The following is a 113,611-nucleotide window of genomic DNA, read 5'->3' as shown; positions in this document are numbered from 1 at the left end:
GGGCTGGAGAGATGGGAGCCACGTAGCTTGTTCGGGCTGTGCCCGGCCGGGCTCCGTGGCAAACCCGGCCACCAGGCGCTCGCCGACGAGCCCGCCGTCTGGGCCTGGCTCCAGACGGGGGCCCCGGGCTTCCTCCGGGCAGGGTCACTCCATCTCTACCTTGCTTCTTCATTGGGGTTTTTGAACCATGCAATGGTTGTGCAAAAGAACAATAACAATGACATCAGACACAGCACGCTGTTGCACTAAAGTTAGGGATGTTATGGAGAAAGTCAGCATTTTTATTTTTTATTCAGCTTTTATTTATTTTTTTGCCGACATCACCTTTTTACATGAGTGACATTTGTGTCGCCTTCTTTGGACCCTTCCTTCCTATACTGTCCTTCTACTCTTTACAAGTTTCTCGCTTTTTTCTTCTTATGTCACTGTTTTTGAAGTTTTTGATACTATTTTGATCTATTCTTGCCTTCCTTCCTTCCTTCTTTCTACCATCTTTTTCCAAGTTTTTTTGTCTTTTTTACAGTTTTTGTCTCTTTGTCTTATCAGCATTTAAATGTTTTTTTTTTCAGTTACAAGGCTGTTGTTTAGTAAATCTATCATTGACAGCGCTGTACTGTTCCTGTTTATATACACTTTTTTTTCTACCGAAAATGATTGCCGCTGGTCAGGGGGTACTTGGCTTAAAGAAACTATTCAAAAGGGGTACATTATTGAAAAAGATTTGAGAACCACTGGCTTAGATTGAACTCCTTATATCTACGTAGGGAGAAAGTCCTCTTCCACAGAGCCCGCCATGTTACATCGGCATGTGTCTATAGTAGCCCAGAATGAACAAATGACAACAAACCAAACACTGGCTCTCGAGAGGGCCTTTTCCATTTTTACGTCACCTGAAGGCCACCGTAGATTCTTTTGCCAAAGAAGATTCTCTACCTTTCCACTAGGTGTCACTAAATCCTACACACTGGCCCTTCAACATGTTTTATATTTCACTTTCCATTAATGAAGATAAATCTATGCAGATTGTTGAAAGTGTAGGCCTACTTTAACCTAGAAGTCTCAGTTGACTTGCTAACTCCTCCCCCTGTCCAATTATAGCTTAGCAACTGTAACTAGGCACAGCATGTCTGTCAAGATTTGAATTTCCTCACATGCCAAAACAGTGTGCGTGGGGCCGGCCCAGTACAATACACGGCATTTAAAAAGGTCAGAGGGTTTTTTTGTGTGTGTTTTTGTGTTTATCTGCTTTAATGTAAACTGCAAATGTTAGCATGCCCAGCTAACAACTAGCTTACCGGCTACTAGCTGGCTTACTACATATAACATCATATTTCATCTAATTATCTTGTTATTTCATGTTATTGGACCATTCTCTTAATACAGCCATGTATTAGACAGAGTTTTCAGTTGTTAGTTTTTTGAGTTAGCATTATCTTATGCTAGCTAGTTACAGCTTATAAAATCAGTCAGTCAGTTGTCACCTCAACCAACAAAATCCATGGTTGTATGTAGGGCTGGGCGATATGGAGAAAATCAATTATCACGATATTTTTGACCAAATACCTCGATATCGATACCGCAACAATATTGTAGTGTTGATTATTGGTGCTTTGGCAAAATATTTAGACAATGAGATATTTGATAAATAATCATCAGTAATGTGGATATAATGACTAAGTGGGTAAAGGCAAATAATAGAACAGTTACAACAGTCTGGTAAGTTCAGAAAATGACATCACTTCACTGTAATGCAGCCTTTAAAACCAAGAAAAGACAACACTTATGCCATATTAAGATATTACAATATCCAAAATCTAAGACGATATCTAGTCTCATATCACGATATCGATATAACATTGATATATTGCCCAGCTCTAGTTGTATGCTACAAATGAAAACAATTACTGCTTAATGTGATATAGTTCCACTGTAATTATTGTTAACTGTCACTACACATGAAGCTTGTATCAATAATGTTTTACATATCAACACATTTTTCATGAAAATGGTCGAAATTCTTTACAAGAAGATGCGGGGCAGGGGTAACAGGCAGTGTGGAACTACTTAATTCATTCACCATGACCTGGAAAATACTAAAGACTCACTGAAATGGCCAAGCTATGAAGAAGAATGAAGACTGGTGGTAAGAGGACAACAGCATAACAGCTGACCTGCTTAGAGGTCTAATGAGAGGATGAGATGGGATGGATGGGTCAGTGCTTACTTATTGTAAATGTTAGTTATTGTCATGCATCCTTTGTTTATGCCAAGCTATTCATGAATGCATAACGTTTGCTTTAAAGGGAAGCATGGAAGTTAGCAAGAGTTACATTCTGTCAAAGCACAAAAGAAGATGACATTACCAGTCCATGAAGGTCAAGGCTGATAGGATGGGTGCCGAGTTAATCTGCGTGGGAGGGGGTGGGGGCAATCTGCAACTAAAGACTCAGAAGACAGGATGCACATTGACAATGGGCCAATGACTGTGGGACAGTGTGTCAGTCAAGGGCCGCTCTCAGGAGGGTAAACCTCTCCATGTTAACATCTGTTCCAAAGCACAACATAATCCCCTTGTACTTAAAATTCATAGTGTCCTCCCTCTGCACAAACAAATGTCCCCCAATTAGACTGTTTGCATTCTCTAGTATTCTGTGTTGTTTAACTTGAGCTGCAAATCTGCGGTGTTGAGTTAATTTTCATTAAATAAATTACTTTATCCTCTTTTAAGTGCTAAGTAGCATCTTCGAATGATGTAAATACAACTTTTTCTTATGTGGATCATTGTTCTGTGCTTTATAGGCCTATGTTTGTTTGCACTACATAATGGAATACTACATATATTTTATTTCTCAATATCACCCAATAATGCTATGCTGTCTTCGTATTATCATAATGAGAGTACAGGGGGGGCACTTGGTGCACACATGGCACCGGCGTGAGCCTAATCACAGGCTCGCAGAAATCCTCACAAATGGGGAGGGGGGGCTGTCCCTGGTGGGACTCATTTAGACTTTGAAGAAAGCATTTTGTTCTAGTAACACACCCAGCCTTTGCCTAGACATGAAGATTCATTTTTGTCCCCCTCCACCCCCCCCCCCCCCCTATTTTGTTGTAGAGCTGAGATAGCCGAGGAAACGTCACCTTGTAGCTGCCCTGACACTTGGTTCAACTGGTTTATAATAAACTGGACAGTTTTATTCCTCCCATTTCCCTGCTGCTGCTACTGCTGCTGGGGGTTTCTATGGATTACAGAGCTTTTCCATTGTCCAGCCTGTCATGAAGCCACAACAGTGTGGCACTCCTTTCCTTCCCCTTACTGTGTAGTCGCTGGAAAATCTACAATATATCTAAATGTTACACATAATATTCTAATAAATCAGTAATGCCTTTCTTGTTACTCACAATGAGTATGGCATTAAAAATGTAGCTTGTATAGGTACATTTTTAGATAGATAGATAGATGGATAGATGGATAGATAGAAAGATAGATAGACAGACAGACAGACAGACAGACAGATAGATAGATAGATACAGTAGATAGATAGATAGAAAGATAGATAGATAGATAGATAGATAGATAGATAGATAGATAGATAGAGCACAAACAAGATGCAGGATTGTCCTTGGCAATTAAAAATACATTATATTATATAAATTCTGATAACAACAGCTCTGTTTTTGGTCTCTACATACGCCTGAGGGAAATACCTGGCTGCTCTGTCATCAGTCTCTAACTGTGGCTGTTTGCTGCTGAGCAGGTAATGTATGCAGGGTTTTTTTTTGCTGCCTGCTCCTAGTGGAAATAACACAGATGAGAGCTGTGAGAGTGAGTCAAAACATTAAAGTTGCAGGCAGGAAAACCAAAACAATGACGCTAAAATGCTCTGTAGAGTTGAATCGGGTGATAATTCTCTGTGGGTTTGTCACTGGAAAGACCCCTTTTACATTACACACGGCCATTTAATCCATTGCTGATATAAAAATATGGATTGATGCGGCTTTAAGAATAAATCAGAGGTTGTATGGCTGCACCACCCTGAACTCTTTCAAACTGATATTTGTAATAGGCTACATTTGGCCATTCAATAAATGAACAATGGAAAACTAAGAATATTGTATTACACTGAGGAAAAAAAATAACCTACTGGTCTGGTCTGACTTCCGAAAATATTATTCCACAAAGGCATGTCATTCTTGTGTCAATGCATTGTGCAAAACATTAAATAATTGAGGGACAATATAAATAGATGGAGAAAGTCTACTGTACAGACGTGTGTAGCCTATATCACATTTGTGTGAAGCGACAAACTTCTTATATAATGAAATATAGCCTATGCAATATAGGTAAATAATATCGGCCACATAACATAGGCCTACAACTTAGGATCAGAAATGGTTGAATGTCCTTTATTTTATTTTATTTTGTTTGAGGGAAATCCATCTGTCCCATCCTGAATGTGCGGACGGCAGCGGAGAGGAGGAGGCGGGGAGTGTGTGGATGGATTGGATTCACTGGCTGTGTAGAGTGCGGGATACAAGGATGCCGAACAGGCAGCCGCTTATTCCCTTCCTGGACTTTACAGCCCGGTCTCTGATAAACTCTGCTGAACCAACTCTTCATCCATTGCGAGGCTTTTATTCCTCGTAGGTTTGTCTCATCTTTTTAAGGAGAGAGGTAGATTTATTTGACTGACCCGGTGCCGGGCTGAGACGCTCCGCGCACACACAGAACTGGGAGCGATCAGACCACAACAAAAGACACGAGGTGAGGAACGTTTCATTGTCATACAACTGAACCATTATTTATTTCTTCTTAAACAGTGATTTGTATCCTACCTGTAACAGCAGCCACACGGTTCGTTTTGTTATCTTGCATTTGCAGTAACTTGCACACGCTCTTATTTTGTAGCCTTCTTAAAAAGGACCTACTTGTATTTCGCATTATTTATAGCCTTTAAATACTTTATTTTATGTAGTAGGCCTATTTCTGTAAAGAAACACAAACACTTTTGTGCTTCACATGCCTCACTACATTAATCCAAAAACACTTGATGGATCCCACGCCTCATGTGAACTGGTATATAGCCTGCAGACTTGTCTTTTACCTGACTTCTGCTGCCTGAATGTCAGCTGGGTTGAATGTCAGCTGGGTGTTGAGCTGTTGACATGTAAACATAGTGCTTTGCTGTTCAGAAACTTAAATTTAGAGTTATTTGGACAGTTGAAACACATGAAACACATGAAAGGATTTGAAGAAATAAGAGCCTATACTTCTGTACTGTTTTTAAAGTATGACTTTTTTTTCTTTTTTGGCTCTGTGGTCAGCTGGTCGCCTCTCCTCTGTGTGAATATCCTGTTTCCTGGACAAAACAAACAATGGAGAGGCAAGCATGGCGGGCATATGATATCCTGTGTGTGTGTGTGTGTGTGTGTGTGTGTGTGTGGTGCTGGGTTGGCAAATAACAGGATTGATACTTTTAGACAGAGTTTTAAAAATATATATCATACATAACTTTGTATGTATGATATACAGTATATTGTGGTCTGACAGGCAGGTCTGGCATGAGGAAAGTCAGTGACACGAGTTAGTGTTAGTGATAGATACAGAACAAAGACACAGGGCTGGTTTGTATAGGTGACAATATTGAATTTGTGCCTCATACACACACTGAGGCAAACTGCAAAGGCAGCGCTGCTTTGTGTCGACTTTGGTCTGGGATGTTCAGCTGCTTTTAATGCGGTCAGCGCTTCCGATTCAATAAAGCTATTAACCGTCACAGTATTATAGTCCAACGCTGTTGCTCAGCTCAGGAACAGGCCCAAGTGATTGGCCAATCAGGGTCCATCAACAACCTTATACAAGGCAGCCTTTAAAAGAGTAAACAAGATTAAACACCACATCAGGTCAACCTGGGGGGTGTGACCTGAGCTGATGATGGGTTCCCACCTCTCCTCAAAGCACCTGTTTTGTGTTAAAAGTTGCTCATCAGCATTTTTCTATTTCTTTCCCACACATCTTTCTTATTACTCTCTTTACAGGGATTTGAATGAGAGCATTTGTCAGTTAGGTTATGTGATACTGTTGTCGTGCAGGTTCATAAACACCTCTGCTAGAAGAGAAGTTTCTGCCAGATTTGTTCTGACAACAGATTTCCTCAGAAAGATCAAACTCTTGATGGATTCTTGACATTATGTTTTTATATACAGGTAACAGTATTAGTTAATGTACATGTATATTTAAAAAAAAAAAATCAATCTTTATCAATATCATGAAAGCTTTGACATTTGGTGTGTGGAAGGTATTTCAAGGGAGAAAAGTCTGGCAGTTTGTTTAGAATCAAAACAGAGAAGAGACAGACATAAAAAAACATTACATAAAAACTTAAAGGGGTCCTTCATTGATTTAGTATTGCACATACATACATTTGAGGGACTCATAAGGGACAGATTAAAAAAAAGAATCATCAAAATTGAAGCAACAGAGGCCATGAAATCCTTACTTTTAGCCTTAGTGTGAGTTAAGCTCCAAAAATGCTAGATCCCATAGTTTTGCCTTTGTGACATCATCAGGGTAAAACTTTGGAGCGCTCCCTCACAGGAGACATTCAATTAGGTATAGGCCGATTATCGGGCCGTTTTTTGGCAGTTTGCAGATTACCTGTATCGGCGTTTAAATTGCCTGATAACCGATAAAGATAATTAATTTAAAAAGTGCGCTACTTTGGCTCCGCTACAGCTCTGTGTCTGTCCCTCTGCTACAACACTATCTGACTATCTTTTACTGGGTATTATGTTAAAGTTTCTAATTTCTTAAATCATTTCTTAAATCATTTAAAAAAAGTTTTGTGTTGGAGTTTGTAACATTCCAAAATCTTAATTTTATTGATTTTAATTTTCACTGTAAATGCATATCGGCTCCAAATATCTGTTATCGGTTTCATTAACTTTTAATAATCGGAATGGGTATCGGCTTTGAAAAAACAGTATCTGTCGATCGCTACATTCAACACTTTTCACCTGCTGTGTAAGACTTCTGAATAATGAGTAAACTCAACTTGATCTGTAAAATTTATGGTGCCAATTTAAAGCAAGTCTGGGTAACTTTTCCTGACCAGCGGCCAGTGCTAAGCCAGCTGAACAGTAGTTTAGTATTTAGCTAAAATACTGAGTTAATGTAACAAGTAATACAGATGAACTCAAATAAGGCTGCGTGTTTTAAACTGGGCAATGGCGTGTTTTATTGCTTATGAATGATACTTTTCATTTGTAAGAGAACAAATCTGTTATTTCCTTTCTCAAAATTAGCTCTTTAAGTCTCTTTAACTTACAGAAAATCCCCCCAAAAATGTGGCAAGTTACTCTTGTCTAAGTGCAAGGTAAAAAAAACAAAATAATTCAACAAATGCGTAGCTGTTGACAGAAAACATGGAGGTTGTGGATTGGCACTTTAATATATGTAAACAGGCTTTCTGCTTACGGGCTAATTCATGGTCAGCGCCAGGCACTGGAGTGTTTTCTAGATACTTTGTTTGTGGGTCAACAGTAATCAATTGGCATAGCAGTGGAAATCAATTCAGATCCAGTCCAGAGGGGCCATCTGAGTGAACAGGCTGGGGCCTCGCCTGCTGAGTATGTTTAGTAAAATGATTAGTTTTAACAGAAATGTCTCCTTGCTCCTCTGTTTCCTGTAAATGTCCTCAGTACTTCCAGTGCCCTCTGTAACATAATCACTCCAAACATGATTCACACTGAAAGTTGTGTCAACAGGAATCTGTTCCTCATTGGCTGTGAACAGACTCTGACGAGTACCGGCACTACATCTCTTTTCCTTGTGTAACGTCTGCTTTGTCCCCTCAGACAGGACATCCTGAGAAAAACAAAGAGTCTGGCCTTTAGTTTCGCGTTCCAAACACAGACATTGTGAAACATTCCGTGTTCACTGTGTGTTTCCAAATTTACGATTCTTGTATACAAGTAATACCACGTGCAGAGAGTTTTATGAGAATACAAAAATACAGTTGTCTTTTGTTTGATTTTGAGGGATGTTGTCCTTTTAATGTGGGGCTGTAGTGAATAATGATGTTCAGGTTTGGTTTATTCCCCTTCAGAATACAGCAAAAAAAAACACTAGCATTAGCCCTGGAGAGTGGCTCTCAGCTGCTTGCTAAATCCTCTGGGAGATGGTTTCCATATCATTTAGATGAAAGAGACTGCATTAAAACCAGCTCCAATCTGTTTAAGGACTTACACTTGCCAGTTTGTTGACAAATTCCCCTCAAAATGCAGCGCTCAAACCGACCTCCTTATGAATTATTTAAAGAATGGACACAAGGATGGATTTATAGATCACCCATGTGTATCAGTGGCTATTGACCCGAGCACTTCAGAGTAAAAGTCCCCTGTCCCAGGGGAAGGTTAGAGGGAAATTAATCACAATTCCAACAGTGCATGCTTTATGCCAGCACAACAACCTATACAAATTAGGTGAAACAGTAGTTTGGTTATACATCATCATTTACTGTTTTAATGAAAAAAACTGGACAGAAAGCAAATAGTTTACTTTGATTTATGCTTCACTCTTCAATTGAAATCTTTTATTTGTGAATTCTCATCAAGATTTGATAGCTACGTAATATGATTCTGTGTATTTGATTCAAGTGAACATCCTCAAACACATTACAAGATGAATCCAAGCCAAAAAGGTCATATCACAAATTTCAAATACAGCTGCCAAGAATAACCCTAGAATCTTCCAAATGGTTTTAGATGATAACTATACGTTGAAACTTATTTTAATTTGAAAACAAGGGGTGACCTCTAGCTCACCCAGTAAGAGCGTGCGCCTCATGTAGGCTGAGGCCTTTGCCGCGGCCTGTGTTCAAATCTGACCTGCGCCCCTTTGCTGCGTGTCATCCCCCATCTCCCTCTTACCTTTCCTGTCTAGCCACTGTCACTCTGAAATAAAGGGAAAAAAGTCTTTAATTTGAAAACAATATTTTAAACTGAAGATGGTAAAATCATTATTCATAAAGGACACTTGAAGGATCCTGCCTTTAAGCCTGTGCAATGCGTTGGCCTGTGTGACATCTCAATCCAGAGCCAAATTAAAACCAGAATGTCTGGGTTCTGTTCCAGAAGAATCCCTCAATCAAACTTCTTTTTTTTTTTAAACAATGTAATGTTGTTATTTATTTGATATTTCTGCTTTTACAGAGCAGAGATTACAATGAAAAGGTTGGCAAGGTTGGCAAAGAAAGTTATCAAAGATATAACCATGTCTCCTTGAAGTTATTTGAAGAACTATATTTCTTTTACAAAAAAAAAGAAACATAATGCATTGCAGACTGAATTGTGTTCTATTAATATAATGAGGAAATGTTAATTACAGGAAATTCGCCAAATGTTGATCAGTAAAATGTCCACTGACTGATTATCAGATTTCTATTCAGAATTGCTGTTGTGTCCCTCCTGATGATCACCATCTAGATTTCTAATTCAGTAATCTAAATATGGTGCGCTGCTGCACAGGGGGGGGGGGGGGGCAGGTGAGATATAGATCCCAGCAGGGGAGCACCTGCTTCCTGGTGGGTTCATCCACAACCTCAGGGCAGTGGAGGCAGCCTCGAACCACCCAACAGATCTCTGCAGCGCTACACTCCGGAGCAGAATATGTCTCTTTTTGTTTGTGTTCCCCTCCTCCACCTCCTCATGTGTCTCTCAGACTGGGATGTAATTGCGGTGAGGCTGTGAAAATGAAAATCCCAACAAAGCAAAGCCCTTTACCACCTTTTTTCACTGTCTGTGCTGCTGTTGCCTTGTTAGGCCTGTGAGGTTTTGGCTTCCCTGTAATTATGCTGCTTGTGTGCCTCTCTTCATCCATCTATCCATCCATCTCTCTCTTGTGATCACTCCATTCCTTCCTATTTTCACACACACACACACACACACACACACACACACACACACACACACACACACACACACACACTCACACACACACACACACACACACACACACACACACCAGGAGAGCTGTGTGGTGGTGATGTTGAGGGGATGTTAGAAAGCCTGAATGGTAATGACCGACCAGAATGAGCCTCCCTAGTTAAAGGAGGAGGGGGGGTGGATTGAAAGGGCCTCAGCGGCTATTATTACCCTCTCAGGCACAAACAGAGAGGTACGTGGTGTTGAGTCTGGAAAAAAATCAGGCAGACGTACCCCTCAGCCTCGGATCCACAGTGATCGATAGTGCTCAACGCTGTTTCACATGTTTAGTGCCAGAAGGTACGGAGGCATAAGGAGAAACACTTCTGTGAATATGTGATGCTCTGATTCCCACAACCAACCCCCCACACAAAGTCATCCTCGTAACCTTACATCGAAACGTTAGTCGCTGTTAAACGTGCGGTATACTCGCCGCAGCCGACCTGTCGTGCTCAAATGTGACGTCATGGGAGCGCCGTAGCTGTTTATACTGGCGCTGGGTGGTCGCGACACTAGGTGCAGTCTCCTCCTGAACAGAGGTGGCGCTAATGAGCAAAGGCTACCGACTTTTGCTATTTCTACGGACTAGAAGAAGAAGAAAAAGGTAAACGACGGCAGAACTGGCAGCAGCGTTGACGTCAATGTTTTGATTTGATGGGACGACCTACTTCGTCAGATCAAGCCTTTCATTCACCATAGAAGAACTCATCCTAACCCAGTTTACAAGAGAGACTTGCAGTCACTCTGAGAGTGCTGGCATCTGATTGTCCTTGAACTCGTCCATGCTTCCTCTTTCCGCTTTGTCACGCGCCGCTGAAAAAAATAGAGTGGTGCATGACCTCTGGTCATGCACTTAAAATCCTGGCTATGACATTTTGACATCACATTGGCGTGCGCCAGGTCAGCTGCGGCGACTGTAAAAAGGCCCTTATGCACCTTTAAAAAATTAAAATACTATAAAGTAGAGATGGCCTGATACCATGTCTTGCTTCCCGATACCGATTCCAATACCTGAACTTGCGTATCAGCCGATACCGAGTACCGATCCAGTGTGTTGTATATTTTATTATGTTTTAACAATTTTATACTACTATCCCTGTATGGATGTGAAATTATTTCTATCTTTGTTGTCTGTCTGGCTCAGGTTAAACTCTTTGTGAAACATGAACAACTACAAACAATGAATGCCACAGAACTTTCTTTTATTATCCAGTTTGACAGTCAGTTATAACAGAAAAAGAAAATTACTACTACTAAACTACTTTAACGTAGATTTTCTTTAGGGCTTTATTACGTGGTATTGGTGCATAAACTCCAGTACTTCCTAATACCGATACCAGTATTTTAGGCAGTATCGGAGCCGATACCGATACTGGTATCGGAACATCTCTACTATAAAGGAAGAAGACATCTGTGTTGCACCGGCAATTCTTTTTTACTCTTATTAAAATTGTGCGGTGTGGAAGACAATAGAAAAGGAGTATGTATAGGTGCTCACCCGCTAGAGCTTAACATTCATGACTAATGGAGTGTTATGTGAGCCTCCTCTGTTAATGGGTTAATAATACTAGAAACCAACACCCCCAACTAGACTGACTCTGTCTCACACAGAAAAACACTAGATCCCAGACACCGCTCACCCTCCAACTCATATCCCCCTGCAGTTTAGAAAGAAAGAAATCATCCAGCTGCAGTCACCTTCACCGCTGCAGCTTGGGATGAGGAGGAGAAGCAGGGAGGGGAGGGAAGTCATTATCACCTGCCCTGTGGACCGAAACCGAGCACCCTGCTGGGCCACGCAGAGAGGCCGCTCTGAGCTCTGTGACAGAAACAGAGGCGTGTGGAGAAAGGCTGCTTGTTAGCAGTCACATGGAGCAAAGATGTAGGTGTGTGACGATACAATGACGAGAAAACATGTCAGAGAAAGATTGTAATTCAATAGAAAAAAAACGCTGTCTTTGATCTCCTAAGAGGCTTGGCTGCTTCCTTTTGAAATATGTGGGTAACCTATATGAGTTTGTATACCCTTTCACCTACTGTACTGTACTATACTACTATTATAACAGCTGCACCTCCGCCTCATATTGCTAGACTGGTCACATTTACAGAAGCGTGCCCTCTCAACACAACAGCTCCACGTGTCTGTCAGCAACATAAGCCTCTCTGGTCATAGTCAATGTGCAAAAATGAATGATGTCTGGACATTGCTTGGTTGATAATGTAGACTGGACTCTTGATAGAAAGCTGATATGGAGGTGGTGTGCAGGGCACAGTTGTAACAGGTGTTAAGCACACTGGGATGAAAGATTATACTGTATCCCCAGGGGAAGGCGGTGCTTGGTTAGGCTGGAGAAAATGAATGGTGGTGTTAGCATATGTGCAGATACATTCACTTATGTCTTCTAATTCAGACTAGGTTTGAGCGTACCTGACAGTAGTGCTGAAACGATTAGTTAATTCATTGATGAGCCAATCGACTGAAAGTGCATCGAAATGTAAGGATTTGCTGCTTTTCTCAGTTTTATATCACAGTAAAAAATGTATATATATATATATTTGGTGTTTGGACTATTGGTTTAAATTGTATTATAAATAAAATAAAATACTATCCTATACTATACTATTAGTCGCAGCCCTACTTGAAAGATTGGATACATGGTTACATGTGTGAAAAGAATGATTCCCAATGCACCTTTTTCATATTTCTTACATTGCATAGGTGTTTAATAGATTATCACTTTAAAGTGACGGTTTAGTGATTTAGAGGTATTTAGGGTAATGCAGGAATCTTTCATAGGTATTTCAGTTGCAAAAATGTTTGTTGAAACTCTGATATGAAACCAGTTGAAGCAGTTAGGCATGTTTTGCTGCACTCTGGTTGACATTATGTGGCTTGTCCCATGATTAGCATGGACCCCCTGTCATTGATTGAACTGTCCAGATGACTGATGATTTGTGAGAATGGCTAAAATGAAAGTAGCCTATAAGGGCACCCTCTGGTAATAATTCTGCCCAGATTTCACTTTCACAGTGCATGTAGGAAACAATGATCTGCAAACAGTCTGTCTTAAACTACTGTAAGACTGCCACTGTTATCAGACAGCATCCGTAATTAGACAACACAAGACACACTATTCAATAAAATATTATAAGTCACTTTCAGTAGATGACAGAAGGTTTTGCTTTGCAGCTGGTACTACTTCTTTGTACATTCTTGAAAATGTGCTTTTGTATGTAGTGACAGCACTACACAGTTCATTGATATGACCTCATGCTGTAAAGGTAAAGCAGCATTAAATTGAATTAAACACAACAACTGCCATCAAACACAACACTTACATATTATGATAATAATATGATATCAGTATACAATATATATTTGAAATGGCAGACATGTTAGCAAACAGTTATTTACGCATCCAAGAGACACAAAGCAACGTTAGCATTCATTTGGCATTGTGATTTGTGTCCCCCTGAGGAAAGTTCTTAAAGGGGCTGTACTCGAAATTCAGAACATTAATATAGAGAGGGGATCGGTCATTCCAAGCAGTGGCTCCTAGGCTGTGCAATGACTTCCCTCTCTCGCTACGTTGTGTGGATTCTGTAGAATCTTTTAAAAAGCAGCTAAAGACTCTGCTTTTCAAGCAGGCTTTTACTTAGTCGATTTTTTTTTTTATGGTTGTGTGTTACATTTTCTATTTGTATTTCAATGTGCTCGTATTGTGACTTCTTGTGTTGAATTGCATTTCATTGTGAAGCACTTTGTGATTTTTATCTGTGAAAGGTGCTATACAAATACATTTTACTTACTTATTTACTTACTTATTGCAGCACACAACTATTTGCAATGTAAAGCTATAGTGTCTCTGTTCTTTGATTCAATTTCGTTTTCGGGAGTGCATTGTGCGTTGGTATCTGACGCCGTGAGCAAGCTGTCGGTATTTGGCGAGTTGGGGAATGCTCCGTGAGAGCTGGTGTTTTTTTATTTTGTTTTTTTTAAGTATTTCGAGTACAATATTCACTCAGTTCTATATGATCCTGATCTGGTGATACTTCTTACATTTGTAACATCATCTCTTACCCTTGACTCTTCCGTAGATCTTTGTCTATAAAAACTATATTCTTTGGCTTTGCCATTTGACTTCTTCTTTCTCCACGGCAACTCTTCCTCTGAGGATATTTGTACAGTTAAAAACCTAATTTGTTCACATGTGGTGTCTTTTCTTACCAATGAAATATTGAAAATCAACAAGACATGTTTTCCATCTGCAGTGTAGCAGCTGTGCAGCAGAATATGTGCTGGAATAGTAATTTTGTGAATTAGACCTTCTAGCAGCAGTAAAGCGGGAACAGATGCCCTGTTTTGAGACTCCTTCTTCTACTACAAGCTCTTATAAATCCCCATTTGACTCCTAGTGAACTCCCCCTCCCTTCAAATAATGGCACCTCTTGAAATCACTCTGACAGAGCTGGAATCTTTGAGAGCTTTCAGCCCACCGAGAGCTTTTGTGTTCATACAGCAGGACAAAAATAGAGGGTTTCTGCCACACTTTTTTTGTTTTATACAATATTGACATGACAGTGGCTAAGGACAAGGGGCTTTTACACTTTTTGTTTTACACTTTTTGTTGTAAAGTGATGTCTGCTCTTGCAACACAGGTTCTGCAGTGTGTCTATACCGAACATTGTAGAGTGCAGTTTTCAACATACAGTATCTGGATCAGTTGGGATTTCTCACACGAGTGTTGTCTGGCCAGATAATGTAACTTGATCTGATTATCAAGTTAGTAAATTGGATTGAGAGTATTAAGCCAAAGGGTATCGTTACCATCATCTAAATGCAGATATCTTGCAGCGGTAAAATGGATTTGGACATTTCAGTGTGTCTACACAGTATGCAAATGTATTGGTTAAATTGAAGGGAGTTATAACTCTTTCAAGTGTTCACAAACTACTATTGGCATGGCATAGGATTTGTAAATACGCTGCCGGGAACACCGCGCCTACCATAAACATAGCTTACAGTCTCACAGAGATGCTAGCATGGCTTTAGACATGCTTAGCCAAAAGTTGAGGTTCAGTTTTGGCTGTGTGGCTTTTAAAATAGCATATTAAGAAGCTCAATATGAACTGTGACCTGTTCCCGGTTCTCCACACACTCCCTTGGGCATCATTTACAATTCTGGATGGAAATTATACAGATTATGGTTATAGTTCACTAAATATTATTTCCCAGCACAGCTCTGAATGAAAACAGCTTTGTGTCGTTATTCACAGTGAAGAATAATTGAACTATGATGGTTTGTTGCATGACAGATTATTTATAAAAGTCAATGTCTTTCATTTAGACACAATATCAGTTTAATATTCTTCAGATCCAAATCATTTTAAATTATTCTTCATTTTTTTTCCTCCCTGCGATATTTTACCGCCTCAAGGCTCATTATAGCCCCTCACTGGTGGTGTCTCTTCCCCTCCCCCTCCTCTGCCTCATCTCTTGCTTTCTCTTTGTTTCATTTGGATGCCTGTGGAGATGTCCACAGTGGCCATTCATATTTTCCATCACTTGGCTATGATATTGAAAACTAATGACACAGGCTCTTTATGCTCTTTCTAAGAAATGTCTGAACAGATCTGAGCACCCACAGTCCCTCAGGGCAACATTTTTGTTGGAGCAGAGAGTGTGGGGCTGCTGGCTGACACCCCGGCCTCTGCCCCTCGCCCACATGCTTCCCCCGCTCTGACCTCCTCCTCCTTCTAGCATCTGGTTTATACACACACATGGTTTGTCATGGCCTGTGGTCTCCAGTGAGCCCCTGAGCGTCGTTCTGTATAGCAAGATGAGCTGGCCACAAATCCCCAGACACAACCGACAAGCCTATAGGTGGATGGTGGCAGCCCGAAGCTCCCGGGCCCTCGCCTCTTTCCCTGTCTTCTTTTTTTTTTTTTTACCCCCTGCTTGGCCACACAAAGCCAGACTTGACTGTACTGCCTAAACACTCAATAAGCTTTCCTATCTCACCGTTTTTTGGGGCCAAATGGAGCTTTATCACATAGTGTTAATTGGCTGCAATTAAGATGTCTTGTGGTTTTTTTTAAACAGATGCAGTGACAATTTCTGTCAAAACGCATAATGGCAATCTCTCACTTACTGGTACGGTTGTCAAAAAATCGGAAGACCTCAGGGTAGACACATTTTTTTAATTTGTAGTTCCTTTTGTGTTGATTTAATGCTATCAAAGCATGTGTCCAGGAGAGAATAGGCAATAGCAAAAACAGACCAGCCAGGATATTTTATTTTGTGAATACTCAGGCATGAGGCTCGCAGTAGCAAAGCCCATTAGGTGGGACATGCTCTATACATGACCAGAGATGACCCTGTTTCATGTTTTATGCCCTTAATCTATTCATCTATGATGTATGATTACAAATCATCCTCCTGTTGAGTTTCATGATTTCTGACAGCTGTGTCCACCTGCTCCATTTCTAACTACAAGTGACAGTCCGGAAGTTTGACAAGCGAGCAGGCAGGGTCCTGTAAGGCAAGCACATAATGACTTACAACAATCCCGCATGTGTGTGTTAAGGAGTGTGTCAGGCATACTGCACAGAAGGTTTTCTATTCAGCGTGTCAGCTGCAGTCTCAGTATGTGGCATAGCTCGTCAGCTGTAGGCCCGTGTGGATGACAGCTGTTTCACTGCCCTGCTCAGGCTCCGTTATGATCACTTGGAGGCCTTCCCCTTTTAGACAATTAATCTACCACTTACTGTACATGGTAATTGCCATCCCATGTTGTAATGAGCCCAGGGACAGGGAACTGTGATGATCTTGGCAGCGCTGCTGCCCCTGTCATGGCCTGCCTTGTATTCTCAACAGATTCAGGCCTATTAATACTGATCTTCTGGGACTGAAGAAAGCAGTGGGGCTAAATTGTAACAGCCTGTCTGTCTGTATTCCTATTAAACGTTCAATCCATGCAGGCATCACAAGCAAAGTGAGGCCCCTTATATTAGGAGAAAGGGCATGACATTGGCATAAAGATAATAGGAAACCCCTCCAGACAGCATAATTTACCAAACAATTTCCAGCACTAAATGTATTTCCCCTTTTAGTCCCTGAGGGTTGTGTGAGACACTCGATTTCCCCATCTGCTGGCTATAAAGGGGCATTGCTGCGTGAACACTACGTGTGTCAGCCACAACAATTGATTGTACTCCGCCTGACTCAACAGCTTGAAAAGAATGAGCCTTTAAGGGAGCACAGTCTTGGGTGCAGCACATGACTTGTGTAGAGACATGGAGTGACACTAGAGTGACTTCAGAGGGGGTGACGGACTGTGGTGTGAGATCATGGTGTTTACAGCAGCCGTGGTGCCAGGCTGGAGACAGGGAGAGGTGGGAGACAGCAGCCATGTATCCTGAGTTACACAGGCAATGGACACTGTCTGTGAAAAGCAAATTACTCAGAAGAGCACTTTACCCCCAAAGTTGCTGACACATTTCATTCATATTTTCAACAACGATTATTTATATAGCACTTTACAGCAACCAGCAGGTATTCAAAGTGCTTTACATGAAGTAACAACAATAAAACATAACGTACAGTCAAATCAGAAAAAGAATACATAAAAGCAGGATGAAAGGAACGCTAATATGTATTAAAAGCCATTCTAAGTGAATACGTTTTGAGGTTAGACTTAAAACATCTGTTATGGTGTGGATGTCAGGAGGTAACTTGTTCCAAAGTCTTGGGGCAGCAACTGAAAAATCACTCTACAGTTTGTACCTCCACCTTGGGACCTTGGGAACTAGTTGATTGGATGACCGCTATGACCTGTTGTTTTCGCGAACGGTTAATATCTCGGCCAGATACGTCGGTGCCAGGTTATAATGGCCTTGAAAACAAACATTAAAATCTTAAAATCGATTCTAAAAAGAACGTATTAATTTAAAAGCGAGCAGCAGCAGCATTTTGCACAAGTTGAAGGCGGGAAAGGGAATTTTGATTGTGGCCAACATAAAGTGCATTACAGTGATCCAGCCTTGAACTAACAAATACGTTATAGGCTCATATCTTGTCTTGTATTAATTTATTTAAAAAGAGAAAGAAATCAGGATGAAGCTTGCTCATATAGACAACTTCACCAAGGGACAGACGGCCAAAGTTAGCGACTGGCTAGTGAACACAGTGAAGACTAAAGACCCAGATACAGTATTTCCCCCAAGAGTTGGTAGAGAGACCAAACCAGAGCTAAAAGGAAAGTAAATATTAGACTTAGATTTCACTTAGGGACAGAAACACGACTGCAAATGAATGCTAATGTTGCTTTGTGTCTTTCGGATGAGTAATAGGCAACTAACACTTTTATAATCCTTTGATGTTTTGTAATTATGAATGTTATGGATGTACTGTATGTATTCCGGCTTATCTAATATTCTTATGTAATAATAGCGACCCCAGGAAAAGCAGCTTCTGTTTAAGACAGACAGAAGCTAATGGGGAGCTTCATTAACAAACAAAGAAACAAACACATCCACCATGAACTATTGGGTGATAATGAATCAGTTTTTGCACTTCCCCCATGTGGCCAAAAAATCAGTTAATGAGGATTTAATTATAAGGTATATGTGATAATGATGCGTATATATTATTAGTAAAATGTGCTAAAGATAGTACTGAGATGTGGTCACTTATCAACAGACAACTTGAGGATCAGATAGACTGCTTATTGTGCGTCTCTCAGAGTTAGCACAGACAGTTAATTCCCACTTTCCCCTGGGATGCCCTGTCTGAGACAGATTGATTCTAGCTGAGGTCGTTGCCTCTTCCTACATTTTCACCCCACCGGACCCCATAGAGCGTGGAAATCAACTGGGATTATCTGCCACCTGCAGGCATTTGGCATAAGTGTGTGTTTGTGTATGTGTGTGTGTTCATAAAAAAAATGTGCGTGGCTGTAGGGTCAATGCCTGCATGCCCTTACATTGAAATATAACCATTCTTTGTATTTTTTTTTTTATTTCACTACACTGCAAAAACTATATTTAACTCATTTAATATATTTTGTAGCCTTATAGTTTTTAATTTTAATTGAATAGTTGCATGTGTGTAAATGAAACTTTTCTTGATTCCATTTGAGTGATCGGACAAGTGGAATGTTGGCAGATATTTAAAGCATTTCTTTTCATGACTGCATGTGAGCTCAACTCAGAAATACTGTGCTGCCAGATGCATCAGAAACACTGTATTTATTAACGTTATGTGGACCAGAACACGTGGCGATCATATGTATGATCAACAGCGGCTTGTGCCCGCCATATGTTTGGCTGTCTCGCCCACTGTCGCTTCAGGCACATCTGTGGCTTCGCACATCTGTCCGTGTTTATCATGGTTAGCTGGTTATGTTGCATCTATACCTTCCAAATAGGTCTCTGGTGATGAATCCTGCTCTCCAGAAATAGATCCATCCAGTGCTTGCAGTGGTGGATTTCACATCAATAGTATTTAATTTAAATCCTGTTAGGACATTTTTTACACTCCAAAGGATGTTTCCCTAGGATGGTACAGTAACAACACATTTGCTGTGACAGTATTATTTCTGGTTTATATATAAAACTTTATTTCAGACCCAGGGGGATCCATATCACAATAAGAAACCACACAGAGTATAACATAAAATACAAAAAGTTCAGTGTCTGACATACAGACATGTTCGCCAAAGGTTCCACGGTCTGGAAGTAAATCTGACAGAACTGCGTACAGAGTCTCGTTTAAGTCATCAACCTGCTAGGGACTGCAGATGAAAATTAGCCGGTATGGCTAAATCTGGCACATTTACATGTTGGACATTGTACTCATGTTGATTTATGTGCACTGTCCCTTTTTAAATAAAGAAATCTTAAAAAAAAAAAAAAAGTTAGCCAAAACAGTAATCAAGTTATTTTCCCCTACACATAAATCTATACATCAGGTTACGGAAAACAGCAGAGCAGGTAGGTACCCCGACGCTGACAAACATATCATCTTGGCAAGAAAGCAAAAAAGCGTATAAAATCCTGAACTATATCTAGATTACAGCACAGTACATGGAGGCGATTGTGCCTGCGTGAATTTGAGAATTGCACATAATCCCATTTTCTTTTTCATAAAAGTCTAATGTCACAGCTGCCTGCCTGCATAGGCGTGGTAATTGATATGCTCATTTTCAACATGTGTGCTTCGGAGCGGATTTACAGTCCCATGCATTACTGCATGCAATGAAGCAATTAGATGCATGACTGATCGGGCGCTAAGCTTTTGTTTATTATTTGTTTGGGTGACTGAGCACATATGGAAAGTTCTGTAACTGGGAACTGACTAACTGTGTGCCAGTGTCTGAACAGCTCTACTGCCTCCTCAATAATAAACAATAACACATAACTCAATTACTTTCATGGCCATGTTTTCAGGAATTATGATTTAAAAACAGTACCATTTTGACTGTTGATACTTCAACGTTCTTAGAAATTGTGGTCATAAATAAACCGCAGGATATTGTTTCAGTTGAGAGCTATCCCATCTCTTCTTTTTTTTCTCCATTGTCTTTTTCTGACTTGTTTATCTGAGTGAAGTGTAGGGCTTGTGTGCAACATTTGCTTATTAATTGCAGCTGTACAGAGAAAGACTTCTGGTTGTGAGTCTACATTCTTACATCAAAGCCTTTTGTAAATGTTTTTCATTCAGTTATACCAAGATTGTAGAACTGACGGCGCAAAATTGCTCTTCCAAAACAGGACCACATATTTTTTTTTTCCTGCACAATATAATGGGTGGAGATGTCTGGTCTCCTCAGGAAATTGCTCCCACATCCCAGACAAAGTGAGAGACCATTCCCACACCCATTCTCAGACAATGAATTTGAAATGCATGCTACAATTAAACAATAAAATAAAAGATGAAGTCATACGCCTTAGCTGAGCAAAATTGAAAGAGCATATTGTGGTGCAACTTCATTTTGTGATCTTTATTTCACAGAAGAGAAAAATCGCAGACAAAACTAACCATTTCCACCATTATGTTACTGTGAGTTACAAAACAAAAGTGTTTATGGCTTAAGAGGTTGAGTGGCCAGCTGGAGTGGGTTTCCGTGTACGTTGTGTTTGTATACAAGTGTTTATGTGGAGGGGAGACGGAGCCTCTGCAGCAGGGGCCTCATAGTTCTGTCCTGCCCTCCCCTGCACTCTATGAGGCAGTGTTTTGGACCGGGGCCCAGGACCAAGCCGGAGGCACGCTGGTCTGCTCCAGCCTCTCCAGAGCGCCGACTCTCACTGACATTACATCAGCTGGGGAGACATAGTAGACTGTGTGTGTGCTAGAGTGTAGATGCTCCTTTCAGCTTGTTGCTCTGAAGCAAAACAAAGTGTGCTGCAGATCGTCTTTTTCTCCTGGTTCTGACACTGTGAAGTGTCATCAGTAGAGGCAGAAGCTTCCCATCAGGGAGAAAAGGCAGCTAACCATGGCTGTGCGCATCATAAATGGGATGGAAGACCTTGTGGCATCGGGCAGCCAGCTCGTCTGGAGTCTGGCGCATCAGACCCTGAGGAGGTGGTACAATCGTGGGCTGATGCCATGCAGACGCTTCCTAGAAGCCTGGTTCAGGATTGGAAAATGCTACCAGGTATGACAGCTCCTTGAGCAATGGCAGCATAAATAAAAACACTTTTTTAAAAGAAAGACGTTTAAATAAAGCAGGTTTTATTGATTGCTTTATTGGCAGCATATGGGATTAATTATTGTGCCTGATGGAGTTCTTTGACTAAACCCATTTCATTTGTATGGCTCTGATTACCTATAATCTCCCTTAACTTTCCTCAAAGTGATGTGAGTCAGTATGTTTTCCTCATCTGGCTCATTAGTGTATGCATGAGTTTATTTGTTTGAATGTGAAGAAGCATAGGCTGCCTCTTGTTGAGTCACAAAGCCTGTTTTTTAACAAGGGTCTCTCCGTCAGCACATATGGCAGTCATTAGAAAGCAGCATGGCCAGCCGTTTGAACTGGCTGATGAGGAGAGCTTTCAAAGTTGTCTTTGAAATGAATTGTTGCCGAAACACCTAAACACCGTGTGTGTGGTGAACAAATACTACTTGAATGCCCTTTGTAAACTTGAAAGTGTTCGGTATTTTGTTATTTGCTTTTCCCCAGCGCACTTCCATGTGAAAATTTAATTTGTATACGATGGCACTTGGGACTGTTTCATAGTTACTAATGTATAAAGGTAATAAAAGCTAGAAAAATTGACGATAAATACAATATTCAGATCAGTGGAAGTAGTAAAATCCTAATGTAAAAAGTAAGTTGTAACTGTAGCTCCTGAATAAATGTAGTGGAGTAGAAAGTACAACATGTCCTTCCAAAATGTAGCAGAGTAGAAGGATAAAGTAGTATAAAATGCAGTGTGAGCCCAGCTCAGCCTGATCAGGTCAGCGTGGCTGGAGGTCATGTGAAGAGAACACCATCGGGGCCCGTAATGACAGAGCTTAGGGGGGGCTGACCTCCCTGTCACAGTTGTGACCTTTTCTTTTTATCATCTGGGACCTTGCTCTGAAGCTCAGGCCCTCAGGCCCTCAGACTGAGGGCAGCCATCTCTGTCAGACTTTGAAAAAAAAATTGTCTTTGAAACGTAGCAGCTTTGCCAGTGCTACTTTGTTAATGCAATTGTGAATATTAGATCCATTTCCATTACACACAAAATCCTCATCTTGAGTGTTTTAAGGATTCATTTAATGTTTTAGGAATTCTTTGACACGTGGTTGAGCTTTAAGGACAAAAGGCTTGGATTTGGAGTAAAATGCACATATTTTGAAGATGAATCTAAAATTCAATGGCTGGCTGTGAGCTTGAAATCAGACTGTTAACTAAAGGCCTTTGTCCATTTATGTTTTGATGTCACTGCCCTGCAACAATGCAGCATTGATAGATGGGCAAGGATTGTGACCCTGGACAGCCACAACAACTCATGAAGGGGTTACTTTAGTGATTAATCCCAGAGTAAACTATGGAACACATCTAATACTGTAACTGCCACAATTATTTTCCCTATCAAGACAAATCAAATAAAGGTGTGGTGTTTTACTACTTCAAGACAGCGCTGCAACCAGGGACGTCACTAGGATTTAAAGACAGGGGGTGCTTAGCCCCCAGGGTATTTGTAACTTGCATTTGCACTCACATCTTTTATTACTGTATTAGAGCTACACTTATGTCAACACCCAGTCAAGAAACCAAGATGTTAACAAGTAAAAAGTGGCAGACATATCCTCTTCTTCCATTTCTACTCTGTTCAATAAAAGTGACTGTAATGTTAGCTTTTAGACACATCAAAGCTGCATGGGGGGATGTACTTAGGCCAGACTTTGCTCCTGATGAGTTCTTCTGTAAGTTATGACTTAAATGCTATCTGTCTGCTCATGTAAATGTGTGATAAAGTAATAGCATACTATATCTAATTACTCCCTCCATAAGATAAGTTGTCCAAAGAATGCTATTTAATGACACTAACTACTGTAACTGCGCTGTGGATTGGTTCAATCAGAGTGTCATTTCGCTGTGTAGCTTGGCTTGCATAGAGTACAACCCAAGAACCAGAATTTTAAGGCCTACATTTAGGCAACATCTATGTAGTTATTTAATTTATCACAGCCAATGAATGTAGAAAGTTAAGTTGGTCAGAATATGGCTAGCATATATAATAAATATAATGAAATAATTTAGTTTAGGCTATGCCTTAGTGCCTAGACCTGCCAACAAATGCTTGTTGTTAGAAGACAACAAAACACCCCACATTCCCTTAGACCTGTAGACCACTACTGACCCCAATCATGCCGGCTCCCTCAGAATCAACTGCTCTGCCAATCTCCTGCTTCTCTTTCTCTCTGCTAAAATATCTTGCAATATGCATCTGCTCAATGAATTGAAGGATACACCGGTACAATAGCATTAGCAGGGACCTTTTGACATTTAGTTTTCACTGACAACAACATTCTACGGGGACTGATATTGTTTTAGAATACTATAGAGATAGGCTATATTATCTCATTAATATCTAATTTTAATTGGCAAATAATTGTTTTCCATAGTAAACCAAAATATCCTCTTTCCTTTACCTCAAGAAAATGTAGGTAAAGGTAAGCAGGTCATTAAAAACAACTTACAAGCTGCCAGTTCGCGGTGCATCATCTTGATAGAACAACTACTTTTTGTACTTCTGTCTAACTTCCAACTTTTCAGCTATTTTGTAGCTGGATATATATCATTTGTTGCGTCTAAATATGAATGGGGATAAGCTTAGTGATATTGTGATGCTTGATACAGTTGAATCTTTGATTCTCTGCTTTGTTCTTTTAATGCCGCTTGGCTCTCTTCAGTAGCTAACTCTCTACCTCGCTCGTCCACATACCGTTACCGCGCCCGTGGGCACTCGTTGAGCCTCTAACACTGCCATTTCGACCAGCTGACAGTTGTGAAATAGAATTAAAATAGACACACTACACACCGACACACACAGATAAATGGTGAAGGAAGATTGATTCACCGTAGTTAGCGATACAGGGTGCACTGTAAAAAAAAACTAAATCTAATTATTATTGTTGTTCTTATTCTTTAGGGGGGCTTAGGGATATTTTAGGGTAGCTTCAGCATCCCTAGAATAGGCCTAACGACGTCCGTGGCTGCGACAGTCGACTTCAAGGCACCTAACCCTAACCTCAACAGGTCATAATCAGTCCTTCACTGACCAATCAGCATTCATTGGCAAAATGCTAGCGTGTTATGGGCAACAACGACTCAACCTGTAAGAAATCGAAAGGACGTAAGTACTCGTTCATTCAACTTTTGACCTATAATCCATGTTGAACTTGCAAAAAGTACAATCAAAGCTAATCTAGCTCCATAGAGTCTCTGGTGGAACTGCAACCAAATGCGGTACAATGTTGTGAACAGGCTCTCCGTAGACCGGCTCTGGAAAGATTCTTGCCTCTTCTGGACCACTGAGATATGGAGCTTAACAGTACTGCTGTGCAGACAGTAGGTGCAGTGGGCAGGGTGTTGAAATATGGGACTTCAGGGCAAAAGTTAACATATTAGCAAGTTACCGTGACTGCGAATGAAACCCTTTGTTGAGATGTTTAGCTATACTCCCAGAACCGTAAATCTCACTGAGGTTTAGGGCGTTGAAAAACAACAAAGTGGAAAGAAATAGCTTGTGCCGTATGAAAGTGAAATGACAGATCTGTTGTGGTGCAGAGAACAATATGTCCTAGAAGAGTGAAGTTTAAGACACCAGAAGGCGTCTTCCCACCCTGCGGTCACGCTGGACGATAACATGACCCTTACTTTCCAACACAGAAGCCAAGCAGTTGGATGCCACATGTTTTTTTTTTTTTTTTTTTTTTACAGAAGTCACACAATAAAAAGCATCCTGGACACATTCCTTGGCAGCAAACAGCATCCACTCAACAGGGACACAAGTCATTTAGGTTCTTCTAAGTGTCACTGATATCAAACAGTTAGGCTGCTGCTGCTTTAACATTCACAGAATGATGGAATAGGATTGTATCTTTTTTATAGCATAGGCAAGACCCTTTTTCTCACTCTGTACTAATCTCCCAACCTCTAAAAAGCATATTTTTTAACACATTAAAGCTGCTATGTGTAGAATTTGAATAAGTAATAAGTATTTGTTACTTAAAAACTGGTGGAAATTGGTGCTTTTAGCTCACTCAAAGGTACTGGCATGCACTGCTGTCTGCCATTGTCTTCTTTTTGATACTGCCCCTGGAGGGTGCCAACGTGGCTTTAATTATGTTTAATTTATTCTATTAGAAGTGGTCAACCAGACCTTGCCTTTATCCATGTGGTGAGTTGATGGACCATAACCAGTGATGTGGTATTAAACATTAAGATTAAGATTTAACAATAAGATGTAAGTACCTCAAACCTGACTGTTGAGAGAATAAATAACACAAATGAAAAATATAATTCATAAGCAACTAGGACAAGGACAGTCAGAGAGCTTTTAGAGTGGTATCAATCTTCTCTTCTGCCTCTTGCTAAGAAAGCAAATAAGAGTATGAACTATTCCTAACAATGCTTTCGTACTGAAATTAATTTAAGTGAACAACTCCTGCAAATATAAAGGTGAGTAAAGTGGGTTTCGCCTGTGTTTTCCAACTATTGTGAATTAATTAGTATTGAGATTGCATTTCATCAACAGCACTCCAACGGATAATATAAACACCATGGCATCAGAATTTGTACAAAGAATTTTAAAATATCAGAATAAGAGCCTGAATGTTGGCAACAGCTTAACACACTGAAACATGACCTAACTAATATTCATCACCACACGATAATAGTTCTACCTTGTCCTGCGTTGAAAGGCAGTTATGCTGACTGCAACGGAATTAATCCTAAAGCCATTCATCTTAAACAATACCGCGGGAATTCAATTAAACTGCACCAGGACTTCATTGTCTTCCGGTTTTGTTTCTTATAGGCAGAGGAAAACGTGGGATGTTGACATTTCAGTGATTTCATTAGACCAGTGTTGTTGCAGAGGAAGGATATGTGGATGGAAAGACAATAGCATGTGTGGAGCCTTAATGGCAAAAGAAACTCAGAGTCTTTGTTTATAATTCATGGTGCACCTATAAAGGGCTGATTTATGGCTGAAATATCACTGCGCCTTTTCTTTTTTTTTTTAACACTTCATACAAATAAAGATGATGATCTTGCAATGACTTTGATGTTTTGGAGCGTGGGACCCATATGGACAGTTGCCTGGTGGCACCTCTTACCTATTCATTCAGAACAAAGACAAACATGATATTGAGGTGAGTCACTGTTCGACTCCAGAAAGATAAGCAGCCTTTTTTATCCCCTGGGTAAAATAGTGGAAGCACAGCTTTGAGTGGTGATGTACAGGTGGAGGTGGAGACAGTTTGCTTTCGCAAGTGGCTGTGTTGTTTTGCAGGAATTGTCATGTCTCATGTTATCTGTCCTCCTCTAGATGACAGAGGGCCGTCTGTGTCAGGTTCACCTCCTTGATGGCAGGAAGCTGGAGTTGCTGGTTCAGGTAGATGACACTTTCTGCTTGGCTCCTCAGACACATATTATGCTGCATACCCTGCAATATTATTATGGTGATGTACTGAAATTGCGTTGGATTTAATGAGGTGTCTTTAACTATTATAAAGACGTCTTAATCTTACTTCCCATGGCTCCTATTTTGCTTTTATTTTATGTCAAATTGATCGTGTGTGTTAAATTTGCCAGTGTACACTTGTTTTCCACCTTCAATCATTTTATATTGTGTTTCACGGTGCCTAACACGTGAAGTTTGAGTTAGCAAATGATCTAAACTGAACTCTTGTGTTTTGATCGAAACTTTCCAGCCCAAGCTGTTGTCCCGTGAGCTGTTAGATTTGGTGGCCTCACATTTCAACCTGAAGGAAAAAGAATACTTTGGGTTGTCTTACATAGATGACACGTGAGTACCTTTCTGTATATAATAGGCATTTTTAAGACAAAAAGTGCAATGTGTGTGTGTGTTGCGTGTGGGATTTGATTACATGTTCTTTTAATCTAAGGGACTGGTTGATTTAGAATAAAGTCTTAGTCACAGAAGCTTTAAGAGAGAATAAAAAGAAGAAAGAAACATTACGAGCAATATTCCAACACATGATTTGTTCTTCCATCCCTGATCAGTGGCCAGAATAACTGGCTCCACCTGGATCGTAAAGCCCTCGATCACGACTTCTCCAAGACTTCGGGGCCTTTGGAACTCAAGTTCCTGGTGAGGTGAGTGCTCTCACTGCAAAAGCTTGCCAAACGTAGAATACTGCTGTGCTTCATTAGAATTGTCAATCTCAATGTTTTAAATATTAGACTGAGTTGTAAGAGTAAATGAAGCATGTTGGTGTATTGGGAGCTTTGTGGCCTCCAAGCAAGGCTTGTCCTGACCAGCAGATGGCAGTGATGGAGCACAGTTTACACAGTCTTGCTGTGTTATTGGCTAAACTATGTTGAGCGCACAATGAAGTCTGTAAATAATGCTGAGGCACTGGCAAAATGCATTGACATCTACTTCAAGTTAACCTGACCCAAACAACTCTTGACAGGTTTTATATTGAGAAGATCACTTTTTTGAAAGACAACACAACAGTGGAGCTGTTCTTCCTGAATGCTAAATCTTTAGTGTTCAATGTAAGTGTTTTAAGTATTTATTCTCTAAAAACTTGTCTCATATATTTATTTTTATAATCAAATTTGGCATGCCTTTTGGTTACAGATCATTGAACACAATAGTTGAATTGCCTTATGAAAAGATGTCTAATCCAACTGATCTGCATCATTCTTAATTTACCATAGTCTCATAAGAAAAATATTTCAATCAGCTGAGGGTTATACATTGCACACATAGACTTTATACAGGTGGGTTATGTCTTGCACACGACTTTTGATTGTCCACTATTTCCTAAAACTTGAAGTCCTTTATTTTCATGACTTCATACTCTTTCCTCTTTATACTGAAAAGTTGTGCATACATACAATTTACAATATTTGATTCATAGCAATGATAGCATGCTATTGAGGAAAATGCCTCCGTAATCTCACACTGCTACTGAGATCTCAAACGGTTATTCTGATGCTGCCTTCAAGTGCTGTTGGAAATGTTATAAGCATTCCATTCAAACACTGGGGTTTGGATTTTGTGTTTTGCACGCAATGATTTAAAATTGATTGTGTAGCTTTCAAAAACATTATAGGCCTAAATAGAGTGCAAAAACCTACATTTATTTATCCACATGTGAGTTGTAGCAGGACCAGTCATTCCAAGTAATTCCTGTACACAATTTGATAACATAGGCCAAATTGAAAATATACTATTCGTTTCGATCTATTATAAATAAACTGTATTCAAATTAATGTATTACAGTCAAGTGCGTAAAGTTTGGTGGAATATAAAAATATACCGACAAGTGGTAGTTGTTTTTTGAACCCATACGAGGAGCAAGTGAATGCAGCATGTAATCAAACGTTGCAGTGCAGTTTTTTTCGCGGGGAGAGCTGACTGGTCACCATGGGAGACGGAGACTGTTGAACCTGCTTTCGGACCGTACCACTTTACCGAGGGGGCTGTAGTTTCAGGCAGGACCTTCAACTAGCCTTTCTGTGCGCCTGTGTGTGTTTTTCGTTAATAGAAAATGTCATGCTAACTCAGGTGCTAAAAAACAGTAGTGAACACACATCACGGAGAGTTAAAAACGCCGTATTGTCTCTGCGGCAGTGGTTCAGTCGGTAACTGTGGAACCGAGGTACGGGACGGTCGGGAAGATTTTCTCTCAAGTCAAGTGTTTCGGACAGGCTGCAGTTTTGTGTGTATGTTTTTCTAAAAAAGACCCCGTTAATTTTACCAATTTTACTACAGGAGACCATCGAAGTGGAGAGTGAAAATGTTTTCAAGTTAGCCGCATTCGCATTGCAGGTAAGAAAGAGTTTGTCGCAGGCTGTAATAGACTGAAATATTGTCACTATGTCCAAAGTAAGCTAAATGAAGACAGTGCTCACGGGTGCAAAACACATTTGAAAACAGTTGTCTGTTGGGGATGCTTCGGCCGGAGCTTTTGTTAAAGACACTGGACCTTTAATATTAATATTAATACTGGCCTCTTAAACGTGTGTGCTTCGAGGCAGTGTTAACTTGAGTTATTACAGTGTAGCTAAATGTGTTGATGTTTTTTCGTGTAACGTTGACGTTACCTTTGTTGCAGATTAGGCAGGTAACGTTAGCTAACTTTAACAGTTAACGTTAAGTGTGGCATTTTTTTATATGCTTTTACTAACTGCATTATTTTCCCTTTTTAAGGAGGCCAAAGGAGAATACACCAGGTAAGAACGTATCCAAACTAACACGTAAAACCACTTAATGAGATAAATGTAGAAAAGTGTTAACGTTAATTTAACGTTACCCACAAGTTGTCTTGTCATTTAAAACATGTTTTGGTTTTGAGTAAGCAATTCAGGATGAATTAGCTGGGAAGAAAAAGTAGTATAAATGAACAGTTCAAGTGTATGTTCTGATGCTATGTTTTTGTCTTTTTAAAAGTTACATGTAACGTTACTAACATTTAGATATATTTTGCTGTATTGGTATACACGGACATCCATAAACCTTTTTTAGTGAACTTGTGCAGTTGAATGCAAACTCTGCACAATTTAGTGTGTTTCTGTACTGTGACAAGGAAGCAGGGTCTTGCTTCAAGTCAAGTTGTTTGGGCAGTGTTCAGTGTACAAATGACGATGTGTATAGCCAGTTAATGTTCAACTTAAAACTCAGATTTTATCTCCTGCTGTACTTCCCTCAGTTAATAATTCCCTTGATTTGTTATAATATTGAACTGAACCCCTGCCAGCTTGCTGACATCCACATGGTCCAAACGTTGCCTTTTGAATCAAACACTTTTGTTCTCCTGTCACACTGTTGCCTGTTAAGGCAGATTCATTGTGTTTACACTTTAAAGAATGCCATACAAAGACAGTTCTTTTCTCACATGTTGTGATTGCATCACCTCTGAATACATGTCACATATCCTGACAGACACAACCTATGTGACACTTGTACAACTACTTGGACATTGTGTACACAATTCATTTGGTGACACTGGTGGAGAGACTGTACAAAACTGTACAAATCTGTTCACTAGTTGAGATAATGTTTTTGTAGTGTGCTGTTCTCTCAAGAGGCTTGACCTGCCTCAAGAGTTGATAAGGTATGTTATTGTTTTTTGCCAGCCATAGGGCATTGGCTGTGATTAGTCACCACTGCTCTGTCTGATTGAGTGAATGAGCAGTTGATGCAGCACACAACCTGTGTTTTCCTAGTGCTTTGCCTCTAAAGGCCTCTCAGTCCATTATGTGAACACAAAGATTTGTGCTCTGTAAGGAATTGCACGTGTATGGTTTGCATGGCGCTACATGCAATGCTGAAAATGCAGTTTGACCCCTTGTCAAACCAATGCCTTTGTTCTCTTGCAAAGAAAAAGAACATTTGGCTGCATCTGCTTGTGCTCATTAATAGCCCCATTATTTACAGGCATGATTGATCTGATAAATGTTTATTATTATTAATTGCAGGCAGCTTTAGTACAGATTTATACCTCATTGTTTTGATTTAACTTCACCCTGAAGTAGTGTGCAGTCTGAACTTTCAGCTCATGTGGGTGTGGGGATGGGCTGTACTTTGTTCTGACTCTGAAAGCACAATAAAAGACAACCTGCCAACAAATCTGGTAGAATCAGCAAGCATTGGAATGTGTCCAAATCAAGCTGTTTTTTCTTTTTAAATTTGCACAGATACTACTTTCTCTATCTGATTTATGGTTTCTAAATGTTGGGTTATTAGACACAATACCATTTCCTCAAACCTTTCTTACTTGAATGTAACACTCGCCCCAACATCTGACACTATTATTGTAGTGATGCATCCCACCCTGTCCTGTGGCAATATTTCTAATTTCTGTCTGCAATGTGCTTTACGTCTTCGAAAGAACAGGCCTGGTAAATTCTCTCATAAAGCATATAATATAAATGTTTCCCTCTACACTGTATCAGCAAAGAGCCCTGGAGCAGTGAGATTAGCTGTGGAGGAGTTAAGGAGACCTCATCCTACAGCCAGCTGTCTTAAGAGGGATGAGCTAGACCCACTGTCCTATGGTAGACAACTTGGCGTCAGGAGGACTCAATGCTATTGTGGTGGTGTGGGCCAACCCCCTGCTGTGCATTGAATTAATGCACAATCAGGTTTCACATTGTACTTGTATCAGAATCCCCTTCACTATGTCAGTATTGCACTGCGTCTTGTACTGATTCACACCACCTGCAGGTATAATCTATGCTGAACGCAACAAGTTACAACTCCTCTCTGGAGGTTGATGAAAGGGACTGTGGAAAACCTAGGAAATTACTGAATTGATTGACATCTTTAATTATGCCTAACATTTTAGGAGTAACCGAGCAGGGAGTTTTTCTTGTAATTGTAATCAACTTCAAAAGTGAGCTACAGACATTGTCAGTTGTGTTCAAAGTTTACCCACATGAACTAACATAACAGCCAGAGAGTTTTGGTCCTCCTCAGTTCTATTTGCAGGTGTAGTCTGTAGTTAGTGGTTCATTCACAGCAACAGGCTCTCTCATTGTGCTCCCTCCACAGCCACCACGTCTCAGCCTCGTGGAATAGCTGACGCATGAGTATTATCTCTCCCCACGCTGGGTAGGCTGCACTGGGCTGGGCTGCACCGGGTGTAGGAATTGCCTCCACGCTGCATGCTGCGGGGAGATAACAGACGTGGTAATGAATTCCAGATTGCTGACAGGGCAGCGCGGCTGTGGAGTAGATCACTCTGACAACACCAGGCCCCAGCTCCCCATAAAATGTATGCCATCAAACACACAGCAAAGTGCCGTGGCAGCAAAACCCACTCAACCTAGGATAGGTAGCTACAGACGAGAGTGATTCAAGTGCCTCTGCCCTTGCAGCAGCTCACTCTTGGTTTTGTTTAGTAAGCTGGTTCACATAACTGGATCATTATGGTTCTGTCCTACCATGTCAGCGGCTATTAAATTCAATTTCTCGTTAAAGAGGAAGACATAAATTGATGTTCAAGGTCAAATGGCCATTGGCCTGAAATTATCCAGTACTTATTTGTCATGTTGAGGTTGTTGTTATAGCTGGTACAATACTCGAGGATGTTCTAATGGTTTGTATCATGTATGGCCTGACCTACACATTTGAGTTCTGTCTCAGAGGCCACCGACTGTTGGGGCTCGTACAATACTCTTCAGCACAGGGAGAGGGAGAGAGAGGTTGCCAAGTGCTTGTGAATGGCTTTTGTTCAGGTCTTCAGTGGACTGGCTCACCAAGCCAGAGCCCTTTTTTGTCCAGCAGAAAGTGAAGACCCAGTACTTCCTCCTACATGATGTTGGGAGTGACTCATAGTTAACTATCATAGACCTTGACAGTGACATACACCACAATTTGTACAGATACCATGGCCAGTTTCTGTGTTTATTACTCAAAGCCTCTGCTTTAACATTTTTGGCAGAGTTTGTGGATGAGACTAACTGTACCTGTTGCATCTGTCATGGTGTTACCATTGGCTGATCTGTGAAGGTGAATAAGTATAAAGTAGTTTGTCTACAGTACATAGAAAAATTCTGGATTGGAGCATTACTGTTGAGAACCTGCATGAAATGGCTTTGATTTTTTTTTTTTTTTTTTTTTTTTTTTTTTAAAGATGTCTTGCCAAGCCTCTTTAAATGCTCTCTATGACTTAAAGGCCCTGCATGTGCTTTTATAATTTAAGTCTGGCAAGACATGAGTAAAGCTCACATTTTAGTTTTGGCAAGCAGTAGCCTACTTCTCTTTATAGATAAGAATGATGAAAACAATATCCTCACACTGCACTTTTCTAAAGGTTAGCAGACATGAATTATTGCTGTCATAGAAATTCAAACCACACTGTGAAAGTACAAACATATGGAGAAATGTTCTCTACAAATTACACTTTAAGTTGAGATTCTGTAATATTAGGGATGCCTCCATTGATCGGCCACTGATCATTATCGGCCGATATTCAGTAAAAATACGATATCGGGAGATCGGCGATAATGTCACCCGCCCATGTGACCGTGAAAGTCAGATGGTATTATTACATTGCATATTTTAGTTACTGTAGGCTAAAGTTGCTTGCTGCATTACTCCTTGTGAGTTATTGTACTGCTCTGTTGATTTACAGACTAATTAAGAGAATGTTGTTGAAAGAATAATTGTGATTCTTTATTTATACTGTAGTGTCGCACAGCATGTATAGAGAATGAATGTTATTGTCAATAACTTTGGTACGGGGCACCATCTTGTGAGTGCGGGCTCTGTTTACTTGTGCCTGCGGGGTTTTTTCTTTCCTTCTCCATCAGATTTAACCGTTTTTAAACAACTTTTTAGCCAAACAAACCAAGGTAAGCAGGTAACTACCGTAGCAGGCACAATTCAACAGAGCGCGTCCTCACAAGATGTACTCTACCAAAATTAAATACAGCCTGATATCAACTTCACAGTCTCTCTAGCCTAGGTTACGCTGCCACATGGTGGAGATCCCAATATACTACCAAGTGTCAAACAAAAGAAAACGACAAAAGCGATCGGTATCGGCCGTTTAAAAGGGTTAGGGTTAGCCGAAATGACTCATCAACGATCGGCAATTGGTATCGGTGGAAAAAAAAAACTTTCATTGTGGTCTGCATGCTGGAGCAGTTCAGGGCGTAATTGGGCCTGTATAGGAGAGTAGTTGGTCAATGATAACGTGTCTCATCCATCAACCATATTTTGGTGCTTTGTTGTGTCTCCCAGTGCTCTAAAGCAAAACTAGAAAGGGCTATTGTTATTGCAAAGGAATACATTTGCTGTTCTTAAAGTTTGTATATGATTTATTTTTTTTCAGTGCTGAGATTGCCAGGTCAGACCTGAAGCAGCTCCCAGTTCTGCCCACCAGAGTATTAAGGGAGCACCCATCTCTCAATTACTGGTAAGTTGGAGGGGGGTTCATACTTGTAGTCCAACCAATACCACAGCCAGGGTGGTGCGGGGCCTCTCTGATGGTTGACTAATTAATGTCTGGGTTGTGTTAATTACGTTTGACCATTAGCCCTGCGACAGCCACTGGCTATCTAAAGGATTGTCTGCCTCTTCAATCCACACTGCTGTTTTTGATCATCTGCTTGCCCCTCCTCTTCTGGCTAAATGGTCATCTGAGGCTGCTGCAGCCTTTGAAGCGGCTAAATTCAGTTTAATATCCAAATTAAAATCCTAGACTTATGGTTCATGGGTGCGCGCATGAACACTTCTGTCTCTGTCTCTTTCTGTCCGTTAAGCCACAGTGAATTTGCAGTCTCACTATGCGATTTAAAAGGGATGATTACAGTGGAAAGTAAATAGGATGCATTTGCAGGGGAGGTAGATGAGAGCCATCAGCAGGCCAGTAGGCCAGACTGCATTTTCTGCATGAGCAGACAGAATCTGTGTCAAAGAAAGAGTCCTCTCACAATCCCTCTGTGGCTGGAATGTGCAACTTGATGGATTAATTGTTAAATGTTTTATTTATCCATTTTCAGTGAGGACAAAGTTATTGAACATTACAAGAAACTGAAGGGACTGACCAGAGGACAAGCCATTGTGCAGTAAGTTAAAAACAACTATAATATTTTTATGTTCAGAAATGATTTGAGTTTGGACACTTAACTTGTGTGCCCCTTTTGCAGTGCTGCCTCTGATACCTTTAGTTCTCCAGCACCTATTCCAGGCATTCCTCTTTAACCTCATGTGTCGGCACTGTGGGGGCTGTTGTAAGAGGTGTCTGTCACCATGCCAGAATGTGTCATTAATTAGAGGAGGTGCTCTTAGAGTAGGCAGCCAGCCAGCCTTGAGAGAATGTCAGTCCTCCACTGGGTTTTTTCCTGTAACTGTAACTCAGAGCTATCCTGGGTCATTTACGCTCTGATGATTTGTGCCCTTGAACTGATCAATGGACTTTCCCTCCCTCTGTCACGGCCCTGAAACAAATCGATCAGCTTGCCACTGCAAATGACTGTGGCTTCTCAATGACTGTAGCTTAAATCCCGCTCTGTCTGTTGTACAACAGCCACCGTTTGACAGTGATGAAGTGTAAATGGCGGAATTCCTGTTAACCTGTTCCTCTTTCTCTGAAGGTATTTGGCCCTGGTGGAGTCCCTGGCAACATACGGAGTCCATTATTACCCAGTCAAGGTAACAGTGGTGCCCTGAGTCATAGAGTAGCGTAGCTTAACCTTTGAACAAGCTTCTGTCAACATGCTGTCTTTATTTCTTTCTGTCTCTAATCTAACACATCAATCTAACCATAATTCACTTAAATGGTTAACATTTTGCTTGATGTTTGAATCATGAGTCCTTTTCCTTTTAAAATTCTGTGCTGCAGCCAAAGCAGCAACACGTATGTTACTGTAGGAATACACAGGGCCATACTCGGCCTGCTTGGGTTGGATAAGAGAATACAAACTGGCCTAGTACAGAATTGCACCTTAAATAATACAAAATAATTGAATTCAAAATTCTGTCAACCATTGTAACATGTTAATTTAGCATGTTTTAAGTGATTCCTCCAACTTTCCTTTTTTCTTCCTGCATCCTTTAACTTTCACAACCAAACCTTATTAAATCAAGGTGTCTGAGAAGATCAAACGGTGGTGTTAAAATGATTCAGTCAGGCTTGCAGAGATTTTAAGGCCTTTATTTGATCTCTTCTGTTGCTATTGCTGTGAGCCTAATGGGGTAATTGCTTTTTTTCTTTACTCCCACCAATAAAGCTACCTCTAATGAGTGGTGTGTGTGTGTGTGTGTGCTTTCATGCAGGATAAGCAAGGAATACCGTGGTGGCTGGGAGTCAGCTATAAAGGCATTGGCCAGTATGATTTGCAGGATAAACTGAAACCAAGAAAGGTAGGTCAACCTCTTTTTACAGCTGCTCTATTTGCCTTAATTGTCTTAGTTTTCATTTGAAAAGTTATTTTTTCAAAAATAACTTTGTGTAGAATTTTTACTTATTTATGTCAAGCATCTAAACCTACAGGATTTCATATTACATACTGTAAAGCCCTCTGGGACTAACTCGGGGTTTGGGCTTTATAAATAAACTCAACTTGGTTTTCTTACAGTGACATTTAATACTCAAACAAGTCAAACACCCTGTTTTTAAATTGTTCACTTTAAACTTCTTGAGGATGTAATATTGAGCACACAACATAGTATATATGTACTTCAATTGCAGGTTGACAACACAGCTTTCAACACCATGCTGCTGGTTAATGATCCATCCACACTGTAAATGGGCATAATTAAGACCCTGGTTCCCATGTCAGTCAGGAGAAAGAGGAAGACAGATGGGAAAAATATTTTGGAGTATCAGTATGTGCTGTGTGCAGTCAAGGCTGTGTAAAAGCAAATACGGTAAACTACTAGCTAGGACTGTATCCGAATATTCATATATTTGTTCAATGGGCAGGTATTTGATTTCCAATTTTGGGATTCAAATATTCGGTTGTTGTCTTTTTAAACGTGCACGCGGGCTGAAATTCATTGTGGTGTGTTGTCGGGATTAAGTTGCTTGCTGCTGGCTAATTTATGCCGCTCTATGTCATCCATCTCAGCCAATAACGGAGAAATGTTGAGTTACAAGCGAGCAGTGTGATGTTTGTAGAGGTCTGTAGCAGCCTGGTGTCGTTTTCAGGTGATGTGATAAAGGTAAAGATAGTACGGCTGTGCATAATGCCAATACAGTGAGGCGCTGGCTAAGCATTCACTCGCAAACACTGCGTCAGTCATCATTCATCAGACAGTCTGGCAAAAACGCAGGTATGTATGCTTTGAATTAAAAAACAAAGTTGATTCCGACACTTTCGGAGAAAAGCAACCCAACGTCAACCTGCGGTGAACAATCATGTAACCGGCTATTGGACTCGTCAGTCTAGGTATGGTGGCGTGCGAGCCCCATAACGTTACAGTAAACGGGGAAACATCATTTGCTAACGCTGCCACAAAAAAAGTTTTAAATACTATGAACTGCCCAGGATTGTGTGTAACAACAGGTGACTGTGTCCTGCAACAACAAAGCAGTCACTTAATTTCTAGCTTTGTCTCTTTTTCCATGAAATTAAGTTGCCTTTAACTGCGGTTGGAAATGTTGGTTTCCACCCGCTGCTGCTGCCGCCACCGAAGCTTCGAATATTCGCTGTTAAAAAGCACCGAAGCCTCAAAGCTCAAAAAATGGTATTTGGTACAGCCCTGCTACTAGCAACAGTTGACTGAATTGTCATAGGGTTACAAAACAGCTCAACTTGCAAAGTCTGAAGTGGAAAATGCACAAATACCTACACACTCAGCATAACATAGTGTATAATTGTCCCGTTTTGATTATAAAGGTTATCACTCTGGCAGTGTACTATACAAGTAAATTAAAATGCCCTGTGTGTGCATACATCTGTCTTTTCTTCTGAAAAAAATACAATTGTGTACGGTAGCCCATATGTCAAATAAGTACCTTTTTTAAACAATTGGCATGCATTTCACCTTTGACCAAAAACAAACACTTTCTCAGACTCAGAATCAACTTTATTGGCCAGGTTTACGTAAACAAACAAGGAATTTGACTCCGATAATCTTTGCTCTCAAAGTACAACACTCACTTAACATATAAAGAATAAAAACAGAAAGGACAGTAAGAAATATAAAAAACATATACTGTTAAGTATGCAGTGTAACAATACAATAGAATTTACAAAAAAATATTGAAGAGAGGGAAGGAATAGTGCAATATGAATGTAGTCTGAGATTTAAGATTTAAATATAAATCTAGTGCAAGGCCGTTTAGTGCAATGGTAATACATTAATAACAATATTGTAATTGTAAGATTGAAATATACATGAGGTAGATGAGCAGAACAGTGTTGATTGACTTTGTTCAGTGTAAGGGTGGGGGGCTATTTCTGAGCGTTCAACAGAGTGACTGCTTGGGGAAAGAACCTGTCTTTGTGTCAGCTGGTTTTGGCGAACAGAGCCCTGTATTGCCTACCAGAGGAAAGGAGGTTGAACCGTTTGTGACCAGATATATTTGCTGCCCTTTTCCTGACCCTGGACCGGTACAGGTCCTGGATGGAGGGAAGGTCAGCTCCAATGATCCTCTCTGCAGCCCTAATTGTCCGTTGCAGTCTGGCCCTGTCCCTTTTGGTGGCTGACCCTAACCAGACAGTGATTGAGGTGCAGATGACACAGACTGACTGATTGCTGAGTAGAAAGTGGTCCGCAGTATGACCTCTGCTGGGCCTTTTTCCGGACAGAGTCAATGTGGGGAGACCATTTTAGGTCCTGTGTAATGGTTGATCCCAGGAACCTAAAGGAATCCAAAGTGGGCACTGTTGCTAAATTTAAGATGGATATTAAGCTACTCCAAGTTTGTAGAGAGCCCATCATGCGCCTGTTATAGTGCATCAGTGAATAAAGTACTTTCAGTAAAAAAATGTAGTGCTCCTGTTAGAGATGGCCTGATACCATTTTTTGCTTCCCGATTCCGATACCTAAACTTGTGTATTGCCCGATGCCGAGTACCGATCCAATACCAGTGTGTCATATATTTTATTATGTTTTAACAACTGTATTCCACTACCCCTGTATGGATGTGATATTATTTCTATCTTTGTGAAACATGAACAAACACAAACAATGAACGCCACAGAACTTTCTTTTATTGTCCAGTTTGACAGTCAGTTTAACGGAAGAAGAACATAAATAATCTACTTTAACGTAGATTTTCTTTAGGGCTTTATTACTTGGTATCGGATCGGTGCATAAACTCCAGTACTTCCCGATACCGATACCAGCGTTTTAGGCAGTATCGGAGCCGATACCGATACTGGTATCGGAATCGGAACATCTCTAGCTCCTGTACTACAGTTTTTGAGTTTGGACTTGTGTCTGTGATTACCCTCCCCTTGAGAGGTGTTATTTGATAGTGTCCCAACTAAGCACTCCCCAGCCTCTTTCATTGGAATCGTCATAGCTGTTGCTATATGGCAGGAACCTGTTGACATAGCAGGGTGTGCTGTTGTTATACTGAGGCATTAATGGGAACAGCCACAGTATGTCTCTCCCCAACCCTGTAGTGGAACTTCACGAAGGTGTAATTATGGTTCCCTGTGAGAAGCAACAGGCCTCTGAGACTAGGGTTGGCACTCTGCCAAGCGGGTGGGTGGGTGTTTGGAGTTGGGGGACAGCAATGAGGGTGTTTGGGTGCTGAGAGGGTTTACAACTAGTCTCTGCCTTCTCCTCCACACAGAGGGGACAGAGATTTTTTTGTTTGTTTTTTTTTTTTTGGGGGAAACCTACGGCTTTTTACTTACTTCATTGGAATCATTGGAAGTGTATGTCTACTTTTTACCTTAAAGAGAATATTGATATTGCTTCCTGCCTTAGTTCACAGCCCCTGTATTCAACCCATCCCTCCTTGCCCTCTGCACACAATTGATCAAACAATACAAAACAATTATCTGTGGAGGGAGCTGGGGACTGGATTTAGAGGTGGGAGGTCAGCAGTTGTGTAGTATTTCTTTATTTATATATATATATATATATATATAAAACCATTGGAAGGTGCTTAAATAGCTTAATCTAATTATCTTTTCTGCATGCATACCAGTTGCATCACTCTATATTTAATAGCCTGGAAATCCAAAGCCCACTCTCCCTGCTTTGTTGAGGAGAAGTGGCACATTTAGTATGTGAATACTCTATACTTGTCTTTTGCAGTGTATGTAAATAAGCACTGTCTATATAAGCAAAAGGCATAGGCTATGTATTCCAAAGATCTGGAGAGGACAAATAATACATAGAAACTGCCAAAGGAAGAAACAACATGTTATTTAGGAAGAGGATATTTTCATTAAAGCAGATGGCAAGTTGAGACTTAATTCTTCCTGAATTAAACCAGGAGTCTTTTCTGTCTCTCTTCCTCTCTCTGTGTCACTCTCGCAGTGGGTAATAAGACACTCTCTAAGACCACATGCTGGTCCACATGTATGATGAGCCAGCAAAACCAAAATTGTTCTTCAGTTCATTATGGGTGACAGACAGTGTCAGCCTCTGGGTAATAATGACACGATATGACAGACTTAAAAGAATTGCAAAGTGTCTCTTAGCCAAAAAAAAAAGTTAAAAGGAAGTTTAAATGAAAACCGAAGAGATCCTCTCTCTTGTCACTTTTATTTTTGATTAACTTCACCCTATCATGAATCAAAAAAGGATAAAGTTCCTTCCGGTGCCTTCTTCTTGTAAGGGTTTCACAACTTAAAGCAATGCGTCATGTTTTGGAAATGTACAGTGCTAGCCAGCTAGAGCCGGTATGTGAAGGGTGGGGCAGATATTATGTTTTTTGTACAGGCATGTGAATCAGCTTTTGACACATTTTCATCCATGTATGATTTTGCAGACTTGTGGCCCTGAGGGTCCTTGGGTTGTGGGTGTGAGCTGGATCTGAACAGCCTGATCCCATCTAAAACCACAGGCATTTCTGGCTCACTTCCACTTGCCTATAATGAAATGTTTGGCAAAAACAAGGAAGTAAATACTAAAGATAGAAGATACAGAATTTCTGTGTGTTCGCTCACATCATGAGTGTACTAGTAAGCTGGCATGCTTCCTGGTTAAGGTGGATTAGGAGTTGAATTGATGAGTCAGTCTTTCACATAGATGCAGAGTATGTCAACTTGCTAGTCTGCATTTCTCGTACAGTTTCCACTTTTAAAGAGCAACTTACAGGTTGAAGACCCCATTGAATCAATATGTAGGTAAATTATGTAGAAACTAGATTTGCAAGAGAAGAAAATACACTTCAGTAACATCTGGAGTTTTTTGTAAGAGAGTTATATGTCATATTAACAAAGCTAGGTCAAGTTTAACAATAATAAATATGGATCCCGAAGTTAGTTTCCACACGGAAACTGTGGTTGTAAATGTACACACATACACAGATGATGGACCACAGTCTTATAATTATGAACCAGCTAGGTGGCAAGATATCTGTAACTAACATAGAAAGAAATTCAAACTGCAAGTTGCTCTTTAAAAAGACTTCTTGCAGTCTTGTGATTGTAGGGATTGAGGTGTGTCACATCCTTGAAATATTTTGGCAGTGGCTTTAGCAGCAATCACAGGAGTGTCCTCTTTTAGTTTCATCTATGTGCTGGCACACTGGTGTGAAGTTTCTCTAATAGGCGGAATGATCCAGTTAAAGTGTGTGTTTATTGTCAAGACCTTTGTTCCAGATCTGTTGTTACAATGTAAATGTTCCTAGTGGTAGTGACTAGAGGGTGTGAATTGGCATGGGGTACCCTCTGCAGTGGGATGAGCTTTTTGGAAGTGTCCTGCTGGGTAGTTCCCATTATTCATTTAGTACCATGCTCTTAATTTTACTGGTAGACTGAATATGTAATGCCCACAATTATAAAGACAATAATTTTATACTTTGACAAGAAATCAAACGTTGACAAACTCTAAGGTGTCATCTTGTTGGATTTAAGTAAAAACATAGTGCATAGTGTTTCTTTTTGCCTGGTTAAGTGGCCTGACAGGAAAGCAAAGAGAGCCCTTGCTATTAATGATTATACCATAGTAACAGATTCCTAACATGTTTGCCTTGGTGGGGGAGATGGTTATAGTAGATTCAGGCAGTGGAGTATTTAATGTCTGTGTAGGATTGATCACATACAGTATGTGTGAGTGACTGGAAGTGGAGCAGAAATAAAAATGTCTTCAAACAAGGAATAACCTGGTCTAGCAAATACTTGTGTACAACCGGCTCATCTGGTCTGACTAAAAAGGAAGTGAGCTGAGTAGGAGAGAGAGAGAGAGAGAGAGAGAGCAGAGCCTTGAAGGCAGCCTGAGGTCTCTGTGATGTATCTGTGATGTCAGGAGGGGGGGTGGTTAAAGGGGCGTGGTCAGCTCAGCTGAAACTCTTGCAACACCTATCTGGCTCCCTGAGAACACACAAGGGGGAGTATTGTTCGAGGAAGCTCTAGCCCTGTGGGAAAGTCAAAAGATTAAATACAAACCGAACAGAATTCAGCAGGGATTTGATAAGCAAAAAAATACACTTCACGGTAAGCCTTATGATTGTATCCAACTATTACCTGTTAAGTGTGTCAAGTAGTCAATGGGTTTTTATGTTTTATTGTCTCCGTGTGCTCCTCTCAATTTTCTCTTTCGTGTGGTGTTGTACCTGCTCTAGGGGATGTAGATACAGGTACTCCGTGTGAGCCACACTGTTGTAAAGAAAGATATGTCCTGTTTTATTGTGTATGTATGTATGTATGTATATGTGTGTGTGTGTATATGTTTGTGTATATATATATATATATATATATATATATATATATATATATATATATATATATATATATATATATATATATATATATATATATATATATATATATATATATATATATATATATATATATATATATATATATATATATATATATATATATATATATATATATATACATACGATTGTAATTTCTTACACTAGGCAGGCACAGTTTCTCTTAGGATACGAGAGATATAATGTGTTTTTTGTACTGTTTCAGGTCAAACCGTGGTTATAAATTTTCTCCTACATTAATCTCAGCCCTATTGTTGTGCAGTTTTTCGTTTCTCTTTTTTACCAAAATGAGAGCAGGGAAGAGTTCACAGACAAGTGGCTTATCTGTTTATTAAACCCAGTATCAGTGGAGCAGATGTTTCATTCCGACACAGAAGTCCTGCCTCCGCTTCCCTCCACAGAAGAATGAAATGAGAAATTGGCCTGCCGCCTGGCACGATTTTGCTCCCTGCAGTTGCAGCAGCATTATAATTGCTCCTGACCGAACCTACACCTACACCTGACTGGCTGGCCCGCTGAGCCCCATTCACAGCTTCAGCTGTTAGTGTTTTTGCTAATATTGCAAGTAAGATAACCAGAAGAAATGGTGCTAAAAGGCAGGCTGCTGTGGCTGAAACAAAGCAAGTTTTATCACCAGTCTCCCCGTTGTGTTGTCATTTGGCGAAATTGATCCCGGTCCTATAGGAAGCTTCTACCTTTTCTGTGTAAATTAATGTGACTGTGTGTTTTACAGTCTTTGTGCATCAAATAACATTTCTGTTTATGTAGTGCAAATCCACATTTTAATCAATAGTCCTGTGTTGGCTTGCATATTCAGTGATGTGTTCTGTTTCTCTATTCCTCCCCTCCCCCTTTCTGCCAAACCGTCTCTCTGCAGTTGTATCAGTGGAAGCAGTTAGAGAATTTGTATTTCCGCGAGAAGAAATTTGCCGTGGAAGTGAACGACCCACACAGGTCAGAGAAGGCAAACCTAATTTATCTTAACTGATCTTCACTGTTTTTGAAGTGTTCCCATGTTAGCTGCTGCTTGCTTCAGATGTCCTTATCACAGACCTTACACACTGTGAAGGGCATCTGCAGCCAGTGGCCCATTTAGGACACAATGTTAATAGCTGTAGCTTGTCTGTTAAATAAGTGTTTTCCTGCTGTTCAATGGCCACTTTATTATTCTAAGGTTGTTATAAGACCTCTGCCCTTCACACATGCTTTAATGTGGCACATTCAGCCTTTCAAAAATGTTTTTAAATCCCACTGTCTGTTTCAAAATGAGTTTCATGTTAAATATAATTGGTGGCCAGGTTGACTCAGTGGGTAGAGCAGACGCACATATATTTAGAGGTTTATGCTTCGACGCAGAGGTCCAGTGATGATTTCCTGCATGTCTTCCCCCTCTCTCTCACCTGTCCTGTCCATTAAAGGCGGAAAAGACTGAAAAATAATCTTAAAAAAAATAATAATAATAATTTTAATTTTTTTATAATAATTATTTTCTAATCTTTGCTTAACACATCTTATTTAATCTTAATTAAAACATTGTTTATCAACCATCAAATATTATTCAGGATTTGAACATATTTTGCTTCTTGGATCAGTACTGAATGTTTGTCTCATTATCTTCTACAGAAGAACAGTGACCAAGCAAACTTTCGGACAGACTGGTCTGGTTATTCACACATGGTATGCCAGCCACTCTCTGATTAAAACCATCTGGGTGATGGCCATCAGTCAGCACCAGTTCTACCTGGACAGGAAGCAAAGCAAAGTGAGTGTGTGTTTTCTCCTCACAGGTTCACTTTACTTTGTTCACATTTACTGCTGACTCAAATATAACAATCTAATACTCTCTCATGCTTGACTTGTGTAGAGATCTTGCCTCATGTCAAGTGACCCGCATAGATGATGGGTGTGGGTTAGGGAGGTCACACAGGGAAAAGTCAGTTTTTCTAGTTTTGACCCAATTATGAACAGAGTTTTTGGTAATAAAATGTATTATCATTTAACTAAGCAGATCAGTGTGAGCTATAATTTTGACCTGTTTTAACCAGACTGTAAAATGAGCCTTAACCCTGCCTTATCTTCCAGTTTGAATATGGGCTGAAGACTAAAATAAAAGGTTATTGTGCAAGTGTAGTTAGTTAGTGTTAGTTAGTGTAGTGGTGACTGTACATCATGTGATGCACTGCCTGTTCCGTTGCTTATGCAAGTGACTTGTGTAAATAGCTTGATAAAGGGATATGACATTTAATATATTTAATGTAAATAGGTCCTGTGCTGGTATGCCTTATGTTGGGAAAGTGTCACGTCCTTGGTTGAAAAGGAATAGAATTGCTGTTATCTATTGAATCAGAAGTAACAGGTGGTTAGGTAGCTTGAAAATGCAGTAAAAGATTTGTATCACTCTGCTGATATAGCAGGCAGAATGATATAGTCGTCGTAGGTGTGCCTATTATGCCTATTTTTGCCTTGTCTGTGGCTTAAGAGGAAACATATTTACCTGAAAGTAAATTACAACTAGCCATATAAAATGTAAAGTGTTTAGTTTCGAATGGATACATGTTTTTTATGACTGCCCCACTGAGAATAAATAGGAAAAGGCAGCGTGTTCACAGACTAGGTCTTTTTGCGAGTGTTAAAAGTTGTCTGAATGTCCTGAAGATACACTCATGGTCCATGTGTTTGTGTTTATGTTGTATATTTGCTGAGCATAGGGGCTATTAAATGAGGTTATGCAGCCACTGTCTCCCTCAAAGGCAGATGGTGTGTCAGTGTTCATCCAGGAATAGAGCCCACACTGATTGATGAGAGAGCATTGCGCTTGGAGTACCGAGCATGCAAATGGCGCCGCCACTATTGCAGTGCGCTGTCATTTAAATGAAGTACTCACAATCCCCTCCCTCACTACTCTGTTCCCTCCTCCTAACTGTCTCTTCCCTTCCCTACAGTCAACGATGACCACAACCAGGAGTTCAGGAGACATCGCCATGGACCTCACAGAGATCTGTGCCCCACGTATCAGTAAACTTTCCAGCATTGAGAGCAGAGACCAGCTTATCATGGCCAGCAACGGAAGCCTCATCTCTGCCGGTAAGCAGAGAGTAAATAAGATAATGGCTCCTGTTCCACATTAGAATGATGAGTGATGATTGATTACTATAATTTGTAGTTGATCAGATGTGTGATTATTCTAGGTTCGGCTGACTCTGAAGTCAGCGAGGAACAGAAGAAAGAGAAGGTTGCTGAGTTGAAAAAGAAAGAGAAGGAACTTAAAGACACACTGACACAGAAACTTGAGGAACTGAAAAAGATCTGCATGAGAGAAGCTGTGAGTGCCTCTCTCTCATTCTGATGCTTTCCAATGAAGTTTAAAACGTCAACACTCCCAGCTGACTGTTGGCTGTTCTCATTTACAGGAACTTACTGGCAGATTGCCTAAAGAGTATCCCTTGGCCACAGGTGAGAAAGCTCCTCATGTACGGCGCCGTGTTGGGACAGCCTTCAAGCTTGATGACCTTTTCCCCTATGATGAGGTTGGTATAGCTATTGTTGTGTTTTGATATATTTCTGTTATGTAATTTAACATGTCACACTTTGTTGACACAGTTCTTGCAGCATTTGACTTTTTGAAATCAGGCTTAAGAGTTTAGTGTGTGTGTGTGTGTGTGTGTGTGTTTAGAGGCTTACATTGCATAATGCATTGCCTGAAACAGTTGTTGTGAATTGTAGTTGGTTTCTATCTGCAAGTCAATTGGAAAAATGAATATGATTTAGAATATGTCTGTTTGAAAATGAATGTTTTTAGATACATTACATATTGTGTCTTGGAGATCTCTGACTGTCTGTTTCTCAGAGTACTACTATTGCTGATAGGATCTGTCTTTATTTTTGTGAAATTCCCTTTTAACTATGTGTGTGTTGTGTGTTTTCTCTGCAGGACCCGCATCTGAGAAATCTGGAGAGCAGGTTCGCCTTGCAGCAGAAGATCGTGGAAGCAGCCATCAAGTTATCCAACGAGGGTGACCTCTGCAAGACGGTGAAGAAAAAGAGGAGAAACAACTGTCTGGATGCGATGAGGAAGCTGGAGGAGATCGAGAAGGAGATCAACTCCTACAGGATCAAGAAAGGAAGGAAACCCACCCAGAGAGCCTCACTGATCTTAGCAGGTAGATGTCAACTGAAGTAACAACTCTATACAGGCTATCAATGCTTTAAATTCATTTTAATGTTGTAACAAGTGGTAATTGATTGAAAAGTCGGTTACTTTCTATGAAAAGTCAAATATCAGCGGCGTCTCTGAGGACCGTTTTCTCTCTTCTGTTACCAGATGATGTCAACCCTTCAGACCTCAGCTCTCTATCTGACAGCCTCACTCTGGATGACGGTAAGTGCCCAGGCATAGCCATGCTCAGTGTGCATGTGCTAACTCTCTCCTTCCCCATTTACTGCATTGTAGATAGATTTTAACCAAGCAATCACTTGTATCGTCCAGATGATGAGCTCAGTTCCCAGAGGCAGCGGTCCAGATCGGTTCAGTATTCCCCAAGACCACACCATGCAGAAACCCTGGACATCCACTACAACAATGAAAGACGGGACTCTGCCAATGACGAGCATGCAGACAGCAGGTATACAGCTAGCACTGATACCCATGATACTTAATTTAATTATATATTTGAATTTCCAGTGTGCATCTGACAGTTGTTTTTGTAGATGCCCTAAGCATGGAGCCAGTACAGACCTGTAGAGTTCATTGAGAGCTACATTCCTGTCAGTCACCTCCTCCCTCCTTCCCTGCCTCTCCAACAATCTCCCTCTTATCAGCCCAACGCACTGGCTTTAAAAATAGATGGAAAAGAACATGTCGCTGCCTGTGAAGGAGCAGACAATAGTTCCAAGCCAAGAGGAGAGAGGAAAAGGGAAACAGCATAGTGGCCCTGGAAATGTAGTTTAAATGACAGCTACTTTGTAAGTGTTTACAAAATGATATGGGTGATGTGTTGCTCTCAGCTTCAGAGATTTAATCTAATTTTAAACAGCTTGCTGTTGCATGAAAAGAATGATCAATGGACTATGTAGTGGTAGTCATTCATGTGTAAGTGATGACTAAAGTGCTGCATTCAAGCAAACCCAAGGTGCTCTTTTTTTCCTCTTCAGTTTTGAGAGAAAATGAAGAGAGGATAGGTGTTTATCTCAATAAAAAGCTCTGCCTTAAAGAGACGAACGCCCTGAAAACGTTGTTGTTATCTGTGTTTCAGATTATATTACGGCCAAGACCAGGAATCTCTCCACTATAGTCACCGTAATGCCTTATCAAGCCACAGCAGCCCGTTTAAACTGGCTTCCAGACAGCCACGTGATGCCCGCAGCATGCCCCCCACCCCCGTCCTTACCCGCAACGCCTACAGCAGCACTCACCTCAGGTAGGGCCATTATTCATCAGTGTGTTTCTTTATTTTTGTCTCATCAGCAGCTCATGGAGCCAGTTACACACCAATCATGCTGTTCACGTCATCACTTCCACAGTTGATCTGCTAATAACTAAATTAATGGAGATATCCATTGTAACACATAGACCGTTTTGAAGAAAATGGGATTCTTTTCACATTTGTGTTTTGTTGAACATCTTTTAAAAATAGTGTTTTTAAATTGCAGATCAGAGGATGCTCCACAACATTTCCGCCAGCGTAGCGGTAGTCTGGAGTCCCAGTCTCAGCTCCTGACAGAGACAGAACCCCCCGTGCCAACGTGCACCTTCCCCCCAGCCCGACGCAGCAACAGCACCGAGGTCCTCGATGACGGCTCCTCCTACACAAGCCAATCCAGCGTTGAGTACAGCATCCCTGGTAACCACACGCACAGGCGCAGAGCTCGCGGCCGCCACAGAAAAGACATGTACGCCAACACGGGTAGCATGCCTAACCTGGCTCAGCCCGACACCCGCTGCTACGCCTACCAGCCACAGGCCAGACCCACCACGACGGCCTACTACGTGACGGGTTATCCCAGCTATGCAGAACCAGAGCCTTACTCCAATGGCGTCTACGTGTACGGCAATGAGATGGAGGGACACTATAACGTCAATCCTTCCTACAACCCCGCCCCAACAGCTTATCACAGCCACGACATGCACAGTCACTATGGTAACGACGAGATGGACAGCATGTTGCAGAACCCGTACGCCACGCTGCGGCCACCCAGGAACCGCCAGGTGCCCCGCAGCAACGAGCAGGTCGGCAAGAACATCCAGAAGGCTTTGGTGGCTGAACACTTGAGAGGCTGGTACCAACGGAACGCTGCACACAAACAGGCAGCATACAACTACGACTATGACAGAGGCTCCCAGCAGCCTCCACCCCACAGCCACAACGGCAGGAACATCTCCTACTCCTCAGGTTAGATCACTGCACCATGTATTATAGTCTCATGCATTATGTTGTTGACCCTGGTTTCACATGCGTGGATCAGTTGCTGACTTGTAGCATTTTTTTTTTTTTTCTTCAGTGTCCTCAGCGTCCTCCAATGTAAACTGGCACAACCACATGAGTGGTGGTGGTATGTCAGAATATGACATGCCCATGCACACGCCGCAGACCTACTCTTACAGTACAGCCCCCTACAGCCACCCCGCCCACGACAGGTGAGAAAAAAAAACTCAGCTCCTTATCCAATAAGCCACTCCCTGATCCTCCTTATCCCCAGAGCTAAGCGCTACTGTTTAATTACCTAGAATGGATGGCTACAGAAAATATAAGCTGCATTTGGGTTTTTTTATCCCTTACACACAACAATACTGTGGACTGATGTGTAGCAAATATTACATTTTCTTCAACTTCACACTTAAGTTAGGAAATCAGAAAACATTCATCTGCTTAACATGACATCCTGGTTCAGCAGTAGGATTATAGGATCTGTGCAGCAGGCAGACAGTTCTTCCTCAGAGCTTAAGACTAGTTCTACTCTCCTCCTTAACTGTCCACTGGCCCCTGCTTTCTTATAGATATGGGTCCTCACAGCTCTTTAAGGGCTCCCAGCACAGCCCTGATGGCCAGAGGCGCTGTGCCTTTTTCCCTGCTAGTTCTTCCTCCTCAGCTTCCTCCTCCATCTCCTCCCTGCCCTCCTCCTCCTTTACCTCCTTCTACTCCCCCGGCTGTCGGGTCAGGCAGGTGGCCTCCAGCCCTGCGCAGCCACAATCCTCCAGAGGGCACAGGCTCAGTAAGGTGTCCTTTGCTAAAGGTAGTTCATAGTAAGTAAACAGCAACAGCCGGAGCCTGTGCGTTTGCTTCTTTCAGTTTGTCTGCAACGTGACTCCATAGTCTGCTTGTTGATGTTTTGAAGTGAACTTTGCACTTTTGAGATGTTTGAATGATCCTCCATTGTCATGTATGATAAGGTAACTGCATGGCTTCTTTGAAAAACATGCCTGCCCCACTTCCTCTTCCAGCCGGCATATTGTCATCCAGTGGTCACATTTTTCTGCAGTGTGCCTTACGTAGTTTGTTTTCCTTTGCTGTTTGCCTTCCTCTTGGCCCATGCAGAGACTCCCTGCCCATGTGCTGCCACTCACCCTTGACCTTTGCCCCCTCTCATGCGCAGATGTCCCCCAGAGTTTGAGTGGCGGAGCAGTGATAGGATGGCGTGCCCTGTGGGGCCTTTAGAGAGGTGTGGTGCTGTTGCCTATGCTACTGACCAGGAAAATTAACCCCCCTCCCCTCAATTATCAGTCACAGCACAGAAGAAAGGGTGAGACGAGAATGTGAAACTACCCCATTAACCCCACATGGTTATCATGGTGATGGTGATGTGTCTTATATATGTGGCAGGGACTAACCGAAAACTCCAAATCCTTTCATATTACTCTGGCTGATTTTTGCTTTGTTTCTCTGGGTGTCTTGTGGTGGTGGGAGAGCACTTGTGTGGCAGAGGAAAAAAATGTGACCCCTGACTAGTGTCGCATTTGAAAGCTATATGTGTGTATAATTGCTTCGTGCATCTGCTGTTTTGTTGGGTGAGAATGTTTGACCCTGGGTTTACACTTTGTCTGAAACTGAGTTTATTATTAACATGCCTGAAACACATGATGTAACTGAGTTCATGAATGTTTCCGTTACTTTTTTTTTAGTTCAGTTTCCTGATTTTGGCACTACAAAGCTGAAATATGAAAGGATGGTTTTACCAGCCCAGGGTTAATTCATTCTAACCTCATAGTTAACCAGTCACAAGCTACATTCAGTTTGCCACCTGTCTAATGTGTTTCAATCGTTTGTGTTTATTACAGATCCTACATAGATGTCAGCCAAATGGACTCACCCATCAGTAACCAAATGCACACTGACCTGGAGCCCGAGGAGAAGATTTACTGGCATGAAGACTCAAAACCGGGAACAATAGTGTAGATGCCTGTCTCTCAATGTGCCATATGAATTTTCACCTTGACAAGTTGTCATTGTGCCTTAGATTGCACTTACCTGTTCTGCTCAAGAGGATCCAAAGAATGAAGGAACTAAACTTCTGTGGGATTCAGCGTGTAAAGGAAATGAAGCCCTCTCATTTTCTGTTCTCTTGAATGCGATTGCCAAACTGACCCACAACTTTGTGTTTAAATCATAACAAAACCCCACGGGAGTGTCTTCATGTCTGGATTGCAAGTTTGTGGTGATGGCACTTGTGCACTGAAGCTATACCAGGACCGGATGTGGACTAAACTTCTCCAGTGTTTTACTGAAGACATGCGGGCTTCACCAACCAAGGACTAGGACTGTCTCTCTGAGAGGACACCGAGCCGCAACGAACAACGCTCTGCACACATGTATGAACAATGTAACCATGAAGGATTGGACAAGGATTTATAAGGACATTATCAAAATGAAGGATTGAACTCATTAAAAATGAGTCAAAAAGATGGCTACTTCCTGTAGCATTCTGCAGTCACCAGAACTAGTTTTATCATTGCATAGCTTGTATCTACCACACTTTAATCTAGTTTGTCATATACAAAGTATTCAATCTATCTCATGGTCAGTGCTTACAGTACAATTGAGCCAAATACATGTCACCATTTGAGTATTACCGAAAAGCCCAAACTTTGATATCACTGCCACATCTGATAAGTCACTGCAGGAAGACAGAAAATCCAGTTTTGTTGTTTATTTTAACATGGTTATTTTATCCATGCTGGAAATCATGGACTGGTGCTCCCAATTTCTCTTAAGAGAATCAAGCTGTATGTAAATGTTGGTATTGTAAATACACTGGTTCTGTCTTTTTTTTAGAGCATTTTTTTATGTATTTGAGAAGCATGTAATATATAGTAAACAACTGTTGTTAAGCTGGTTCTTAGTAATTTGTATAATTGCATTTGTTTGAATTAAAAGAAAATCGGCATTTGAAACCGTTGTTCAGTTTGTAGGTCATATTTATTGAGACCGGTATACAGACTTTGAAACTTGTCAGGGAAATGTACTCGAAAGAAAAAACCTCATCTATCTGAGTGCAGGAAAACAGGATTTAAATCCAAATCCGTTAAATCAGGTAATTGAACGTCTGTTCAGCCAGTTCAATTAATGAAATGGGATTTGAAGAAACTACGATTGTCGCCACTACATTTTCATTTAAATTGTATTGCTTTAAAGAACAGGCTTTGTCACAGGGGCTTAGGGCGGTTATCTTTGGTCAACTGCAACACATAAATACATTATCCACAATAATGGTCTGCCGTGCATCGAAGGAGGCACATTACAGTTGGAAAGATTGGATGTACTGGTTACATTCCAGCTTTCTTTTTTTCATTTTTGAGCTTGTAAGAATGAATGCAGAGCTGCATTTTTTTCTTGATGAGAGCTAATTATGAATAAATGATCTACTTTTAGGAATGCTCCCACCGCCTGCTGTGTTGCCAGGCTGCTTTTCTGTGTCCTTAAGCCGTAAAAACCGACCAAACCGGTCTTTAAAAGCTGTCACACCCATTATGGGCTATAACCTGTTCTTCTGTCCTCCCTGTGAACGACAAGCTAGTGTTTATAGCACCAAACCCTCTCTTTAGGCATCCATGTTATAGAAGTCTGCTGTACACATGTATTGCCTCCCCTGTAGATTAGCTATAACCCTTCACCTCCTTTCCCTGCCTTCCTTCCCCAGCCAGGACACATTTTCTACCACTGGAAGAGTATCCTGCCTCTGCTCGCCTCTTTATGAAGGCCACAGTTGAGCAGCTTTTTACTTGCTCTCAGTGCCTCTCAGTGTTTTGCTTCTTGTGCGAGCTCAGGGGAGGTCTCAGACACTTCTAGCTCCTTGGCTTCACCCGAGGCAGTGTGTGAGAGGGGGGAGTGCTTTGTATCCAGCTGTCTCCCTCTGTCTCTGCCTCTGCTGCTTCACACCAGCTGCAGCCAGACATCAGGCGAGGCTGCTCCAGCTGACACTTGACTACATAAACAATGGACTCCTATATACTGTCCCCTCATCTAACACACTTCAGACAAAACTCTTAACATGTAGAGCAGTTCGGGCTGGGTATCAAACCTCGATACTTTATATAGGTACTGACCAAAATGTGTCTGTTCCACTGTATTTAAAGAAGTACCCAAAAGCTGTCGTCGGACATCTGGTCACATTTGTAATCTTGTTTAATTATTCTTTGAACAAAGGGTTGCCAATTCAAAGTTGCTCCTATCAATATTCTTATATTAACAATGCATTCAATTATTTGTAAAGTGAAAGGTGTCGCTCGTAGTGACAAAGCAGCAGAGAGTTGTTGCCTGACTTCCTCAGTTCCTGTCAGCTCATTGTTTTTGGTTTACGGCTGCAACTTTTTGGTTCCGTCTCACCGCTCTCATTATCTCCCGTTCGCTACCTGCACAAGACCAAATAGAAGACAGAGTTAGCAAATACCTAAACATATTGTAGCATTTAGCAGCTAAAGAGCCAGACTCCTCTGAGCTGAAAGGAGAGTGAATATTGGACTTAAATTAATGAGATGGACAATAATACAACTCTAAATGAATACTAAGGTTGCTGTGTCTGCTCAATGTGTAAATAGGCAACTGTTAAACTGCTAAGAATTGAGCCATATTGACTTAATAAGGTGATGTGTTAAAGGTCCCATGACATGGTGCTCTTTGGATGCTTTTATATAGGCCTTAGTGGTCCCCTAATACTGTATCTGAAGTCTCTTTTATATAGACCTTAGTGGTCCCCTAATACTGTATCTGAAGTCTCTTTTATATAGACCTTAGTGGTCCCCTAATACTGTATCTGAAGTCTCTTTTATATAGACCTTAGTGGTCCCCTAATACTGTTTCTGAAGTCTCTTTTATATAGGCCTTAGTGGTCCCCTAATACTGTATCTGAAGTCTCTTTTATATAGGCCTTAGTGGTCCCTAATACTGTATCTGAAGTCTCTTTGAAGCCATGGTGCAGAATTACAGCCACTAGAGCCAGTCCCACAATGAGCTTTCTGTAGGATGTGCCATTTCTGTGTCTGTAGCTTTTGAAGAGGATAGAGGGGGGCAAGGTGGAGGGTGGTGGTGTGGCCTTGACCAACTGCCACTTTGCTCGTTTGAAAGCCATGATGTCTCTCTCTCTCTCTCTCTCTCTCTCATGGGTGGGCCAAATTCTCTGGGCGGGCAAGCAGAGAAAGGGGAGGTAACCTTGCTCCTTATGACCTCATAAGGAGAAGATTCCAGATCGGCCCATCTGAGCTTTCATTTTCTCAAAGGCAGAGCAGGATACCCAGGGCTCGGTTTACACCTATCACCATTTCTAGCCACTGGGGAACCATAGGCAGGCTGGGGGAATGCATATTAATGTTAAAAAAACCTCATAAAGTGAAATTTTCATACCATGGGACCTTTAATGTTGTATATACAGCTTGTTCCACCCTAGGAAGTAAACATCACATAATGCTGGTTTAAATCAAATTCAATTGAAATCATACTTGATTTGATTCAATTTTATTCAGAAAAAGTAATTATACATCTGCATGTGTTTTTACAGTTGCATTCAAGACCGTTGTTAATTGCAAAAATATTTTTGTAGACAAACACCAAAGTAAGCTATTGAAATAAGTATCATTTAGGTGTCAAACTGGTATCGATTCGGCATTAGTATCTTAAAACAATACTCATTCAATATGTCACACATGTCAATCAGACTAATTGAAGCCAGATGGTGTGTCAGCTGAATGTGAGCCCTACATATATCCCTTTATCAAATGTGTTCACCATTTGCCTGAAGAAGACCCAGTTGGGTCGAAACGTTGCATTTTATATTAAACATGGAAGTTTAAAGCAGTGTTGCGGACATTACATTCTTTTCTTTTTAAGTACTTTCATTTGTCCTGCACCTGCCAGAAGGTGGGATGTGCACACAGTTACTTTTATAAACACGTCAACAGGCCGTAGAGCTCAGCTTAACTCAAACTCCGATCAAAGTGACTATAAATCATGCTGCGCCGTGGCTTCCCCAGGATCAGCACACTTAACCTTGACCCAGGGAGTAATGGCTCGGACAAGTTATTAAGGGTGAATAGTTGGATTAGCTGATCGGTCACATTGTCTAATACGGATAACCTTCTATCGAGGAGGCAGTAAAGGCAGCGTGGGTTTATGGGAAGGTTGCAGAGCTCACATAAAGATACAGCGGACTGCAAAGGTCACAGCGGGTTATCATTGATGTGTCACGTCTGTAGCGTAGATCCAAGCAGCCAGATCTGCTGACTGACAGGCTCGTCAAAGTTATGAGGCGAGCTAACCAGCTTGGCCGGGCCAAAAGCCGAAGCCTCTCAGGCAAGTTGAGGGATGGAGGGGGTCAACCCAAAAGGCAGCGTGCTGTCAAAGTGTGCACGGCCAACAACATCAAGTATTGTATTATACTAGATGCCTCCCTGTCCCACGCCTTTGTGTTATGGAAACTAAACAGGAGGCAGATGTTGCAAGTTAAGAAGCCTGCACACAGACAACTGTGCTGTTACTTAGCAGCAAGCGCAGAAACAGTACACAGGTTTGTTTTTGTGTCGCATCCGCTGACTTCTGTTGCCTCACTTAAGATTACCTTTGAACGCAATTATGGTTGTTTCAAAATGACAAGCGAGTTCAGTGTTGATTGATGCAAAAACACCAGGAAAGGTTGAGTGTTGTTTTGTGTGTGTGTGTGTGTGTGACTTCCCCTTCTGTATTACACATCTGTTGATGAGAAAACCCCAAATAGACACACACCTGTTGGGGGTGCAGCAGCACGCACGTGTTGGTAGGATCCTTCCAGCAGCTGCAGCTGAACAAGGGCCTCCAATGTGCCCTGAGAGACATGACTTTACTTGAGTTTATTGCCACCAGTTGTTGTGTTTACTCCTTCCAAGTTGCACAATATGGATGGAGATGAGACTAAGCAGGAGAGGTCATAAATCACTACCCTAGCACAGAGCCTTGCAGCTCACGTCAAAGTTAAACTGGAGAGCCACTGGAATACTATTACACCCGAGTGTGCACAGGTTATCAAAAGGGTTCATTTGAAAAAATGCCATGCATACCTAACAGAGAAATGATGCTGTCTGGAATGGATTTGAGTAATTTTGAAAGCAAAGGGTTTGAAAAAAAAACAGCACTCTAAAGCGATTACTTTTTAATGCCCATCATTCTTATCTTCATGTTTCCCCAAATCCTTACACGCTGCCACATGACCAAATAACAGAGCATTGTGTTCCACATGGATTCTCGTTATCTGCAGTCAATTTCAAATGGAATCCAATAAAAAAACAAAAAAGGAGCTGACCCAGCGATGTGCAGATGAATCCACTCTGTCACTGTGCAGCGCTCAGCTCTCCACACTATAATCTAGTGCAGCCCATTGATTAGCATTGGTGTAAGTGGAGCGGAGTTAGCCAATCCGTCACCCAGGGGGCATTGTCAAGATTAAACAGTCAAGAGGTGCAGGAGGAATAGTGATGGCCATGGGTTAAGACCTCACACTCCTTTGAAGTCTTTATTTTAAATACTGACACAGAGATCAGTGTTCGGAGTCACATGTATTTCATAATTCAAGACAAAGCAGTGCTTTCTCTTTTGCATCTGCATGAACATATGGTTGGTTGGTTTCTATTCAACGGCAAACTTAGATTTTCTGTGAGGAGACATTATTCACATTATTCTGAGCGTAAACCAACTGGCAGGGCCGCCGGCTGTTTCTGAGACTCATTAAACACAGATTTCATACCTAGGAAGGAGTCTGCAGCTGTGGTGCACAGAAACAGACACATTGCATAGCAGAGAAGTGAGATGCTCTCATCACTGTTTAAGAAAAAGTGCCCTGACAAGTTCTGAGTGGAGTGACCGATACCCCGAGGTAAAGATAAAGCCCTTCAGATTACAAGCTCTCTTTTCAAAACACACACTTGTTGAGAACATACTGTATAAGAAACTAACTTCAAGAGGTTTAGACTGAGACATAAAAAAAAAAGTCAAGATCTTTGTGTGCATGAAGTCTAATCACTCTTTCAATTTTCCTTCCAGAAAGCTCTGGATCTTTTGAAAGCTCTCCTCTTGCTGACCAAGAGCTTCCAGCAAAATGCCCATCGGTGACCTCTTCAGTCCGGCTCCTTCGATTTTGTTCTCCAGCTTATTTTTCATGTTGCGGAGGCGAAAGGAGGCATGTGCAAATACCACTGAAAAGCAGATGAAAAAGTGACTGTTAATGTTTTAAATATTTGGCAAAAACAAACCTATAAACTGTTCAAGTCAAACTATAACATCATCAGTCTTTGAGTAGTCTCGCTTTGCCAGACCCTCCTCCACTCCACACGTGGCAGCTAGTCCACACAGCATTCCGGGATGGGAGAAAAACGTGCTCCGGTTTATTGGCATTTCTTTAAACCAATCACAATAGTCACGGGGCGGCGCTAAGCACCGCACGGAGCCGCTGCAAAATAGCCTCGGGAAGGAACTTGTTTTTGGTGGAACGTGTACGTCCAAAAGTTGTTTTAGTCGTCCGAGAGAAAACTCAGATTGGACAGATAGTCTAGCTAGCTGTCTGGATTTACCCTGCAAAGATCTGAGCAGCAGTTAACCGTAGTCCTCACAAATCCACCGGAGGTTAGAATTCCAACACAAACAGAACGGAAGGAAACCAACATCGGCGAAAAGACCTGCATCCGGTGGCACCGGACCAATCACGGAAGTGGAACGTCAAGGATCTACCCTAGTCGGTAACACTTTACTTGAAGGTATCGACATAATCGTGACATTACACGGTCATGAACGTGTCTTAAACGTTACAAACAAGTCATAAACGTTTATGACTTCTGTCATTAAGTGTCATTCGATTTTCGTCATGACAAGTTGACATTGTTTGGGCTGTCATGATAATGACAACTTGACATTAATCAAAGTGACATTACCAGAAGTTGTCTTGGTCATGACAAGTTGACATTAAATTTGTCATGACCAAGACAACTTCTGGTAATGTCACTTTGATTAATGTCAACTTGTCATAATCGAGACAACCCAAACAATGTCAACTTGTCATGAAAAAAACGAACGTCTTTGAGAATCTGAAAGAGTTCAGTCCAAAACACATTTTATTGATTTTGAAAGAACCGTGTTGTCTAGGGTTCATTTAATAATACCTCAAATGCACTGATCATTATACTCAACTAGATATTTATTATGTAATAAAAAACCCATTTATTCAGCTAATTAGTTTAATATTTGTCGGTTTCCTTTTTTGTGCCAAAGATTATATTGCAGCAACAGATATTTATACAATCGATGTGATCATTATCATCTTGAACTTACAAGCCAGAGGTAAAGTGATTGCAGACATAAACACCATGACGCTGCCCAGCATAGAGATTAAGATGTAGCTTGCGACCATGACAGCGATCACAAACGCTGTGGGATTGTGCCTCTTAAAGTTGCTGATCACAGCTCGGTTCTCTCCGGCCCACACTGAACCCAGGAAGACGCCCGACACCACGACCATGGCTGTGAACATCCCCAGAGGGTTCAGGAACCTGCGGGGCAGCAACACAAGACACATGAGAGCAGAGGGGTCAGCATAAAACTGCTCTCACAGGCAGGAACGTGTGAGTGTGTGAGTGTGTGTGTGTGTGTGTGTGTGTGTGTGTGTGTGTGTGTGTGTGGTCACTGGCTCCACCAAGTGGTCAGATGTTGTTTGTACAACAACATGGTAAAGCTGCGTTTCTCTGCATATCACACACACACAGTGAATATGCAGACACAACGAAAACAGATTCCCCTTTATTAAAAATAAAATAATAACACTTGGAGACAATTACGAGCAGAAGACCCTCAGGTGAGATCTGCACTCAGTGCCTGCAGTTGTGGCGAATGGTCTGAAACCATGCTTTCTATGTTCTGGTTGTGTGAAGAAGAACTGTATGAGGGGACCCTGAAGACTTTTTTGCAATGCAAATGAGGTCCATTCAAAAGCATGTGGCTGAGCTGTAACAATAACATTATGGCGTTTTATCAAACAAGTAAAATGAATGGGTCAAAGTCCATCTCTGTTGGTTTAGGGGTATGACTCAGGATTGACTCACTGAGGAATGATCCAATACTGGGTGATCTCCCTAATCAAGGGTCTCACAACTGTGCTATCTGCAGTGCAACAGCTGACTGGACAGAGGCTCATGAGGCCTTCATGTTCATAGCAACGATATGTCATCATACAGTTCAGTGAACAGACCATGACAGGGCACCACTATTTTTAGTAAGCTGGGCTTTATTTGGAACAAAGTGCCAACTGAAGTCCAAATATTTCCTAGATGAGAGATTTAACCTCTTGTTCCCCGGTCTGATTGACTCCATGTTATCAGATAATAGACCAGTTCTTCAGGCAGTCTGTAGTAATCTAGATCAGTGATTGTACTTCAGGCCCATGGAAATCTTGATTTAGTTTCATTTCATGGTTCCACATCACTGTGTGAGTCAGGGCCCAACACTGGTTGCAGACTCCTCTTTTCTCTCTTCATTTCAGTCTGTGCTTCCACATGAGTCCATCATGGTCATCATATTTGCATTTTAACATAATCATAGAAAATAATTTCAAATTTCAAAAGATATTCCTACATGGGTGAACTGGATAAAGGTTGTTGACTTTGGTTCCCATGTTGAGAAAGAGTTCACACTGACAGTACATAACAATGCATCACATGATAACTGGAACAATTTCTTTCTATTCATTCTTATGGGACTCCTTTTAACTTGTCTTCACATAAGCAGTCTACATCCAGTCTGTACCCTCATTTTAATCCCTTTAGGCTACATTCCAGTTTACACTAGCATGCAACAATAACGAAATCAGTACACCAGAAAAAGGTAACAACCAACCTGAAAGGGTAACAACCTGAAAGGTTAACGTTAACACCATTTAGCTGCAAAACTGCCAAATAAACACTTAACAGCTGCTGTAGTTAATGACATAAAGTTGTCATGTAACTTACCCTACAACGAGGAAAACAACGACGGCCAAAGCCAAATAATTGGTTTGATAATAAAGCAGATTGCTGACAACTCGGTTGTTCCATTTCGCCAAATCTTTACCATCCGGTTTGGCGAATCTTTCCGACCCGGGGAAGAAGTCGTCCCATGGTCTAAGCGGTGCCAGCTCCACTTTAGCCATTTGACTCCCTACTAATGTGACAGCGACAGCACCGCCACAGTTAAGTTACTAACCAAAATAATACATCAGCCGGAAATCAGATCCCGGAAGCAAAATTACGAATCCCACTATGGCCACGCCAAGACCCGCCCTACGAAGCAGCTCGATTGGTTGGGGTTAGGCATTTCACCTCGAGTGGTTAAGGTTAGGGTTAGGGGATTGGTCAGGGGATAGGACCTGTACATGTAAGCATGGAAGCCTGACCAATAGTAGTGTGTGAACGCTATTGAAGGGCGGGTCTTGGCGTGGCCATAGTGGGATTCGTAATATCACATCCCGGAAAGTCCGCCACGAACCTCTCGCGAGAAGCTATTGGCAACGCGTGCACTTAAAACCCTAAAACCCCGCCCCGTGAGTCTGATGAAACCTCACGCTATTGGTCAGCAAACGCACTTTATCGAAACACTTCCTGCAATGCTTTATGTTTCTGGCAGAGAAATATAGATAACGGCGTTGTCTGGTAAACAAAACAAAAAACTTCTATTTAAGTTGCAGGTCAGTTCTGTCTGTTATGTTTAGTGCGTTTACATTGACATGTCAATGTTGCGAATGTTCTGGCAATTTGTGAGCAGTGTGACAAATGCACGCGGACCGCATGAACTGCAATGACATGTAACGTTAGCTAACGTTAGTTCAATAACAGCTAAAACAAACAGGCACCTGACGACGTTTTTTGTTGTTTGTACAGATGTGGAGCAGGATATTGAGTCCTCGTGTGATTGGTAGAACAGGTTTCTGTTGGAGGAGTCTTTTCACCATGCAGCTGAAGACCAGTGAGTTCCAGTCTCTGTTCACTGATGGACTGAGTGGACTAGCAGGTGAGATCCCTCAAGCTCAATACTCTCCTAACACGACCCGTTATTAATAAAGAGACCTTTTAAACGGTTTAAACCTTCTCAGCAATGTTTTTCCCTACGGTCAAATGTTCAATGTATGTTTGGGTCAATTTAGTTATTATATTTATTTATCGTTCCTTTTGCAATTTTGAACTGTGAAGATAACCTTTTACTAATCATTTACAATGTTGATGATGATTCCAGATACAGCTGCGGTCACTTATATAGCTGCTCTTTTTATTCACAGACATGGCAGTGAGGCCAGCTGTCACGATAACAATTTTTTCTGGACGATAATTTGCCCCAGAAATTATTGCGATAAGCGATAATATTGTTGTTCCGAGACCATTTTCATCTAATAAAATGATAATGGCATAATAATGCAGGTACACCTTTTCAAAAATCAATACACTTTTATGTCTAAAGAATATTTAACACTGGAACTGGAAGACATTTTAAATATCCACAATAAATGAACAAAACAACCGAAAGCAATAAATAAAATGGACTATCAGTCTCTGATTAAAAAAAAAAAAAAAAGCACTGGAATAAAAACCAAAACAATAAATAAAATGGAAATGTTTCCATCCGTGATAATTTCCATTTAAAAATTATCGAGCTCATTTTTATTTGTCATGCGATTTCTTGATTTATTGCATATTGTGACAGGCCTAATGGCAGTAGAGGTAGCCAATGATTTACAAATGAAAAAGCTTTAAAAAAAAAAAATAACTTGAAATGTCTGTCATATTTTTTATTTTTTATCGTTTCTTATGAGATTCAGCGTTTTATTGCACTTTCATAATGTTGGGGGTAGTGGGCTAGAGACAGATTAAAACAATGACCTAATCGATGCGACAGAGGCCAAAATATTCAGACCTTTAGCCTCCAAATTGGGTCAAGCATCCAAAAAAATGGTCGAGCCAACATTTCCATTAATGCAAATGAACCTGGGAAATACACACGTCAAACAAACAACTCCAGTATGGAACACAGGCTATACTATTTATTTATTTTTAAAATAAATAGTTTTTTTAAAGTCTTAAGGCCCAGCCAAGATAATTCTGATGACATCCACAGTGTTACTTTCTCAAACTTGACAAAGCTCCTCCAGCGCCACAGAAGACAAACTGACTAGTACTCCACATGACTATGTGCCCACATAGGCAGTGGACCTTGACGATTTTGATTTTGTGGTTGTTGGTATAATTCACTAGCCTCGTGAGACCGTCCTGATCTCGCAAGCTCCAGTTTTCCACTCGCAGATCAGTCTGGCATCTTGATATAGAGAAAATTTGGAGCCGTTCACCAAACGACCGGGCCAATCAGCGTTGGTTTTGAGGCGGGTTAGGTGGTGATAGACAGACAGATGGTTTATCCAATCAGCTAACCAGTATTTTTGCCCCTTCCCAAAAGTTCTCCAACGGAAAGTTCCCAGATGGATATGCCGAGCAAATGCGAAGCAATCCATCTGGCGGAGTCAGGTTAGTAATTCACACTTAGCCTAAAAAACATTTCCCATGCTGCTCTGGAGGCAGTCGGAATCTTGTTTGAGTGAAAAATCAATAGGTAAAACTAGTGAAAACTCCATTCAGAACATAAAAATAAATAATTGAATGTTTTTCTATTGATTCATGACAGTGGAATTCATTATCTTGGAAAGTTTCTTCTCCGGCTCTGCCCCTCCAGGTTTAACTCAGTCAGTCAGATTGTTTGGGTCTCCAGGCACACGTCCTCTGAAAAGTTCCCCAACTCCTCCTAAGTGTTTTTTTTTTCCAGAGGTGTTTGAGAAGCAGCAGCATGAGCTGAGGATAGCTGGAGGTGCCGTACGAGACCTGCTGTCTGGGAAGCGGCCTGAAGATGTGGACTTTGCCACCACAGCCACTCCAGAGGAGATGAAGCGAATGTTCCAAACAGCTGGCATCCGGATGATCAACAATAAAGGAGAGAAGCATGGGACCATTACAGCAAGAGTAAGAGTCTGGTCTGCCTAAAGTGTCTACGCACATACATTATAAACCCAAAATGGGATTGTACAGAGGGATGGCAACAGTGAAACAAAGATCTTTGTAAAGGTGTTTGTTGTCGGAACACCCATGACGCACATGGGAGGCTTTAGCACTACGTAGCCCATTTCAAACAAATGGTTCTTAATTCTTGATTTAAAGATTTTAATAAGCAAAACAAACAAAACAACAGACTTTATTCTTAATCGTCACCCACACACAGTTCAATGTCGTTAAATTCTATTACTGCATTTTAACCCAACCTTAGCATTAGGAGCAGTGGACAGCTATAAATACAGCATGGACAGATACAGCAGCCCAGTAATAGGAAGCTCTATTTCTGATTGATTTGTTTATTCCTGGAATATGTAAATATGTTTCATCGAATGGGCAGAGGTTTTGAGCTGGAACATATGGCTCCATTAGGTAGGTTGAATATAAAAATCCTACAATGTTTTAATGCCATAAGGCAGCTTTACTACGTACAGACTGTGACACAACTATATTGTATATTGAGTACCCTCTGAAATACTGCACTACCCACAAGTAAGAGTTGGTAGAGAGGGACATTGACTTCAGAATGAGATGATATGTCCATGGCATGAGGCCAGTCTTTGCTGTGCCTGTAGTCATCTGTCTTTTGTTTATTGGTCATCTTTTATAGCTACACAATGAGAACTTTGAGGTGACCACATTGCGAGTGGATGTTCAGACAGATGGACGTCATGCAGAGGTGGAATTCACCACTGACTGGCAGAAAGACGCTGAGCGGAGAGACCTCACCATCAATTCCATGTTTTTAGGTATTAAATGACTTCTCTCTGTGTTTACTCGTGTTGTTGAGATGCCCAGCATCAGCGTGTTTCAGTTCATGTGCATTCAGTGCACATTGTCACTTTTTTTTTATTACATTTATTACACACAGAATTATTTATTTTTGTGTGACTTTTTTTCCCTTTCACAGGGCTTGATGGCACATTATATGACTATTTCAAAGGTTACGAAGACCTGCAGAACCGAAAAGTTCGGTTTGTTGGCAGTGCTGAACAAAGAATCCAAGAGGATTACTTGAGGATACTGCGTTATTTCAGGTGGGCTGCTTCATTTCACTTTCAACTCAGAAAGAGTTAGTTAGTTTCCTAGTTTCCAAAGATGGGAAATTACAGTGTTATAGCAGCAACATATCAGACACAAAGCACACATACAAAATATACATGAAATAATAGGATACACTATACATTAAATAATAATAGGATAAATTACAAGAACAAATATTTAAAATACATACAAGTTGGGAATAAAAAAATGTAGTACTAGTATTGATAAAGATGAAGATAAACCTATTGTGCAAGTTGCACTTAGCGCAGTTGTGATTGTGATGTCTATGAGTCTTATCTAACACTCAGTGATGAAGTGTTAAAAAGTTGTATTGCCTGTGGTAGGAAAGTCATAATTTATTTGTTTGACGTAAAAGCACTTTGACCTCAACCTCTCATTCCCGTCTCATTTCCCTCCAAGGTTCTACGGCAGGGTGGCCCTGGCGCCAGATGACCATGAGCCTGAGACGCTGGTTGCTATTAGGGAAAACGGTCGTGGACTTGCAGCTATATCGGGAGAACGGATTTGTGTGGAACTAAAGAAGATGGTTGTTGGTAGCCATGCTGCTCATCTGCTGGAGCTGATATACAGTCTGGAACTGGCCCAGTACATAGGTGAGAGGGGAGGCAGGGAAAGGCAGCGGAGGAAAGAGAGGAAGGATAACATGCGACAGAACATAACAATGGTTCCCAGAAGGATTGGAGCCAGGGATATTGGGATTACGTGGTCAGCCTCTTAAAAACCCCAGCGCCACTAGGACACCTTAGCAAAAACTTGCTCTTAAATATATGCCCTTACCTACATTTACTTGCCATCAAGTAGAAGGTTATTTTAATTTTATTGTATAAAGCTAGAGCCAGGAGACAGTTAGCTTACCTCAGCATAAAGACTAGAAGCTGTTCTTCCTCTGTGCAAATAGATGCACCTATACTGATGAGACTCCCACCTCCATCTAAAATAGTGTTGCATTTTGCCCATCTAGCCCATTTAGGGAAACGTGCCCAAATATTGGAAAATATTTTCCTTTTCGTTATGGCTCAGATCCCTTTTGAAAATGGTCTGAGAGAACATGTACCAAGTCATTGTTTGTAGTAAGTACAGGCATCAGTAAGAGGGTTCAGTAGTTTTCAGTAGTAGACAATTCTCAAGAAGCTGACAGTTTAGAGCAGTTTCTAAATGGAGGGAGGGAGAGAGAGAGAGAGAGAGAGAGAGAGATTACCAGAGAAGTAGTCATAGTTGAATAACGACAGTTCGGTGGGTAAATAGGACCTACATAGAAGCTCAAAGTCCCACTGACACCCCTTTACTATGAAAATCTCATATTTTGAAACTGCCGCTGAAAACGGGCGAATCTCAACAAAGCTAGTTGCTTACGCAAGCATCTTAAAATCCGGAACCTTAAGAGAACAGTCACGCCCCAACATTTACATAGGATACACAACTGACCTGAGATCAGGTAGAACATTTACATAGGCTACACAACTGACCTGAGATCAGGTAGTCTTCTGAATCTAGCTAGGTCACGCAGATCTCTGCTATCCCATTACAAAATTCACTTCTGAAACTTTTTTATGCGAGAAATCTACTATGTAAAGCTCAAATATGGGCCGTTTTACGAAAATGGATGGCTAATTGCAAATTTTGTCCGACTGTGTGTCGGAGTTCAGCGCCGGTGCTGCCTGTGTTGTCCTGCCTTCCTTTACATACCCCGGCCTGCTCTGAGCTCGATTGAGCTCCGTTATGGCTGGCAGCCCACAGCACTCCATACCCGCGCAAAGTCACCGGTTTTTGGCAAATGGACTACTAAACGCCGGTGCTCTGACAGAGCTCCAGGGCCTGCAGCTCCCCTCTTCCTGCTAGCTAAATGCCCGCTGTGTGTGAGTAAGAGCGCGGTCAGCGAGCTTGTTGCACCAGCAATCTGTTACCACAGGTTCCAGTTAATCTTTTAATGTGTGTAATTATAATGTGTTGAGTTATTTAAACAAACGATTGGGGAAATAAACTCCGCTTGTCCGCGAGTCTCATTGATAGAGCCTGCGGCTGGATGTAGCTCTATCAATGAGAGCTAGCTCCTCCTAGAATTCCTCTGAAATTCACAAATATTCATTAACTTGAAATTGGACACCGTTGTTAGCTTTATAAGACATTTAGGGAGATGTTGTTTAAGTGGCGTGACGAAATTCAAACTGTAAATATACAGACATACGGTAAATGAGGCTAACTATCCGTGATTTGTAGCTAGCTACACATAGCTAGGATTGAAGGGACAGTCATAGCTAACAAAACCCCCACTGTTCACAAAAAATCATTGACTTGAAATCGGACACCGTTGTTAGCTTTATAAGACATTTAGGGAGATGTTGTATAAGTGGTGTGACGAAATTCAAACTGTAAATATACACAGATTATGCGGTAAATTAAGCTAATTATCTGTGATTTGTAGCTAGCCACACATAGCTAGGATTGAAGGGACAGTCATAGATAACTAAACCCTTAATCTTCACAAAAATTCATTAACTTGAAATTGGACACCGTTGTTAGCTTTATAAGACCTTTAGGGAGATGTTGTATAAGTGGCGTGACAAAATTCGGGCCATTTAGCTAGCAGGAAGAGGGGAGCTGCAGGCCCTGGAGCTCTGTCAGCGCACCAGCGTTTGGTCCATTAACCCCAATACGGTGACTTTGCGCGGGTATGGAGTGCTGTGGGCTGCCAGGCGTGACGGAGCTCCAGCTACCTCACAGCAGGCCGGGGTCTGTGGAGGAAGGCAGGCCGTGCAGCGAGGCAGCAACACAGGCAGCACCGGCAGCTGAACTCCGACATACAGTCTTACCAAATTTGCAATAAGCCATCAATTTTCGTAAAACGTCCCATATTTGAGCTTTATATAGTTGATTTCTCGCTTAAAAAAGTCTCAGAAGTGAATTTAATAACTTAATAGCCCGACAAACAATGTATAACTTTGCAATGAGACCTGCTGCCAAGTCTCCCATGTGTTTCTATGTAGTTTGTTCAAACCAATCAGTGTGTAGCTCATTCTGAATATTCATGAGCATACCATATTTGGAAGAAAAGCTCTTGTTCCAAATAGAGCCATATTAACAGGGTAGTTAAGGGCCTAATAAAATAGCATTCGGTAATTTCTGCTCATCCCCCTCGCTCGCATCTTCTCAGGTTTGCCTCCAGATGGCGATGTTGAGGAGATGAAGAGAGTATGGCAGAATGCCAAAGACCACTCTCCCAAACCTATGACCATCCTGGCTGCTCTCTTCCGCCGCCCAGAGCAGGTGGAAAAGATGGACCTCCGGCTGAAGGTGTCCAAGGAGGAGAAGACTTTGGCTCTGTTCTTGGTCAGATACAGACGGGAGCTCCGCAAGAGCGAAGACGACCCGGACAGCCTCAAACCCTTCACTGACTTCATCATTGACGTAAGTGTCAGCTTCCTCCAGTTAATCGGTAGAAACATATCAGATGTCAATTGTTCATGTCTTTTCTAATAAAAAGGGCAGGAGATGTGTGTAGTTGGGGACACTTATTAGAACAATGTGGTCATTGATTTCAGCCATGACCTTTCATAGAGTTTATATATCATGTTCTAAAAAGGCAGGGTTATTTATCATGAGTTGTGGTGTATGCCAGTGAATGTAGTGATCGCCTGCAAAAAGCTGAATTACATAATTTTGAAGCTGAATAGACAGACACCTGTAATGCATTGAGAAATCCACCCTGAATCACTTTACCACTGTTTAAAAACAAACTGCAAGCATTACATGTTAGGTGCATTTCTGGCTACTAGATGAACTTCAGTCAAGAATTTCTGTGAAGAAATTAGGATTTAGAAAGAGTTTAATCAAAATGTGATGGGTTGCCTGTTCATGTTGGCAGCCTCTGTCAATCAAATCTGATCATACCACACCCACACAGTCCTGATAAAGCAGATCTGCTGAGCCTTTAAATATTGAGCTCTAAATAAATAATACTTAAATTTACCCTTTTCAGAGTCGGGAGCTGGATTCCCAGAGTAAAGTGTGTGAGCTATTGAAGTATCAAGGTGAGGAGAAACTGCTGGCGGAGCTCTGCAGGTGGTCCATCCCTCGCTTCCCCGTCAGTGGTCACGACCTGAGGAGGATGGGGGTCACGTCGGGCAAGGAGATAGGTGCCACCTTACAGGAGCTCCGCGACATCTGGAAGAAAAGTCGTTATCAGATGGACAAAGATGAACTCCTCAGTTATGTAAAGTCTTAAATGAGGAGAAAAGTGGATGGGTTTTTGTGTCGGACAATAATGATCTAGACACTTACCGCTGTAATCGTGTTGCTCACAGGTATTGATTGAGCAGACTGCTGCACATTGTTGAGAAAGGACATTACAAGAACTGAAACATGCATGGCCACTGATGACTGCAATTTCATATTAAATTAGCCCAATACCACTTTTGTTCTCCTGCATCACCAGGGGTTAAAGTGGGATCTGGAAGGTGGGGCTCCCCCAAGAACAAATGTTACACTTCAAAGTTTCTTACTGCTTTTAAAGTCTCTATCCACTACTCAGCACTTAAAGAAAACTCACTTTTAAAGCGGTTTCACCTGTCACTCCTGTCACTTACCATTTGACCGGTTGCTGAAAAGCATTTAAAGGCTATTTATATCTAACAGTCACTCCACACAAAACACACTGGGGCTACATTCACTCCAGCTAACTCTGCGTCACAGCTGCGACCATATAAGAGATTGTACTACTAGACAATGACCGCTGATCATATGTGTTATTACAGAGCTCCATGAAATTCCTTGGATAAACAGCTGTTCTACCATGCTCATTTGCTATAGTAAATTATAAATGTCCTCGTTAAAACCATAATGGAAAGCAGCAGTATGGTTTTGATTGTTTTAGTTTTCTCCTCGGTTTAACTGCATTATTTCTTTGCTATGTTTTCTGAACAGAAAATGCTCCATAAAAAGGTTCTACTTTTTATTGATACAACTGACATGGTGATTATTTTAAGTGCATGCACTGCCCAATACAAAGCTATATGTATTCCACTTCTGTATTTGCTGCTGTGAGACATAACATCTGTGCTGGGGGGGGAGGTTGCTCCTCCCTCCTGCAGATATGAGCAGATATAAAGCCCTCTGCTTTCCTTTCTTAACACCACAGTTTCTTCCTGGAGACTCTCAACACTTGCTTACTTGACATTCACCCACTACACTCACACAATGATTTTCTTTTTCTTCTAGGAATTACCTTTTGATGAAATTGTTAAAAGTCGAATTCCATGCTTCCTACTTACATTTTTTTTGTTGTAGTTTTTAAATGCCTCCACTTCAGCTGTATTCACCTGGAAGGGTTATGTAACTGTGTTCAGCTACTTATTGCTGTATTTCGGGTGAAAGCATGGCTTGGTTCATTGTAAATATCAGTAACATCACTTTGGAGAATGCACTATCTGGGGATGAGCCGCGAGATGAGCGCTTGGCTCAAGTGGAAATAGCTCTCCTGTCAATCATCTTCATCACTGCAGGGATGTCTTGTTGGTGCTGTGGAAGCGGAGGAAGCAGCTCTCCAGGATGCGCGTCTTCGTCTTCCACCTGTGCGTCGCCGATCTGGTGGTCACATTCTTCCAAGTTTGTCCCCAACTCATGTGGGACATCACTGACCGATTCGTCGGGCCAGATATATTGTGTCGCGTAGTGAAGTACCTGCAGGTGGTCGGGATGTTTGCCTCCACTTATATGATTGTAGTGATGACGATGGACCGATATCAAGCCATCTGCAACCCCATGGTGACTTTCCAAAGGCGCAGGGCGCGCTGGAACGGCGCCGTGTGCGCCGCCTGGTGCGTCTCTTTCATCGGCAGCCTCCCACAGATCTTCATTTTCTCTCGGGTCGAGGTCGCTCCCGGTGTGTACGACTGCTGGGCTCTGTTCATCAAGCCGTGGGGACCGAGAGCCTACGTGACCTGGACGACTCTGGTGATATTCGTCCTGCCCATTCTCGTGGTGATCGTGTGCCAGGTGCGCATCTGCCGCACCGTGCACATTAACTTTCACATGAAGACGCACCACGTCGCACAGTCGGTCAGTAAGACGCTGTCCTCCAGGGCCAGCAGCGTGGCAGGGGTGTCGAAGGCGAGGGTGAAGACTGTGAAGATGTCCTTGGTCATCGTGCTCGTCTACATCATCTGCTGGACGCCTTTCTTCATTGTGCAACTGTGGTCTGTCTGGGACATTGAGGCCCCCACTCAGAGTAAGATCAATCAGTCAGACTTTATTTGTATAGCACTTTTCATATTTAAAATGAAACAAATTGCTTCACATAATCCCCACTAAGCGATTAGTGGCTTTGTAATTAATAAAACACTCAATGACAGCGTTCACTACACATAGAAACAGGAGCTGAAAAGCTATCCTAAATCTAAACAATTAACAGTGAGAACACCAGAGGCAGGATTAGAAATAGATTAGAAAAAAACTACATACCAAGAAGTAAAACCGACTAAACTACATAGATAAATAGCTCTGCTTCCCTCAGGAAGGCTGTGCCAGAGGAAGAAGAACCGAGAGCAAGCAGTTCTGATACCAATAAAAGAGCATTGAAATCAATTTTGAAAAACCGACTAAACTACATAGATAAATAGCTCTGCTTCCCTCAGGAAGGCTGTGCCAGAGGAAGAAGAACCGAGAGCAAGCAGTTCTGATAAATTGAAAGGACCAAGACTATTAAGACATTTATAAACCAATAAAAGAGCATTGAAATCAATTTTCTCATCATTGAGTATGATTTAAAACTGAAGGTTTTTCATATTCCTATTATACCTGAGGTCCTTCACAATTTGACTAGGGATGTCTCAGTGCTGTGATTGGTCATAAAGTCACTATTACATAACACATACTTAAAGGTCCCATGGCATGAAAATTTCACTTTATGAGTTTTTTTTAACATTAATATGAGTTCCCCCAGCCTGCCTATGGTCCCCCAGTGGCTAGAAATGGTGATAGGTGTAAACCGAGCCCTGGGTATCCTGCTCTGCCTTTGAGAAAATGAAAGCTCAGATGGGCCGATCTGGAATCTTCTCCTTATGAGGTCATAAGGAGCAAGGTTACCTCTCCTTTCTCTGCTTTGCCCGCCCAGAGAATTTGGCCCACCCATGAGAGAGAGAGAGAGACATCATGGCTTTCAAACGAGCAAAGTGGCAGTTGGTCAAGGCCACGCCCCCACCCTCCACCTTGCCCCCCCCCTCTCCTCCTCAGTAGCAGAAATGGCACATACTAAGGAAAGCTCATTGTGGGACTGGCTCTAGTGGCTGTAATTCTGCACCAAGGCTGAATTTGGCATCCTCTAATAAGGTGAAAGAGACTTCCCTGTAGATACAGTATTAATAATCTGTGGGGACCACTAAGGTCTATATAAAAGACACTTCAGATACAGTATTAAAATTTCCACTAAGGTCTATATAAAAAACCGAGACTTCAGATACAGTATTAGGGGACCACTAAGGCCTATATAAAAGAGACTTCAGATACAGTATTATGGCTTTCAAACGAGGGGACCACTAAGGCCTATATAAAATTGAGACTTCAGATACAGTATTAGGGGACCACTAAGGCCTATATAAAAGAGACTTCAGATACAGTATTAGGGGACCACTAAGGCCTATATAAAAGAGACTTCAGATACAGTATTAGGGGGCCTACCACTAAGGTCTATATAAAAGAGACTTCAGATACAGTATTAGGGGACCACTAAGGCCTATATAAAAGAGACTTCAGATACAGTATTAGGGGACCACTAAGGTCTATATAAAAGAGACTTCAGATACAGTATTAGGGGACCACTAAGGCCTATATAAAAGCATCCAAAGAGCACCATGTCATGGGACCTTTAAAATATTAGATGCTTGTTATGAAGCTCATTGTAAATTATTTCAGGAAGACTTATGCTTCACATTTCTCTCAAACCCAACCTAATCAGCTGCATTGTCGTCAGCTGAATGTAGCATTGTCGTTAACTGAAATACTCTTTCAGTTAAACCAACCAGATTTGCCACAATTTCCATGAGCTATCACGTTGTTGCATTCAAACTTTAAATCTGTTCTCCTCTCTGCTGCTGTCAGTTGTCATTTCAGGCAAAATCGATGCAACCCTCCTCCACCCCATTCACCTCCAGTTCTCATCATTCCCAGCATCCATGGTTCCTCCATCATCAAGCCCCGCTTCACGTCAAATCCATCCAGATCTTCTGGCTTCCTTTAGCCCTTCATCACCTCCACCAGTGTATAGACTACATCAGGGGAATATATATATATATATATATATATATGTATATATATATCCATGGCCTCTATACCCCTTATAAATTTACATTGTCAAAGACTCTAAACATATCAAACTATTATGCACCATGTTTATTAAACTCATTTCACTCTTAACCCTCCTGTTGTCCTCAGGTCTAATTTGACCCATTTTCAAAACGTTTCTATATCAAAAATTTGGGTTTCTTTCAAACAAATTGTCAAAGAAAGTAACGTGGATGGTTCCATACAACGCTCTTCACAAGTCAAATAAATGATCAGTCCACTACTTTTATTAAATTGGGGTGTTTTATTCAATGTTAAAGCATTTGGAGAAAATAATGACATAACAACGTTGAAAAAAGTAAACCTTCGAAAACGCAGGGAAAAAAACACAAAAATGTCAAAACACTTGGGAAAAAAAATCGACAAAATCATCAGAAAAAGTGACGGACTACTTGGGGAAATAAGTGTGCAAAATCGTCGGGAAAAACTTAAAAAAAAATCTTGTGAAAAGTGACAAAAAGAACAACAAACTGTCTAAAGAAAAGTTTTTATTAAAAGGTTGACCCAGAAAAACAACACAAGGCTTATATGAAGTCTCTCCTGATTGAAATAGATTTGTTTAGCTATGCTTGTGGTGGGTGGCTCAGGAGGTAGCGCGAGCTGTCCTGTAACCACAATGTTGACGATTCGCTCCTCCTGTACCACTTTAGAAGAGGTTTAACTATGGCGGTCTTTAGAGTCCTTGAGCAAGACACTGAACCCCACACTGAAAGTTTCTCCCGATGGCAGGCCAGCACCATGCATGGCAGCTCCGCCACCATCGGTGTGTGAATGGGTGAATGAGAGGCAAATTGTAATTGCTTTGTCCGGTAAGGATGTATAACTGCAGACTTCTAGAGAAGGCGGTCTGTTGATCGGTTGGTCCGCCACTTTGGTCCAGACTGAAATATCACAACAACTATTTGATGAACATTTGGTGCAGACATTCATGTTCCCAATAGGATGAATCCTGACGACAGGGATGATCCCTTCACCGTTCCTACATTACCACCAGCAAGTCAAAGTTTTCACATATCCAATGAAATGCCTCAGCATCTGCTTGATGAGTTGACACAAAATGTACAGACATTACCAGTTCCCAGATAATGAATCCCTAAATGTGTTGACATGAGGATTTTTAATAACTTTTGTGATCCTCTGACTTTTTATCTATATAGTCATTATCAGGTCGAATTTTTTATCTTTCCAGTACTTTGGTAATTGACCAAATACCTGCAAAACTAATGCCAGTCCTAATTAGCAAACATTAACATGATAACACAATAACCGAAGATGGTGAACATGGTAAACATCATGTCAGCATTGTCATAAGTGTGTAAGCATGCTGACATTAGCATTTAACAGAAAGTGCTGGTGTACAGCCTCACAGAGCTGCTAGAATGGCTTTAGACTCTTAATTTATTAGTCAACTAATTTTATTTGGGAGACACAGCACAATGTAGATCAGGTTATTTTATCAGAATTATATAAATATTAACAAGACTCATTGAAATGGACCACTAATTTCATTTTGGAGATACAGCACAATATGGATCTGGTTATTTGGACAGAATTGAATAAATATTAACAAGAATCGTCAAAATGGACCACTCATTTTATTTGGGAGAAACAGCACAATATGGATCCAGTTATTTTGTCAGAATTATATACAGAGTGGACACCCCATTTGCATTAAAGTTGTTACTTATATTTCTTGGCATGTGATCTTTTTTGTCAAAGAGGTTTATGTAACAGTTGATCTTGTGAAAACAGTAATAATACTGTACTTTAATTTTCAGAAATTCATCTATGTGCTGTGGAATTTGAACATGTTTCACTCAAATGTAAATGTGTTTTATCCTGTAAGTTTGTAATAGCTAATATGTATCATATGACCTTTGAACGTGATTCTTCAGTCTATTTTACATCTGTAGATATGATCATATGTATGACAGTTATCTGTAAGTTGTTTAAAATAGTCAGTTATCACACAACAGATCTGTGTCTGTTTAAGTAGCTTCAAATATGCAGCAAGGTGATCAATGTTACAACATGTTTACATTTTTTAAAGACTTTTTTTCTCTCAACCTTGAAGAGATGATCTCTGAGGTGTTGCTAAATCAACAGACTTTTCACATTTCTGTTTGTTTTCTCCTTAACAGCACTTTCTTGCTGAGAACAATTTGGAGTTTAGATTTAAGGTTGAAATACTTATTTACACTCTTGAAAGGGCTCAGTTTATCTCGTTTTTTTCTGCAGTATGACACCTGGAAGTTTACTCATCCTCCATTTGGAAAATGGAAACATGAGGAAAATATCAGGTCAAACAAGTTTATATATATATATATATATATATATATATATATATATATATATATATATATATATATATATATGTTATATCTGTTATAATTTTCACTCAACAGTTATTCTTATTTATTGGTTTTGAATAGGTTTCGGACAGACACATGAGCAATACAAGTCTGTGACTATACAGACAGTTGGTAGGATGAATTCATTGTTTTTGTTCTAATAGAATTCATTAGTGGATAAAAAGATAAAATATCATCTGCCTTATTGTTTAAGACATGAGCTTGTGGCTCTTCACATTTAATGGAGGAGAACATAGGATATGAACCAGAAATGTTTTCATAACGCCATACTCTCTTGCATCTAATGTTGTACAGAACCTTGATTTGTAATACTTGTGCATGTATGTATTTGATTTGTGTGTGCAAATGTGTCACGTCTTTAATTCTGCACTTGTTTCAAACACTTCATTGTAAAACATAACAGGGTCCCCTGCGCGTGTAATCTGCATTTTAATAGAAATAAAAATCACTTGTAAGGTTATGATGAATGACCGTGCTGCCATTCATGCTGAACTTCATACTGATGTCAATAAACCGAACAAACCCGTGTTGATAAATGTCTGGAAATGTAAACTGTGTATGTCATGCAGAGGAAGGATTCATTGGCATGTCATAAAAAGTCAAACAGATGTGTATTGAAATAATATGGAAACATGACATGATTTCAAACACATTTCCTTAAAATAATGCATAGTTCACATAATGGGTTATTGGATTATTTATACTAAAGACATTATCAATAAGAGAGGGAAACATGAGGATATCATGCAAACATGAGTTTTTCATGAAACATTTAGAGGGTGCAAAGATGAATAAAGCACTGTATTTTTCATGCTTGTGACCTCATCTTAATTAAAATGAAACAGGGTTGTGATGGCTGCAAGTCCCAGGAATAGGTCTGACTCCTCATTTACTGCTGGGCCTGAGGGATGTGTCCATTAATCAGAGCTGCTGGGCCCAGATAGAAGTGGCTGTGAGATATTTGTACTCAGGATTGAGGGAAGGAAGTCACAGCGTGGGCACTGACTGTATTGCTGCATTCACATGCTCCTCGGATGGTCCCCATTTCCCGACTTGAGTCGTAGTCCTTCTTCCGACTATGGTGTGTTCATGTAGCCTGACAAGCCAGACCCACATCAAGATGTTGGGTCTGGGAACTCGCCATTGGCAGGGCTCAATCCGAGGGGCGGGATAAACGGTTGTCTTTCAAATTCTCTCTGCATTCATAGCCAACCAGAGCAACGCTAGTTGATATATTAAACTTTTACCGTATCCGGTCTGCAAAACTCCGAACACATCTTCCTTTTTTAAGAATGACTTCAGTGCTTAATTCCAAGTCTTCCAGAGTCGCGGCTAAAACCGATTCGAAAGACCGCTTTTCGCCAGCAGCAGCAGGGTACGTCTACATTTCTAGACTAGTGTTCATGAGCTTTAAGATGTAATGTGGTAAAAAAACAAAGAAGATGTGTTTTATTTTATTGATCAGACTGTATAGCTGCAGGTTTCCAGTAGCTCGCCAATGGGTTGACAAACTGTGACACAAAATTACCACAATATTAAAAGTGAGGTAGCTAACTTTGTGGGCCATAGACATGTAAAGTAGTATTTTCTTGGACCCGGATGGGAATATTTTCAGCTATGGAGCTAACTATGTGGGCTAAAAGCAGTGTAAAATAGTCATGAACCTTGACATGAAGTTAAGATTTTCCATAAGCTTTGAGTATTGCAATTTCAGCAAACAGTAGCTTCATTCAGCTTCTGTGTGTCATGTAAATAAATGTAAGCGATGTGATGCAAGTAACCCTTGGCCACTTTCGTTATTTTAAAGTAGCCCTTAGATGAAGAAAGGTTTGAGATCCCTGGTTTAAACAATAGCCATTTCCAGTGATTTTGTCCCTGACTTATTGCTGCACCAGTAGTCTCGCTTTGCCAGTCCTTCCTCCACAGCGCTGCGGAGGAGGGTCTGGCTAGTCCACACAGCATTCCGGGATGGGAGAAAAACGTGCTCTGGTTTATTGGCATTTCTTTAAACTACTCACAATCGTCATGGACGGTGCTAGGCACCGGAAAGAAGTCACAGGGCTGCTGCAAAATAGCCTCGGGAAGGGATATGTTTTTGTGGAACATGTGTACGTTCAAAAGTTGTTTTAGTCATGCAAAAGAAAACTTAGACAGATGGTGTAGCTAGCTGTCTGGATTTACCCTGCAGAGATCTGAGAAAAGGTATAGTCATCATAAATCGACCGGAGTTTAAAATGCCAACACAAAGGGAGCCCAAGGTATCGGATATCCGGCCTAAATGACCAGCGGAATTTCCGTCGGCAACGGAGCAATCCTGGAAGTGGAACGTTGGGGATTTAGACTACTGCACCAGTAACGTTACATACCTTAAAACCACTAACATTTCGCTAACTAAAAATGTTTCTTACTAATAACCTAAAATTGGTAACAGTGAGCCCCACCAATCAGAGACGTCACTGTAACGCTTAGGATTGTGGATAGTGTAATACTTCTCCATGACATCGTGTATAAAATGTGTTTTTCTTAAAAAACAAGGTTGATATCATACGGACTTGTGGCTTCTACAGGAGCAGAAACCTTTGTTTCACAACCTTGAAGCACGTGGTAAGTCTACCTTGGATGGTTTAGACGTTATGGCTAATAATTAAAATCCTTATGGAGAAAATCAATGGGATTTTCACTTCCGGAACCACACTGTCGTGCTCTATGGGCATTCACATGCTACACGTACACATGCTGTTAATTTCCTGCATCTGACACATATTCAGAATGTTTGCGTTTAAAACTGGAGGATAGGATAAGAAAGTTTGTCTTGAAAAAATATGCACAAGCCTATACAGAATGTGCATTGAAAATGGCGAGAAATTGTTTACTGTAATTATTTCTGGCCACAAATGGATCCCTTTCTAAGTGATTTCAAGATGTGGCAACAAAATCTACAGTTCTTGTTTTGTGGAATGAAATTAAGTGGAAGGCGGTTCTATTTAAATAGCAATGCTATGTTTAGTGGAATGCTTGTTGAAGGGTAAAATGACTGCAGCAAAAAAAAGAACAAATCTGGAGGAAAACCACCTGCATTCTGCAGAAGAACTTGGGAACATATTTTCTTCCAACAAGACATCAACCTCAAACATAAAGCCAATAAACTTGAACTTGGAAACCAAAATTGCTTCAAAACAACAGTTAATGTCCTGGAGTGGCCAAGTTGGAGTCCAGACCTCAATTCATTTGAACATTCGTGGCAGGAATTCAAAATTGCGATACCCTTACGATCCCTGCTCAGTTTGACAGAGCTTTAGCAGCTTTGCAAAGAATAATGACAAAAAAGGTGATACAGACCTGTCCACTTCATTGTAATGGTACCCCTTCTGCATATCACCTATTGATTGAGGTGGATACATATGTAATCAATGATCTTTTCCCTAGATTTTTACATGATTTAGAAGTTATTTTTCAATCAGCAAAAATGAAGTTAAAGTTAAATACATTTTATGGGCATTTGCTTCAGTGTTGGTGGAAACAGAGCTGTGCTAACATCCTGATATCGCTTCAAGTCCCTGTAACTCTAACTAGCCAGGAACACAGGGGTCAAACATCAGCAGCTCCTACACCTTTTGGGTTTACTTGTTTGGAATGGAGATCTGTGCTCTGTGTAGTACAGTAGGAGATAAGAGCCAACATTTAGAGAAATGTAAGTGCCAGCAGCTGTATGCATAAACGCAGTAGGAGATAGCTCCAGAGATAGCTCCAGAGATAGATTGACAGGGAAATGATATGCTGCCTCGACTGCAGGCAAGCTGAGAGCCAGATGAGTCGGGGATGAAGAGAAAAACAACTTCAGGACTTACATTAAAGTCATGGTCAGTAGCACGTTTACAAGCTGCAGTTTTCCTTCAGACATTTTGCCATTAAATAAAATAAATATAAATAATTAGATGACATTAAAAAAAATCTAGAAGGAATAAAGAGTTTCAAATTAAATAGGTATTAAACATTTTTTTTTATGTATATCAGAGATCAAGATTCCATTACATATATGTTGCAGTGATCTGGATCAAACACAAGCTTCGTCTATTATACTGTTTGATGACTTCTCTTCAACTAACTGGATTAGGAACCATCTAACGTAGCCTAAGTGTGGGAGAGGGAGACAATATTGATGTTGATCTTGGCAGAGCACAAAAGAAAATAGATGATCAATACAAGAACAGCATTTGGATGTTGAACCACACTTGAGTGTACTTGTGCCTTGCGGAGCACAGGTTCATTAGCGCACGTGTGATTAAGTGCTTGTGTTAAACCAAGCCAAACATCAACCTTATACAACTCTCAACATTATACAAAATGTGTGCATTCATTGGTGTATTACTACATACAAACAACTTCATTATGTGCCTCTTGGGATTGTGCTGCTTACTATTCCATGTCATTTACTCTGAAAGGCACGAACCTAGATGCATGTGGTTGGCATGGCTACTGAATAAAATGCAGATACCAGAGCTCTGTGGCCAGAGGAGTAACAGATCGGCAGGTGGGTGTTTATCACTAGTTAAACATTGTTGGATGTTATCGCCCAAGCCTGAGTTTAAGCTGCACTCTTGCATACTAACTTGAAATAAGTTTACTCTGTAACACATTTCTATACAAAATCAAGGAACATTTCTGGTTTTCTGATAAGCAACAATATCAAGCATGCTGTGGTACTTATTTATAAAAGAAAGAAGTGGCAGGAGCGCTTCTGGTATACTTTTAATCACTGGTGCTCATGGACAAGGGAATACAATTCACAAAAAGGAAGAAGAATGAAGTGACACACCCTGAGGAAGGCTCAAGCCGGCACAAGTTGGTGTATATTTAATGTCTTGCCCTATTAATTAAAGGCCTTTTTTATCACTTTTTGCAACCAACCTTGAGTGACTGGACATGATTTTGTATGCCTTTCTTGGTCATAATTCTTCTTCCTTTTTGTGTGGTACTTATCAGCTAAATTGCTTAACGTTTTAATTAATATAGTTGGACGTAGAAAATATTTGACCAGCTCAAATTACTTCATGGTATCAGCAGATCGATGTGGTCAAAGAGAAGGAAAAACCCTATCCAACCAGGGGTGATTTATCTCTGGACTAATCCCTGCTGGAAAGTGATCTAACAGTCCAGGAGATGAAACAGCCTGTCAGAAACTAGAGATGTGTAAATGAAAAAAAGAATCCACAGTGGTATGTTCAAAAACAAAAAAATGCAACTTGTGTCAAAGGTACCATGTCAGAGCAGGATGCCAATATCTAAATAATGCAGTAAAGGCTGATACAGTGTTGAAGGACACGGCACTGTAATGTTCTTATGAAGTCCTTCAGCTAAAATGACTTACAAGATAGTCGATTCCATCAAGCCTGGGATTTAATATGATCGCAGTGACAGGTTACCGATTTCTACAGATCATACAGTACAGGCCAAAAGTTTGGACACACCTTCTCATTCAAATGCGTTTCCTTTTTATTTTCATGACTATTTCCATTGTAGATTCTCACTGAAGGCATCAAAACTATGAATGAACACATATGGAATTATGTACTTAACAAAAAAGTGTGAAATAACTGAAAACATTCTAGCCACCCTTTGCTTTTTTATTAATAAGGGAAAAAATTCCACTAATTAACCCTGACAAAGCACACCTGTGAAGTGAAAACCATTTCAGGTGACTACCTCATGAAGCTCATTGAGAGAACACCAAGGGTTTGCAGAGTTATCAAAAAGCAAAGGGTGGCTACTTTGAAGAATCAAAAATATAAGACATGTTTTCAGTTATTTCACACTTTTTTGTTAAGTACATCATTCCATATGTGTTCATTCATAGTTTTGATGCCTTCAGTGAGAATCTACAATGTAAATAGTCTTGAAAATAAAGAAACACATTGAATGAGAAGGTGTGTCCAAACGTTTGGCCTGTACTGTATATGGATTGAGATTATGCCTTTGTTTCATTTTGTAAACCAGGATATTGTGTCTTTATTGTGTTTTGTCATCACCAGTAACATTACCAAATAATTCCTCCAAGATGCCTGACAGGGACTCTATATATTGCCAATTAAATGGTTAGCAGAGACGTGCACATGCTCAGACAACTGACGCAATTGGCAGATGTAATTGTCAGCTTCGGGACACCCTCACGTATCATCCGCAGGCAGATGAGTCAAACTCCTGCAAACCGCTGAGATAGACACAGCAGCTAGACCAGGCAGACTGGGGGCATTATGGATCTCTCCTGCTCCCTGTCAAAAGGAGGCAATATTTATGTGAGAGTTACACAACAGTAAATTTGTGGAACAGCAGACTGAAATGTTCTGGGTAAAAGGGAGCCATTATGATTCAATTTGAACGAGTTAATGAGGTCTAAGAATAAAAAAAGAATTTGAAGGATTTGCCAGATTTGTTTAAGTATTTGGACAGTGGATACTGAAAGTAGAGGATCATGAAATAAGAAATGAGGTCAACTCCTGTGTGATTTTCATGTTGGTCTTTTTGAGAGAAGGGTGTACAGGATATAATCTCCACCACTATTCCACAGACTCTAAACTAAAACTACAATTGAAGTACTATATAGACAGGATATATAGTAGTGGGCCGTAATAATTTTTTGAATTTAAAATATATTACCTGCTCCTAGCTGCCTGGTAAGAAGCTAACAAGATCCATTTGCAAAAGTAAACTGCAAAAGCTAATCTCCAAATGGAAATGAACCAGAAATGCAATTACTGGAAGAACAATTAAAGGTGGCCGTCCCAAAGGTGGATGATGTAACTTAATTGTTGGCAAATTATAGAAAAGACTCTAAAAGAAATATGTAATTTTTATTTGAAGGAAATAAAGAAGACTTAATGAAATAAAAATAAACCAATTTGTCTTTTTGATGGAAAAAAAACTGGCAGAGCCTGTATGTATTGACAGGCAGAGGGGCAATTATTTGGAGTATAATGTGAATTAAAGCTTTTTATACCATGGTCTGGGTGAATACTCGATTCTGATTGGCTGCAGGGTGTCCATAAAAAAGTGATGTAGGACACCTACTAAAGGAGTTCCGGTAAAACTGACGGTTTACTGTTCTAAATGAATGCGCTACATTAAAACAAAAAGGAAATGTTGGATCTGTTATTTCCAACTCGTCCTCCAACCACCACAGGATGGCGCTAACACACACGCTGCAAGAAGTAAGTTACACTGCTCCTCTGAACCTACTTTTGGCGCTTTTCCATTACATGGTACCTGCTCTACTCGCCTCGACTCTACTCGCCTTTTTTGGTTTTCCATTACAAAAAAAACAGGTACCTTTTTTAGTACCACCACAGTTGAGGTTCCAAGCGAGCTGAGCTGATACCAAAAGGTGACGTAAAAGCGACAGACGGGGGTGTCCTGAACAAACCCGCCATTTTTAAATACTTTAGCCAGCTGTGTTTTTTTTTTTTTTCGAGGCGAGGCGAGTAGAGTTGAGGTGAGTAGAGCAGGTATCATGTAATGGAAAGATTCCATTTGTTTCACAGCGAATAACGTTATCTCACATCCCGTTCACTGTTCAGGTTGCTACTTCAGGCTGCGGCCGACAGTAACGTTAGCTACACATCGCGGATAAAATTGTTTGTAAGTCGTTATATTGCTTTGGGGACAATGACATGGCTGATAGCTAGCTTGTCTTGTTGTTCAACATACTGTCAAATATTTTTTACTGATTGCCAAGTGTACACAATGTTATTGATTTAGGATCTTGCTAGCATAGCATTAGCTTTCTGGCTCGTAGCTAATCTGAAGGGTTCTACCAGTTGAGCGGACAATAAATATCTCCCGTTGCTAAGGGTGGCAAGTCGTATCTAAGGTCTTACCTATTTCCTGGAGGAGTGAACGTTTGCATTGCATAAGAACCTTATAGGATGGGAATGAATGTTCCAGGTATTAGTCCAACCCTCAGGCGTAACCAGGGAAACGGAGTTATTGTTTGGATAAACTTTAGATTTCGATTGTAAAACAAAATAAAATATAAACTAATGTATTAAAATTATGTTATTTGGCAAGTGACCATGGTAGAAGCGGGTTAATGCCCTTCGAGGTGTCCATTGTCAGGTATTAATTGACTTCGGCGGAGGCAACCGTTCACGCCTCGCCGTCGTCCATTAAGACCTGACAATGGCCACCTTGTCGGGCATTAACCCTTTCTTATTGGAAGGCAGTCTGCTCGGCATTTACCTTCACATAAATGCTGTGGACTCTCGATTAACCTCATCTCCTTTTTTTGCTTATGGAGCTGCAATAGTTCTGTCAGGGCAGCCAGTTCTGTAATGTAGGATGATCATCATTATTCACTCATCATTCATCATTCCCTAAAAAGTCTTGTCAATGTGTTCAGGGTCTCTGATCAATATCAATAAAGCCTTGGAATATTGAATACCTAAAAATCAAGACATCCTTCTCGTCTGGTACTAGGCTAATCAAACATATTTGACACACTGCAAGTTGACATTCTCTCAAGTTTGACTTAAACCCTAAACACAAAAAAATGTTTACTTAAAGGAACTAACATTTTTGAAGAAAATGGCCACGGAACAGTCCAGCAATAGAAAACTTTTGCATCGATTCCATTTTGTAATGGACTGACCAATTTCTTCCTATGTGCACTTTGTCTCATTAAAGTGAGAATCATTTTTATAATATCTCAAGCCTTAGTCAGTTATAACTGCCAGCCAATTGCCAGAGAAATCCATTGTACATACAGCCTCTCACAAAATAATTATATGTGGAGCATTTATATCTTTTATGTACAGTATGTGTTGTTTTTTCCAATTTGTCTAAGTGTATTTCTCTGTTGAATGCTTGGTTGCCTTGGAATTGGCTGTGTTTTGAATTTAATTACTTCAGCTATAGTATGTAATATATATAATATAATCAATATTGGAGGAGCAGACAAATCTACCAAATGTAACTACATTTCTACACATCATAGGAAATCCTAACCATACCATGGATTCATATGTTTATTTAGACATGAGAAGAATGGTCACTAATGGTCGCATGTGTTGTTATTGAATGGGATTCTTTGCAAAGTTTTTGGTCTTGATGCAGCAATTTCCCTAGATGATAAATTAAAGTTAAAGATAAATCTTTTCACCTCAAATGTTTATGCATGTCACAGTTACAGAGAATGTTGGACCCAAGTGCAGAGACAGCCAGAAATGTGGTAAGCTTGAATATTTAATTAAACGAAATTCCATACAACAAATGGTGTCCAGAAAACAGCAGGGAATGTAATCCAAAAAAAAACAGGACTACAGGAAACAGGAAACAGCAATACTGAGACAAACAGGTAGACTACTCACAGAACTCCAAACAGAAAATACAACAACCTGACAACAGACAAGGGAAACACAGAGACTAAATACACAGGGTAATGAGGTATCAGGGAACAGGTGACACTAGGGCTGGGGAACAGGTGAAAGATATCAGACAAACAGGCGGGAAAAAAAAAACAGACAGGAAGTAATACTAGACAAGACAAGACAGAAAAGTATTATGGTGATTATAAAGTAAAATCCTCTCTGCTACATACTCATTTGCGACCCCTTTTCTTTAGTCATCTGATCTTTTAGTGGTTCATTGCACATTGGCTTGTTCCCTCTTGTACCTGCACTGGCTCCCTGTCCAATACCGTATTGACTTTGATTTTTCTGCTCACCTTCAAAGCCCTCCATAATCTCGCTCCTCCATACCTCTCTGAACTCCTTCAGCCGTACACTCCATTCCAAACTCTCAGATCCTCCTCTTCCTCGATGCTTTCCACTCCTTCTGCCCGCCTGTCCACAATGGGCTTCAGAGCCTTCAGCCATTCTGCTCCTCGCCTTTGGAACTCCCTCTCTCTACCCATCCGTACCATAGAGTCTCTCCCCACCTTTAAAACCTCCCTCAAAACTCCCCTATTCCAAAAGGCCTACCCCACATTACTCCACTCTCAAATAGAATTCAGGTATATATTGCTTTCTTTTAATTTTCTATCACAATTTTTAAATGTGTTTGTTTTAATTATTTAATATTATTTGCCTTTTTAACTGTATTTTTGCTTTAAATAAATAAAATATATTATTATTTTTTTTTTTTATATGGGGCAATATTCATAACTTATTTTCACTTCTGTAATGATGTGTGGAAGGAAACTATATTTAGAAAATAAGAGTCAAACCCCGACTGAGCCTGAAGAGCTGTGTGTCATCAGTGCTGGAAAGTGATTGAGGTCTAAATCCATCATTACTGTTCCTCAACAACACACACAGCCAGTAGGGGTCAGAAGACATGTGGAGGTCTCTCATGTTGCAAACATGTGCCATTGATTGAGAACTCCTTGAATTCCTTTCTTTCATCTCTCTCCTGCATCTCTGTTAGAAGGTGAAAGTGGAGTAGAAAGTGAGGGCATGTTATGGAAAAGCACCCTAGATGACAGTCAAGAGTGTCAGTCATGTCAACTTATGACTTTCCCATCAGCCTCAGCTGACACATGGTATACCGTAAACATCATGTTAGCATTGTTGGCACGTTGGTACGTTGACAACACATTTGGACTAAACTCAAAGTGCCGCTGTACATAGCTTCAGAACCACTATAGTGCGATACTGTCATGTTTTTTGTTATCTTCACACACATTTCACATCACACATATGCATTTCTCGTATCATCCTCGACATTTGCAAAACAGTAAGTGCATTTCTCAAAACAATTCGTACAAGTAGTAGTAGTACGACACACCATGGATTACCTGCAAAAGCCAGTCTCTTGCTCAAAATCCTTAGATCATCTATCAAAAGTAAATATCTGTGTCAATGAACATGTCAGTGCCATCAGAATGACAAGTCCCTGTGTCATTGTGTACGGATAAGACAGTCAAATTGCTTAGTCATGTTGACAATATAACAGTTTACTCTGGAGGGATGTTCTGATGTAAACTTTGGCTAACGTTTTGATGACAATTGTTGTAAATTGTAGGTTACACCTTAGTGTATGTGGGAGTTTGATTGCAAGAGACATTTGCGCTTTTACTGTTTGTACTGTAATTTGTTGACAGACCATGTCATTGCGATACAGAAAGGAAAAGACAGCACTGCATAGCATAAAGAAACAAAACAAAGAAAAACAAACGTAGAAATGTGAACATAGGACCATCTCCTTAAGGAAAACTGTACATGCAGTGCTGTAGGAATTGCAGTGCAGTCTTCCTACACCTCCTGACGTTCCTGTCTGTTGGGCCACAAATTCTCGTCCACATCACAACGAATATCTTCGCTTGCGATGCAGTGTGGAAAGAATATTTTAGAGTGTCTTATCCAGTCTCTGCAGGCATCTGCTGTGATATCATCACACGCTGCATCCATGGCAGCCAGAAGGGTCATCTGTGTATATGGCTGGCATATATACATATACTTTCCATCTCCATGCTGAGAAAAATTCCTCAATGGGGTTAAGGAATGGGGAGTAGGGTGAGAGGAACTCCATCAGCATCCTGTTGTGGGCCGCAAACCATTGCCTGACGATGTTGGAGCGATGGAAACTGACATTGTTCCAAACTATCACATACTTTGGCAGGTCATTTCCAATCTGACCCCTCTCTTGTTCAGGGACAAGATCCCTGTAGAGAGCGTCTAAAAAGGTGACAAGACGCTCTGTATTGTATGGCCCAATAATGGGAATATACATTAGCACACCATTCTCAGAGATAGAAGCACCCATGGTTCCCGCCCCATTGGCCTGGCACATCAACTGTAGCTCTGTGGCCGATGATATTTCGACCACGCCTTCTGCGTTTCGTTAGGTTGAAGCCAGCCTCATCCATGTAGATGAAGTTGTATGGTGGTTCACTAGCTTCCAGTTCCATTTTACGCTATATCCAGAAGACACAACGTGAGTTTAATGAATTACATGCATTTTCATTTTGGGCAAGATACAGTTACATCAAATGTATACAGCACACATTACATATTATTTTCTACAGCCATAGCAAATGTGTAAAGGTCACACTTACCATACTGTATATCACTATACGATGTTGTACTGTTTACTGTGAGATACAGTTGCTGCATGCTCATACATGTTTTACCTGTACGTACTGGTAGCGCAGCTCCTTCACTCTTTCATCATTTCTTTCAAATGGAACAGTGTACAGCTGCTTCATATTCATTTTGTGTCTTTTCAGCACCCTGTCAGTGGTTAAGATGCTGACTGTTTGGAGGTTTTCAAAGATGTTGTTGTCCTCTATAATGGCACTCCTTATCTCCCTTAGTCTTATGGCATTGTTTTCTACAACCATGGTGCAAATAGCCTCCTCCTGTTCAGGTGTGAAAAGGGGCCCTCTGCCACCCCTGTGAAGTTGTCTTGCAGTCCAATGTGGAAAAAATACAGTAATGCAAAACACAAAATTGAGTAAGATAAAATGTCACTGTTTAAAGTATACTTACTGTATATTGTAAAATGCAATGTAATACTGTAATATTGTATGAAGCATTACAGAAAGTATACAGTATGACAGTACAGTGCCTATTGTTAGATTACATACGTGTTCTGTCGACGAAAAGTCTGAATGATTGAGGACACAGATGCTCTCCCAACATTTGGCTGCACCCTTCGACCAGCCTCGGCCATTGTAAGCCCATGATTGAGAACGTGGTCTACAAGTGTGGCTCTTATCTCATCAGGAATGCGCATATGTCCTCGGCCTTTTCTGCCTCTTCCTCCCAACTCCTCTGCCACGCAACGTCACTCCTCTTCCTCTTCTTCTTCTCTCTGGGTGTTGACCCCGTCCAATTCCTTGTCCTTCCATTGTCAGACATTGTAACACTGTTTTGTGCTCCGGCTCTATATATACTTGCCAGTTGATGGTTCATGAGATGCACCAAGATTCACCTGGGAGCAATTTACCAATTCAGGATAGATTTAGAAAAAAAGTCTAATGGAAATGTATAGAAATATGCTTGACATATTATGACAATTTGTTCAACCATTTCGCATGAAAAGACTTATGCTATGAACTAATGCTTAAATGTTGTGGGGGTGAGACTATTCAACAGAGACCCATTATAATACATTTTGATCAACATGACATAAGCAATTGATAATGTAGGAAACAGCATAATCATTTGCATGGATGTACCAAAGCATTTGCAACTTGTTCAAAGAAATGAGAAACTGATGGGATGTGACACAATGATGTGAAGATTGAACAGGTAGTTTAGAGAATTTCAATTCTGATCTGAGAAATGTACCAAAGCGACTGAGAAAAACTGTAAATTATTGGCTCAAATTAATATTTTATTTCATTTTGAGCTTTTACTCACATGCAAATTATGTGACTTTTGTCTCTTGCTTAAGGCCATGTTTGTGACATTATTGAACATAAGCTGACATAATACTTCAGGGATAGTGTTGCTGTAGCAATGACAGGAAGCATTTTGGGACACTGACCTTACAGTAAGATTACCACACAAACCCTTACCCCAAAAAAACCGAATCTAATGACTAGATACTGTGTAACCGATTCCATACATATCATAAATAACATATTGACAACAACCTGTACTTTAAGCATAATTGCTTTACATTTTAAAGCAAGGCGTTTACCATACAGAATACATACTTTGGAGCATCAGTGTGAATTAGATAGATAGATAGATAGATAGATAGATAGATAGATACCTTATTTTGCTGCAGTACACTAATGAACAACAAAATAGTTCAAATAGTTCCACTGTAAGATATGCGTAGCCACAGACTAATTACCTTACCTCTAGTAAAAAGGAGACCCTTCTTCATGCGTCTGTGGTCCTCAGCTATGCTTGATCAGGCTTTACCAAGCACTACTGAACGTGTCAAGAATTCTTGCCCTTTCCTCATACTGCATAGAGAATACAAATGTTATAAAGCATGTTGAATTCCTGTGTAAAAGACCAGAATGAAATGTTTCTGAATGCAATGGGCACTTTTGATCGGTTATTTTTAATTTCAACTTCATGTGTCGAGACTGGTAATATAATAGCAATGCATCCCCTTTGCATGTAAATCAAAATGGATGACATTCGCATCAGCCTCAGCTGTACCTTGTGTTTAGTGCCATTTAAGTCGATATGTTATTTGTCCCAAGTAGGTAGTGAGTGCTGCTGCAAGCATAGAAACACATAGCAAAACATAGTCCTTCTGGAGAAGGCTTGAGTGTCCACCATAACCCCACAGGGGCTGTAAATAATTTAAAGAACATTGAATATTGTCAACATCAACATCACCATTACCAATGCAATATACGTCACCATCAACGGAACTTGACTCATTTGTAATTCTGAACATCTGCATCACCACGCAAGATCATCTCTCCGAATATAATATACAATATCTCCATATTTAAAAAATCATAATTGTCACTGAATCATCATCATCATCATCATCATCATCATCATCATCATCACTAAGGTAATTGACTTGTCAACGACAGTAGCAGTTACCTCCTGCCATCAGCATTCAAGGCTTGAATGGAGACAGGGATGAAGGATTTCCTGTTTTTCGTGGCAATAGCGAAGCGTATGCCAAAATGGTAACAACTTGTACTCTGAATGAAGGGAATGGGCACTTTCTGACGGGTGGCCTTTGCTTTTTTAAGCACCTGCCTGTTGAATATGTGATTTAAACTACTATACTGCGCTGTACTCCTGTACTCTTCTCAATCTTAGCAAGGGCAGTCTTCTCTTTTGTAGCCTACCAAGCAGATATCGTAATAGAAAGTGAAATGAGACCGGAGACTCACTAAAAGCTGCATCGGAGTCTTATCAACCTGGAATTCAGCATGTTTTCTTAAGCAAAAAATGGTGTTGCTGAACTTTCCTATACAAAATTCCAGTATTTAAATCAAATTCCAGGCGTTTATCATTAATTGTGCCAAATTGGTTACCATGTCCACTGCCTGACATCTACCTTGACGGGGAAGTCGTCTGTATGTATGTTTGTCCTTTTGTCCTTGTGTGATCTCGCATTGCCAGAAATGTCTCCACAGCACTGTTGAGTAAGATCTAGCTACACCATTGATATATTCCGGGATAGGAGAAAGAAACAATTTGGGTTGTTTACATTTCTTTAAACCAATCACAATTATCTTGGGCAGCGCTAAGTTCCACTTATTCATTTTTTGTTGTCTCTGGGAAAGGAACTTGTTTTGGTGGAACATTTGCACCCCATAAAAGAGAACGCCACATAAAATGTTCAATGAAAGTAACTGTTCACATAATACCGTAATGTTAGCCATTTAAATTTGCAGTGTACATGGTTAAACATACAGTAATTGGCACTTGTGTATCACCGTGTGTACTTTGTCCACAGCAATCCCCGCAAATCGTTCCTAAAACATCCCAGTTACACAGTAAATGCCGTAAACATGTAATTTGTAATTCTTAACAATAATTCATCAAAAGAACCAAGCAGGCCTGCCTGTCTTATTGCGCGATTAAAATGTTTCCTAAAATTAGTCATTTTCAGTGTGTATTGTTAGCTTGCTAGCTCCAATGTTGTTCTTGTTGTGAAGGGACAAAGGTTCAAAAAGTAGGTGCTTTATTAAAATGATGTTGTGTAACTGATGAGTCTCATACATGATGGGAATCAGGCAGGGATTAAATGGGTCATAGCTGCTAGGCCATCTGTGTCCGGGCATGTACAGATGAAATGCAGGTTATGATGTGTAGCAACAAATTATTGACATATAAGGAAAGGTCAGTTTTTGTATTTTCTAACGTGGACATATTTGCATGTCAGCTTGTCAGCAGGATTGACATGCTGGTAAACCCCATCTCATCCAACAAGTAACCGTTGACTACTGTCTATTTTGCATTTTGTATGTTAATACAAGGGACATATTCTACAACTAAATCACATCTACATGTGTACATAGAAAGCTTCCAAGGCAACGCAGCTCAGCCACTTAGATCAATTTGTGGTATAAACATTAGAAAAGTCACGTAAACTTAATGTTTGAGTAGGGGTGAGGGAAAAAATCTATACAGCATAGTATCGCAATATTTTCTGTGGCAATACTGTATCGATACACAGACGCCAAGTATCGATCTTTTATTATATATGTGTTGGTCAGTTGTCTGCTTGAAAATCCCATTTTGCAGCAATAAAATTGAAGTGAGATGAACAAACAGAGAAATGTATCTTTTTAGATAAAACAGATAATTATAATTTGAAATTGGGAAAAAAGGTAATAAATTGCAATATATCGCAGAATATTGCAATATCTTTAAAATCGCAATAATATTGTAAGTAAGTATTGTGACGTAAGTATCGTGATGATATCGTATTGTGAGGCCTCTGGTGATTCCCACCCCTAGTTTTGAGTAAAAATACATTATTATTATTATTTATTTATTTATCCAGGTAAACTGTTTGAGAACAACTTCTCATTTACAAACATGACCTGGCTTATTATAACCTCTTTGTTATTATTCCTTAGTTGATTATAACATATAAAGAACAAATGAGGACATGACTTAAGCAGTGTGTGTGCTTCCCATGAATCCAATATTATCAGGAAGTAATATGTGAACAAAATAACACAGTACACATTACCACACTGGTAAGCCAATTGGAAGCCTCCCCCTCCCAAAAAATACCAGTGCATATAGCCTTAAGCATCTGGGGGCCCTGTTTCAAGAGCCAATGTGGGGCCCTATACCCCCCGGAGGGTACTTTGCCCTGCAAGTCACTTTGATCTATACAAACTTGGTATTTAAGAATAACTTTATTTTCAAAGATATTATAATGCTTTTATTTAGACAGAGATGAAGGAGGGACAGACATGCAGCATAGTGCCCAGGGCTGGACTCAAACCCTGGCCGCTGCGGTTAGGACTGAGCCTTAATGGTACGCACCCTACCCGGTTAGCTATACCGGTGAACCGCTTATTTAAAAAAATTTAATGTTGCTCTTACTTCAAATGCAACATAAATGTTCCATAACACATACATAAATGATTTGGTAATTGTTTTTAGACAGTTTGATTTTTTTGCCAATTGATTTTGAATGAAAGCAAGTATAGTATTTAGATCCTTTACTTAAGTAAATGTACTACCACACTGCAAACATACTCTGTTACAAGTAAAAGTCCTGCATTGAAAATGTTACTTAAGCAGAGCTCGACATTAAGGCTTGTCCGCTTGTCCGGGACAAGTGGATTTTTTGTAGGACAAGTGGAAGAGAAATTTACTTGCCCCACTGGACAAGTTAAAACTCAAACAAAACAAAATGCCACTCATTTCGTCAATGTTACAGAATTGAAACAAATACATATTTTACCCCACAATCCCGGGCAGCGGGTCGGCGGGCCGCTAACGTTAGACCCAGCCCGCTGTTCAGCGCATTCTCCGAAAGCGAAGCAGCATGAAAGCACGGCGAGCTAGCCGGTGTTAGCTTGCTAACTCCACCTTAACGCTACCTCCTCGCCACATCGTTCACAGAAAACAAGCTGAAAACAGAAGTCACTCGTGGCGATAGCAATGTGCTTTGTGTGGATGAAGCATTATATACGTTATTATGTGCCACTCATTCCGTTTCTGTTACAGATTTTACTTTACCGATTTGAAACAAATACATTAACTAACGTTAGACCCAGCAGCAGCGGGAGAGCGGACCGCTGATGTTAGACCCAGCCCACTGTTCAGCTCCTTCTCTGTAAGCGATACAGCATGAAAGCACGGCGGAACCAGCAAGCCAGGCAGCCGGTGTTAGTTAGCTAACGTTAGCATGTTAACTACGCTTTAACGTTACCCCGTCCCCACATCGTTCACAGAAAACGAGCCGAATAAAGCTGTCACTCGTGGCGATAGAAGTGTGCTTTGTGCGGATGAAGCATGAAGTTAATTTGACTCTTGACTGCTGGCTCTCTGTCTCGTAACGTTACTAGCTGCTCCGCTACTCGTTTGTAGCGGATTAAATATCAGGTAATAATCAACTGTAAAGTAGCTACACCTTTTTAAAGGATCCCTTGGTAAGTGAAATTGTAGAAAGAAAAAAAAACGCTGACACCAACATTTAGTGGCGAAATCCATTGTTATGTCTACAAAATTATTTTAGATATAGTATAAGTTCAAGTCACCACTACCTCTGGTCAAAATATTGAATTAGTATCTCAATATATTGACTCAGTATCTCAGAATATAAAAAAAGAATATCAAAGTAATGAGAAACTATAAAATATTGACTTAATCTCAATATATTGGCTTAGTATCGTAATATATTGACTTAGTAACTCAACATATTGGTTCAGTATCTCAATATATTGACTTAGTAACTCAGAATATCTCAATATATTGACATAGTAACTTAGAATATTGACTAGGAATCTGAAAGTAATGAGAAACTTTAAAATATTCACTTAGAATCTCAATATATTAACTTCTGCACACCGGCGTGCAAAGTATAATTTTGTATTATGAGTCTGGAGATCCTTTTTTCTTGTTGAAGGGGAAATCTATTCTTGGGACACATTTGTTTCTACTGTTTAAACTGAATTGTATTAATGTTGATAGTGTTTGGATGCTTTCAATGGTTTTGCAATTATATATATTTTATTATATTTTATATAATTCTGCTTTAGCAAAACACAAAAGAAATTATAAAATGATGAATCTTTACCCGGACAAGTGACTTTTGTTCATGGACAAGTGAAATGTAAATGTACTTGTCCGAAGGACAAGTGCCTCAAAAAGTTAATGTCAAGCCCTGACTTAAGTATAAGTATGTAAGTATCATCAGGAATGTACTTAAAGTATTTAAAGCAAAAGTACTCAATGCAGAAAAATCCTCACATTTTAGAAACTGGAACCGATCAAAACAGTTCTATCAATCAACATAGTGTTTAATCGGCTAATGTAGGATTTTATTCTTAAATGTGACCGATGACCGGTCTGGCCCTAAAAGGCCAGACTTAATTTGACTCCAATTTTATGGTCACTGAATAGTGTTTGTTTACTTGTAGATCAGAGAAAATACTCAGGATTCAAAATAAGACTCAATATTCGTCCAGTTAAAGTTAATAACAAGCTTTAATGAATGATATTGCAAAATACAATAAACTTGTGAACAAGGATCAGATTACTTCAAGACAAAATAGCTTATCTCTACAACCTTAAGCAAACAGACAGAGATTCATCCCCAGCATCTGATGCCGGCTAACCCAGAACTTTCACTTTTTATTCACTTTCTCTGCTTCATCCGTGGTGCTGTTGTCAGTTGGATATAGTCCAGATCTTCTGGCTCCAGCCGGCTAATATGTAACACACTGTATGAAAACATGACCTCGACTTCTCAGCTCAAAAAGACAAGCCACTATTGTTGGATTAGAACACCTGTGTGTTTTTAACCTCCTGCAAATTTAAGGAGTTTTCATGAGAGCCAGGTCATTTTCATACTCTGTGTCACAAATCACGCGCTTGCAAAACATTGACCATTGTTCTCTCACCCTGTTCATCTGGGAAATGAATCCTCCTTTTGGTTCAAGTTATTAATTAATTATCTTTTTTGAGCAACTGCTGTATCTTCAATTTTAATAATGTCTCATCCTTTCCCAAGACCAGATGGCTTCCTCATGGCCCAGAAGAACAGGGAGAGAGAATGTCAGGTCATGAAACCTGAGGTCTTACATTATATTCTTAACAAAATAATCCTACACTAATCATAGGCCTATATATTGTTGGGTAATTTAATTTATAATAAAACATATTTTCTAAACTACATGTGTTTTGTGTGCAAAAATATAATTTGTAAAGTAAGTAGTAACTAAAGCAGTAAAAAGTTAGTAAAGTGCAATATTTCCCTCTGAAATGTAGGGGAATAGAAGTAGAAAGTGACATGAAAAAAAAAAGACTCAAGTAAAGTACAAGTACCTCAAATTTCTACTTAAGTACAGTACTTGAGTAAATGTACTTAGTTACATTCGACCACCGGCCCCATGTGATGCATGAAAGCATAATGGAGACCTTTTAAATGATATGATATATGTTGCATATCATGCAACCCAGTCTCATGGTAGTACATGAAATGTTCACGTTATTTAATCTATTGATACGTGTTCACGGGGACGTTTTTGTCGTTTTTTTGGCGAAAGCAGACTGCCAGAGGGGAAAGAAGGCAGTGTAATAGAGTATTAAACCAGTGAGGATGGCTGGTCAGCTCTGATAACAATGCCTCTCCTACAGCAGATGTATCTTTCTCCTCTCTCGGGACTCTGTCAATGACACACACACACCCGTGTTCAGGCAGGGGTGAGAGGTGACAGATAGTAATGGCCAGGAGATACTGTATGACATTGCCCTCCATAGCCGACTGGTAGAGGATGCCGGAGATACAGATGGAGGTCTGTGTATTTTACTGTATGAATTACCTCTGCTATGGTCATTACATTGAGCGTGCTGCTACAGTACATGCCAACTGACATGGTCTGACCGCAGGACAATGCTAAAAGCCATGCTTTTTATAAGTCTTAACCTTCCTTAGACCTGAGGTCCCATCCAACGTTAGAGTCCATTTAGGATGTATGTGGGTTTTTATATAAGGATCTATTGTGCTAGTAGCTAATAAAAAACACCAATCAATCGACTCTGTGACTTGTTGCAATGTGATGTACTGAACAAACACACATATGGAGCTGGATCCAAGCAAGCAGAGACACCCATTTTTAAAAGTTACCTTCACTGTATGTGTGAAGCTGGACAGCACAGGAGACATTTACACACAAAAGACAGTGGGAGAAGGGGATTTATATATATATATATATATATATACAAAAGTTTGGACACACCTTCTCATTCAATGCGTTTTCTTTATTTTCATGACTATTTACATTGTAGATTCTCACTGAAGGCATCAAAACTATGAATGAACACATATGGAATTATGTACTTAACAAAAAAGTGTGAAATAACTGAAAACATGTCTTATATTTTAGATTCTTCAAAGTAGCCACCCTTTGCTTTTTTGATAGCGCTGCAAACCCTTGGTGTTCTCTCAATGAGCTTCATGAGGTAGTCACCTGAAATGGTTTTCACTTCACAGGTGTGCCTTGTCAGGGTTAATTAGTGGAATTTTTTTCCCTTATTAATGGGGTTGGGACCATCAGTTGTGTTGTGCAGAAGTCAGGTTGATACACAGCCGACAGCCCTATTGGACAACTGTTAGAATTCATATTATGGCAAAAACCAATCAGCTAAGTTAAGAGAAATGAGTGGCCATCATTACTTTAACAAATGAAGGTCAGTCAGTCTGGAAAATTGCGAAAACTTTTAATGTATCCCCAAGTGCAGTCGCAAAAACCATCAAGCGCTACATCGAAACTGGCTCACATGAGGACCGCCCCAGGAAAGGAAGACCAAGAGTCACCTCTGCTGCTGAGGATAAGTTCATCCGAGTCACCAGCCTCAGAAATCGCAAGTTAACAGCAGCTCAGATTAGAGACCAGATGAATGCCACACAGAGTTCTAGCAGCAGACCCATCTCTAGAACAACTGTTAAGAGGAGACTGCGCGAATCAGGCCTTCATGGTCAAGTAGTTGCTAGGAAACCACTGCTAAGGAGAGGCAACAAGCAGAAGAGATTTGATTGGGCCAAGAAACACAAGGAATGGACATTAGACCAGTGGAAATCTGTGCTTTGGTCTCGTGAGTCCAAATTTTAGATCTTTGACGCAGAAAAGGTGAACAGATGGATTCTACATGCCTGGTTCCCACCGTGAAGCATGGAGGAGGAGGTGTGATGGTGTGGGGGTGCTTTGCTGGTGACACTGTTGGGGATTTATTCAAAATTGAAGGCATACTGAACCAGCATGGCTACCACAGCATCCTGCAGCAACATGCCATCCCATCCGGTTTGCGTTTAGTTGGACCATCATTTATTTTTCAACAGGACAATGACCCCAAACACCCCTCCAGGCTGTGTAAGGGCTATTTGACCAAGAAGGAGAGTGATGGAGTGCTGCGCCAGATGAACTGGCCTCCACAGTCACCGGACCTGAACCCAATCAAGATGGTTTGGGGTGAGCTGGACCGCAGAGTCAAGGCAAAAGGGCCAACAAGTGCTAAGCATCTCTGGGAACTCCTTCAAGACTGTTGGAAAACCATTTCAGCTGACTACCTCTTGAAGCTCATCAAGAGAATGCAGAGAGTGTGCAAAGCAGTAATCAGAGCAAAGGGTGGCTACTTTGAAGAAACTAGAATATAAGACATGTTTTCAGTTATTTCACACTTTTTTGTTAAGTACATCATTCCATATGTGTTCATTCATAGTTTTGATGCCTTCAGTGAGAATCTACAATGTAAATAGTCATGAAAATAAAGAAAACACATTGAATGAGAAGGTGTGTCCAAACTTTTGGCCTGTACTGTATATATATTATATTTTTTATTTTTTTTACTGAAAATACAAAAGATACTGTGTTACTACAGTGCAGGAGTTTTGAATAAATCTGCTCTCACAGCTGTGTTATCACTGAGTGATACTCCAATCTTGACAATCTTCCTGTTGTAAATAAATGAAGCGGGAGAGGCAGCATTAACAGTTTGAAAATGCATTAAGAGTGCCCTCTAGGGGAAATTGCTTTTCAACACATCTACATTTGAACAGCTCAAACCAGGCACAGCGCCAGGATTCCAGTTTTGGATGGGCCAGACCAATTGTGGGTGGGCCTTAAATTAAAAACGTTATCAAATCCCTGTTTAACCTAATAGAAATGACTGGCTAATATACTGTTATATTATATATATTATATGTGCTTACATAATAAAGATTGTAATAGCTTGATGCTATTTATATGTTGTTGCATTGTAAAAAGTTTCGGTGCAAAGGACGGACCTATCCGCGATCGCTCTCCTTGGTTCTGCCCAAAAGAAGAGCGCTTTGGACTCTCCATTACGCACCATACCTGGCTGTGCTATAGCGCATCTCTCCTAACCTAAGGCCTATAGACTGTAAAAGTGGTCAGGAATCTAATATTTCCCCAAAACGTAGTTTAGTTCTGCTCGTATAACATGAGGCCGAATATTTCACAATTCTTTTCAACTGTTTTAAGTTTTCAACAATATACAGATCAACAACACTGCCCGACAGTTTCAATCAATACTCGGTCACAGAACGTGTTCATTGACAACGTCATCTGTCATGTAAAACAAGACTCAAGTTATTTCCTTACTTTAGTGTGATGATTCATGTTAAAACATGTTTAACAAAAATAAATAAATCGCATTAATAGCCCTAAAGCATTATTGGCCATAACAAGAGAAAACCATGAGGGAACAACAACTTGACAACAGTAACAAGCTGTTATAGAAATAGAACTGCGCCTGCAGCTTCTGTAGCGGGTTATGAATTGATTATTTTAATCCACATCTCATATAACGACATAATACAATACAGGCAGAGTAGCCTTCACATACCTTACTGTTATCCTCTGGCGGTCCTACACAATTAAACTCCCTAAAGAAGAAAGTACCGGATACTTTAGCACTGGTTGAGTTGCGGGCTCATCCAGGGAAGACCGATCCACAGGGCTATATCCATAGGGGCTATATCATCCACTCGCGAGGCAGAGGCAAAGGAACTATAGCACCGGCGCTGGTCGCGCTGGCCGCGCTGGCCGCGCTGGCTGGCGCTGGCCGCGCTGGTCGCGCTGGCCGCGCTGGTCGCGCTAGCCGCGTTAGCATCCTGCGGTGTCCGAGACAAAGATGTGCTCGGCGTTGTGGATCTCAGCTCTCATTCATCTCCTGGTTGCAGCGATTACTCTGAGAACGTTCGTGCACGTTTAAGGTACTTAAACAACGACTGTTGCAACCTTGTCCTTTACTGGAAATGATTTTCACACTCTCAGATCACTGGGAGCTAGCCTAGCATACCAACAAGCTACATCCGATCCTCACCTCACTGTCTGCTGAACTTGCGCAGAAACATAAAAATAGACATGACCAGTTTTTTTAAATTGTTTTTGAAAACTAAACATTTAGACAATTTTAGCACAAATTATGAGATTATTTGCCGATTTTTAATAATTCTTCACCAAATTATAATATATTAATTAATTAATGTTTTTTGAGGAAATGTTTTGGGTGGGCCTGTTGAAAAGTGGGTGGGCCTAGGCCCGTCAAGCCCACCCATAACGCCGTGCCTGGCTCAAACCACAGTCAGCAAAGTGCTTTTCAAAAGAGTATCTGCAGCAACGGATGGTTAAAATATTGAATAATTATCCTGGAGATGGAGCTTGACAGGGCAACAGATTTAAATCAGATTGCATACAAATGTATAAATATGAATAAAAAGAAGATAGCTGTGTAGATAGTTTTTTCACTCCTGCATGTTTGCTCTTTATCCAGGAGATGTCAGTACTGTCATTTAGAAGAAGGAAACAAGGTACTATTATGAATTGCCATGGATAATTGTCTGTACAGTGAATCAGTATGTAAAATAATCTCCCCTATTGAGATTTCAACATGATTTTGATAACAACAAAGCATAGAGGAACAACTGGACAACTTCTGTTTAATATCAATCTTCCACCTTTGTCAGGCTTTGTAAAGTCACTGCACTTTGTAATTGCACCTTTTTAATACTTGATTTTGGACCGCTAGTAAAAGCAAACTACAAGAATAATGATGTGTGAGACAAGCTAATGTGATATAAAACATCCTCTTTACTGTGACAGTTCAGCCTCAGCAGAGATCAGTGAGGGCTCGGTGAGTCCTGGCCAGATCGATCACTCTATCTTTGTTGTGCTTGGCATCTATCTGCCATCAATCAGGCAGCAGTAGACACCTCCCAAGGTTAGAGCCCAGGTTGTCAATACCACAAATGATTCAGCACTTTGTCAACAGGCATCACCACCAGTGTGTCTCTATCAGATGTATATTTATCCATCTGCAATGATATACTGTAGCTGATAGATAAAGAAGTGTATTTAAAAGCAACGCTATAGCATTATCTCAGCCGGTATGTCGGACAGTGGACCAGGATACAGAGGGCCAGAATAATCAGCTCCTCTGATGGATGCAGAGGAGGATCTGCTGCAGCTGGCAGGCAGGGGCTGCCACTTAGTGTACATTATTTACTCTGATTATTCATAGGGCTGCATTAAGCCAGCCACAGATGCTAGTAGGGAAACGTGTGCTGATCCTTTGCTGACCAAGCCAAATTCACAATACATACAGACGAAACCAGTAAAGAAAGGCGTTATTCAGCAGTCATTAAGTGATTATTCTGTTTGGAGAATTAATATGTCACCGATTGTGGTTTTATTTTTTTTATTTTTTGTCACATCCCAACAACTAGACCTTATACAAAAATAAAGAAATCTGGGTTTTGTGAAGAAATAGTTTGATATCTTCTTTATGGATTAAAAGAGTTATACGGACATCACTGGCCACAGACAGATGCACTACATGACGTGGTGATTCTTGGGTGTCCAGGAGTTTCACAGTTCTTCTGACCTCTTGTGTTCTCCCAACCACCCTGCAGCACAGCGACAAAGAGCCTGATGAAGCTGCTTGTACTGTCACTATAAGTCATACTGTAAATGTATGGCTGTAAAATACAGATATGACATATGTGTAAGTGTGGATGTGCACTGCGGTTGCCTACTTCCTGGTCTTTATGTTTCACACACCTGTGTATGTGAATGACACATGTTTGTCTTCATGTAGGTGCATCCCCAGCACATCCTCAGCTGTCAATCACTGTCACTTTAACCACTGTCCCAAATTTCTAAAGACCTTAAGACAAATGTTAATCTGTCTCCACTAACATGCAGGCAAGAGTGTTGAGGCAGATGCTGCAGGGATTACATCACTTTTTAACTGCAACACCCTTCTAATAAACTCCCATAAAACCAAGCATGGGTCCAGTCCAAAAGCATTAAGTTCTTATCAAGTTAAATGGCCTAATATCAGCATATTATTGATATGATTCCCCAGCCACAGAAAGTTTGTAAAGCCTAGAAGGCAAATGAGAGCAGGAGGGAGCGCGGATGCTTCCGCAGCATGGTGTTGGAGGAACAGAAAGAAATGTTAATTGGTTTGAGAACTTAAACAGCAAACATATTGTTGCAAAGCTTGGTGGTGCTTGTGAAATGCAGGGTTCTGAAATGTAATGTAGTCTCACAGCATTAATAAATATTAAAAAACAAAATATTCAGGATTGCAGTGCAGGAAACACATACATATAATATAAATTTCAAAACTGCAGATCAGGACACAAATCCAGCATTACAGTGGAGTTGGCAGGCTGGTGTGGATTGAGTTGTGAGCGGAGGAGAAGAGCAAGTAGCAGAGCGAATGAAAATGACAGCTTCATGCCCCCGTCACCCTGGCAGAGGGAAGACTGATGAGCTGCTTTTTTCCCAGCAATCTCTGTCTCCATCCGTCATCTCCTTTTAAACTGATTTGCCAGAGAGAACATGTCTCTGTCATCAATTACAGGGGATTTTACCACAACAAAGCTGAACAGATAAAAAATATCTCAGAAGTTTTGCTGTCCTCCAGTGAACATGTCAAGCATCCCTCCCTGCTGCGAAGCCGCATGAATAAACTGATTTCCAGGATTTTCGAAGTGGCTGTGTAACAATCTGCCGCAGAGCTCAGATTAGACTTGTTTATTCATGAATAAACGATGTTGCCCTCCCTCCTATACACTAACACAGATGAACACATTTGTGCCAACATTAGCCGGAGCAACCATTCTTAATAATTGTGTAATATTGTCATAGCCAATTACCTTATCTGATAATACGATTTGATTTCTGACTCAATATACAATTGTATTGCTTTAGCATGTGAATTTATATTCTAAAAAGAGGGATGATGTGACATGTGCAGATTTGTAAGCAGAGCTAAAAAAATGTATGTTTGTTTTAAGAACAATGGGGATTATGTATTGATACATTTGCTTGTCAAAACAGTGAACTCTTAGGTAGTCAATTTAATTACATGAGTTTGTTCATAATTTAGAGGGCCTAAATGCATCTTTGGGAAATTTGTTTAATGGTATTAAAGTCAGATTAATGAAGCTGTCTGAGCCAAGTTCCCAATGTAAGCGTTATAGTGGAACTAAGCTAAGTAAATACAGTAAATATAAACGGATTAAATGACTGTGAGTTATGTAAAAGGTTTTGCTCATAGGGATGAACCTGGCCTGGGAAAACCCTGATGATCTTGCGGCAAATTTGTGATTTGCTCTGCAAGTCCGTCTGGCCAAGAGCCCATTCAAGCCCATTTCCAATTTTTCCAAATCGAGGCACCGATCACAAACGTAGAGGCGGGCTTTACACGATGACGATAGCACAACATGCTCGCGGGTTGAGATGTTTTTCCGTCGCTCTGCATTCGTCATCTCCTTCATCGCTCTGATTGGTATTAGGTCTATCCAATTGCGCCGAGGCATTTGAGTGGTGTCCGTTGGTGACGCCCCTTTGGAAATGGGCTGTGAATGAACCTTCCTCAGTTACAACTGAGAAGGGTCTGGTCTCAGCCAGGCTAGGATGAATCCCCAGATAATCATCACCCAATTCGGCAGTTCCCCTCAGATCTAAATTTCAGATGTAAGTCATTCACAGTTTAGACTCTTGCTGTGTGTGGTTTGCTTTACTTCAGTCAATGCCATTTGGATCAACATATGTGTATGTAGCAGTTCCACTGCTGTAGACCTCTGTTCACAGATAACTACAAACACACAGGGAGGAATATTTGCCACAGCTCTTTATTTGAGGATCACATCAGCAATGAATTGTCCCACAATCCGTCTGGAGCTCCCTCGCTCCCACTTGGCCCGAGGCTCTCGGTCGCGAGGGCAAAACTTGCGCTGTCCAGCTCACCACACAGTGTCCACGTCTCCTCTCTCACAGTCGGCCATCAAAAGCTTGCTCCGGCTCACTACTGCTTTAAAGGGAGAACATTATCAGACAACTCGCTGCAGCTGTAGCAATCAGTCCCTCCCTACCTGCTCACCTGAGCCACCACCTCCTCCCCACACCCCCTCCACACCACCACAGTGTAAAACTGCCTAGCACTGGTTGCTGTACAGTCAAGGTTTTTGGTAGCATGTTGTTGTGGCCTCATCTTTATTGTAAGATTAGATGCACTGTGGTGGTGTCCATACCTGATTCGCTTGACAGGGATCAGTGATACACAGTGAAGGAAGCAAAGGGAGTTGAGGTCTTTCACTTTTTGAAAATTCATTTTATAGTTTTAGCTGTCATTTCTATCAGTAATGATAATGTTGTACTCAAAAAAAGAAACATTGACTGGGGGCTGCCATGGTGTGCAAACATTATGCTAGCTGTTACAAAGGTTAACACATTTATCAACCTTTTTAGCTGCTGTATATTTTGATGTTAATCATTTTCATTGTCCATTACTTGATGCTTGTGGGTCCCACATCATTATTAATTTGCAACATACAAAGAGAATTGTATCACCATGTGCGACATGAAGCCAGTAATGGTTTTGTTTGACCAAACAATTGGCTAACAATTGGCCTTTTCCATCTAAAATCTGAGATACAGTATGTATAGAGTATGTGCAATAGTAAATTGTGCTTCACTCATACTGAAGTCCTAGTCAGTCATATATTACATCAACTTAAATGTGAATGGGTATGTTTACATTGCATCCCATGTCACAATCTAACACTGAAACAATATTGTCAACATGTAAGGTAAACTGCTGAAAAAAAATGATGAATGTGATAAATACTTCTATCAGTGGGTAAAATATGTGACATTACCTTATTTGACCTGCTCTCATGCAGCGATCATGCCTGTTGTGGCTGCAGCAGCAGTATGTATAACTCTGCCCAGCTGGGAGGTGGCCTGTAATCCCAAACGCTGGGCTCCTTGTTTTGGCACTTGAAAATGTAAAATACCTCCTTATGCAGGGAAGCAGGAACCCTGAGGTACCCCAGAAGATAACAATTCTCCCCCTCAATTATTCAACACAGAGAAGGACTGAAAGTATATGAAGCATGTGATCAATTATTAACCCAGCTACATGCATTATTTACTTGGCAAGCTGGAACATTTAATGGGACTTTGTTTTCCATGTTTGTCCGATGAAAACAAGAAAGACCTGCAGCTACTGCACTTGTATTTCTTTGAATGACCCTCAGGTTTGCAGAGATAATTTAAGGGGGGGACAAATGTTTGATGTGTGAATGAATGTGCGTGTTCGAATTTTGAATGGCTTCATTTGCCACACATTTTGTCAAGGTAATTTGTTTTCTTCCCCGGATTGATTACCACTTGCTCGGGGGGCAGATCAAGCGCAAGGGATATCTACAATATCTCCATCATCAATATGCATGTCTGACTCTCCTGACCTTGAGAGGGTAAACAGACGAGACGAAAACAACTTCCCGAGCGCACTTCCTTGTTTGTTTCCTAAGGGTGTGTAGTGATAAATAGCTCTTCCCCATGTGCGCAGTAGGTGCACTCATACAGTAACTGTGTGAGGTTGCATCACCAGGAATTCTGCCATGCTCGGCTAATGCGATTTGGGGCTGTGAGTTTAAGGAATTTCTAATGAGAAGAGTGTCTTCACAGCAAATCAATGTAGCTTCAGGCACATCAAAAGGGGCGTTAGATTTGAGGCAAACTGATGAATATTCTGCTTGGCAACTGCGACTTTAACAAAGGCAAAAAAAAGTGCCTTTTCAAGTAAGTTGTACCCCGCTCCACATCACCTTCACGGCATACAACATTCTCTATTTATTACCAAAGAAGAAAGAAGTTTAGGCGTGCAGAAACAGCAACTCATACATTTAAGAGAAGTTCAATCATTTCATTTCATAACAGTGTAATTTCTCATGTGTCTGTTCTTTAACAATATCCATACTTATAAACAATAACTTAAATTAAACGTGGGATTTTTTTTTTTTTACTGTACATATATATAGTATGTGTAAGGTGGACATAATCTAAGTACATTAACTGCCAATTATTATAAAGTTGTAGTGTATTTATGGATCATAAATTATAAATTGAAAATACAGAAAAAACGTTGGAGAAAGAACAACAATGGCGAAAAGTAAGACCAGGGATTTATTTGCATGGATCGACGACGAGGTGGGACTCTTATGTAAGCCTACCTAATGGAAAAGATGTCTGCGTTGTTGTTTCCAAAGGTCTCCTTTTCTGCCCGTCCAGACTACAACGCAACCTAGGAGCAAAGTCAAACTTTATTAGGGCCAGCAATGTTTCCAAATGTGTCTGTATCAGAGGCTCGGAAACACTGACGAGGCGTAAACGTATAAAGATATGCATTTTTTAACAAACATGTTGTGTGGATGTGGCCTAACAGTGATTGTCCAATCATATAAGCAACAGTAACTATTACCTTGTCAAGCTTTGGATTTCTCTATACCAAAACGGCGCACATGCAGCTGTCGTAAGAGGTATTTGGTATACGAAGGTTTTGTTGAGGGAAGTGTGTTTTAGCCTTTCCAGAACCAAAAACATGGAAAGTGTATCTGCACTGTCATGTAAGCTTCAATTAACATGTTCCGCTAACTAGCCTAGCCTACTGTACAGTAGCAACCGAGCATTGCTTACAAGACCAAGGACTACATCATTAACTAACTACATTAATTTGTGGGGTTACACCTAACAAAAAAGCCCTGTTCACAACTAGCACATCCATTATGTATAGTATACATAATATAGTACTGTATATACATAATAATATTCCCCACTGAGTGGTAGTTGTTAGATAAGGACTGTTTTTACCTGGTAAGTTGACAAACAAGAGCACATTTATGCACATTACAAAATAAAGATTATTTAACAGGTACAGTGTGACGACATAATGTTTTATTAAATTATTAGTGTAACCAAATAATCACAATTGCTGCAGAATGTTACATCCCGTTTACACGTACATGGTTATTTTGAAAAACTGAGCCATTTCCCTTTGTTTGCGCCCTTCGGTTAATCGCAAACGGAGAATTCGCCACTGAAAACGATTCTTTCTAAAATCTCCGACCAGTGGAGTGGAGATTTTGGAAAACTTTGTTTGCATGTTTGCATGTAAACTGAGAAAAACAGAGGTTTAGGCAGCCGAGGAAGTGAGGAAGAGAAGAGAGAGGAAGTGATTTGTTGCTGTTGTTGCTATTTTCGTGATTCTGATTGGCTAACGTGGGCTTGAGCTTCTCGTTACACTGCCACCTACAGGGTTGGCATGCTCTTGACAGCATTGACGGCATATAAATATATATATATATATATACACAAGGTACCTTTTTCTGAAAACTGACAGCTGTGCACAATGTTATTTTTAAAAACGGATAGGTTGAAATATACGTTTATGATAATAGCCGGCCACATGTAAACGTAGCATTAGTTTCCCTTAAATGTCTGAAATGAAGTGTTAGACAAATAACCATATGTGTTTTAAACAGACTTAAACAGTATAAACTATATCAATCCCAACCACATTTAAGACTGGACACTGTTTACAATCTCTAACATTATGACTTTCATAACGATCACTCACTCTGCTTTTCAAAGCCTTTCACTGGAGATTTCAACAGCCTTCAACACTAAACAACATTCACCTTCTTCCTCGTCTGGCACATAGCCCAGTGTTCTGAAACGGCAGCGTCCTGTGGGAGATAATCTCTGCTGGGAGCCCAGTCAGAACTCACACTGTCAATTTTACACGTCACATGGGCCACATTGAATGACACCAGGCAATTTCTGAGTTGACTCCCTTGTAACGAGTGTTTCTGCAGTAGTAATTGGATAAGCTGTCAGCTGGGGCTTCATGAAAAGAGCTGCGTCTTGCAGTACGTGTGTTACATGTGTGTATGAGTGCTTACACACACACTGTTTTTTGTGTGTGTGCTGTATGTGTATTTGAGCAAAGTCATATGTTAGTTCACTAAACATTCTCATCACTCTGCTCCATGCTGTATAAAATATGGACCTAGTTTCTGTGGCGTCACCCATAGGTCCGGCCATCGGAATCTTGGCAGTGCCTGAAGTTGGCCAATTCAAAAAATGGGCAAAGGGTTGGATGGATCTGAGACGGGCTGAATGAAGCCCACAGTCTACGCTCGCCTCCTGTGACGGCAGCCCACCGGTCATCAAAGTGAAACGCCCTTAATTATACACAACTTTAAGCCTAAGTTAAGTATATGTAAGTAGCTAAGTATTTGTTCCATTCTGTACACAGGTTTATTTCTACTGTAAAGTTGGGCATTTTAACATAGGATTGACTTATTTTTTGGAGGCAGCCTCACATTGGCTTCATTTTTTAGCACTGAGGTTGCTGGATCCGATTGTCCTCTTGCAAAATAGAAAGCGGACATAACGGAAGGGAAGGAGAATGCCTGTCATCCTGCGGGGAGTCAACTGATGCCTTAAACCTAACCAAATTGTTCTTTACATAAACCAAAACTCTAGTGGTGTCCAATAGCCTTTTCTCCAAGACAAAGCAACACTCTGACCCGCTTTGCATTTTTCTGTGTCCATTGAAGTAAAGACCTGATGGAAATTTGAAGGATGTACATTTTGGAGGTTTTATTATAAGGTTTCTAGCAGATGTTCTTCACTAAGACAGTTAATGTTCTGTGTCTGATTTCCTTATTCATATTCATCTCAGTGGAAGAACAGTGGGAACATCCATAAACAGATAAAGATGATTTATAAATTCAGCAGATGTGATCCATGTTGGAAGTTCTCATCTTTGCTGGGTGCTGAGCCGTTGAAGTGTGAGAGCATTTTGTTAAAGGTTGTAATGAGTGATGAGTGTTGTTTTGAAATCTTATCTCCATACAGTCATGTGGATTTGACTTGGAGCAACAAACACTTCATACTCAGTCTTCAACAGCTAAAAATAACTTGTAACTTGATCTTGTGAATGCTATTTAAAAACAGATGTTTGACATAGGTCTTAAGAGACCTGCATTTTCTCTCTTCAAAGATGTGAAAATGAAACACCAACCTTTCTATAATTAGAAGTGGTATATAGCCTACATGGTGTTATACACTGTTCTTAGCCTCTGTCACTCATTTAGTAAAACTGCAAACTTAAGAAACCATTTAAAGCTCTTCCTTAGACTCTTTAATATCAATCTACAAAGGGTTTTTATAGTTCTTCTTTATTTTTGAGTAACTGTGCCAGTACATCTGATACATCTCTGCACAACTCAGGAATCACAAAAAAAAAACATTTTACTTTTAAGGTTAGTTGTTGCCAAATAAAGGTATTGCTTTCTGACAGCCAGTCAAAGAAACTACAGCGCACAAATATGAATGTCAACTTCCCAAAAGTGTAAGCATCATAGCGCTGCTTTAGTTTGTCTGTTTTGTCACTTTCTTAAGTTTTGCTATTTGTGCAGAGACGCAGGGAAGTTCACTTTGGAGTTCTTTTCTCTTGTGAATCTGTCATTTCAAACATAACAAATGAACTAAATAAACTGGATAATAAGCTTTTAATATCCCATAGCAAGCCATATGGTTGTATTACACACACTATACTTGAATGCAGGACAGTACTTGAGACTAGTTCCGGTTGCATTTCTTAAAGGGATAGTATTTTTAGCCTCCATTTTGAGAATTTTCCTTTAAGAATAAAACAACGTTGTGGGTCTCTTCCTACCTAGCAGCTAAAATAATAACCAGAATCCCCCCCAAGCAAATCACATACAATAGGAATCAAAACACAGCCCTAAGCCTTAGTCACGTACTATTGGGCTCTGTTATTGCACTCTGCCCAAATGACATCCCACAGTGCATGAAGACTGTAATCGGATTAGCTGTGGTCTTGAGAAGACAAACATAACATGTTGTGCTCTGTCCCAAGACTTCCCCTTTAGCCATCATCTTCATCAGGTGCCATTGTCCGTTATCTCCTTCCCTCAGTGCCTGTGCGCTCTGAGGCCACAACACTCTCGGCCAAACCAATTTATCCACATCCAACAATCCAATCACTTCTTCAATGTATCTGTGTCAGAGACAGGGGCAACTGTTGTCCAATGATCTTTGAAATGCATTGGATCGCTTTGTGGAAATAATTGAATTGCTCACTTTAAAAGGCTAATCTGACCGGCAGCAAACAGCAGTGAAACGACCACTTCATCACCTGCTCAGAACTAATAAAGATAGAGCTTTGTAAAAACCACAATCTCAAGGTTTTACAAACATCTGTTTTAACTGATTTTTTGAAACCTCTGTAAACATTTTTATAACAAGTTTATGGCTATATCTCAATTGCTAGTTTCAAGTATTCTTCAATAGAGCATGATGTTCATTTTGTAAATCATGGTCCATGATTATAGGTTTATTTTAAAATCGATGATGAAGCAGGGTATGCTTTACGTAACTAATGGGAAAGTTTGCTGACTTTCTGTGCACTGCCGTACATGCAGATGGATGGCGGCAGTGGCCGCAAGTCCGTCAACCTCCCACACTCCACCCTCAAGTCCGAAAATCACATCCGATTTAAAAAAATCCAAGATAGCGACAGACAAGCTGCCAAACTCGAGGTTTCAAAACGGTAGTCAACCAAACAATGGGTGATGCTGCTACATCCATTATTTTTTACAGTCTATATTGCTATTATGGCTGCCTGTGTGTGTGTGTGTGTGTGTGTGTGTGTGTGTGTATGCGCGCACGCGGGATGTGTGTGGTAGAGCGAGTGAGAGAGTGACAGTGATTAGCTTCACCAAGTACCAACTATAGAGTCATAGTGGGAGAAACAAAGTGTCTCCACGTACTTACGTACGTAGCCACAGCGTAGAGTTAACGCAGAAGCATAAATCACGATTAACGCAGAGGCATAAATCACGCTTTAGTGTCCTGCCCACTATACTTGTGAATACCCAAAGTACTCGCTAACACCGCCAGTGAACCTGCCAGAAACACATGATGATTAGTACTCATTGTTTCAATTCTCACACTGTTCTCTTCTGTGGTCAGCATTGACAGAGAGTTAACAGGACAGTTGCCAGGTGTAATTGTGTTGTATACATATCCTCCTAATCCTGTCGCATCTATGTTTTCTTAGATTCCAGGAAAAATGGCCTTTGATTTTGCTTTGTCAGATTTAATTTTATTGTAAATCAATTATTTATTTACATGACTATGCAGCAGACTGGTAGACTGGAATAGGACACTATTAAATGACATGTGACCAGAAAAACTTTACATTAGAACAGGTACAGAACCAGGTGGAGTTTGGGGAGAAAAAAAAAATTAAAAAATAATTTTATCAAAGATTATGGAGCATGTGACACATTCGTGCAGGAATATTGAGATGTTGAATTTAAATTTTCAAATTGTGCTAAAATGTGAAACACCTGAGATCTCTTCTTTTACTGCATTAGAGCTGTTTGTGCTTATGAAACTGTAAGTGAGATCACTGTTGCAGTTATGTCCTTCTCTACAATGAAATCTGCTGGAGGATGAGCCTTGTTATAAACTGTAATAATGAGCAAGGATCAATGCAGAGTTGAAATCAAACACACCAAACAAATGGCAATCTTTGTGTTCTTTGTGATGTGTGTGAAAGCTGTCAATATTCCCGCAAGGCTCTTGAAAAGCGCATATGGATTGCGGCGTGTTTAAAGCCACTGGATTATTTGGTGGAATTTGCACAAAGGATATCATTCAGTTCTCTGTTTACAGATCTGAGGCTTCATCCTGCCTCTTTCTCACAGCTCGACTGATATGAAGAAGGCCTCTTCAGTATGCGTTCGTTGCTCAGTGGGGCTGTATTCTGCAGGAGTCATATGAATTGTGCTTGGTCTAATTGTTAGTCATTTAGGATCCATAAAGCCATATTTTCTTCTTTTGGATTTTAATGGCTTCTAAAGCTGCCCGAGTGTATTCTAAAAGGGATATTTAAGCTTTTCCAGGAATATAGCCATTTGGTCTACTTGACAAACTATGCACCATTACCAGCCACCATGAGGGAGCTCTTAAGACACATGCTGTCTCCCTCCCTCTGCACTCATCAACATCTTCTACTTACATCATCGAGCTGCCATCATTTCACCGTAAACAAAAACAAACGCAAAACAAAGAGCACCAGACAGAGTGTACATGACAGTTTCTCCCTGCTTGTCTGTGTATTATATTACCAAATATAAAATTGAATTTCCAGTAGATGTCTCCATGTGCAGATGATCACATACACAGAATGGTTGTTCCCAGAAGGCCCGATGATGAAGTGAAGCCATTAGCGGTTCGCTGTTTTGGATATGTATCTTCATGTTCTAGCTCACTGACTGCATTTTGTTGCCTCTGCTATGCATATATTAGCAGGTGACTACAAAGACTTATTGAACAACTTAATCAGGACTTGAATAATGACAAATAGCTTATCAACCAAACTGCAAAGATTAAACATAAATTCATAATGAGGCTATATTTAGACTTCTGTGAACTAATTAATTAACCCTCACAGATCTGAGGGCATTTTTAGATATCTTCTTGAATTCTCCTTTCAAGGCTATTTGTATATAACCTGATCCCCATGTGTATCATATCAAAATGTTCAGAACAAACTCAGCTTTCTGATGATGACGGAAATTGTTCCAAAGCAATTTATAAAGAGATAATTTGGCCCTAAAGCGGAGATATTTCTCAAATCTCTTGTGAAAACACACTGAATTGTTTTGGTGCTTGAAATGAGTTTACAAAAGTATTTCGTTCAAAAAAGTAGCGCAATATATGTATAAAATAGTAAATAAATGTCTAAAATGAAATTTTATAATATCGCTTTTTGAGTAGGAGTATTGTCAAACATCGCTTGGACTCATCGGTGCCTCTTTTGTCATCTGTGTACAGCATTTAGTGCTGGGCAGTGTCATTCTGTATCATACATCATGTGTCTCACTTTGAAATAAAATGCAGAAAAATCAAGTCCATCAGGAGTTTATGATGTGTGAGGCGAGCATAAAAGTTTTTTCAGTACTGTAAAATAGGCAGGTGGAAGACAATCTTGTATGTTACAAATGGCAGTGCCAGCACAAAAATAGCCATGTTCCTATACATTTCAAAACCTTAGACACGCTTTAGTCGAGTTGCTTTTTGATTATCTATTTGCGTCTTTTCGGTTTGGCACTGTCATCTATTTTTGGGATGATTTCGATTTTGCCTTTCTGTTCTCCTTCAGCTCGTGACGGTCCCGTCTCTGTTGCTCTCCTTTCATTGGAGCTTTCAAAGCCGTCAGTAGGACACAAAGTGGAAGACATCATTTGAATTTCAAAGGCCTGACAGAACACATTGCCTCTATCAACCGAGTAAAGGTCCTCTTGACGACAGGAAAAAGTGCCTTGGAATTAATCATCTACGCTGAGAGTCCTCCTGGATGCTGCTTCCTCTGCCAGCAAGGCGAACAGCCGAGGAGGTGGTTTGAGAGAGCAGGGAGCCGTAGCCAGAATTGATAAAAGAGCTGAAAGCCTCCCACCCTGCTAGCTGCCTTTTTGACAAGAACCAAACAAGTGTTTTTATGGGACAAACAGCATGAGGCCATCTTGTTCTCATTTGTGCTCTTCACTCACATCAGTGTATGTCTTCTGTTTTGCAAAAGACAGATCTTAAACGGTGTCATTTTCAGTGCACCCCGGGGGAATGTAAAACGACCCATGACAACACAAAGCTGGAGCTTCTCCTGAGCCTCCAGAGGTCCTGTTCGAGAGACATACGGCCCCAACAAGCAGCAGACAGCTTCCAGCCGTCATTGCTATGAGCTAATTAGCCATCACTAATGTGAATCAGCTTCCATTTTTACTCACTTTGATTTACAAGGTCCCCATTACATCTCCATGGAGACTATGCAGTCTTTACAGACCGCTGTGGGCTCTGTGCACCACATGATACCATAAAAAAAGCATTTATAGCTTCTAGTATCACCAGTCCTTCTTGGAGAAGAGTCCTGTGAGTAGACTGTGAGATCAGATGTCCTCATCACCCACCAGATCTTCATCTGCAGGTTTGGACTTCAGACGTCCAGATGATGAGCATATAGGTTAAAATTGTATTTTAGTGGCCACAAGCATCTGATCATGCCACTGACAGCCCTACTCTACAAGCAGGTGGACTGGCAATCTGGCAGTTCTGGCAAATGCCAGAAAGGCCAACGCAATCTTTGGCCGATTTGGGCCGCTGGATAGAGTTTAGATTCTCTGCCCGAGCCCGAGCCCGACCCGAGC

The 113,611-nt window shown here is 40.6% G+C and overlaps 4 protein-coding genes across 8 annotated transcripts; 3 read left to right on the top strand and 1 right to left on the bottom strand.

The window, feature by feature from the left end:
- The first annotated feature begins 4,508 nt into the window (after positions 1-4,508).
- On the top strand, positions 4,509-52,432 carry frmd4ba (FERM domain containing 4Ba). 4 transcript variants are annotated; one of them, XM_028576460.1, is made up of 24 exons: positions 4,509-4,765; positions 27,031-27,096; positions 27,416-27,510; positions 27,729-27,821; positions 28,142-28,226; positions 29,452-29,508; positions 29,890-29,912; positions 34,520-34,603; positions 35,190-35,255; positions 35,784-35,841; positions 36,466-36,552; positions 43,920-43,996; positions 44,666-44,804; positions 45,985-46,126; positions 46,231-46,364; positions 46,453-46,569; positions 46,974-47,202; positions 47,364-47,420; positions 47,529-47,664; positions 48,295-48,459; positions 48,692-49,431; positions 49,541-49,676; positions 50,037-50,272; positions 51,315-51,406. In XM_028576460.1, exons 2-24 carry the CDS (start codon positions 27,031-27,033, stop codon positions 51,323-51,325), a joined length of 3,033 nt encoding a protein of 1,010 aa, XP_028432261.1. In that variant the 5' UTR covers positions 4,509-4,765; the 3' UTR covers positions 51,326-51,406. The 4 variants fall into 4 exon arrangements, with proteins under 4 accessions (XP_028432261.1, XP_028432263.1, XP_028432260.1 ...); XM_028576462.1 differs by lacking the exon at positions 50,037-50,272 and adding an exon at positions 50,633-50,779 and having other exon boundaries at positions 51,315-51,396; XM_028576459.1 differs by having other exon boundaries at positions 50,037-50,282; positions 51,315-51,396.
- A 2,535-nt stretch (positions 52,433-54,967) lies between these two features.
- arl6ip5a (ADP-ribosylation factor-like 6 interacting protein 5a) lies at positions 54,968-60,747 on the bottom strand. Its single transcript, XM_028574916.1, has 3 exons — positions 60,489-60,747; positions 58,819-59,036; positions 54,968-57,689 (listed from the first exon to the last, which is right to left on the bottom strand). Exons 1-3 carry the CDS (start codon positions 60,665-60,667, stop codon positions 57,514-57,516), a joined length of 573 nt encoding a protein of 190 aa, XP_028430717.1. The 5' UTR covers positions 60,668-60,747; the 3' UTR covers positions 54,968-57,513.
- A 331-nt stretch (positions 60,748-61,078) lies between these two features.
- Positions 61,079-69,627, top strand: trnt1 (tRNA nucleotidyl transferase, CCA-adding, 1). Of its 2 annotated transcripts, none has more exons than XM_028574915.1 (8): positions 61,079-61,166; positions 61,395-61,524; positions 63,322-63,515; positions 64,213-64,351; positions 64,513-64,639; positions 65,067-65,260; positions 67,819-68,072; positions 68,644-69,627. In XM_028574915.1, exons 2-8 carry the CDS (start codon positions 61,395-61,397, stop codon positions 68,887-68,889), a joined length of 1,284 nt encoding a protein of 427 aa, XP_028430716.1. In that variant the 5' UTR covers positions 61,079-61,166; the 3' UTR covers positions 68,890-69,627. The 2 variants fall into 2 exon arrangements, with proteins under 2 accessions (XP_028430716.1, XP_028430715.1); XM_028574914.1 differs by having other exon boundaries at positions 61,079-61,201.
- A 77-nt stretch (positions 69,628-69,704) lies between these two features.
- On the top strand, positions 69,705-72,897 carry avpr2b.1 (arginine vasopressin receptor 2b, tandem duplicate, 1). Its single transcript, XM_028575089.1, is given in 3 exon segments — positions 69,705-70,171; positions 70,174-70,890; positions 72,812-72,897. Coding segments are annotated over 3 exon segments (936 nt in total). The 5' UTR covers positions 69,705-70,038.
- The last annotated feature ends 40,714 nt before the right edge of the window (positions 72,898-113,611 follow it).

Source organism: Perca flavescens, chromosome 4 (genome assembly GCF_004354835.1).
Source record: "Perca flavescens isolate YP-PL-M2 chromosome 4, PFLA_1.0, whole genome shotgun sequence".
NCBI classification, from domain to species: Eukaryota; Metazoa; Chordata; class Actinopteri; order Perciformes; family Percidae; genus Perca; species Perca flavescens.
This window is presented reverse-complemented; position numbering and strand designations above follow the sequence as displayed.

What these genes read in the sequence shown, in the direction of transcription:
- frmd4ba (XM_028576460.1), top strand. Translation starts at nt 27,031, where the DNA reads ATGACAGAGGGCCGTCTGTGTCAGGTTCACCTCCTTGATGGCAGGAAG. An exon ending in TGGACAGGAAGCAAAGCAAA is followed by an intron (nt 44,805 to 45,984) that starts GTGAGTGTGTGT and finishes CCTTCCCTACAG; the next exon opens with TCAACGATGACCACAACCAG. An exon ending in AGCCTCACTGATCTTAGCAG is followed by an intron (nt 47,203 to 47,363) that starts GTAGATGTCAAC and finishes TTCTGTTACCAG; the next exon opens with ATGATGTCAACCCTTCAGAC.
- arl6ip5a (XM_028574916.1), bottom strand. Translation starts at nt 60,667, where the DNA reads ATGGCTAAAGTGGAGCTGGCACCGCTTAGACCATGGGACGACTTCTTC. An exon ending in GTTGTTTTCCTCGTTGTAGG is followed by an intron (nt 59,037 to 60,488) that starts GTAAGTTACATG and finishes GCTGCCCCGCAG; the next exon opens with GTTCCTGAACCCTCTGGGGA. An exon ending in AATCACTTTACCTCTGGCTT is followed by an intron (nt 57,690 to 58,818) that starts GTAAGTTCAAGA and finishes TCTGCTTTTCAG; the next exon opens with TGGTATTTGCACATGCCTCC.
- trnt1 (XM_028574915.1), top strand. Translation starts at nt 61,395, where the DNA reads ATGTGGAGCAGGATATTGAGTCCTCGTGTGATTGGTAGAACAGGTTTC. An exon ending in TGGACTGAGTGGACTAGCAG is followed by an intron (nt 61,525 to 63,321) that starts GTGAGATCCCTC and finishes TTTTTTTTCCAG; the next exon opens with AGGTGTTTGAGAAGCAGCAG. An exon ending in TCACTGACTTCATCATTGAC is followed by an intron (nt 68,073 to 68,643) that starts GTAAGTGTCAGC and finishes TACCCTTTTCAG; the next exon opens with AGTCGGGAGCTGGATTCCCA.